The sequence below is a fragment of the Dermacentor silvarum genome, chromosome 2, assembly GCF_013339745.2.
Source record: "Dermacentor silvarum isolate Dsil-2018 chromosome 2, BIME_Dsil_1.4, whole genome shotgun sequence".
NCBI classification, from domain to species: domain Eukaryota; kingdom Metazoa; phylum Arthropoda; class Arachnida; order Ixodida; family Ixodidae; genus Dermacentor; species Dermacentor silvarum.
This window is the reverse complement of record NC_051155.1, coordinates 26,763,840-26,908,018: the sequence shown is the minus strand read 5'-3', so window position 1 is coordinate 26,908,018 and position 144,179 is coordinate 26,763,840. Positions and strand designations below refer to the sequence as shown.

Genomic DNA, 144,179 nt, shown 5'->3' with positions numbered 1-144,179 from the left:
ACGGACGGCGGTACGGTTTCGAACGCGACTGGTCACCTCTAGGTGACGGCGAGTGGCTGGACCATGTCCTGGCAGCGTCAGAATTGTAGGGGCGTGCCTCAGATAGTGGCTCAAAAGGGCTGCGATCCAGGCGGTGAGCATGGCCAAAGGATGGAGTATGGGGCGGGAACGACCTGCGGTTGTGACAGTAGCGAGCAACGTGCCCGACACGGCGGCAGCTAAAGCAGATAGGCCGATCGTCTTCAGTGCGCCAATCAGCAGGGTTTCGCGATCGTGGAGCGAACCTTGGACACCGAGGGAACGATGTCGGCGCCCCGGAAGCGGATGTAGGGCTGACAACTACGCAAGCAGCTTGAACCCCGAGATTCGCGAGTTCGTTTCGCACGATGGCTTGGACTAGTGAAACCGCTGGTGTGCTGGAGTCGCCGGCGTTAGAGCTGGTAAAGAGGCTAACGGGAGCCATTGCCTCGATTTCGCGGCGGACTATACTCGTCAATTCGGCCGAGGGCGGCGAAAGGTTACATTACGGCCGCTCTTCACACGAAGACGTTGCAGCGGTGTTGGGAAGCCGGGCGAATGGTCGTTCAATACGGCGGCTCTTGGCCTGCTCGAAGCGCTCACACTCCTCCATCATGGCATCGACGGTAGCACAATTTCTGTACATGAGCATATTGAATGCGTCGTCCGCTATCCCTTTCAGGACGTGGCCAACCTTGTCAGACTCTCGCACATTACTGTCAGCTTTACGGCACAGCGCCAGCACATCCTGTATGTAAGACAAATATGATTCCGTGGATGTCTGGGCGCGAGTTGAAGCTGTCCCTTCGAAGCGATTTGCCGACCGGAGACCTGACCGAACAGGTCACGGAGCTTTTGTTTGAATGTATGCCAGCTCCCAAAGTCGGCCTCGTCATTGTCATACCACAATTTCGCCATTCCACTAAGATAAAACACCACATTGGCTAGCATGACTGTCTGGTCCCAGTGGTTGGAGTCGCTCATCCGTTCGTATAGCGTGAGCCATTCCTCAACCTCGATTCCATCGGTGCCGTTGAACGTTCCAGGGTCTCGCGGTTGGACTTCTACAATCGGTGTCTGCGGCGCAGAAGCAGATTCCGGTTGGTGTACCATGGTGGTCGCACCGCAGCACCGACCGCTTCGGAGCTCCGTCGTATGGCGAGAATACCCCGCACCTCCCACCAATGTGTGACGGGGCATCAAATAGGTAAAAGAGGGAGAGTATTTATATACTGGGACTGTTGGCAGAGACGGCCAAGATGGCTGAACACGCACAGCGTTTCTCAGCGATCGTCGTCTTCTTCCTTAATGCAAGGAGGCGGCCCGTAACAGTATAACTATTGGCGACGAGGCGAACCCACGCATATGGCAGCAGCGACGACGCCAACGTTGAGCTGCGTGGGAGAATTTACACCAACAAGCTCCGGTGAGGCGGCATGGTCTTCGTACGTCGAAAGGCTCGAATTTTACTTCGAAGCGAATGACATAACCACGGAAGACAAGAAGCGTGCCGTGTTGTGCACAGTTTGTGGACCGGCGACGTACGCCGTCATGCGTTCCCTGTGCTCGCCAGCTCTGCCGTCAGCGACGAGTTACGCCGATATCGTTCAGAAGCTGTCGGCGCATTTCAACCCTAAGCCTTCCGTCACTGTGCAAAGATTCCAGTTTGGCAAGCGTGACCAGCGGCCAGGCGAGAGCATCGCTGATTATATCGCCGAGCTTCGTCGACTGTCGGAGCACTGCAACTTTGGAACTACCTTAGAAGATATGCTCCGCGACAGGTTGGTCTGTGGCCTCCCGGATGACACCTTACAACGACGACTCCTCTCAGAGCCCGAATTAACCTTTGCGGTGGCCCACCAAAAAGCATTGGCGGCAGAATATGCCCACCGGGAGACGGAGAAAATTTGGGGGGAGGAGCCGGCGGAGTTATGCCGCGTTCAGAAGGCGGCGACAGCTAAGCCTGATACACTGAAGCCTGAACCATACAGCAAGCAGCAGTCCAGTAGCAAGTGTTTTCGTTGCGGAGGACGGCATGCGCCAGACGCATGTCCATTTTGGCACGTGCAATGTCACTATTGCAAGCAACGTGGACATATTGTGAAGGCTTGTCGGCGGAAAGCTCAGCGCTTTTCGACAACGCCCCGGATGGAAGGCAGCAACCAGGGTCAGCGCCGCGGTGACGGGACAACGAACTTGTACGGTGTCTTCCAAATAGCATCGGAGGAACCCGCGTTCCACGTCACTGTTGAAGTGAATGGACAGCCCCTCGAGATGTTAGTTGATTCCGGAGCTGTATGTTCCCTTGTCAACGAGAGGACTCTGCGGCGACAGCGGGTATCCAAGCACAAGTTCCAGCATTGTGACTTGCAACTTCGTACTTACAACCAACAGCAACTGAAGGTGCTAGGCTTGGTGACAGTCCAAGTCAACTACAGGGGCAGGCAGGAGCAGCTACGTCTGGTCGTGGTCAAGGGAGCAGGTGTGAACTTGCTGGGCGGGGACTGCTTTAGTGCTCTCGGGATTGAGCTGATAATGGACAAGTTGAGCCAGAGCCCATCGCTCACTAGTGTGCTAAAGAAGCACTCGAAGGTTTTTCATCCTGGTCTCGGGAAGAGCCAAGGGCCACCAGTACGGGTGGAAGTGCAACCCCACGCACAACCCAGATTTTACAAGCCCCGGCCCGTTCCTTTCGCTCTGCTTCCACGAGTGTATGAGGCCCTGAACAAGCTTACAGGACAAGGAATTCTAGAGCCTGTCCGACATTCCGAGTGGGCCACACCTATAGTTCCGGTAGTCAAGAAGGATGGCAGTATACGAATTTGTGGGGACTGTAAGAGTACCTTGAATCCTGTCATTCATTGGGAGACTTATCCGTTGCTTACACCGGAAGAGTTGTTCGCAAAGCTGGCTGGTTGCTCCAAGTTCTCAAAGCTTATTTCGACCAAGTATATCAGCAGCCTTGTCGTGGACAACAAGACTGCTGACCTTTTTACAATGTCAACACATCGAGGACTCCTTCGAGTAATGCGTCTGCAGTTCGGAGTAGCAGTAGCTGTGGCCAGATTTCAGCGGTATATGGAAGAGCTACTTCAAGGTATCGAAGGTGTGCAAGTCTATTTAGATGACATTTTGGTAGGTGGCAAGAACGAAGAGCAGCATAACGCGCGTCTTCAAGCAGTGCTGCCACGCATACAGAACGATGGTGTGCGACTAAATCAAGAGAAATGTGCCTCTGGAATGGATGAAGTTGAGTTTCTGGGATATAAGGTTAGCGGGGCAGGCATCCAACCAACTGATGACAAGGTGAGGGCTCTACATGAAGCACCTGAACCAAAGTGTAAAAAGGAACTGCAGGCCTTTCTGGGAGCTTTGAACTTCTACAACAGGTTCCTGTGTGGAGCTGCGCACACACTAGAACCCTTGCACAGGCTGCTTGATAACACTAGCAGCTGGAAGTGGACAAAACGAGAGGCAGAAGCTTTTCGTCAAGCTAAGCAGATGCTGCAATCGTCAACTGTCCTTGCCCATTACAGTGTCCAGAAGCCACTAATACTGGCCTGCGACGCTTCACTTTACGGGCTTGTGGCAGTGTTGAGCCATGTTGACGATAATGGCTATGAGGTGCCAATAGCCTATGGCTCTCGAACAATGACAGCTGCAGAGACGAAATATGCACAGACGGGCCGAGAGGCCTTGGCTCTAGGGTTTGGCATTAAGAAGTTCCACAAGTTTATCTATGACCGTCATTTTCGCATTGTGACTGATAATAAGCCTCAGCTGGGTTTATTGCACCGTGCAAAACCAATGCCCCAAGTTTTGTCACCAAGGATATTACGATGGTCACTAATGCTCTCTGCATATGACTATCAATTAGAGTATAGGCCCGCACGAAGCCTCAGAAATGCAGATGCCCTTAGTCGACTACCTGCAGCAACAGACACTAGCTCAACTTATAAAAAACTGGGCGATGTGCGAATGCTGGAGTCAGCGCCAGAAATTGCTTGGGACGCCCACAGGATCGCCCAGTGCACACGGAGCGACCCAACCTTAGCTAGAGTTCAACGTTGGGTCGTGAATGGTTGGCCTCATGGAAAACTGGAGGAGAAATTCAAGCCATTTGTTCGTCGGCAGCACGAACTTTAAGAGTACCGTGGCTGTATTCTGTGGGGCTGCAGGGCGGTTGTTCCGAACCAAGCAAGAAGTCATGTTTTAGAGTTGCTGCACAGCACACATCCTGGTATGGTGCGCATGAAAGCCTTGACGAGAAGCACGGTCTGGTGGCCAGGAATCGACGGAGACATCGAGAAAAAAGTCCGAGCTTGTCAGCGCTGCCAAGAGACAAGGCCAGAACCACCACGTGCAAGGCTGCATCCCTGGGATGCAGCCTTGCGACCAATGAACCCATGGTCGAGGATCCAAATTGACTTTGCAGGATCATTCCAAGGGACTGTTTTCCTCTTAGTGGTCGACACGCACTCCAAATGGTTGGAAGTGCTTCCTCTGAAATCCATATCATCGGCAACTGTGTGCCGCAAGTTACGTGCATTGCTTGCAGTACACGGTGTTCCGGACACCGTCGTGTCGGTCAATGGAACAGCATTTTGTTCGGAGGAGTTTCAAGTGTTCATGCACGGCAATCACATTCGACATGTCCGAGTGGCACCTTACCACCCATCTTCCAATGGTCAGGTTGAACGCATGGTGCAGGTAACAAAGCAGGTTCTGAGACTTATGAGTGGTGGAGACATGGACACTAAACTGGCTCGTTTCTTGTTAAGCCGACATGTTCTGCCACACTCAACAACAGGCAAGAGTCCTGCTGAAATGCTGATGGGCAGAAGACTGCACACTGCGCTAGACAAGCTGCAGCCAGACCTGCTGGGGCAGATGATGGATAAACAGAAAAAACTGTCTCAGCAAAGCAACCAGAAAGCGCGATACTTTAAGTGTCAACAGCCCGTGTTCGTCCGAAATTACCTGGAGGATCCAAAGTGGCTGCCTGGTGTATGTGACATCTCTGGACCTTTGTCGTATAAGGTTCGTACGTTAGACGGTCGTCTTTGGAAGCGTCATGTCCATCAGATAAGAAGCAGAGAGTGGAACGAATATTCTGATCAACCTCTAATGGTGTTGCCAAATGAAACCATTGACCAACAACCACAGCCTACGACCCCTCCTGACGATCCTGAGGGACGAACTCAGCCAGATTGTCGACACCGCGGACACCACGGAAGAACCAGTGGCTGAGTCACCCTCATCACCACCTGTCTCAACCCCGGTGGAGCCCACCGAGCAGCGTGGCCGCCCTCAGCGCATAAGACGACGACCTAGCTACCTGAAGGACTACGTTAGCTAGAAGGGGAGAGTGTTGTGTTGGCAACCCTGTGTGCTGACGTGCAGACTGCGGGCAACTGGAAACCAGTACTCCTTTGGCCGGTATGGCGGACAGAGCCTCGCCTAAGCCTTCCTGGCGAAGTTGTGTCACGAACTATGTGACCTTGGTCTGCCGCAAGCTAGCGGCTTGTTAATAAATATATAACATCGCAAACAGCAAGGTACGACTACATCATCGGAGCATTACCACCTGCTGTCATCGCCATCGTAAGGGAGATTCTGCACTCTCCGCCTCCTGACACACCCTACGATACTCTTAAAACAGAGCTTATACGCCGGACAACCGAGTCGGAACAGCGTAGGCTGCAGCAGCTACTCACCGCGGAGGAGCTCGGTGACCGAAAGCCCACGGAGCTTCTGCGTCGCATGCGGCATCTTATTGGGGACCAGTCTGCTGCATTGGACGCATCCATTCTACGGGAGCTCTTCCTACAGCGACTGCCACAGCAGGTGCGGATGATCTTGAGCGTGTCCTCCACAGAAACTCTCGACTCACTGGCACAAATGGCCGACAAAATTGTGGATGTCGGCACCCGGCCATATCTGGAATCGAGAGACAACGTGACTCTTCCCTCTTTGCGCCGGTCCGCGACGACCGCTTGGACCGTCTCCTTCAAGCTAACGAGGAGCTCAACCGCTGAACTCAGCTCGCTAAAAGCAGACCACCGAGGCAGTGCGTCACGACAGCGACACCAAAGCCGCGACAGATGACCAAGTCTGCCTCGCAGCGTCTGCTGGTACCACCGCTGATACGGAGCATGCCCTCGTCAGTGCAATCAGCCATGCCAGTTTGCGGGAAACGCACGGGCCACGCACTGACGGCGGCCAGTGTTTCAGGCCCGCCATACAACCTCTTATTCCACGTCACTGATCCCGTCACGAAAGTCCGGTACCTCATCGACACAGGTGCCGAAGTGTGTGTGGTTCCTCCTACGCGGGAGGACCGCCGACGACGTCAGACCACGCCGCCTGTCACTGCTGTCAATGGTTCAACCATAAGGACCTTCGGACACAGGTCCGTTACACTTGACATTAGCTTGAGACGCACGTTTCGATGGATTTTCTTAGTCGCTCACGTGCGTTTACCATTCATCGGTGCGGATTTTCTTTGGCATTTTAAGCTTGTAGTAGACCTACGACATAGTCGTCTCCTGGATTCTGAGACCCAACTAACAGTTCAAGGCGTGACATCAAGTTTACCACCTTTGCGTCTCGTGCAAGCTCATGCCAAAGTCTCTCCGCCGTGGTCTACACTGCTGGAAGACTTTACCGATCTCTTCCGTGCTCCATCTCTTGAAGACCCGGTACGCCACCATGTCACTCACCACAATGTGACAGTAGGAGCGCCGGTGTTTTCACGTGCTCGTCGTCTCGCTCCTGACCTTTACAAGATCGCAAGGCAAGAATTCGAGCATATGCTTGAGCTCGGATACGTCCGCCTCTCTTCTGTTGCCAGGTCATCACCGCTACACATGGTCCCCAAGTCATCAGGCGACCGGAGACCGTGTGGTGACTATCGCGCCCTCAACCACACATCCAGGGCTTCACGGCATTGCTGCACGGTTGCACCGTATTCAGCAAGATCGACTTAGTGAAGGCATACCACGAAATACCTATCGAGCCTTCCGACGTACCGAAGACTGCCATAATAACACCTTTTGGCATGCTTGAAAACATTCGTATGCCGTTTGGTCTACGAAACGCCGCACAAACTTTTCAACGGTTCGTGGACCAGGTTCTTCGTGGTCTGACGTGCTGCTACGCGTACATCGACGACATCCTCGTCTTCAGCACCTCAGAAGCGGATCACGGACTACACCTGCGTCAGGTTTTCACGCGGCTCCGCAAGTACGGACTAGTCGTCAACGGACCAAAGAGCGAGTTCGGAGTTTCTTCACTGGACTTCCTTGCCCATCGCGTGGATTCCCGTGGGATCTCCCCACCAGCCTCGCGCGTGGAAGCAATATTACAGTTTCCACGACCAACAACTACGAAGAAACTGCGTGAATTCCTCGGGCTTGCCAACTATTACCGGCGGTTTATTCCCTACTGCGCTGCTATCTTGCACCCGCTCCATGCACTTCTGTCCGGTCAAACGAAGCCGAACGCTTCCATCTCCTGGACAGGCGACGCCAAGAGAGATTTCAGTTTCATCAAGGAAGCGCTCGCCAACGCAACACTCCTCGCGCACCCAAAGTGTGACGCCAGCACGTCACTCACCGTGGATGCCTCGGACGTCGCCACTGGAGCAGTCCTGCAGCAGTTGGTCGATGGAGTTTGGCAGCCGATCACTTTCTTCTCCCGGAAGCTCTCACAGACCGAGCGCCGTTACAGCATATTTGGTCGCGAACTGCTGGCGGCCTATTTGTCTGTCAAGCATTTTCGCCACTTCCTCGAAGGTCGGCAATTCCATATCCTCACCGACCACAAGCCGCTCACGTGTCTTTCGACCGCTACCAACTCTTCCCACACTCCACGTGAGATCCGCCAACTTGCCTATATATCAGAGTTGACCAGCTATATCTGACACATCAGTGGCAAAGACAATCCTGTCGCTGACGCACTATCCCGAACAGAAATCAACGCAACGGTGGATGAGCGCCCGCCACTCGATTTTGCAGCCATGGCTACTGCACAACGCGAGGACAGTGACCTTCAAGTTCTAAGAGTCCAAGAAAACTTCCGCACGTTCGAAGATGTCCAACTTCCAGGCTGCGCTATTCCACTCATTTGCGACACCACTACCGGACGTCCTCGCCCGTATGTTCCAGCGCCATTTCGCCGCAGCATCTTCAACGCCTTGCATTCCTTGTCGCACCCCGACATACGTGCGACTCAACGCCTCGTCACAGAGCGATATCTATGGCCACGAATGAACATCGACGTCCGCTGCTGGACACGTGCTTGCCTCAAATGCCAGCAAACCAAAGTCCAGCGCAACACATTGAGCCCACTGGGTACCTTTGCGCCTCCCGACTCGCGGTTCAGTCACGTGCACCTGGACCTCGTAGGCCCTTTGCCCCCATCGAATAACAGCCGGTATATGTTAACGTGCGTTGATCGGTTCACGCGGTGGCCTGAGACACTACCGCTCACAGACATCACGGCAGAGTCAGTTGCCCGCGGACTCATCACCGTGTGGATAAGCCGTTACGGAGTTCCCAAAACCATCACAACAGATAGAGGTCGTAAATTTGACTCCGCGCTCTTCCGCACTTTGTCCAGGATGCTTGGTGTCAACCACATCAAGACGACGGCGTACCACCCGATGTTGAACGGCATGGTTGAGTGATTTCACCACCAACTCAAAGCCTCGCTCATGGCCTCACGATCACTGATACCCTGGACGGAGCGACTATCACTCGTCCTCCTCGTTCTTCGCAGCACAATACGTACGCACGCGTCCTGCTCCTCAGCTGAGCTCGTTTTTGGCACGACCTTAATTAAGGCTTCCTGGCCAGTTTTTCGGGGCGTCACCTATACTACCACTGGACGTTGCCGATTATGCCAGCCACCTCGGTAATGCCATGAGAGACGTGTCTCCTATTCTGCCGTGTCAACACTCACTCCCATCTTTCACCAGTCGTGCTCTCCACGATTGTACACACGTATTCGTATGGCACGATGCAGTCAGAACACCACTGCAGCCGCCTTACGACGGGCCCATTAAAGTCGTCAAGCGTTGCCCGAAGCATTTCGTCCTGCTTCCTAATGGACGCGAAGAGAGTGTCTTCGTTGACCGCATAAAGCCAACCTTCCTCGACACCGACGCCGTTCGTGAAGACGAAAGGCCATCCACAAACACCAGACGAATGCGCTTCGCAACAGCAGAACCTACCAGTTGCTCATCGAGATCGCTCCTTCGCACGATGGCTACCTCGCTAGAGGGGGGGCCCTATGGCGAGCCGTCAGCGTCTCGACGACGACGACGATGTTGCGCCTCGGCGCTCCGCATGTTCGAGCTGAGCGCGAGAGCAGAACGGCGACAAGACGGCAAGAACGGCGGCAAGAGCAACAGCGTCTCTGATAGTGCATAAATAAATGTGGGCGACCAAACGCCATCACGTCTTCCCACAACTCCCTTTGATCTTTCCTTCTGTGAAGAAACCCATAGAGTTTTCCACATTTCGACTATTCTTCTGGAATAGTCCTCACTGACGCTTATATTCGTTCCCTAGTCTTTTTACCTAGACTATGTATTCTTTCAATTGTAGTTATTTTTACTTTCAAAATACCACTAAACACACTGTCATTCACCGTTTATTGTAATAGCAATTATATGGACACTCCAAGCGAATTGCTGCCGTCGGCGTCTCCGTGAGGTTCCGTATAGAATCCAACGGCGATGAAATCGTCGCCGCGCACGTATCCTGTATGTGAGCGAGGGACACGCGCTTTCACGGGGAGCGAACGCATGGCGGAGAGCAAACGCGAAATCTTCCGTCGCGCGAAAGGCAGTGGCGGGACGGGAGGGAGGGCGGGGAGGCGACGTTTAGCTGCGGCACCAAATGTGTATTTATATAAAAATGTTGCGAGACGAGAAAGTGGTAAAGACTTCCGACGCTTTTGGACGAGTTTCCCGTTCTGATTTCGTTGAAAGCCTCCGAGCCGCCCCCAGAGGCACCGGCAAAACTCACCAAAGCCCCGCGCGTTCGGTGCGAACGCGGGCAACACGCCGACGGCGTCGACAAGTTCTGCGCGTTGCTGGTGCTGCTGCATGTACATGTTTATACAGCTGGTAAAACTAATATCCTTATTCCGTATAGATCTCTACTAATTTGCTATCGCAATTGATGCTTCGCCTTTCGGGTTTTTCATCAAAATATCTTTAGTTTCTCACCCGTCTTCTTTAATCCCTCGTATTAACAAGGTATTTTGCCTGGACCGATTTTCTAGTTGATCAACCTTCCGGCTGGGAGCATTTGTTTCCCTGTCTCTTTCATCAAGACAGACCTCAAAATTGGCAAGTCTGCTACTGACAGCATCGAAGTTCTTGAATCTTACTTCTATGGTAGAAAACTTGTTATTCATTTGTAATGCGCTTGCTTCAGAAGAGGCTTGCTTTTCCTGAATTTCAGAAAGCTTACACAAGATTACTTTCTGCGTTTCAAGAAGTTCCTTAATAATTTCCGCGATAGTAGGCGCAGGATTTTCTCCTACATCACCCGATAGCGACAACAATATCCCTGCCAAAGAAAAGCATTCGCCGACGCAATTCGAAATGATACGTGGACACGGTAGCACGACCTAGACAAAGGTGATCGCTGTGAAAACCACATTTCTTTTCACTTATCTGCACGAATAATGGTACGTGAGGCGACATTGCCATGGCCGTACCACCGTGTCCACTGAAGACCGTTTCTGCCGCCACTTCCTTTAAGGTGGCGGTCCCACTCCGGCGGCACGAGCCCCCCGTTTTCAGTACTTTTGGAGCAACCGTGGCGGCTCTTCTACTTAGGATATGAACTTGTTGTATTAACCATAAAAAGCTTAATTCTTGTAGATTCTAACTATATATTATACAAAGAAATTGATTAATGTGATTTAGAAATAAATGTTCAAGAACAAGCATGAGGAGGAGGAATAAACTTTATTTTTGTACAGCAGATTTGTGAGGCCTAGGCCTCTCTACCTAGATGACGGCCTCGAGCCCTTGGGCTCTGGCGGCATCTTCGGCCTGCTGGATTGCCTTAATTTGGTCTTCCGGTGCAGAGCTGAGCAGCGCGGTCTCCCACTGCTCTCTGGTCTTGTGCGTTTTATTCTGTATGGGTGTCCCAGGACAAGCCCAAATCATGTGTTGTAAGTCCGCTCTTTCTTGACAGAATCTGCATCTATCGGTGTAAAGTTATGGATAGTAACGGTGGTAGGCCACCGGGTTCGGATATGTTTCTGTTTGCAACAAGCGGCATGCTGTCGCTTGCTGTCTGCTTAGCGAGGAGTGTGCCGGGGGGAAACGGGCCCTGCCCAATTCATACTGTTTGGTTATTTCGGTAAAGCTGGTCATCCGGTCTCTCTCCGTTCCCAGTAGTCGCGTGTAACCTGCTCGGTCCGTCAGTTATCGAGCCAGGTTGTGCGCTATTTCGTTCCCGGGACGGGAGGAGTGTGCGGGTGCCCATATATTGTAAACATCTCGATCTTCACGATATTTGGCTAAAATTCTTAGCGCTTCCGGCGAGGTTCTTCCTTTGGCATAATTCTTGACGGCGGTCTTGGAGTCGCTGACTATGATGTTGGCCTCCGTGGAGGCTATTGCCAGTGCTAAGGCAGCCTCCTCCGCCACCTCAGCCTTTCCTGTTTTTATAGTGCCACTAACTCTGGAGTCACCCTCTAGACTGGTAGCAACTATCGATATACTCTGTCTATTTGTGTACTCCGCCGCGTCCACATAGACCACGTCCCTAGCCCTACTGAATCTTTTGTGGAGAGCTCTCGCTCTTTCGATTCTTCTATCCTCGTGAAACTCCGGGTGCATGTTTCTGGGGATTGGGAGTATTGAGAGATGTTCCTCAATTTTCCTTGGGATGTCTCCCCGCAGTCCGTGCTGTGCTTCGTAGGATACTCCGATGTCTTCTAAGATGTGTCTGCCCGTCAAACTCTGCGTAAGTCTTTCATACTGCGCCACTCTCTGAGCCTCAATAAGTTCGTCTAACGTGTTGTGCAATCCGAGTGCTAGCAACCTGTCGTTTGACGTATTTCCTGGAAGTCCCAAGGCTTGCTTATACGCCCTTCTAATGATGCATTCTATCTTGGCTTTCTCCGCAGTGTAGAGCACAAGCATGAGACACATGGTTTTTGCGAACTGTGCCTCAGTTGTGAGCATGTTTAGAATAAACTACCGCACTTACTGCATTGCGGCTTGCTCTGTAGCTTTAGCACATCATTATCTAGTTTCTAGACGTAGCAAAATAATTTTCGATTTTTACTTTTTGGATAATTCGCTTTTGAAAATTTCCAAATATCGCAATTTTCTGTTGTAAACCACCCAGCAACTACATGCTCAAGGAAGGTAAATTTTGGACCAAGTAGAGTTAAAGGAATTTACATATAGGACGCAAAATTTCATTCATGTAACTTAATTAGCTTTCCTAATAATGCGGCCGAAATTAAGCAATATTTAGAATTCTGGTTTTATTTTTGTCCATTTTTGCGGGAAGGTACTAAAGCTACGAAGCTGCGGTTTAAAACTAATATTATAGTCACATCACAATAAAATAAAAATATGGTCACAACTGAGACAGTTCGCAAAAACCATGTATCTCATGCTTGTTCTTGAACATTTATTTCTAAATCACATTAATCAATTTCCTTAAATTATATATAGTTGGAATCTACAACAATTAAGCTTTTTATTGTATATACCACAACTTTATATCCTCAGTAGAAGAGCCGCCACGGCTGCTCCAAAAGTACTGAAAACGGGCGGCTCGTGCCGTCGGAGTGGGACCACCACCTTAAGCCCAAGAGTCTGGCGTGCCGTTACCGGCCTTATGACGTCAAGGTGCTCGAAGATGGTGCGCAGTAGACGCTCTCCACGTGCAGCCGCAACCGCGGTTTGCCAAAAACGGAGCTTGCACTGGGAAGATGGCTTGGTTCGATGAACGACGGCGAGATTAGCGGCGCTTGCTCGGAGCGGTGCCCGCCAAACGCCCGTGCCACGGATTCACGATCGATGAAGCATCACCCAAGTATAATCTGCACGAATGATGGTACGTGAGGCGACGTTGCCACGGCCGTTCCATCGTGTCCACTGAAGACGGTCGCTGCCGCCGCTTCCTTTATTTGCATCATACGCAATGCATAATACGCAATGCCTCACGACTTCAAGCATACCAGACTGTTCGACGAATGCCAACATGTCGTAATCCATAAGAACATTCAGCATTCCATAACATCAATCAGCATTCTAAAAACATTCACCAAGGTAATTTTCAATAAAGTTAGGGCAGCACTTGACATTATTCGACCAAGAAGACAGGCTAGCTTCAGGAAGGGGTATTTCAGAATGGATCACAGCCATTGCATCAGTCAAATAATTGAGAAATCTGCGCAGTGCAACCAATCTCCCTATATGACTTTCGTAGATCACTAAAATCAGGCGCGGATCCAGGGGGGGGATGTCCGGATGTCCTGACCCCCCCCCCCCCCCCCGTCAGATTTCCGCATCGGCCCCTCGCTGACAGGGGGACGGCCCTGTCGCAAAAAACTATGGCCACCAGCATTCTTCAAAAGTATTTTTCGCGAGTACCAGTGATATCAGCCATGTGGTAGTAAAGCTAGCTCGCTCACAAGCTTAGTTGTATTCCGTCGGGGTGTGGTGTTGCGAAGTTGCCGTAGTTATTTTTTCTCATGAACACCTCGACCTCTTGGCGCCGGCGGTGCCTTACTCGTCCCGTCGGTGGCGTCGAATGAACGAGGAGACGTCCCTTAACTCCCTTTTGCCAAGCACGCCGATGTCCGCGCGAGTGCCTTCGCGCCTGATCAACTTAGTTGCCCCTTGGGGTGTCATCGGTTGCCTCATTGGCTGTCATCGGTTCCGCGACCAACCTGCTTGATGAAAGAGATCACTTGCTGAAGTGTTCACATACAGGGTTTGTCCGAAAAGTAATGCCAGTGATTATATTGTGAAGCGACTATTAGTCGCAGCGCGCTAAAACCAGTTGGGATTGGTGTAGGGGGAAGTGAGCTTACGCACGCGCGGTCACTCAGTCGTCTGCGACCATCTGGAGAGTAAGGACAAGGTTTTACAGCGTAAGCTGTTATGGGCTCATTCCAATAGCCGTTTCGGGTCGCGATGATGCCGCCGGCGATAGAACGCGTCGGCTTGCACGCGCGACGTAGTCCCAAGCAGGCCGCGTCGGGCGCGTTGCAGTGGGAGCGAATGTGACAGCCGTAGTTGCATTGTCTGCCGCTTGGCTGGGCCGAACGGCGCTAGCCATCGGCGATGGAACGCGTCGGCTTGCACGCGCGACGGCGTCCCAAGCGCGTTCCTGACGCATTCACTCAAATTACTAGGCAGTAACGCTCCTCTAGCTTATGCTGTGACTGTGCTGTGTGTGCCGCGCAGGCCTGGCATTTTTTCGTCAACTCATTTTCATTGACCGTGCAAGCCGTAATACAGCGCTCGTTGGAACAAAGGACCGCCATCGAGTTTTGTGTGAAACTCGGCAAGTCTGCAGAGGAAACTATTCCTATTATAAAGACAGCTTTTGATGATAATTGTTTGTCACAACATCAAGTTTACCGGGGGCACAGGGTCTTTTTAGAAGGCTGTGAAGAGGTCAGCGATGAAGCCCGCGCTGTACCGCCATCAACGACCATCACCGACGAAAATTTGACGCCCGCGAGAGATCTTTTGTACTCAGACCCTCGTTTGAGTGTCCGTTTAGTGGCACAGACAGTAAACATTCCAAAAAGTGCCGTTCACAAGATTTTGACGAATAATTTTCAGATGCGAAAGTGTGCGCGAAGATCTCGCGCAAAATGTTAATGGACGACCAACAATCGAACCGAGTTGAAACGTGCCAGGAGGTTTGGAACTTGTGCGAATGTGACCCCCACGTTTTGCACAATGTCATCACAGGTGACAAAAGTTGGGTGTTTGAATACGACCGCGAAACAAAAAGGCTAAGTGCCAAGTGGCACAGCGCGGCGTCCCCTCGCCCCAAGAAGGCCAGAATTATCAAGTCAAAGGTCAAAAGTGCTCAAGCGACTGAAACGAAGGATTCATCGCACCTGGCCTGATATCGGGGGCGATTCGAAACTTCACCATGACAATGCACCATGCAGCCTGCACCGCCTTCCTCGTGACCCGCTTCCTGGCCAATTGAAAGATGCCAATGGTTCCCCAGCCGCCCTACTGTCCTGACGTGGCTCTCCCATGCTTCTTCTTCTTTCTGCGCTTGAAAATTCCCATGAAAGGACAACATTTCGCGACAGTTGGCAAAGTCGAAGAGGCTTGCAACAAGGCTATAAAGGGCATTCCTAAGGAGGCCTACCGTCAATGACGCCTTCGATGGTTGGAAATCTCGCTAGAAGCCATGTAACGACGCAGGAGGAGCCTATTTTGAAACATTTTATTGTGTTGTACCAATCTGATCAATAGTTTCTTTTTAATCGACATTACTGACATTACTTTTCGGACAAACCCTGTATAAATAATAACAACTAACAGCTAAACTAAGAACTACGCATGGGCAACTTTTTTTAACTGTAGCACTCTTGTGATCACAGTTAGACGTTGACAATATCCAGTACGAGCGCAGTACGCTACAAGATTTTTATTGTAACTTCGCAGTTTTATTGTCATACATTAAGCATAGGAGGCTCAAAGCAGCCGGATCCGTTTATATGAGTGGGCGTTCTTGCGGAGCGGGGCGAAGCCTCGAGCAGCGGCTGCGAAGTGGCGGAGCGTGACGGCCAACGCCAGCGCGCGGGCCTAGGGTGGCGTCGCGTGGTTAGAGAAACGGGAGCACATGCGCGCCTTGTGTAAAAGGATGGCGTCGCGTGGGAAGCAAAACATGAAGACGCTGGCTCGCGCTCTCGGCTACTACGCCGCATCTTTCACTTGTAGGTGGCGTCGTGAGTCTTCATACGCGGTGATTCGCATATCGTGAACAACCAGCGTAGTGGTTGCCGCGTTGTAGCTCCAAAGCAAACGAAGGTGTCTCAGCCGAACACATAGAATCTCCTTCAAGAAAACAAGGTGTCCCAACAGAACTCCAAAGACGGACCCGTGCTTACGCATTTATAACGAACCTGTAACAGATCATCCCAAATTTTATTTTAAGAAACATTACAGGCTAGATATACCAGGTGTTCAAAATTAAGCTTTATGGTTTTCTTAAAATTAGGCACTGGGAGGCACGTGAAGACCACCTGCGCAAATAAGTCATGTGGTCAGGGGGGCACAAAGTGAGATCATAATTATCGCTGTCAGCAGCCGAACTGACTAAAATTGAATAATTAGCTTTTTATTGAGTGCAGTAATAAACACGACTGCCTCTAAGTTTTCAATACAAACATACCCACTTACTGCAGTCGACAAAAAATAATTGTTCAATTTTAGTTAATTGGGCTGCTCACAGCGATAATTATCATCTCACTTTGTGCCCCCCTGGCCACATAACTTATCTGCACAGGTGGTCTTCGGGTGCCTCCCAGTGCCTAATTTTAAGAAAAGCATAAAGCTTAGTTTTGAACAGCCGGTATTATCAGGCGCAGCCGCCAAGCACATGGCTGTATTGGGTAACGTCCTTTTCCTATAAGCTCGAGAAACCGATACCTGGTTTCGCTACAGGTCTTCTTCTTTCTGGGGTTTTATGTGCCAAAACCAGTTCTGATTATGAGGCACGCCGTAGTGGAAGGCTCCGGATTAATTTTGACCATCTGGGGTTCTTTAACGTGCACTGCAACGCAAGCACACGGGCATTTTTGCATTTCGCCTCCATCGAAATGCGGCCGCCACGAATCCCGCGAACTCGTGCTCAGCAGCGCAACGCTGTCTGAGCCATCACGGTGGGCTACAGGTGTTGCTCTAGCCGTATAAAACGCGGTTTTATCGTGAGCAGAAACGGTGAATTTCGGTAAATAAGAAAGGCTACTATCATCATCATCATCATTGACAGAAGCTGACCCCCCCCCCCCCCCTCAGAAAAAACCTGGATCCGCCCCTGACTAAAATACATTTTATTTAGTAAAGATACCAGCAGTCATGGAGGCATTGCGTAATCAAGGAGTACAGGAAGCATGCGTGAATATCTACATTCACCACAGCTACCATATTTCCCCAAAAGAAAAGTGGAAAAATACCGAGCAAGAAAGCGGTCAGGCAAGAAGACACAATATCTTTAGTGCTACTCTCTGCATGCTTAGAAGTATTCAAGTCATTATACAGAGAAGGATTAGGAGTGAGGATCAATGGCGAATATCTCAACAGCCTTCGGTTTACAGACGACATTGTCCTGTTCACCAACACTGGAGAACAATTGCAACAAATGACTGAGGATCTTAACCGAGAAAATGTAAGAGTAGAGTTGAAGATTAATATGCAGGAGACAAAGGTAATGTTTAACAGCCTAGCAAGAAAACAAAAATTCAGGGTACTGAGTGTGCTGCAAGCATTCGCAGGAAGCGGCGTGCCATGCGCAGACTTCTCGGCAGTGCTACGAGATGGCGCAGCGTGTCCACAAAGAAGCACGAGAGAAAAGCCCGGCTGCTACAACACGCGTTTCTCAGCCTCCGTGCATTTCGGAGGCCACGCACAGGATTCGCGGAGGCGGCGCTAGATGGCGCCAAGTGTTTCTAGGGAAGCGCGAGAGAGGAGTCGCGCTGCAGTACATGCCTCATGCATGACTCGTTTCGACGGTGGCAACACGTCGTGCCGCTGTATTGATTCAATGCTAACGCATTCGTGAGACATCGTGAGATGGGTGCGGCCGCAACTTTTGCTCTCCGGCGATCTGGGTTGGGCCTCTTAATTTGGCAGTCAGCACAGAGCAGAGTTTGTTCTCAAGAAAGACTGGGTAACATGTATGAAAATGAATGGGCGGCTAAAGTTCTCAAATATCTGTACCTGAAAAGCGTGGACACAGTATGGAAGAAGAGGTGAAGGAAGTTGGCTACCAAGTACAGGGTAATTGAAACTGTAAATAAACAACCAGGAGTTATGAAGTAGAAAGTGAGCCAAACAGAGACAGTAAATGGGATACAAAGAATGGACACAAGAAATACCACGGAGATTTACAAGAATGGCAAGAAAGGAATCAGAATGGAAAATCTGTACGATAATACGAAGGGCCTTGCTATTTGAAGCAACCAGCTGCTTTTCAAAGGACAAACACATGCCGAAGGAAATATGCGCAACAAGATAAGGCATTTTTATGCTGCAGCAAAAATCTGGAGACCACTCAGCATATCCTAATGGAATGCGAAGGTATTCACCCAGTGAACTCATAGGTAGCGTAGACCTTCCGGAAGCGCTCGGATTTAAAGTGGACGGAAGCACCAACGGATCAGCAGTCGAGATAAGCAAGAGACGTTTAGAGTACCGTCTCGAAGGTGGAGCCAATAGATTCTACATCGTGAGTATTGTCGAGATGACGAGTGACTACTTTAAGGTGCTTAGCACCGAAGAAAAAGATCGGAATCGCCAAAAGCTGATGTTTAGAGGCAGAGAGCTGCCCGACCCGCTGGACGATGATGTCGTGCGATTTTCGTTTTCGCCGGGCTCCAAACACCTTCCCTCAGTTACAACCCCGGAGCAACAAGCGGAGCATATTAGTGAGGACATGCAATGATCGCAGACTGTTGTCTTCAAGGTTGGTAATGGGACTGCCGAAAACTAGAAAAATTTTAATGGCACTTCTTGCTTCTTTCTGGGGTTCGCCGTAGTGGCGGGTTCTGGATTAATTTTGACCAGCTGGGGTTCTTTAACGTGCCCTACAACACAAGCACATGGGCGTTTTTGCATTTCGCAATGGCACTTTTATTGCTGCAAGATGGAGGATGAAGTGAAAGCTGTGCATGTGTACATGTCCATGTTTTCTGCGACATATGCGTTGTTTCTGCTTTTCAATATGCATTCACAAATAAATGTACATTCTCAAAAGTCATTTAGTGCAAGAAGCCTAACTAAATGAGACTAACTTAATTGCTCACGAATTTACCACACTTCTAACAAAATAAAACCGGTAGTGTTGGGTGCGAGATTGCAATCCATAATTGGCCTCCGTTAATTCTTAAATGCTTTTAGAATGTGGCCGAAACTTCCTACATGCATGCACGGAAATCGCTAGCTTTTCTGCCATTCTGCTCTGCGATACCGATACGAATGCTCACATGCCGCCGCGATGGCTCAGCGGTTACGGTGCCCGGTTGCTGACCCGAAAGACGCCGTTTGGGCCCCGGCCGTCGCATTTAGATCGAGGCGAAATGCTTGAGGTCCGCGTACTGTGCGATGTCAGTGCACGTTAAAGAACCACAGGTGGTCGAAATTATCCGGAGCCCTCCACTGCGGCGCCCGTCATAGCCGGAGTCGCTTTGGGACGTTAAACGTGATAAACCAATGCGCACATGTACCTAGGTAGTAAAGCTGCAGAAGTGCACTTGTGCCCCAGATAGGAAAAACATTAAAATAAAACGGCGGCAGCATGGCACCCGCTAAACAATAATTCAAACTGATGTTCGTAGCATGGCGATCCACGCTGAGGCAAGAAACTGGACGAGCGGGCAAACTCGGGGCGAGAGTCGAGCTGTTCTCGCGTGAGTCACACGACATACGGCCAGGACAATCGCGCAGTAGCACTTTTATTATTCAGCATTACAGCAGTCTGGCTACTCCACGTAGTAACGTACCTTGGATGAAGTGAGAAGAGCAAATCTGGGAGCTCTTGGGAGCTCTTGGTTGGCTCCCAGATTTGAAAGAACACCGTTGACGAGTAAACGTAATGAAAACAGTCGATGCTCCAAGAGCTACTCGCCGTCACGCAACACACTGAATGCCACAAGTCGCACTTATATCGATATACCCGAAAAATAACACAGAATATCCGCAGGACGAGCGCGCGAGCGAACAAATACCAGCAAAAACGAGCAAATGGAACGGCTACCGGAAGTTACCTAGGGGCGCCGGATGCTGGCGCACAGCGTTGCCAGAGCGCGGTGGCGTTGGATGAAACTGTCTATAAGAAAAGTACCGCCATCTACTCTTTGCTCCGCAGCCTCCTCTCCTAAAACGCTTGCTTTTTCTTTACTTTTTGCTTGCGAAAGCCAAGTCGACGGTGGCGCAGCTATAAATTCTACGTTGAAGCTTTCAGGCCGCGTGCGCGCCGCCGTCGCCGCCGGCGACTGCGGCTGCGCAAAGGACTTTCAACATGACTCTGAGGCGGAAAAAAACAAAATATAAAGAAGTGAAAAGCGCGCGCTATTATCATTCAATCGGAGATACAGGAGAGAGAGAAGCGGCGTTTATCAAATGATTGCGGTACTTTTCTTATATGGGCATTTTAGTATCGGCATGGGACCGAGCGTCGCATGGGAGGTATAGAGTTGCCGGGCCCTGACCAGGGTGCCCTTAACAAGAACCATCCCGCCGCCTCCACTGCGACCACGTCTGTCACGCCGGAAAAAAGCGAGACTTCTTATCTTGCAAAAGTTCGTCATTCTGTACATCAGGCGTGAGCCACGTTTCAGTAAAGATGGTGATATCGGGGCTGTTGTCATCCAGTACAGCTTCTACAGCGTCTTTCTTTGGGAAGTAGCTTCGAATATTGGTTAGTAAAACAGATACCGATTTATCTCTTGGGGCAGGGGTTGTGCGCATGGGAGTTCTCAAAGGCTGGCGTTGATGATTATATATGGATTTTATTGGTGCAAGGACCAGGGGTGGCCAAAAAGCGCCAAGAAAAATGGTAGAAGCAGTCTATCAACCCGTAAATGGCAGATGGTGATTGTACTATAGCTGCATAGAGGCCTAAAACCTTCGCTGTACCAAAGGGTGGTGTACCAAAGACTTGGGTGACTGCAGTGAGCGCTGTGAACTTAGCTCGACCACGCAATCAGTCCCAGCGTCGTACACAAACTGTTTGTTGTTCATAATAAGCTTATCAAAACAAACTTTTAAAGAAGCAGTACATTGCTGAGCAAACATAAAAAGTTTCTTCCTTGCCAAGCGCACACGCGCAGAATAACCTTCACGGACAGAAAACGACGACGAGTTTTGAGCATTGAACTGGCAGACAGAATGTGTCCTTTGTCTTTAAATCTCACGAAACTGACAATTATCGGGCGGTTCTTTCCTGGCTGGGAGCGGACAGGTCTGTGGGCACGTTGAATATGTTGACTATTAATGGTGATATCAAGCTCCTGGGAGCAGAATGAAATGATACACGATTCAGACTGTCACCACGTTTCATCTTGCTTGTCGGTGATCCCAAAAAATGCTGCGGCTTAGCTAACCTAACCCTGGATATGCAAAGCGAAAGGTTGGTTCAGCCTGGTTAAATCTTAGTTTCACTTGGCTAGCCTGCGCTTTTAGCTGTAATTATTATACTTACTCATCATATTATACTTTCACTCATCGATATAAACCAGGTATAAATTATAAGCCTTAACAAGTCAAAGCGTTTTGCGAGCCGAACGGCTAGCTCTTCCTCAGTCTTTGACGCTAGCTTCGTGCGCTTGGCATTCCGGGTCGCCTCCAGTCAAGCAGTTTGCCGGGCCAAATACGCGTGTCAGAGCAACACCACCTAAATGTCTCCTAGGTGGTGTTGGTGAGACGCCGCTTACGGCGTGGTCAGACGCCGGTAAGTCGCCGCGGGATGGTCAGACCATAGAGCAAAAAAAAAAAAAAAAAAACTGCCAGTCAGCTGCGGCGCCAGCTGCGGCGGTTGCTAGGCAACGGCTCAGCTCGCTGTGCTGCCACCGGCCACAGCGAAACGGCGAGAATAAGGCCAGTGTAGCATTTTGCTTAAAAAACAGCAAGTTTGAGTGTCAAAGACGATTCTCGGCGTTGTCGCATTTGTTCAGAAGTAGTTTAATATAGTAGGAAGTATGTAAGTTTAGCCATATCGGGATTGGCTAAAGAGCTTGGGCTACTTAACTGATTTGTTTCCGCGATTTCTTCTAGGGCGTCGACTCACCAGGAAAGATTAGAAATTGAATCCTCGACCTGAAACTGACCGGCGTGAATCCGCGCTAGTTCGCTTAACACAGTATTACAGCGAAGCTGTTAACGGCTAGGTTCCAGGAGATCACGTCCGTAGGCCGACTGCCGTGTGCAATATTTTCGGCTCCATGTGTGTTTGGTGGCTTGGCTCCATTTGCGTGGTAATTTGGCTCCATGTGTGTTTCCCACCAGTTGTGCCTTCGCACTGGTGTCAAAAGGGATGATGGATGACCCATTGTTATACCCCTCGCCACCACCGACGCCTCTTTCACAAGTATCGCAATACTCAGCGGCGGCACGTGCCGCCACTCGCTGTGCCCCCTTGTCTTGTGACGTTGAGATCGTGCTAGCGCTGTTATCAGCAGATACCCTTTGGACACGCTATGGGACGGAGGCTCGTAACCACATCTCCCGTGCAGTGCGCCACGGCTATGAACGCTGAGGCTCATACGCTAGTCTACGACGATGGGGCGGACTTGGTGCAGCCAACGCACTACTTGGCCATCGCGCCGGGCGAAAACAAGACGCTGATGTCCTTGCTCTTTGACGAACATGCCGAAGACGCTCAATATAGTCAAGAATGATAATATATAAATTCACTAGAGCAATATTCACTATAGCAAACCCACCATAGTCACAGCATTCGCTGGCTTCCATATTCAAGTAGTGGAAGGGTACTGAATTTTTATTGCGATAGCAATTATATGGACACTAAAAAGCAGATTTCTGCCGTCGGCGTCGCCGTCGCCGTGAGGTTCCGTATGATGTCAATGGAGATGAAATCGTCGCGGCGCGCCGCCGAACGCTGTATGTGCGAGTGAAAGGGCGCGAGGGACGCGCGCTTTCACGGGGAGTGAACGCACGGCGGAGAACAAACGCGCGTTCTGCGCCGTGCTCCCTTAAGGGCTGCAGAAGTAGGCGTCTCTTTCCTCCTTTACAATCACCATATATGTAGAGCAAACGCGCCTTCTTCCGACGCGCGAGAGGCCGTGGGGGAGGGGGGGGGGGAAGGGAGGCGACGTTTAGCTGTGGCACCAAGTGCCTATTTATATCAGAGGCTCCGGCAACACTCACCAACGCCGCACGCATTTTGAGCGAACGCGGGCAAAACGCCGACGGCGTCGACAACAGTTCTGCGTGTTGCCGGTGCTGCTGCATGTCCAAGTTTATAAAGCTGATAAAGCTAATATCATTACTCCGTATAGCTCTCTACAACTTTGCTAGCGCAATTGATGCTTCGCCTTTCAGGTGAAACTGCGACAACTTTTTTCACAGCGAAGCTGTTTAAGCCAGCCGTAATTTGTGGTGCGTAGCCGTGGTAGCCATGGCAACACGGAGCTCCCTGCCTTCCCGGCACCTGCCTCTCTTCTCTCCGTGGCGCGCTGAGCCAGGAGAAAAAAAAAAAAAAAACATTACACCATCTTCCCGTAGGGGAACCCTAAGTAGTATGCGAAGCAGCCATGGGGTCGACTCAAGGTAGTTTTATCGGCTGTATAAACTTGGAGATGCAGCAGTCCCAGCAACGCGCAGAACTGTTGTCGACGCCATCGACGTTTTGCCCGCGTTCGCACCTAACGCGCGCGGCGTTGGTGACTGTTGCCGGTGCCTCTGGGGCGCCTACCGTCGCGCCTCTAACCTAAGCTGCTTCGCATTATCGCGCGCAGAGCCGCAGGTGTTGCCATTCGTTGCTCAATCCGGAGAGGAAGGAGCGTGGGAGAGGAGAGGAGGAAGGCCGAGAGGAGAGATGAGACGAGGAGAGGAGGGGGAGGAGTATGCGCATGCGCAGAGGAGCGTCAGAGCGGAGAGGAGCAATGCCGAGAGGAGAGGAGATGAGACAAGGAGAGGAGGGGAGGAGGATGCGCATGCGCAGTGCGGGTCTGGTCAGCGCACGGCGGATTCAGGGAGGGACATAGCCCGAGCATAAGACGCTTCGCATCTAAAATGTCGGAGTTTCACCCGAAAGGCGAAGCATCATTGCGACAGCAACTTAGTAGAGAGCTATACGTAATAAGGATAGTAGTTTTATCAGCTGTATAAACTTGGACATGCAGTAGTACCAGCAACGCGCAGAACTGTTGTCGACGCGGTCGCTGTTTTGCCCGCGTTCGCACCGAAGGCGCGCCGCGTTGATGACTGTTGCCAGGGCGTCTGGGGGCGGCTCGGAGGTTTCCACGAGATCAGAACGGCAAACTCGTCGAGCAGCGTCGGAAGTCTTTACCACCTTCTAGAGCACTGCATGGGCCGATTTTTTTCAGCCCGAGCCCGGCTCGGGCCCGTTTTTACGTTGGGCTGCACGCCCGAGCCCGATCAAAACGTTTATGGCGAGACCCGGGCCCGGCCCGGGCCCGGAAATAATCTACGTTACCCGCCCGGCCCGGCCCGCCACCCCTTTAACTTAGGCCCGAGCCCGGCCCGAGCCCGGCTCGAAACTGGCCCGAACCCGGCCCGAGACCGAAAAATACATGTTTTTCAGAGTTGAGACGCCCGTGAATAACTCGCTGCACGTTACATGCACACCACCAGAAGGCCCGAGCCCGGCCCGGGCCCGCGTCAAAAAACCCGAGCCCGGCCCGGCCCCGGGTCAAAAAGCACACGCCGTGCCCGAGCCCGGCCCGAGCCCGTGAAAAAACTGCTCTACCCGGCCCGGCCCGGCCCGTGGGCCGCGCCCGGGCTTTCGGGTAAGCCCGAGCCCGTGCAGTGCTCTACCACCTTCTCGCCTCGCAACGTTTTATATAAATACGCATTTGGTGCTGCAGCTAAACGTTGCCGCCCCTCCCTCCCGTCCCCCCACGGCCTTTCTTGCGACGGAAGAAGTCGCGTTTGCTCTCTATATATGGTGATTGTAAAGGAGGAAAGAGACGCATAATTTTGCAGCCCTTCAGGGAGCACGGCGCAGAACCCGCGTTTGTTCTCCACCATTCGTTCGCCCTCCGTGAAAGCACGCGTCCCTCGCGTCCTTTCACCCGCACATACAGCGTCCAGCGCGCGGCGACGATTTCATCGCCGTTGACGTCATATGGAACCTCATGGCGACGACGATGGCGAGCGCGACGGCGACGGCGACGGCAGAAATCCTCTTTGTGTCTCCATATAATTGCTATCGCAATAAAAGGCGAAAGCTCGCACTAGGCCACGCAAAGCTCAAGACGCAGTGAAGCTGGCCGATTGATATCGAGCGGCTAGCCTCCAACGCGTTCGGCGTCGGCAAGCAGCAGCGCTCTTGGCACTGTGCTAACCTTGGTTAGCCTGCCTACATTTGTGACATGCCAGGAACGCTGTCGCTCGTAGGCGCCGACACATCCAGCGCTAGTCACGCGAAAAGTCGTCAATGTGTTTGGCGTCGACAAGCGACAGCGTTCTTGGCAATGTACCAAACATAGTTAGCCTGCCTGCGTTTGTGGCATGCCAGGAGCGCTGTCGCTCGTAGGCGCCCACGCGTCCAGCGCTAGTCACGCGAAATGTCGCGAAAGGGAAGGTAGTTCCGAAAATGATCGCTCGAGAATACCTTCCTGCATGCGTAGTTAAGCTAAACCAAGTTAAGACCGAGCAGCAACCAAGTTCATACCTAGCAGTAGCAGCCAGTAAGCTTCGCTGTGGCTCTCAAATGTCGCGTCATTAGACATGTCATTTTAAACTGTATTTTGATGGATCTTGCTGGAACCACCACCACGGCAGCTAGCCTTGTTGATGGGACTAATGCATTGGTGTAAACATGTAGGTGGAAACTGCTCACCTCACGTAAACGTATAGGAACATTGGTGATCCCGTGCGCTGCATGCGATTTCGCCGTTAGGGTGCTTTCGTTTCGATAGTCTCATATAAACAATATAGAAGAGAGGGGTCAAAGTTTTTTTTAGGCACACTCAAACATTCGAATTCTTCCACTCGTTTCATTTATGGACATGTTGAGTTGGCATCCCCATCGCTTCATTCTTCCTATCGATCTGTTTCTGTCGCGGTGCATTTCGGAGAGTTGAATGAGGATTTCTCTACAAGCTTATAGTGGCGACGGATATGCGAGGAGCACAGCGGGTCCGGCATGCCGGCACAGGCCGGCAACGTGTTAAATTCGACGAGAAAGAGGACACCACAGCCGGGGACGACAGCTCAGCCTGAATTCCAATGACAGATCGAGAGCGGTCGACGGGCGACGCGACGGCAAGTTTCAATGTGGGAGACCGCATTCACTCCGACGCTGCCGCAGAAAACAATTCGCCTTCCCTCCGCATTCTCGCGTGAGACCAACGGGAGAGGACATGGCCACTTGCTGCGTGTATCGGCGCGTGTTCTCTTTCGTGCTCTTTGAAGTTACATTCGTTGTAAGCACGAAACTGGGACACGCACAAGTCCTGATGCCACAGCTAGCGTAGTCGAATGACGGAAAGTCATTGTAGTAGGACACAATTCACCCAGTCACGCCCACACAGACGCCACGGCACAGGAATTGTCGACGGGCACTAATTCCTTGTTTTTGTTTGTTCTATTGTACAACATAATATCAGTCAAATGTTCACACTGGACCAGAATATTAACAGATATAACGCATACTTATGTATACGTACCAGCACATAGGCATGACGTAAGCGGTAATATGAAAGATATGGCTGAAAGAAACTGGCTCTAAAACACATATACTCTTGCAGAAAATTTGAAAGTCTACAAAATGCCATTTATAACGAATGTATAAAGTTTTACATTTTATTTACAGAATACTACCAGCCAACTGTGGCCAAAGCAGGATTGTATTATTGTTTATAAAGTTCTGATACCTAATATCTGACATTTCAAAGAAAAGAAATAAAAAGAAATACACTGTACAGCGTAGAGCACTGCACGGGCCGATTTTTTCAGCCCGGGCCCGGCCCGGGCCCGTTTTTACGTTGGGCGGCCCGCCCGAGCCCCATCAAAACTTTTATGGCGAGACCCGGGGCCCGGCCCGGGTCCAGAAATAATCTACGTTACCCGCCCGGCCCGGCCCGCCACCCCTTTATCTTAGGCCCGAGCCCGACTCAAAACCGGCCCGAACCCGGCCCGAGAACGAAAAATAATGTTTTTCAGAGTCGAGACGCCCGAGAATAACTCGCTGCACGTTACATGCACACCACCAGAAAGCCCGAGCCCGGCCCGGGCCCGCGTCAAAAAACCCGAGCCCGGCCCGGGCCCGGGTCAAAAAGCACGCGCCGTGCTCGATACCGGCCCGAGCCCGTGAAAAAACTGTTATACCCGGCCCGGTACGGCCCACGGGCCGGGCCCGGGCTTTCGGGTAAGCCCGAGCCCGTGCATTGCTCTAGTACAGCGCAGAGAAGAAGCACAGTGCGTAATGCAAGGGATTGTGTAGACTGCATTAAAAGCAAGCATAACGTTTTCGATGACTGAAGAAAATATTAACAGTATGAGGGGGAAGCCTATGAAATAATCAAGCCCAATAAATCTTAACACAGCGATAGCGTGGACACGATCCATCGTTTTGCACACAGGCACACACGCGCAAAATGTAAGAAAAGCACAATTTTGCAGCAAAGCTGTATATGGCTACCCCGGCAAATTCTCTGCGTCCATGCGTGTACACCGTCGGGTCGACGAAGAAAGATTTGCGTCTCCAGAGCTAGTGTAATTTTGAGTTTCCGCGTAACATAATTACGTTTTCTCGCATGTTCAAATTACAATCCGATGCTATATGTCTGCAGGTTGTGTGTAAGTCGTACTTTACAAATGTTGTGACGCACTTTACTTTGAGAAAGTGAATTAGTTCAATACCGCACTTAGGCCAGGCGAAGGGTCTACTAGAATGCAGATGTGTGCTGCACTCCGGCACAAATGCGTGCGCGCGTGACGAACGTGTGCACACGATGCATCTGCCCTTGATGAACGGGCGCTCTGCCCGTTGCATCGGTCGCGCGGAGTGTGCTGCGACCGTACTCGACATCAGCGCAACACTCTTAAAAAAAACACCGCATATCCACGGGGTGAATGATGATGAGTGGGCGAAGCTCCGGAGGGAATCATCGGTAAACCGTGAATCTTCCGTGTAATTCGCCCAGTCTCGCCGCACTAAATCGAACGATCGACTTCCACGAATGACACGCGCCATATGTGACGTCATTCCTATTTTATAACAGCGCCCTTCATTATAATTGCACCATCTCCCGCTTAAGGGGACGCTAGCACAAACGCGTTAGAAACGTGCAGTACTCTCTAGTAAGGGGGAGAGGCCACAGCGTCTTACGCAGCCGTTTACACATGCCGGAACGTGCACCGCGTTTGCCGACGCCATCACATGACTGCTGAGAGAGTATAACCCCCGTATTCATAAACGCTCCTCGACTTGGCCAACCTTTCCCTTTCCCCACGAACCACTTACTACTACTTGAACTTGACTTGCCACCGCCTTCAACGCGTTTTGAACGCGCTGCCCAAGGCGGTGGCAAGTCAAGTTCAAGTCGAGGAGCGTTTATGAATAAGGGGGTCAGGCGGAGAGGCCACAGCGTCTTACACCAACTTCTTACACGTAGTAGTAGTGATTTTATTGAAGAAGAAAGTGACGCTTATTTCTGCTGCCCAATAGGGAGCACGGCGCAGCGTCAGGGGAAGGGGAAAAAGGAGATAAAGATGTTGAAAGGAAGGGAAGAGAAGAAGAAGCAGCAAGAGTCTCATCCGATCATGGAAGAGGCTGGTGATGGAGGCGATGACCTGCTAGGGACGAGCGCTTAGCGATGGGCGGAGATTCCGTTCAGTTCCACAAACTCCAAAAGGCTGTGGAGAGCTCGGAGGTGGGGAGGCAAACGGGCCGTAATGTGCTAGCACAAACGCGTTAGAAACGCGCAGTCTTTCGTTAATGTCGGGTATTTATTGTCATCGTGGAGCATGTCTCCATGTGCGCTTCGTGGCGTAGTGGTTAGCGCCGCGCGTTCGGAAGCGAGGGGTCCCTGGTTCGATTCCGCGCTACGGACAGAACTTACGGAATTTTTTTTTCCATAAAAGTAGACGTGGCTACCTACTACGACGGCTACTACTACTACTATACTACTACTACAGTGTACTAGAAGGGGTACCTTCTAGTACACTGTACTACTACTACTACAGAGGAGGAACAGACCCCCACGCTAAGGAGCTTCGCCCCTAAAAAATTACAGTGACATTCAATTCGTGAACGCCGGTTACACGCAAGCGTATGGACGCCGCGAACGTGCACCACGGCGTCGAAGCACCAACGGAAAGGGCGCGAACGAGGTTGTGGAGGCTACATGGATCTCCACGGTGCGACGCCTTTTGTTGGTGGCGCTTGTGTAACGTCGGCAACAGCTTCGCTGTCCATCCCCTTTCACAGGGTGGAATGGAGGCGGAAATCTTTTTTCCAATGCAAATGAAACATTATCAGACACGCATACATCGACAGGCAGGGGCCTTCCATTCAGCAACTGTGCTGGGGGAAAAGAACACGAAACAATATGAGTTATCGGAGTTATCTTGCCGCTGTGGATAAGGCGAAGGGTCAAACTGGGAGTCACGTTTGCAGAGGCAGAAAATAACTCTAAGACGAGCTTCAAGGGTGGCTATATTATACTTTTTATTAAGTGAGACGGGGAATCATTGCGTCCATAACAATTAAAACAGAACCATACGGCTAGTGTCTTGATGTGCTCCAGTTCGTTATTGGCCCTTTCTGTGAACGGGTCCCAGACGACACAGCCATATTCCAATCTCGACCTTACCTGAGTGTTGAACACTAACAGTTTCAGCGACGACGGCGAGTGTTTAAGTTCGTCTCTTAACAGGCCTAGCTTAAGCTAAGCAAACATTATCGAGATGTTGCGGCCACTTCCAGCAGTTCTTGATTATGACAGCCAAATATTTAAGAGAGTCTGTTTCGGTAATTGCGCATTCTTTAATAGAGTATTTATACGGTAGAGGGTGTTTCGTGTTAGTGATACGCATAAACCAAGTTCTTACTTCATGAAGTTTCATTTCCTTAATACCGCACCTGTCTAACATTGCGCTGAGATTTTTATTGACAGTTCGTTGCTAATGTTGAGTAAGCAATCAATGGCGAATAACCTAGCACTGTCATCGATGCATGCTGCTAAGTCATTAATATACACTAGGTACGGTAAAGGTCCGAGCACGCTCTCTTGCGGAACGCTCGAGTTTACGGGGAGGCACCTAAAGTATTGGCATTCGACATCGACGAATTGCATGCGTATGCTCAAGTATGCAGATATACAATTTACCATGTTGGGTGGAAAGCCTTAGTAGCTAAGTTTGCTAATCCTTGCTGGTTCTGGGAATGCGTTACGAAGAATCAATTCTTCGACGTCTGGCGCTGGAGAAGTATTAAAAAAAACGAAAATCCGTTGAATTATTATTTCACTGTCGCTGGCGATTGACTTACAAAAGAAATTACGAAACTCAGCTATATATCGCTTCTCTGTAGCCCTTCCGATAACATCAATTGACGGTCGCCGAATGCACCTCGTGTGCCAAATGCGGGAACTCAAACGCTCTCAAGTGTGGTCTATTCTGCGTCACGTCTCGGAAACTGCTCTCTGCGAGGCCAATGCGGACTCATAGTGCCTCGCCACACCGACGCGCCCATTGCGCACTTCGTGCGTGACCTGGCTGCGTCGCGGCTCTTCGGGAAGTTGTTGGCAGCGTTCCACGAGCTTACCGGGAAACCCGAGGCATTATTACCGCTCTCACGAAGCTGCGTCTGCTGCCGATATCGACTCTTGTTGGAACGGTGCGTGATGTGGCAGTGCTGCGCTATACGACGGCGAAATCAGCGGCGAGTTGTTTTCACGGGCAATCATCGTTCCCCGATGGCAGAGGGTTTCTGTTTTCTATACAGCCTATATACTCCTAACTCATTGTTCCACCGAAGGTGTGTACGGTTTTCCGTGAGCGTCGCTAACGTTTTGTAGTACAGTCGGGGTAATCTTCCAGCCTACATACACGCGCTCAAATACCTGATATATGTTTCCTTCATGGCGTTCCGCACATATGTGGTCGAAATATTTGCTGTCGTGGAAAAGGGAAACCACATTGCTTAAGATAAAAGATGCAATGAAACTTGGACTAAGCATGCCCAGTAGAGACTGCTAGAACTCAGTGCCCTGAGAGGCTGGACAGGAATGAAGGAGACGGTTAAAAAAAAAATTTACGTATGCACGCAAGACACAACAGTGTTCAAGAGGGCACGTGTTCTGTCAAATATGACGTCTCGAATATAACTGACGCATTATGGCTGAATTGCATCGTGCCTCGTGAAGTGTACAGCTGTGCAATGAACGAGATTCACATCGTCTGAGGCAGCGGCCCCGGTTTCCTGTTTGTGCTTCTCTACAAGCGTGTCCTTGGAAGCCTAACGCCGTAATTACTACCTGAATTACTCCCACGGCGCCTGTGAGTAGCTCAAGATAAGGGACGGTGCTGCGGTCTATCTGGACCAAGGTTGAGGTAAACATGTTCGGCTTCCCCGAGTAGGCAACGATATGAAAGAAAAATATGTGCATTAGTCTGTGACACCTGGCAATGACCTAAGTCCAGAATGTCCCTGATGCACTCGTAGGAGGGCGCAGCAAGACGCCAAAAGATATAGTGGAGTGTGTTCGACATAAGCAACATAACATGCCAACGTGTGATTTCTTTGCGCGAGAACTGCTCGTAGTACCTGTTGCCATTGGAGGTAGTACTTTTCCATATTGAGGTCAGCACACTCTCTGAGAAGCCCGAATGCAGTTCAATTGCTACTTTACCTTCGTCAGCTTTTCGTTTGACGGGTGAAATCGCAATACAATTTTGTTATCAGTTCTACAAATGCACCCTTACGCAATACATATAAGACATCACTGTGACAGCTGATTGAAAGTGCTGCAGTTAGGCGGGAGACGTGACTTTACGAAGCCCGCAGAACATAATTATATTTTGTGTTGGCGACAGGGATCTCCCATTGATTCTGCCAGTAAACTGTTGCCGCAAATAACTTGACCCCTGTTCATGCAGCGCGGAATGCAGAATTTCGAAATGGGGATTGCAGACATAAAACTTCCACGCACTCTGCGCTGGCACCGAGGCCCCTCTGCCTGCTAGGATGAAGGTTACGCTACGGTGAAACGGTAAAAAGAGATTTGCAATCAGCGCCGAGAAGGCACTTCGACGGAAAGCCAATTAGACATGTATAGAGAGTGGTTCAATTTGTCTATTATATATATATAGCTTGAACTGAGCTTTTTTTAGTATACACAGACGGCACATGTATCACAAACATGTAGTGGCAGTGCCGCAGGTCGGTGAGCCCGATTCCCGATCGCGGCGCTTGCAGTTTGTGATTTGTGCTTGTGCGATTTTATTTTGGTGAACATTTAGTACCACATGTGACCCAAGTAAGATTCGAATATTCCCCCTGGGTGTCTTTGCGAGCCCTTATAGCACTTGGTACATATATAAAATGCTTCATTCTACGAATGATACCGCGACAAACTATATCACGTATGATCTCTATGTGCGCCAATTTGACCCCGGGTAGACGACCCCGTCCGAAGTGATATCTGGCATAAGACGACGCGCGAGAACACCTGCCCTTCCACCGAATGAAATTATCAGCTAAGCCACTGCGGTGACGTAATTTCCTGTCAGCGAGCAGTGCGCGGGCGGCCCGCGGACTTGTAAATCGAAGATGCGCATTATTTTGCACTACTTCGAGCCCATGCACCTCCTCCGGCCCATTTGGTTCCTCACGTGAAGCCAGCACCTACTTCGAGCAAGAGGCCTCTCGAAGGCACGCTTTACCCTCCGCAGTGGATGCGGCTTTGCGTTGCTGAGCTCAAGGTTGCGGGTTCAATCCCGGCCGCGGCGGCTGCAACTGGCTGGAACCTAGATGCAACAACCCTCGTGTATCTAAATTTACGTGCCCGTTAAAGAACTCCAGGGGGTCAAAATTAATCCTGAGCGCCCCACTACGGCTTGAATCAAAATCATATCATGCGTTTGGCACGTAATACACCGGAAGGCAATTTTTTAAGCACTCATTCATTCAAGAAAAATTGTGGTTATTTATTTGTATTCCTTGTCTGCCCTCCCCCCCCCCCCCCAATAAATATATATATAAATTAAAAAAAGAAATAAACGGATGGTTAAAATTTCCTAAACTAACATTTTAGATTCGGCACTTTATAGCAATAAATCACCGATAATAAAGCTGACATAAATGCGAAGGTGGAATTTAAAAAAGAAAAGGAAAGAAAACTGCTACCTCCTCATTTTATACTTAGCAGTATCACATTTTTATTACTTTTTAGTATTTAAAAACATGTTCGCGCTTTTGGCATGCCAAACAAACAAATAAAAAAGTTACACTCGATTTCTTGCTGTTCGGCAGGTTGGCATTATTATTATTATTATTATTATTATTATTATTATTATTATTATTATTATTATTATTATTATTATTATTATTATTATTTATTTGATTTGTAAACATGTACACAGGAAAGAGAAAGCGAGGAGCAAGGCTGGCAACTGCCATCTGAAGGGGCACAACGCCTGCCTACTCTTCAGAAAGGAGGAGACAAACATCGTAATGTGAATACTATTTCCAAGCATACAATGATTTACGTTTGCATGCTATCAGTGCCTGCCTTACAGAAAATTAGCCCAGCATGGCTTCGCTATCGCTAGTACAGATAAAAACCGTTACGGAAGCCGTTACTTCCACTATGCGGCGGGCGCCTGGACAGTCTGCATACTCCTAGATTGACAGGTAGCTTTTTGCGCATGATAGAGCGTAGAGAAGTGTCAAGCAACATGCGGCAAGTTCTGAATTAACACGTACTGCACATTCCCCAAAATGGGTTTTACGCTCCCCCGGCACAGGGGAGGAAACAGGATGGGCAACAGGGCCTCCCGAGGACATCGACCCGATAGTTCCTTTCTTTGGTAGGAGCTTGCAACTCGCTGAGGCAGCTACAGATGAGTGCGTGCTACGTTTTGCTCACTTATCTCACGCATGGTACCGATTTTCGTGCTACATGCAACCGACATTCAGCACCACATTGCGAAATTGAATTTTCCTATTATCTTGAAAGAATAGGGCTCCCATTCTAATAACAAGTAAGCTGTTTGGCACTGCCCTATGCACAAAACGTTTTACTTCCGCACTTTATTAAATACCCACCTATCGTTCGTCGTAGCGATTTGTTGCTCGACATTGGTGCTTAAATATTTTGCAGAACTTGACGCCGCCCAGGGCCCATACGCTGGCCGACGTTCAATGAGCACCACAGGTCCGGCTCTTCGAATGGCCGCATCCGATGTGAACTTTCGGCCCAGGCAAGTCGCAACCTTCGACAACTGGATCCTGACCTGCGGGGTCGAAAACCTGACAGGCAAGCAGCTGCTCCTAATATTCAATGTTGGTCACATTATCCTACGCGATCATCCAACGTCCCATCACTAGCACTGAAATGGTGTTTTTAACAGTTTCGTTATTTTCTTACGTTCTTCCGGTGAGGCTGCATCGATGTGGATATTTGTGCTGCGTGGTGCGCTAGTTCAAAATTAGGGCTGTTGTCTGTTTTGTTTAAAAGCTGGATGTATTATTGTAGTGGGATTTCTTGTCCTCACGCAGAAACAGTTTACGGGGGGCGGATCGTACGCGAGTTGTTCGATATACCAACATCAAATTGTGTCTTATCTATAGGAGTGAGTTATGTATACGTTGTCTATAAACATTGCTTCATACTCTGTGAACAACGTCGCTTCCACTGATGACCTTGGGAGATCTACCTGCTCCCACCGCTCCCGTTAATCTACCCGCTGACGCAGTAGAACGTGAGATCACTGACGGATACTCGAGACATGCTGCTCGCAGCTAGGACGTTTGTTCTGCGCAGGGCGATTGCAACTCGATATTATGCTTTCTCTTTCCGAATGTACTCACCGTTCCAAAGTGAAAAGTGTAGAACCTGGCGCGACTGCTTCGCTTATCTCTTTTACGGGTGCCTTAAGAGAGCAAGTTTTTTTTTTCTTGTAATGTGTCACTTGGTTTAAGGCTGCTTATTATAATTGTAGCTGTCGAATGAATAAGGAGACCATAAACAAACTGAAAAATGGCTGATCACCATCTGCAGTGCTATTCAAAAATTTCTTTTGGCAAATCTCGTTTTTTTATTTTGGCAAATCTCGTTTTACATTTGACACATTGTTTTAGTACTTCAGTATTGTAGGTGTCCTTTCTCAATCACATCTTTCACGGATGATTGTACTGACAAAGCAACAAGACTAATGTGAGCCGGAGTTAGGGAGTTGGACTTTGAGAACTCATCTGGAAGTTTCGCACCATGCCGTGCCTCGTCAGGAACTTGTCGCAGTGAGAAAAATTACCAAGCACTTAAATTACCAAGAAGCATTAAAGTTCGCTTAGCGCGCGGTTCTTCGAACACAAAATCATTCGCTATTCATGTTAAAGACTTTCATTCTGTTCCAAATATCCGGAATTTTTAATGTTCTGATTTGGTCTGAATAGCTCAATATTCCTAAAGAATGCACCAAGCACGAATCACAGCGTATACAGTTCGCCCACTTAAATGGGTCGACATTTGCGTCAATGACCCGTTATTTGCGTCGTTATGCTGCTGCTGATGACGTATAGCGTTTTATGGGCCAGATATGACCAAAGAGCCCCATGCAGGTGGTGCTGAGTTTTCAATGAATCGCTTATGAAATGGAGAGATGGACTGCGAAGGGTGGAAGTGGCATGGCTGTAAATAGGCCTAAAATAAGCCATTGTAGCGCGCGTAAAGTATATCAGTATTAAGGACTACCAGGCAACGAAATGGCTCATGCCGCTGCTCGAGGATTCACGGACCGAGTGGACGGAAATGTGGGCCTTACCCCAGAAGCCAATGACTCCCAACAACAGACCAATAAAGACGCACTCATCACATTCCATGAAATTTGCACACATTACAAACACCAACGCCTAACGTATCCACCTCTCTGTGTGTCGAGCACGCGCCAGAGAGAAATATTGTGGCGCCAACTACAAACTCGCACTTTTCTTACCCCACGCACTTTGCACTTATTCTTTCCCGACACATACCCGTCACCCAAGTGTCGCTTCTGCCCTGTCCTGACAGCAGATCCCTCCCATATAATGTGGAAATGCCCCATCAAATATCCCCCCCGCAACCTCAAACCATTAATTAGTAGCGAGGAGCTGTGGGAGACTGCCCTGCGCAGCTCCGATCCCACCCTGCAGGACCGAGTCCTGAGGTGGGCTGAGGAGGTAGCGGAGGCCTACCACGACTGGTAGGCGGACGTCTGGCAGCACAAGGTGCTAAGTGGAGCACACAGGCCTCACTGTCTCCCCCCCCCGGCCCCTCCCCTTTCTTAAAAAGGGAAATAAAAGGTCATTCATTCATTCATTCATATCAGTATTAAAAGTTTATAAAGGCTTGGTTTTCAACATTCCCCTCAATGTTGCCTCGAACCAAAGTACAGGGAAACACCATCAGGATTGGAGGACGCTTAAGCTTCGCCTTGAAGAGTGGAACGCGATAGCATTCAAAGATCCCTGGCTGCTTATCAGACTTTTTGATCTTATATTTAAATTACAATCTGACGCCATCACGCCTGTAGGTTGTGGTTAAGTCGTACTCTATATTTTTTCTGACGAATTTTACTTTGAGAAATTCAATTTTTGTTCACTAACGCCTTGCGCAACGCGGAGGGCCTGTGTGGTCGGGGTCGCCGATGCTTAACGCTGAAGGCGACGCCGAAGCCGACGCTGAAGCCGGATTTTCGGCGACACGGGGCCCTTAACGCTATCGCGGTAATAATGACGATGCCTACAGATGTGAGCTATGATCATAAACGGTTTGTTACGAAAGGAGTAAAATGTGTGGGTGAACGTAGCACTGCTGCCTCAACAGGGCCCTTGAACGCAAGGGCTTGAAGCCACAAGCTCTGCGAGAATGGTATCGCAGCAGCAGCAGCCTCTGGAGAGAGGATGCGCTACGAGTCTAGTGGGCTGATAAATCGCAATGTACCGGCATTTTGGAGAAACCTCATAACTAACTTGTGGCCAAAAAACGGTTTTTTGCCCAGAAACATTGCTGGGTGGAGAGGAACGTGTTGTTTGTATAAAGTTAGTATTTTTTTCTTTGAGAGTCTAATTCCAGGCAATCTATTAAAAAATGGACTACAGTCAGAGTCTCACCACATTTACTGCACATATGATACCCATTACCAATAAACAGGTAAGAGTGTGTGCCAGGCGTGTGGCCAATTCTAACACGACAAAAAATTACCTCAGTTCGTGGTATTTTCGCAATGGGCAGCCTATTCCCAAACTGGGGCTGAATTACTAGGAGTTTATTAGATGTTTCAGTGTCCCATAAGCGCTGCCAATAGCTCCTAACTCTTTTCCGCAGGCAAGGCTTCAAATCAATCGCAGGGACAACTATAGAAGAGGTGTTGCGCTCTCTTGATAGGGAAGTGGCAGCTTCACCTGTAAGCATGGTGCCCTTAATACCTCTGTGGCCAGCAGAGGCGTAGCCAGAAATTTTTTTCGGGGGGGGGGTTCACCGGCCCGACCGGGGGGGGGGGGGGGGGGGGCAAGGTTCTGCTTTCCTCTACGTCACGTGATCGGTAATAAATATCGGTAGTTTAAGCTGACTCTATATACATGTATATCAAAGACATGGGACCGCCCCCCCCCCCCCCCCCCCCCCTCGCGTGTGCTTGTGAAGAACTTCAGTAAAAATTAAAGTAAGCTCAGTAAACTGCAGTAAGTACGACAGGTACCGTGGGCGTTTGGAGCAACGGTCTCTCATCGCGCCACTGAATTGACCAGTCTTCGAAAACGCATCATTGCGACAACCCGCCCGATTGGAGAAGACAGCGTCAATTGTTAATCTCCGTTAAGCGTAGATGGCGTCGTCCTCGTCGGGGCGAACTGCCTTTCACAAGTCAAGGACGGCTATGCGCGTGAAAATGCACGTGTGACCAGGCCATACCTACTCCCATAGCAATAGCTTGTTCGCTGTGTTTTTGCGCTAGAAAACTTAAATACGCGCAAAATCGTGTAAGGCTTTTTTTTTTTCGAAGCTTTCGTCGCCCTGTTCCCTCATACGAGAAGGTTGCATTTTCTGCGGCAAGTGCAGGCCGCTGTGTCTTCCGCTGTGTGCGAGCGTGCAGCCGTCATTTGCCTTTACGTCAGCAGATTCAGAATTGTACAGAATATTTCACCGCACAGCATAGATATGGCATGTGTACGCATTTTAAGTAGTGCATGCAACTCATTTCTGCTTCACTTACGCCGGTGCAAACAGGAAGCGGCCTTGTACCTCACAGAATCTCGATTAATTGGTGTACTAGAGATGCAGGAATGAACTCCGGTCTTGCTCAGTGCATAGTGCACATAATCAATTTCTCAGGACGCGTGAACTCCGACGAGAACTGTCAGCGCCTGCAACAAGAGTTTACTTACGCTGTACTGCGCACAGCAGTAATTCATGCTCGTCGGCTGTCTGTTTCGTGCATTCTGTTGCGAGTCGGTGGAATGGACCTTTTTCATGGGCGCCTTCTGCGCATGCGCACCGGAAGTACCTATTGCTGGTTTGGGATTCCACAACACAACAGCCACTACCAGCCTTCCGTAGGAGCGCAATTGCAAACAAGAGACGTGTCTCGCGCAGACAAAGCCTACGTCCACACTTGGGAAGCGGCAAGCGGGCGGAAAGGCCAAAGCGGCCGGAAATTTTTTTCCGCGCCTGTCAAAGTTGTTCACATTTGTTTTGCTACCGCCGCGGCCGCCGCTGCCGTTTTCATCCAGATCCATCTCGTCTGCGTACGTTCGTCGGCGTGGTGGCGCTCATTATCGCATTATTTCGAGCGGTATGTTCATTCTTTGACCCACGTACCGTCATCAAAAGTGATCATTTTACGCAGCTTCGCTTGTCATCTGCGACCTTCGGTAAATTCCTCGGCGTTCCGTAATTCTCCTCACACGGGCGCGGTGGCGCTGAGTCACAGGTTGGTGCCTAGGCGAGATAATATTTCTTTAATAGCTTTTATTTACAAGTTGTAATAACATTTCATCATTTCGTATTGTCGGCGCCTCCAGGACACCAAAGGAGCAACGGGAACACCACAGCTAAAACCCGGGCTGGCCCTTGTGTTGGGGCTCGCCAAAGCCTGCGCGTCCTACGTAAGACCTACGCTCCCAATCTATCGTCGCGACGAGAAAAGCACCCCGCGACTTCTGCAACATACCGTACACGTGCGAGGAGAATTATGGAGCGCCATCGAGGAATCTGCCTAACTATTGTCTGCCGTGGAAGTGGAAGAAGAAGTGGCTTTTATACTTCTACCTACTTGTTTTCTAGAAATGGACAATGAATAAACGGAAGACGCGGACACCTCGGAAACGGCGGAGGTGGGTTCGCCTGGCTTTGAAAAAGCGCGAGAAGTTGTGTCACGCCAAGGCTTCGTTGCCGCGCCTCCGGTCGCGCGACGTTGAATACTATCGCGAGTATTGCTTACAGTACGTTTTAGTACCACTCTTGTCGTAGAGCAAGGGCTGGTTCTTGATCGCGTCGATCAGCATTACAGCCTACACTTTTGGTGCCATGTTCAATTTTACGACCGGTTGTTTACATGCTAGTGTAGCTTCCAGTGAAGCAGAACGACTTTCCGCCGCGTTTCCGCTTCACCATGGCGAAAAAATCGGCCCGAGACCAATTTGGCTCGCAGCCTGTTTTTCTGCCTGTTTTGCCGCCTAGGCGGGCGGATTTTTGCAAGATTTTGCCGCTTCCGACAGCTTCGAGACCAAGTGGGAACGTAGCCTAAGATCCTGCGCGAGCGCGGCCTAACCGGCACCTGAAGGGAAGCGGCGGAAATCTATACCGGATATTTCGACCACCTGGGGTCCTTCACGTGCACCTAAATCTAAGTAAACGGGCCTCGAGCGTTTTCGCCGTCATCTAAAATGCGGCTGCCGCATTTGTTGCTTTATTTGTTGCGTATTTGTTGCTTCACAATGCGGCCGCCACATTCTCGCCCAAAACTTCACAGAGTGTCAAAGCCTTGACAAACACCGTGACAGTTTTTTCCATATGCAGACATGATTCGCTGTAAATTACCAACCCAAACGGAAGCGCCCATGAATGAAATTGTCATAGTAGCACCGGTTTCATGAATTATGTCAGCGCGAAGCGACGAGAACAAAGGGTGGGTAAGGGGGGGGTGCGGAAAAAAATTCGGGGGGGGGGGGGGTTGAACCCCCCCAACCCCCCCCCCCCCCCTGGCTACGCCCCTGGTGGCCAGGTACTCAGCATATTGTCACATGCTGGCTAGACGTATATGCTGTGCACAGCACTGAACTGAGCTCATTCAGCACAAGATTTTTGTGCTTATGAGGCGGCGTTAATGCTTTCACGGCGTTTAAAGATTCAGTAAATGTAACATCATTTTGAAGATTTATTTTCCTGTTATGTTTGACGGCAGACAATAGGGCATAGGTCTCAGCCGGAAATATAATCGTTTCTGGATGCAGGACATCAGATTCGGAAAAGGATGGACCAACTGCCGCATAGGATACGCCAGCATGTGACTTTGACGGATCGCTGTATAATTCCGGACAAGATAATTTTGATTTAGGTTTAAGAAAGTACATTCGGATGCGTACTTCCGGAGCGTGCTTCGTGACCTCAAGAAACGATGTGTGCCATTCTACAATTTGCCCTTGTCCTGGCGGTAACAGATACATTGCAAGATGCTCAAGGAGGCGAACACCCAATTCTTCACCGAATTTTCTCACCGCAGTCGGAAGTGCTCCCTCGCTTTTGGTCGGTCATGAAAAAGTGTGACACACAAAGTATCACTTATGATGACGTAACAACCGTGTTGAGCGTTTGAATTTGCTTTCATAAAATACTTAAAACTGGAGTAAGACCAATGAAGATTGAGGAACCACTCGTTTGACTCTACATAAAGACTTTGCACAAAGCTTGCTCTGAAAGCTCCGGTTCACGTCGCCCTACGCCGTTTCCTTTACTGTGCCAGATCTCCTAAATAAAGAATGGGCAAAACGAGTTTCAGCTCTCGCAGTACTCAAATATACTAAGCCACATACGCTCTTGCAAATTATTTGGCGTTCCCATGGGATATTGACTGAATGCATTCCGACGAACTGATCTCGCACTGTTAGGCACCAGCGTGACCATATGGTCGCGCAGATGTATATGAAGCCTTTCAATTTATACAGGTTCAAAAAACCCAAGCCCAACTTGCCCCAACAAGCCTTTCGAGAGCTTAGGGTACAGCCTACACACAACAGGTGGCAGAAATTGTCTATGTTTATTTGGTAACTGCTCAAGAACGCGGAAAATAGTGGTTTGCAGTTCGGCACGTCGAGGTGCAACGGTGGCGTGGGAAATGTTCATTTATTGCGGTATTCATTTCAGCAATAGCATGATCCACATGTCTCTGCACACCTCATGCAATATGTGACTTCCGGTGATAATTTGTGACAGAATAACTTTCGTTTATTTTGTTTACGAGCGTGTTAGTGTACACGTTGCCATATAGTCACGCTGGGCCTTTGGGCTCCCTATATTGTCCAACGCCAGCACCGTGGGTACGAAGAGCACGCGCTTTCCGACGATGGGATAATCGGCGTGCGCTGGATAGACAACTCTGTTGTAATAATTTCAAGCACCGTACATGATGTAGAGCTCATGTCATCTACAGACAGGCATTCATGTGCACAGAAGAAGAAGATCAAAGTGCCTCGTCCAGATGCTGTTGCACGATATAACTGCTCTATGGGAGGCACAGACCAGCTCGGTGCAAACATAGGGGCCTACGGGATGGCAATTCGTGGCAAGAAATGGGGGTGGCCAATATTCACTTGGCTTTGGGATGTGGCCATAAGCAACGGTTGGGCGCTTATTTGCAGCACAGGGTCCAACCTCACTCAAATTGAACCCGGCTACCTCACAAGGTGGGACAACAAGCCGAAAGGACCTGGTCTCGAAGAATGTCAAAGCCTGGGGACATTGCTTTGTGTACTGCACAATATGACAAAGTGGCCCACTTTGTTGGAGCCGTACCTAACGGCAAAAGGCGCAGTTGCGCTGGTGCGCTGGAGACAATTGCAACAGCACGGTGCGCACACAGCTCACTAAATGTGGCATCGGCATATACATCTCATGCTTCGAACCATACCACAGTAAATAGATATCCCACAGGTCCTTAATTACTTTGGTTGTGATGTATCGAGGCCTGAAATAAAATTTGTCACTTTCTGCTTTTCGGTGAAGCCTAGGGGCCCAGTGTGACCATATGGTCACGGGTCATATTTTGAAAACTAAGAGCACGTTCGCAATGAAAGCTTTTATGTTACTCACACGCAGATACGATAAAAAATGACATTTGTAGCAAGAAAACACGAAAAAAAAAGAAACTGGTCCTTAATGGGTTAATGGGGACCGGATGTCTAGGTTTGACAGTGTTAGCGTGCACTATTACTACGTAAATTTTAGATAAACATGTACACAATAAACAATTCCCCATTTTCTGTCACATTACATTCAATAAATGCAAGATCCATGCTGATTATACTATCTTGTACTGCTCTTTGATCTAACCGTCTTACCGATACAAATAAGAGCAACAACGAAGAAACTTATAGGCAACTTAGGCTCTAGAACTCTGGCTCTAGAAATCTCTACTTTTCAAAGTTTACTTTTAATTACATGATGAACGAACAGAGGGTTGTTAGCGTCGAATGAAAGTTGCCTTCCTAAAGCATGCCGGTAACTGCGTCGTCTCAGCTTCGCCCTTCAACGTAGCTGTGTGTAAGTTCCGGTGAATGTACGTGTTTTATGCAATGTGTTAAAGAAAATGATTCAGGATCGATATTATACCGAATTATGTTTTTGTAAGTAATGCCTGAAACCCTTCAAAATACTGCATTTCACGCGGAGCTATTTTTACCAGGGCTTTACCGAAAGGAGCCTCACTGATGTTAGCGTTACCGTCCAGACCTCTCAGGAGCTTTGTGCATACTAATTAATCAGACTCGCGCATGCAACTAACAGAGACAGCGCTGATCAGCTCACGCGCGATGGTAGTACGCGTCAAAGGCGGTAACCGCGTGGAGCTAAACGGTAACGCTGTATGGAATCATCCTAATAGTAAACAAAATTCAATTATGGCGTTTTAAGCGCCAAAACCACGATCTGATTATGAGGCACGCCGTAGTGGGGGACTCTGAAAATTTGGGCCACCTGGGGCTGTTTAACGTGCGCCTAAATCTAAGTACACGGGTGTTTTCGCATTTCGCCCCCATCGAAATGCGGCCGCCGTGGCCGGGATTCGATCCCGCGACCTCGTGCTCAGCAGCCCAAAACCATAGCCACTGAGCAACCACGGCGGGTCCTAATAGTAAACAAACAACTACACTATGTTAGCGTTTGTTCTTTTTCTGGGCACTGCACGCTTTTCTATTAGATTGTTTTCTCATTATGAAATGATGAAATCCCGCACATATAGGAGCATCGTGGCTTTCTTCATCGCCATATTCTTGTGTCTGCGGTGCCCTAAAGTGTAGCTAACCAGTTACAACCAATGCACGTTCACAATTAAGTGCCGCAGTTCAGCATCACGTAAACAGCTATTTTTGTGAGCATCAGCACAACTAACCATCAGTGGTGTTTGTGTAGGTGACGTCAATGTGATTGTGTCGGCTATGAAAGCCGTGGCAGACGCGCTGCACTAAAGCCATTCTTAGCCGCGGACTGGCGGGTTAGAGTGTTGGTCCCCTGGGACAGCAATGCTTCGCCCAGAACATCCCATTGTCTCGCAGCGTTTTTGCAGGGAAGCTGTTTATGCGTACCTTGTGCCTTCGTTGTCGGACTTCGCTAAAAAGGGTCACGTGACCTAGCGGGAGAGGAGAGGAAAAGAAGAGCTCAACCAGGGGAAAGGGATTGGAGGGACCCCCTTCGTCTGTGAGAATGCTGGGAGAGGGTGCAGATGAAAACGAGAAAGGGGGGGGGGGCGTTGGCGTAAGTCGTGCCGTCCAATACTCGTGTTGGAGGGGGAGAGCGTGAGGCTCACCAATCAATGGCCGCAGTAGGAAAAAATCAGGTCAACGGAGTGGCGAAATGCAAAAACGCCCGTGTGCTTGCGTTGTAGTGCACGCTAAAGAACCCCAGGTGGTCAAAATTAATTCGGAGACCTTCACTACGGCCAGCCTCATAATCAGAACTGGTTTTGGCACGTAAAACCCCAGATAGAAAAAGGGGGGTGAGAGGAGTTCGGATTAGCGTTGGTTGTATATACGGAGCTTTGGATTAGTGGTTCCGCACATTCCATCCCAGCTATGGGAAGACCACCAGTAGTACGTACGCCTGAGGAAAAAGCTGCCTACCGCAAGCGTCAGCGAGAGTTGCTCGTGAACGGGCTCGTTGTCGTAGGGCCTACCCCGAGCTGCGCGCCAGTGAAGCCGAGTTTAAACGGTAACGCCGGGAGGCCGATCCCGAAGGGCGCACCCGAGACGCGGAAACACATCGGCTGGAACACTGCTTGCTTAGTCTGACTTGCATGGTGTAACACTCGATGTAACTAAGACAACTTCGGTGTTCGACCATCTTCACGGAGTGGAAGGGGCGGTGACTTTTTGGGAAGTGAAACTTAAGTTTTGCTCCATGCTTTTACATGAAAATAGGCGTTATGTTACGTTTTGCAAAGCGTCTCGCAACAATTTGCTCGAAAACGACAAGGTAGAGCTTGGGATTCCGGAGACCAGCTCGTTAGTAAGAATGCGAGGCGACCTGGGGAAGTCCCACACGCTTCCCATCATCGCACAATTTCTGAACTGAGGGGTCACCACCAACTACACAAAGTTCAACGAAGCTTCGCTCTTCCGGGTGTGGAAAAGTTAAGGTGATTTAAGAAGGAATGTCGAATGGAGCAGACGACCTGAAGTGGAAGCGTGACGAATGCCATGTTGGTATTCTCGAGAAGACGCCTTAGTGTGTGCAGAAGATTACGAAGCTTTCTACTTTCTGGTCAATTTTTAATTGTTAATTAGGGCTTATTAGTGTTTAGGGCTAATTGTTAAACAGCTGAAATGTTTCAATTCACCCATCAGCACCCTTCATTCACCCACCAACATTGTGGAGAAGCCAGCACATGCTCTACTTATTGTCATCATTCTTTCGAATTTATAGCCGATGAATCGATCCATCAATTTTCTTATTCTTGGTTATTCTAAGCTTTAGAAGGTTAATTGCCCGCATCGATGTTACTTGTTGTGCGCCTTCGGCACACACTGTTGCATCGCACCGAATTTTATGGAAGACCGTAATTTGAATATCTATCCAAAACTTCTAACTTAGCTCCAAACAGCAAACTTTACGTTTTTTATTGATCCTAGCGTTTATACGAGAAGAGCACAATGCTGACTATGCCGAAGATAGAACGTCGGTCGAGGTATCATAGGCAAGAAAAATATGTTTAGGATTGCTGCGCAGGAACTTCTACTATACCAAATTTACTCCTTATATCCACAATATATTCATGTGTATACGGACGGATCGTGCCGAAATAATTCGTCTGCATGTTGTGGGGACGCTTGACTCTCACGTGCCCACTGATGTCGTTTTCCCCGCCTGATTCACACGTCTCCTGTAATCCCGCTTGCCCGCGTAGCTCTGCGCCATCGGTGGTCGATGTAGTTGCAGAATAGTACGAGAAATGGTGTGAGTGTTGAACTGCAAAGGTCACCTAACGATGGGGTTAGTCGGATGCAAAAGGCACTAGCCTCCTTGGTTTGTGGTCGGTGTCGTGTGCAGACGACTGCGCGCTCGCTTACACGCTTCGCGCGATTGTGCCGCGAAAGGCTTCGGGACGGGGCACTATGATAGACGAACACAATCGTTCGTACGCGCCACCATTTGCGTGCCTCTACACGCGAACGATCTAAGGTGTTGGTGTCCTGCATGGAGGCGAACATATTCGCTCCATTACTTGTCGCGGTGAGTCGGATTTCCTCGATTAATCATCTCCCATCAACATGTTACATTAAGGAGAAAGCCTTAGATGGTTCATGGGTTGAAAAATCCGATGAGTGCCCGGCGTTATAGCAACAAAATTCAAGTGACGCCTCAGGTGACGCCTCAGACACATTACAGAAACTGTTATCGTGAGTAGACGCAAGTTCGAAATGACTATGGAAGCTATGAACATAGCCACATTTGGTGACGCATGCGCCAGTATGCCATCAATTTCTATATCAATAAATGAGTTCGATTACCTCTGTACGCGTTGAACGGACAGCCTTCTAAATAGTAAGTGTGGCCACAAAAGTGTCTGCGTGTGGTTTCCCTGTTTTGCTCATGTTGCCGAGCAATGACGTTTTGAAGAGGATAAGTACGCCTGCGAGAATTGTAAATAAATTTGTTGTTGAAAGACTGCGCTGTGTGTTTGTCCAATGTGCCTTTCGATGTCCCTCTCATTCTACCTGCGCTACAAGAACGTAGACGGAGGAAAAAGAAAAAGAAAGCCATGACCGTTCTAACGTGCCGTTAACCACGCCGACCAGTTGCGATGTCTAGGTGACCAAAAAAAAGAAAGAACAAGAGAAAAATAAGTAATAGGAAGCAACGACGCATTCGAATGAGAATGTCAAAGTAATTTAATAAATGTCTCGTGAGCGCGCAGGCTTCCGCCTTCATCCTCTCTAGTGTATACTGAAGAGACTAACTTTCTGTTGTAATTCGGCTGCTGTAGAAAAGACGCAATAAATTCCCTTTTGATTTTTTGCACGTTTCAGACCCCGCAATCTGCAATGCTCATACCGGACTTGAATCTCGAACAAACCCGAGTGACATCTTCTACAGTCACCGAAATATTTGCAATCCTTTCTGCCTTGCGCTTCATAACGTCTGTGGAGACTTAAGTGATTCCCTAGCCGCCATTACGTCAATAAAGAGCAAAAACCGAAATACGTTGAATGCACATTTGGTATATGACAACATCAAGGAAAACACAAAACATCGTGCAAGAAATCACATTATAGCGTGTCAGTGGATTCCAGGACACTGCAATATTTCTGAAAGAACAGCAGTGGACGCTGCTGCAAAAGAGACGCACGGAAAAGAAAATGCAAGAAATATCCCTCTTACGGATAGTGAAATCCGCCAGTCGCTGAGACAGATATCTTGTCGACATAGCACAAACACCTGGTTTAAACAGAAATCAAAATGTTCATAGTTATTCGTGTTAGGCACTAACATTAAATGGCCAATTCTGCCAAAGTTGAGCGCAATATAAACTTTGTAATAGTGCACCATATGTGGCTTGCAACAGCATTCACGGGTCACTTTTTACATAGGATTAAACGCGTTCCTGGTCTGTAATGTCATTGTGGCCACGCCGAAAAAGACGTACAACACCTCCTTCTCGAATGCCTGCGACACGCTACCAATAAGCGAAGACTAAAGGCCGATGTAATGTTGTTACACCATAGACCTACAACTCTGAAAAACATACTTGGCCCACGGCCAACAATAGAGCTACAAAAGAGAACTCGCGGCTGTTTAAAATATTTTTAAAACAAAAACAAATATGTTATGTTCTTATTAAATGTATGGTGGTTGACCGCACTATTACATTTGCTTTGAATACCACAGGTTGTATAGTATGCTGTATGTTTGTATAGCTAACGTCTGGCGTTGCTATATATGTTATGTGTCTTGTGTAGATATGAACTGAACTTGTGTGTGTGTTTTAAGACTCTCACTTTCACTTGTTCACGTGACTGTGTGTGTTTTATTGTATCCTTTTACTTTCTTCTGTGGGTTAGGACTTTGCATATATTCGTGATATTTGACCGTCGCCTAACAAAATTAAATTATGGGGTTTTACGTGCCAAAACAACAATCTGACTATGAGGCACGTCGTAGTGGGGGGGTTCCGGAAAATTTGGAACACCTGGGATTCTTTAACGTGCACCTAAATCTGAGTACATGGGCGTTTTCGCATTTCACCCCCATCGAAATGCGGCCGGCGTGGCCGGGATTCGATTCCGCGAACTCAACACCGTAGCCACTTTGCCAAGGTTGCTTAGTGGCTCAACACCGTAGCCACTAAGCAACCACGGCGGGTGACCATCGCCAGGAGATGTATTCCGAAACAATCCCCTTCCGTGATACTATCGCCTTGGCCACGCCTCCGCCAACGGCGCGCGCTGATTGGCTGTTTTAGCAAAGCCGGGAAATAAATAGCGCCATATAGTACTTCCGGTATACTCAATTTTACGTCATGGTGTTGTTGGGTGCTCCCGACATGTATTGAGTAAACGAACACGTCTTTTCGTGGTTGGTTGGTGGTGAAGTGTAATAGAGACAGGAGATTTGGTAGTTTGAAGTATTTTTGGTGGTGGTTTGGACGTGGTTTCAAGCAGCGATATTTGTTGATTGCTGATCGGCTTTTGCGTTGTGTTGCCTTGTGTAAGTGACAATTCTTGGTGACAGTGTCCTCGAGCAGCTGGTAGCGTCACCATAAGCATCGCGTTGCTCGCGTGGTTGGTGGTGAAAACATATTTTACCTAAAGCGGCCGTAGCTAACCATAGTCAGTGCGCATGCAGAACCCGTACTGCGGCCATTACACTCGAAAACAACACACCCGAGCCGCTCTGCACTCGCACGGTGCGCTATCTCGTGCGTTGTGAAGCGTTCGAGCACGAGTGTTGGTAGTGCATGCTGACGTCATGGCTTGATTTATTCAACGTGACAACAGCCGAGGCGATAGTATCGGCGAAGTGAATCGTTTAAGAATACGGCCCCAGTGCATATCACTTTCTTGTGCTTTTCGTTTTGCTTGTCCTGCGAAAAGGAGTAGCCGCTGCCAATAATGGTGCGTACCTCTCTTTTAATTTCATATTGTTAAAACAAAAGAAGAAGAGCAACATCGGAGATGAGACTGGAATAATCATGAGTATTATGCTGTTGGAGCAATACTTCAGAATTTTGCCTAACCACTTTGGGAAAGGTAAGTGCGCAAGCGTTCTTTTATCTAGAAACGTATAGCTGTGCAGACCTTCTGTGTTCCATCAGTAGCCTTGACTGTATAGCTTTGTCCTGTTACATATTTACCTTGAATCGTGGTTTCCTGAGAACTTCCAACATTGCCCGGTCCCTCGCGTATGCCTTCCTGCGTTTATTTGCTTTGAAATTACAGTCGACGGTGTCCTCTCATCCTAACACACATCGCTGTAGCTCACTTCGTTTCCATACAGACGTTGATCGACATTACTTTCTCTCCAGTTTAGCCATCGTCTCCTTTCACTACGCGGCTCATAATATTCTTTCCTCCTGATTATGGGCAGGGACGCCTGTAACCTTGAGCATCTCTCATCGCAGCAGAAATAATTAGTGGTAATAATCGGTTGGAGTAGCTCTTGCACAACACCGCAGGCTTCCTATTGCAGTCGAAATGCCGCAGCAGGAATTTCCACAGCACTCCGTCTCGCCAGTCTAACTGACGCGTTGTCAAGGCAGACGCACTTACCGCCCATGGTAAAGAGCGTGTAAGGCGTCTAGGCTAGGGTGTCAACTGCGGCCCTAATTAGACTCGTGTTTTCATTTTTTCTTTTGATCAAGGTCACATGCGAAATCAATACATTTCCATTCGATGCTTCTGGCTCAAATACATGCGCCCTCTGCATGTTCCTTGCTTTTCTTTTCTTTGAGTGGTAATTATTTTAAGCTCTACGGAATCTCCGAAGGTGGAGGAAGGTTCATGAAGGCAACGATTGTCATCCACCCGTGTGTAGCACGAAGCTAGAGAGAAAACCGGTTTGTCGGGACGAAAGCTTCACAATTGAGGAAACATCTAGAACCAGGACCAATTCTTCCTCAACTGCGAAAGTTTCTTTCTGAGAACCCCTGATGGGTCTCCTTTGAAGTTTCGTGCTACATTCGGATGGATGACAATTTTTTCTTTCGTGAAGTATATATTTTAGTACAGCGAACATTGTAGTCGTATAAATCATAGCCAATTAAGGAGCCCAACCACGATCTTCTGTGACTATAAGCAGCAAGGCATCACTACCGAGTGAGTTAAGTCATAGTCTACGCAACATTATAGAAACTAAGTGCAATATAATTGTGACTTAATTACAAAATGCGCTTCCGTTATAAGCCATGTAAAGAAGAAACGCAATATATAATACATTTTGCTCGTAATTCCACTCACTGGAAGATACATTGTAAATTGATGAAAAAATCTCGAAATTTCACAGACCAGCGGCTGCATCCAAGCATTAGGTGCACAATTTTCGCAGTCGTCAAGCATGCTTTGTTTGCAATACTTTCTTGCAGATGAATCTCGTAATCACTTTTTATTACGGAATTTATTTTTGACTTGGCTTAGCATTATGTAACAATTTGTTCTGTCTAAAATATTTTCTTCAATACTTCAACTAAAGCGCTAAACACTAATTTGCAAGTCGACGAATGGGAGCATTACATTATGTGTAAATGTGCACCAAAAATTCGGTTTTGAACGCGGATTTCATGCGTATAGCCAACTATTTTCTGATGTCTTATTTTCACATCGCACATGGCGCACTTAAAGAACAATATTGACACGCATACATTGTTTAATCGTTTTTATCGGCTAACGACTCTTTCAATGTTAATGTTAGGCGGTAGACGCGCCTTCGTGTACTGGAACATTCTTCAATCTTGTCGCAGATTCCGTCACGAAAGAATCTTCTCTGATCAGAGTGCGTGCGGGACCCGAATAGTGGAGTACATTCAAGTGAACCAGAGCACCAGTGATTGGAATTTACGATAAATAGATAGCCCACAGCCCACTTAAGCAGCTTCTTCAGGAAGAAGGACAGCACGTACTTATTGAGCGATAATATACGACATGGCAGGCCATACAAGTAGAAAACTTCGAGGACACCTCAGCACTTCTTGTGAGTTGTGAATGCGATAACATCAATGTCCAAATGAACGGCACTGACTGGTCCTTCGAGTCATGAACTCCTCGCGGGCAAGCGAGTGCGTTGAGACGCTTGGTGTGTTTAGGTTTGGCCTTACCAAGGCGCAGTTAGAACGCAGGCGAGAGCTTGCACGGACTATAGGATAACGCAGGCTTCCGAGAGTGAGGGTGGCGTGACGTCACGGCAATGCACTCTCCTCTCACGCAGCACCCGGCCAGCGCCTGCTAGATAGCAGGTCTGTGCACTCAGCTTTATGACGTCATGCTATTTGGACTGAAATTCCCACTGGTCCTTTTCGATTATCCGTCTCTGACAGTCCCGGACTGTCCGAAAGACTGCGTGCGCAACGCTCATTGGCTGAAAGCACCATCTCGGGCAGTCCGGGACTGTCAGGAACGGGTAATCGAAGAGGCCCACTGTCGCAAGCCCGGCGTGACGAAAGCGGCTTACTCGGGAGCATCCCTATTAGATTCTATGACAGTCGGGCAAAGTAGCTTGACGTCATGGATCGAAGTGCGCAGGCTTTGCGCGATTTAGGAGGTGTTGAGTGAACCACTGGTCAGATTGTAACGACCCACAATTATTCTAGCCGCTGGCAGTGTTCTGAGGTTGTGCTCTGAGTGTAATGTTTTTCTGCGCACAAGTTCGCCAAATCAAGACAAAGATTCATGACTCATTGTTTAGGACAATACATGACGAGCACCTGGCCAAGCTCGCTGCCCGGAAATCCAACCCGTGAAATGTGCGTGTTGGCGTCAGCAGGAGCATAGAAGTTTGCTTAGAGAGCAAGGTCAGTAACTTTCTTCTCTATTTTTTGAACGTGTACACGCTGGAGCTGATTACTACAGGCTTCAAGCTGAGTCCTTCATGGAGTGTCGTTCATAGCTATAGTGGTACATGAAGTGTAATCAACACTCCTGTGCAAGGCAGCACTACAGCACATCACCGCGCGACACTGTTTTGGCACTATTTTTCTCCGTTAAGCAGTTATGAAGAAGGCATTCGCGATCCCTATATAACACCACGCTCGCGCACCTCAGCCACATAGAATAATAAAAAGTTCACGACCGAGACGTCCAAGGGCTGTGATACCCAAGTTTTTTTACTACTACTCCACAACTCAATTAAATTGCATTTTTTTTCTTTTCGCAGAACCTGTAGTCTTCACTTCTCCGATCATGACCGCACAGGTTCGCGCGCGCGACCGTGAGTGTGTGTGCGTGTGTATGTGCATTTGTTCTTCCTTGCATTGAAAATGATTTACCTGATGAAACGCATACACATGTTGTCAAAGATAAGGCTTAAAAGATTTCGCGTAGGCTTTAAGAGGACGGCCTACAATATGCTAATTTGATCTTTATCTGAACTCTGCGTTGCCGCTTTAGGGCGTTTATTTGCCTTTAATTTCGATATTTTATCTCGTTTGTGTATTTGTTTAGCCGGCCTATTTTTGGTCTATCTCCGTCTTTTTCAATCGTTTGTTGTTTTGGGGGGCCTGGCCTAGTTTTGATATGTAATGCCTGCCTAAGACAGAAGGAGTAGTGGGCATCAGCGCTGATGCCAACGTCTCCTACATACACATTTAATAAAAAAATGGAACGAGACTAAAGGCATATTGGCGGCCACTCAATGACGCAAGCGCATTACAGAATATTTTTTCAAACCTCGGCTAATCTGAGCCGGAACACTTTGTATTTGAGCAACCGTCTATCGTCCCCGTATTTCCAGCTTGCACCACACTTGTCTTCCGCGGCTTCTCGCATAAGCGCGACAAAACCTCCAATTGGAAAGGAATGCTCCGAGTGCGTCTGCAGCCGTTTGCAAGGCGCTTTCCTGGTGCACATATCGTGTTCGAGCAGTCCTCAATGCGACAGTGCAAGCGCGCCGCCTATGTTGCCGGCGCCCCACCACTCCGCCGTCACGCCACACAGACCTTGCAGCCGCCGACAACTCAAACTTCGGCCTCATTCAGATAGTGCTTCCCGTTTCGTCCTGTCAGTGATGTACGCTGTTGCATTTTTAGAAGGTACAAGCGAAAACTGAGTGAGCTGTTCTCCCGAGTTGTTTTAGGACTGTTCTGGAACAATCTTCTGTACAAAAGCATGACCGCTAGATTTTTTATCCAGCGGCCGTGACAAAAGTAACTGATTTTCGCCGCATTGAAAAAGAAAAATCCTGTTTTGCCATGGCAATATTGCGCTCTCCGAATTCTGCTTCGTTGTGAGTATACATCCTTCAGTGTACACTCTTAAAATTTAAGAGTTTACAGACTAAGCAGCTTATCTTGAACCGAACATCTATCCCTACTTCAACGATGTGCACACGGTACTTCCAGATCGCGGACGGCATGCGCGTCGCCGGCGTGACATAGCAAAGACATAGCATTGACATAGCAAGATACTCCCCTAGTGCCGTAAAGTTTTTTTTTATATAATTGCATCCAGTAATAGACCGTGTCCGTTAACGACCTTGAACCTAGAAAACACAAACAGGCATTTCAAAGTGAATAATGTTTTCGATCCTGCGCTCTTTGCCAACGCCTGTCTTTCCACAAACCCCCCGACCTTTGCCTTGGTATCCCGCGCTGTCCATTCGCCACCACACGGGGCTTATCTATGGACCAGGGAAGACCCGAGCGACGGCGCTCCCAGCGTCTTCCCCGTCGACGGGCGCGCCGCCAAGCCCGGCCTGGCGTCACGTGCGTCGCTCGCGGAGTGGGTCGCCGCTGGCCCCCCTCTCTTCACGGAAACGAGCCGACAGCGGACGCCGTTGACGCGCGACCCGAACGAGAAAGGAACGTGCGCCGCTGCTGGACACGCTGCGCCGTGGGCGTCGACAGCGCTCGCTCCCGAAGGCTGGCCACTTCCACGCCCACCGCCTCGCCGCCGCAAGACCTTCGTGGCCCGAAAACGTGCGCAACACAATGGGCCCACCACTCACTGCACCCAGCGTTCTCGAACAGTGATGACCGTGCTAAGAGGCTTTCTCGGATGCGTGCCTTCGCGAAACGGACGCGGAAAGTCGGCGTTTGTTGCGGCTGAGTTCTGTCGGCGATCCTATTCAATTGGTGGCCTGAAACCCAGAACTACCTCAAGACCACTGTGCTAGTCAAATGATACGCGGTGTTCTGACTGAACGCGAAAACGCGCCCTTGCTTCGGATGGTTTATGTGCTTTCTCTTCTCTCGATTCATTCAGTGGTCAAGCTGCGTGAGTTGTTTCAGCGAAAGGAATAAACCCTCTGCGCCAGAGATAGTTTCTGCCTCGGCCGTGCTAAATTTCTTCTGTTTTATCGCCAAAGTGCATCCCGTTCTACGTAGATTGACACTGTTGCACGAAACGAAGATACTCCGCTCCTGGACTCCAAAATGATTCCGCACGTCGCAATCTGTCCGGCCACGACGCTGTTGGTCTTCGCGATCGCCCTGGCAGCCGCGACAGTGCCCGTGTTCCCGGTTCCGAATGAAGAGAGGGAAGGTGAGTGAATGGTTTCTAACTCCGCATCACACATGGTGCCACTTCCAGAAATGCTGAAAGTGCACTCGGTGTCGCCTCGTTGCCACATGGCGTCGTAAATGTGCGCTATAGCGCAAATACGCTCATGAAAAATGCATCGAAACGTACTCGCACCCACGAGACCGGCATATTCAAGAATCTGGAGAAGAACCATGCGACCGTCGTACGTTTACTTGAAGGTTATCGCAAGTGGCACGCAGCCCTTTTTAGAGACTTACCCACATCCTTTCCAAGTAGGGCCACCCCTCAAGTGGCGGTGGGAAAACAAAGCCGCGTGAATGAAAGCGCTTGCCATAATGCTGCAGAGGGGACGCTGGATGCCATATTTTAATGCATTTAACATTCTTCGCGAACTAACCGCGATTTATTCTAACTGTATAACCGTTTGCGTAGGTCAGCCCTAAAATTAGTGCAGTCTAACCTAGCGTTAAAACCACGCTGTGGTACGGTACTGCCGGTGCCGGTGGTAACGGGAGCGTTTTCGCATTCTTATCTCGTGACAGCTACAGCGTTTCGAGACGCTGTCCTTGAGACGCTGCGTCTCTGGCGTGTGTGACCAGAGGCGGTCGGAGACGCTGCACGGTGTTCTGAACTGGTCCTTGAGGAAGCGGCGCTTGAAGTGCCGGTTGGCTTACCACACATAACAAAAAAAAAAACGCACTTGTGCTTATGTTTATGTGCATGTTAAGGAAGACCAGGTGGTTAAAATTAATCCGGACTCCCCCACTGCAAACTCCCTCGTAATCAGAGAGTGGTTTTCGCACGTAAAACCCCGAATTTTAATTAATTCGTTTACTTAGGGAGGGAGTATCGCATAACACACACCGCTGGACAAGCTCCCTTTATTCCACAATACAATTCACTGTTCCTAAAAAAAAAAAAAAAACGCGTATGACGTAAACTGAGGCCGTGTATTCAAACGTTTCATTTCATTTCCCGATTTTTTTTCGCCCTGCGTTAAGTCCTCGGGCATGACTCGACACCACCGTTATCACTGGTCTTGTCTACTTGGAGTGCTGCGTGATAAGGGAACAATGAAATATAAGGTGGAAGGATACAGCATGTGGGCCCAGAAATAGCCGTCAACACAAGTGCATGATTAGGAAACCTTAACTGAATTAGCAAGTAGGTAGTAACAAATAACTAAATAAATAAATAGTGATATTCCTTTTCACCGAGTCATATACCGATGCAACACCTATAATGGCGCCAGATGTGGACTCGGGTGCATAACAAACGGGTTTCCAATAATTTTCTTTCAGTGTGCCTTTTACAGCGCCCTCTTCTTCATATTTTAGTGAGACGCGGTAGCAGCCACATTTTCGGCAGTGCATGGGGCAGCGTAGTTCGTCGTTGATTGATAAGTGAACACCGTCCTTTCTCGATGTTTCCTTTGAGTTCGCACTGGTTTCTCTGCTTAAGAAAGTGCCATGTTTTATTTTAAAAGCTAGGTAGTCGGTTCGATATCCTCCTCCACACCGGTGGAAATGCAATAAAAAAGTTTGTCGTTTCTGAGATCTTGGTTGGCGTCAAAAAAATAACTTAAGTAATAAAAATTAGTACAGAACTTTCCGCATCGGTTTCTCTTTCTTTGGAACGCGAAACGCTGCCAATAAATCGATGGAAGTGCAACTGAATTATACATACTGCGCGGCTGTAGATCGATCAGCTTATAGAGAGCGGGCGTCTGTCGCGTGTCCCTCGTCTTGTCGTTTTCGAAAGCGAGTGCGTGTTTCTTGCCAGCGAATACATAACGAACGTTAATGAACATCGGAACAGTGGCGCTTCGTGTACTCTGGCAGCGGGTAGTGGCTGACAAGGTAATAGGGCTTGGTGGCGAGATAGTCTGTGTTTTCTGAGCAACATTCGAACACGGATGGGGCAAAGAGAAGGACTGGGTACTTCAGCGCTTGCAGTGAAGCGCAGATTAGGAGAATTGAAGCACCTCTACGCGGGAGTCATTTGACCGATCGTGGCTGCTTGCCAAAGAATGCGCCACTTCGGTACCTTGCCTTTGCAAGAGCATGAACAACTGTAGTCACCGAGTGCAGTTGAAATGTGTGCATGAAATGTCAGTGTAATGTGTATATGAAAAGAGGCCGTACAGGCGTTCCACCCAAACTTGTTTAATCCAATAAAGTGGAATCTAACAGGTTGACAGTGATGGTTGCAACAGGGAGAGACGTGCACAGGACAACGCTGGATTTACAACTGAAGTTTATTGCGCACAAATTCTGTAGATTGTCGCCACGCATGCGTGGAAACCAAGGAGTAAAAAACAAGCAAAAAATTGCGTAGCTTGCACTCGAGGCGCAATGCTAAAGAGACAGCGGAGCTCATGGACACCCAGATAGTCCTTGCTTTTGGGCTAGGCTAAGCACTACTAAGTCATCCCCAGCATTTCCCGGAATTTATTGATAATTCATCGATTATCGATTAGCTATTGATTGGTTATCGCAAGGTGAAGCGAGGCACAGCTGTACGGAGTGACGTCATCGCTAGCGCGGCGGCGGAGCTGCTAGGCGAAGCGAGGCGTAGCTGAGCGCAGTGACGTCACCTCTAGGCGAGTTTTGGCCAACACCACTTTGATGGCACAGGCCTACGCACTCCGATCTATAACGTCATGCTACCTGGCCCAAAATTTCCATTGCCAAGGCTGGCGTGACGAAAGCGCTGACGTCAAAATCACTGTTGCGTATGCGGAAGCATCCCCATTAGATTCTATGGCAGTCGGGCCAGCTAGCATGACGTCATGATTGGAGTAGGCCTGTCGTGTTGGTTTTGGCGAACACTACGTGGGGAAACGAAAAGCTTAAACAGCTTTTCCTAGTTATGACTGGGTTTATAAACCTAGTCATAAATAAATAAACCTACTTGCGACTAGGTTTATTGCTTGGTGGTTCTTACACATGCGTGGCGGTGATCTACAGAATTTGTTCCCAATAAACTTCAGTGTAAGTCCAGCGTTGTTCTGTACCTTTATGTTTTTCTAAGTGCTCGCGTCCACTGGGTCCCTCAGGTCCCTATAGTAGGCGGTTGCAGACAGGCACCACTACAGCCTCAAACCCTTATCACACCAAGGAGCTTTCGTAAGGAGCTTTAGCCAGCTCCGACCTCAAGTATCAGCAACGGCTGATCACGAGGCCCAGGACGCGGCCCGAGTTCAAGGCATTCTAGAATTAGGACTCCTCTCGAAAGCTACATTCACATAATAACGATGTTTATTCTTTCTCTTGCTCTACCTGCTCAAGCCATCACACTGTCAGCATGCACCAACTGGCCCAGAAAACCACCCCACTCAACTAATAGGCTGAAACGTATTGCATCCAGCTAGATGTCTGAGGGGTGATTAACAAATAAACTTAATCAGTCATCAGCTCACAGAAGGAAACCTAACTTGTTAGGATCGAGTTTCATGGAGGAAGAGAGTATGGTCGTCTTTCTACGAAGGCCTATAGCGGTTCAGCGCCACGAAATGTCATGATTGTTTCCACGAAACAATATAGCTGCACAAGTCGACCACTTACGCTGCTTCCATTCATGGACTTCTATTTCGTAGCGATGCCTTCCTCTCGATTCTATGCCACACTCATCTTACAGTGTTCACGCCTGGCTGATCCCATTGACAGGGCGGGCGAGCGTCACATTGACCACTGAAGAAGCGCGAAAAGGAACAGCACCTGAAAAGACATCGCTACAAATTTGGGACCCTGTTCTTGTTTAGATCTATTCCTTTTCGTGGGTTGTTCTGTGTGTAGGTGGACCGATGTGATCATCGATCAGTATAAAAGTGTGATCTAAAAAAGGCAACCTAATTTGGCACTCGATCATGTTTAAAATGCAGGCTCGGCATCGATAAAAAATTAACCCGACAAATTGAAACATGTGTCTTACGCTCCAGACCGCGATTTACCCCTTCCCCGCCCAAGCCATCGCCCAGTTTCTGACCGCCGTTCTCCTTCTCCTCGTCGTCACTCGCTCTCCCCGATGCGTCGACGTCCCTCTACCGCTGACACGGAAAACTAAGTGGCGCAGTTCCCGAGGCAAGAACTGCGTCATCGTCGCAACGCTCAAGCCCTCTTCTTTCGCCGCCCAACGTTATTGATGTCGCTGTTGAAGGTGTCTCTGTGCTTGCCCTCATTGACACAGGTGCCGCCATATCTGTGATTGCCGAAAAACTATGCCGCTCAATACGAAAAGTCACGACGCCTTTCTTCGGTCCATTACTCCGCACGGCTACAGCACAGCACGTCCAGCCAGTGGCTGCGTGCACCGCCAGACTTGAAATTCAAGGAGTGCTCTACTTCGTCGAGTTCGTCGTTCTTCCCCACTGTTCCCACGATATTATTTTAGGTTGGGATTTTCTCTCCCGTCACCAAGCTGTTATTGATTGCTCCCGTGCAGAAGTCGCCTTCTCTTCGCTTGGAAATGCCATATCTGACGACGTTTCGCTTTCCCGCACCAAGTTGTCCCTCACTGACGACCTCCAGATACCTCCACACGCATCCGTTCTGGCACCTGTGTCCTGTTCCGTTGCCTGCGACTCTACCGTACTCTTCACATCTTCCACTGCTTTCATCACACCAGATGGCTTATACGAATTTCGTGTGATGCCATTCGGCCTTTGCAACGCGCCCGCCACTTTTGAGCGGATGATGGATACTATTCTTCGAGGCCTCAAATGGAACACGTGCTTGTGTTATTTGGATGATGTAGTAGTGTTTGCACCAGATTTTCCTACTCACCTTCATCGCTTGGAGCAGGTTTTACGCTGTCTCAGTGACGCTGGCCTCCAACTCAACCTGAAAAAATGTCACTTTGGGGCACGAAAGCTGACAATTCTCGGACATGTCGTATCGAAGGATGGCGTTCTCCCCGATGCCACAAAGCTCCGTGCTGTTAAAGAATTCCCAAGGCCGACGACTCTAAAAGACTTGCGTAGTTTCATTGGCCTCTGCTCGTACTTCCGCCGCTTCATTCGAAATTTCGCTTCGATTATGGCACCGCTGACAGAGCTTCTTCGGGGAGACCCCAATCTTTCCGCATGGTCACCGCCTTGCGACGAGGCCTTCGCGACGCTACGGCGCCTGCTTACAACACCACCGATACTGCGCCATTTCGATCCCACTGCTCCCACGGAAATCCATACGGATGCTAGCGGCGTTGGTCTTGGCGCTGTGCTCGCCCAGCGAAAGCCCGGCTACCAGGAATATGTTGTTGCTTACGCGAGCCGCACTCTCACCAAAGCTGAGGCGAATTATTCAGTCACTGAAAAAGAATGCCTAGCGATCATCTGGGCCATTACAAAGTTTCGCCCATACCTGTACGGCCGGTCCTTCGATGTCGTTACCGATCACCACGCACTTTGCTGGTTGTCGTCCCTCAAGGATCCCTGCGGCCGCCTTGCCCGGTGGGCACTGAGGCTCCAAGAGTACGACATCCGTGTTGTCTACCGCTCCGGCAAGAAGCACGCCGATGCCGATGCTCTTTCGCGCTCGCCTGTCCACGCCGAAATTGTCAGTGTCTCCGTTCTAGATGACCCAGTTCCCCCATTCGCTTCTGTCGACATGGCTTTGGAGCAGCGCAAGGACTCCTGGATTTCATCTTTGATAGATTACATCTCCGATTCACCTGCACGCCCACCATCCCGAGCGCTCCGCCGACAAGCTTCGCACTTCGCCATCCGCGACGGAATCGTCTATCGCCGTAACTACAGTTCCGACGGCCGCAAATGGCTGCTTGTCATACCCCGGCAGCTCCGCACTGATGTATGCGCCGCTTTCCACGCCGACCCTCAGTGTGCACACGCTGGTCTCTTCAAGACCTACACCAGACTACGTCATAGGTTTTATTGGCGCGGTATGTACACATTTGTGCAAAAGTACATTCGCTCTTGCACAGAATGTCAACGCCGCAAGCCTGATCCTTGCCGCTCTTCTGGACCAATGCAACCTTTACCGTGCCCTTCGCGACCCTTTGACCGCGTTGGAATAGACCTATACGGGCCTCTGCCATACACAGCTGCTGGCAATCGCTGGGTCATTGTAGCCATAGACCACCTCACGAGGTATGCAGAAACGGCCGCTCTACCAGCCGCGACAGCTCGTGACGTTGCCTCCTTCCTGCTTCAACGCTTCGTTCTCCGTCACGGCGCCCCCCGCGAACTCCTGAGCGACCGAGGTCGCGTCTTTCTCGCCGATGTCATTCAAGAACTTCTCACTGAATGCCGCATTATTCATCGCTGTACCACCGCATATCACCCGCAAACAAATGGATTGACAGAGCGGTTTAACCGAACTCTTGGCGACATGCTTTCGATGTATGTCGCCTCCAACCACACAAACTGGGACCTCATCCTTCCCTATGTCACGTACGCCTACAATACGGCACCCCAGGCAACGACGGGCTTTTCTCCCTTCTTTCTTCTATACGGCCGAGAACCGTCATTTCCGATTGACACTATTCTTCCTTACCATCCCGACTTATCAGAGGGTACACCGGTTTCCGAAGCCGCCCGGTATGCAGAAGAATGTCGGCAACTAGCTCGCTCTCTAACAACGCAAGAACAAGCGCTACAGAAATTTCGCCATGACGACGGGCGCCCCCACAAACAGTTTTCGCCTGACGCTCTCGTTTGGTTGTGGGTGCCTCCTACTTCGACACCAGGTGTCTCCTCCAAGTTTGTATCCCGATACTATGGACCCTACCGGGTTCTACAGCAAACTTCTCCGGTGAACTACGTCATCGAACCTCTGACGCCCCCTACGGACCTGCGTCGCCGAAGCCGCGAAACTGTCCATGTCGATCGGCTCAAGCCGTATCACGAGCCCTTCGTCCTTACGACGCCTTAGGCCTCCTGTGCGGCTCCGTCTTCAGCGAGGGGGGAAGATGTAAGGAAGAAGAAGTACGCCGTGCAGAGCTCCGCAGCCGGATTGCCAGCGCTACTGAAGTGGGGCACGGGCTCGACGCTGTTCCTGGTGCGCCTGGCTAAGCCTACGCAGTTGTGTCTTCCTGTCGGCGTCCTTCGTGTCGTCCACAGCTGTGCCAGACTTCTTTGTCATACATGTTATTCTATTATTCACTCCATTATCAGAATAACAGTTTTGCGTATAGGAGTATTTAAAAGAAAGTCAACGCTGGTAGTTTGATTAACCAGGGTGTAACTGTGTAAGCCTCATGTTTCCGGCTACTACAGTTAACTTATTGGGCAGAGAGTGAATTAAACTGTTACACTTGTTAAAATATTGCACGACATTCAACTGAATCTCAACACATATGGAGGGCAATAGAAAGTCAACGGAAAGTTAAAACAATATTGACAACGATGTTAGTAAGGAATTAGGTTGTCGCCGACACTTTCTTCAATGTCCACACACTCGCAGCTGCAGCTGAAACTATTTTACCTCCGTCAGATGGACGTGTAGAGCACATGGGTGGCTTTTGTTCCGATAGAGGCGCCGTATTATCAGGGACAATGTAGCTCAATCTGTTGTTCGCTTCCTTACTGCTGAGCAAGTGAAGCAGTGACGTATAGTTGCCGACACTTACTTGGCTTTGCTCATAGGACCAACTAATTATACGCGGATGAAAGCATCAAACAATTAATAAGAAGGTTAGCCGCCATTCGCCTACTACTATACACTACTACGAAAAATACTTGAACCGCCTGGCTTCTGCTCCACCTTCCAGCGCTTTTAAAGAAATCGGGTTCCACATTTCAAATGTTAAGGGCTGGGGAACATCGGCCCCACTCTGGACAAAGAGTTTTCTTGCCGCTCAAATAAAATACTTGCACCTTTTCTTCCCCTCAAGTTTCTACGCTTGCGTCGTATCCTGTGACTATGTGTTTTGAAAAAAAGTGATTGCTTCATAGGCAATTAAAATCTGATAACAGTGCAATGCACTACGTACACGACCTGCTATAAACGAATCCCGTGCGCCAGCAGTATAGTTCCGCAAAAATAACCAAACTGTAGTCCACAAACTTTCCCTACACACACACATACAAAGTCAATGCGCACTAAGGCCTCAGATGCGTTCTTTCCGCTTTTTACACCCGCCGTGGTTGCCTAGTGGCTATGGTGTTGGGCTGCTAAGCACGACGTCGCCGGATCAAATCGCGGCCACGGCGGCCGCATTTCGATGAAGGCGAAATGCGAAAACACCCGTGTGCTTAGATTTAGGTGCACGTTAAACAACCCCAGGTGGTCGAAAATATTCCGGAGTCCCCCACTACGGCATGCCTATAATCTGATCGTGGTTTTGGCACGTAAAACCGCATAATTTAATTTTCTTCTTTCCGCTTTCGCGATTCAGTGTACACATCACCAAGCTGATCAAACGAACACGTGTTCCCACTCTTCAAACGCTGTCGAACTACTTGGCCCGACTACACGAGCAGAAGCTTCGCACCCATAGCTTCCCCTTCAACTGCACTCGTCCACGAGTGCAGTTGCCCTTTCCAGAGTTCTGCGCTTGAAGATACACAACCACTGACGTAATCACAAACACACACGTGCTCATCGGTTTGCTGAAACTCTATTTCCACAACGTACCTCTCCCCTCTCCTTCCTCTTTTTATTATCTCCTTCTGCACCACCCCCCTAATGCTGAGCCGTGCTCCCTTATCGGTAGCACCGAATATATCATCTTCCTTTCTCTGAACCACTGTATATGCTTGTCTAAGCGCTGAGAGGGCGTGTTTTGGACTGTGCACGCGGACGACGTGCATTGATGAAGCCAGGTTTGATATAGCTTATTCAATCTTAACATGCAGCGCCGCACTGATTGCACTGCCCTCGTCTTTTTAGCATTGTCAGTCACCGTACTTTCCGCAGCTACAATCACTTGCGATATTCGGCCCCGGGGCCACGATACCGGAGATAACACGTCTCTGTGGGCGCTTACTCTTACGTCATGTTCTGGGAGCTTCTTGTCAAATTCCATCGCATTGATTGTGCTTACCTCGTACATTACGTGGCTTGTCTCATTGAATAATGCCTTTTAAGGGCTCACAAGGTGACGATAACATTCGTAAAATTGTAAGCTCAGTGGTGGAAGCAAATTTATGGTGCATGGTTTACGTGTTTACTCGTCTATGGCCTAAACTTTTTTTATCTGCTCATTGCGGGACATACGCAAGGCAGGCTTATGACTACTTATTCAAGTCTAAAACTGCGCTCAAACTGTTATGCAAAATAAGGCAACCGTTGGTGGCCAACTATGAACACATTCACAGTCGCCGACCGATTTTCTTGGAAACGGACAGTGCCGTGAAAGTATGCAAAGAAAAATTTAAATAAATTATGGTTATGAATGAATAGATAGATAGATTTTATTGATAGGAAAGACAGAGAGGTCGACCTTAGCTAGTGTGCTCTAGTCTGCTACTCTGTACTGGGGAGGAGGGAAGAGGAGTGAAAGTACTGTGGTGGATGATGATGATAAGAGGAGTGGTGAGTGCTTATGTACTTACATTAGACGGTGGTCCTACTAGAGCCGGTCGTCTAGCTTCGTGTCCTGCAGAAACTTAAACAGCGCTTTTGTTGCCCGCATTAAAGCTGCAGTGTCAGGCCGTGGGCCGAGAATACCGTCCTCCGATAGTAGTTGCCTGCCGACGCTGGCTAGGGCACCTTCCAACGTCTTTCTTTCCAGCGTATATGCTGGGCAATCTCACAATATGTGTTCCAGCGTTTCAGGCATCTGGCAGTGTTCACAATCAGGGCTGTTCGATTGGTCGATGAGGTGTGCGTAGCGACGGGTGAAAGCAACGCCCAGCCGAATTCTGTGTAGCAATGACGCTTTGCTCCGCGCAACATTCGGGGGCAAACAAAATTTACCGTCTGGGTCGATCATATTTAGGCGTCTGTAGATGTTGTCGGCATGGGCTCTGTATGCCTTAGTAAGGTCCTGCATGAGTACCTTGATCACTGAGTTGGTGTCAGGTCGCGAGTATGCAATCCGTACTTCATCAGAGGAAGAGAATGTCGATCTTGCCTCACTGTCCGCGAGTTCATTGCCAGTCACACCACAATGACTAGACATCCATTGAAAAGTGATCTCGTGGCCACCTAGCTGGGCACTGTGATGAAGTTTAGCAATTTCTAGCACGAGCAGGTAATATGGTCCTTTCTTTAAAAATAATTTTAGCGGTTGTGGCGCTGATTTGGCCTCGCAGAACGCCGTCCATTAATGAGGTGTCAGCGTTATCATAAAATGAACGACCTCCCGTATTGCCGCAAGTTCCGCAGCCGTAGATGTAGATTTGTGGTCTAATTGAAATCGTCGACGAATTCCAAGTTGCGGGATAACAAATGCTGCCGTTGCCGTTGTGGCAGATGGTGTGACCGAACCATCGGTATATACTTGTAGAGTCTCACTATACAATGTAAATATATGGGACAAGCTGAGCTGCTTCAAGTCAATCGTAGAAACGTGGGATTTCTTCGTAATTCTTACCATTTGAAGCATCCTCACTAGTGGTCTCGGTAATGTCCAGGGAGGTGTCTCGGGGATGTTGGTGGCCTGGAACCTTGCAGGTATAATTCTTGCGTGGCATGCAATTGCTTTACCAAAAGCACAGTCAAGGTTGTTTCTTGGAATGTTGACAGAGGATGGTGCGAGTGTCTAGTCAGCTGCAGGCGAACATAGTTATTGGGTTTATTATACTTTACGTGTATTAAATTATTCGCGCAATGAGTGGATAAAATTATTGTATAAGATAAAAAGCATTAATCTCCAAATGAATGCCGCTCAGCGGTCCATAGAGTTAAGAACTCCTCACAGGCAAGTGAGCACGTTGATACGCTTGCCGCGTTATTATTTGCCCTTCAATCAATTTATTTGGCATTCATTACAGCATCTGCACATAACAAATGCGAGGACAAGAACAAAAAGCTGCTAAGTAGCAGCTTGACAAGGTTCTTGCCCCTATCCTTGGCAGCCAAAAACAGAAACACATATAAATACATCACATAAGTACACAAGTTTTCGTTTGTATGTATACCAATTTGGTATAACTAAAGTAAATACAAGACCAGAATATTAGAGTGCAAAGAAAAAATATACATAAAACAATTATGTCAGTTACGAAATACGCACATAGTGGTAACAAAAGGCATTCCCTCGCAACAAATAGAAACAACGTGATAATTTTGCACGAAGAAAGCAGCAAAAATACAAAATTTACTATAATAAAAAATACATCAACTCTTTTTATAATTAAGTGCAGGTTTGATATGCATTACAAGGATAGTCGTAAACGTAGTAAAGGGTGATTTTATTATATGCAAACCTCATAACTACGCAAGATTACAAAAATGTAAAGAAGAAAACTCAAAAGGTTCAAAAACAAGCACACCACAGGCAATCAGTCATGCTACCAAAAAACACATGTTATTGTTTCGAAAGCAGGTGTTCCATAGCATATTGCATTATTGCACTCCTTGAAGTTTTTTCTATGTCAATGCCATCTCTTTGAATTTTATTGAGCAAGCTTGGTACGCAATGTGATAATCTACTGAACCCATATGTGGTACGTGAAAAAGGCAACAGCTATTTTGCTTTTTCTCTAATGTTGTACGAGATAACTATGGGCGCAGTAAGATTACATAACTGCAAAAATGTACGATTGTTACATCGGAAATATTTTTGGCATTTTAGAGCAAGGTTAAGATTGTAAAAATGTTTCAAGGGGCAAATTTTAAGGGTGGTAAACAGCTCTCGAGTATGGGCATCATACTGGACATTTGCTATATGGCGAACTGCTCTCTTCTGGAGCACAGTCAACTTCTGTAGATTGGCTTTTGTAGTATTACCCCATACTAAGTGACAATAGGTTAAGTGAGGGGAAAATAGGGTATTATAAATCATTTGTTTTACGTTGCGCGGTAAAATATATCGTAGTCTACAGAGCACTCCGCAAGCTTTAGCTAAACGTGTAGCGATAAGGTCTACGTGATCATTCCAAGTCAGATGATCACTAAAAACAACTCCCAAGGTTTTAACATTTGACGCGAGTTCTATACTATCAGTTCCAAGCTGTATTCTAAACTCTTCATTGATATGCCGTTGTGGCGGGGTGAAAAGGATAGCTTTAGTCTTTGTAGTATTCAGTTTTAGCGAGTTAACTGTACTCCATTCAGCTAATTGTTTTAGGGATGTATTGCAAATGACTGAGAGGTTGCTTATATCGCGTGATCTAAAAAAAATGCTTGTGTCATCTGCGTAAACTATGAAGTGGGCATCTTTAGAGATATTTATTATATCATTGATGTAGATATTGAACAGTATTGGCCCTAGTATGCTACCTTGTGGTACTCCCTGAGCTATTTCTCTTTCATCAGATTGTTCTGACGTGATGGCAACGCATTGTTTTCTGTGCTTTAGGTACGAAATTAATAAATCAAGAGGCGCACCTCGAAATCCGTAATGTTCTAGTTTTGTAAATAAATTTCGGTGATTAAGTCTATCGAACGCTTTAGAATAGTCAATAAAGACACCTAATATAAATTCCTTGTTTTCAAAACTGTTCAATATTAGCTCCTTTTGTGCTAGTAAAGCCAACTCCGTTGACATTCCTTCACGGAAGCCGAACTGTTGCGTCATTATGATTGAGTGTTTATCACAGAAAGACGTTATTCTTTTGCAAATAATTTTTTCCAATCCTTTTGATATGACGGGTAGGACAGACACTGGCCGATAATTGGAGAACACATTTTTATCACCAGCTTTGATTATGACACTAACTTTCGCACGCTGCATTTCTTGAGGGAAGATTCCAGTAGATATTGAAAGGTTAAAAATGTGGGTAAGTGCAGGTGATAAGATGTCAAGCACAAACTTTATTGGCCTTATCTCTAGCCCGTTTATGTCACGTGCTTTGCTATTTTTCAAGGACATAAAAGTAGAAAAGACTTCATCTGAAGTTGTTGGCGCAAAGAAAACTGTATGTGCATTGCGCGCACCTAGATATGCAGTTACGGCCACATTGTGATCGCTTTTTTCCAAACTAGTAAAATAATGGTTAATATTGTTTGCAAGTTCTGCGCCTTTTATAGTCCTGTTATTTTGAATTAGCTCGAGCTCAGCAGTCTGGGAATTATTGCGATGTAATAATTTGTTAATTTCGCGCCATAGCCTGTCACTCCGATTTCTTATTTGACTGAAAAGGTTCTCAAAATAATGTTTTTTAGTATTTCTCAAAAACTTTGTTACCTGGTTGCGGTATTTCTTAAACATTGTAAAATCAGTTGGATCCCTTGTTTTTACAAACTTAATGTATAATGAATTCTTTTTGCTTATCATGACAACACATTCATTAATAAGCCATGGTTTACGAATCTTAGAACATTTTTAATGGTTTTAAACTTAAAACACTTCTCATATACATTTTGCAAGATGCGCAGAAACGTGTTATATGCTCTGTCAGGGTGGGTGCATTGAAACACAGGTGCCCAATCTACGTTTGCGATTTCATTACGGAACGTGCTTAGTGTTTTGCAGTTTATTTCTTGGACAAGAAATGTCTCGGCGTGACGAGCACCCTTAGAATCTGCACCGAACCGACAGAACATATAAATAGGTAAATGATCTCCCATATCAGCCACAATGGTACCCGATCTTGTGTCTACGTTAGTACAGTTTGTTATAAAAAGGTCAAGAAGGCTATCGGAAGTGTTGCTAAGGCGCGTGGGGGTTGTTATCACATTTCTACAATAAAATGATTCAAGAAGTAGTTGCAGATCACGCGCGTATTTAGTATTTTGCAAAAGGTTAACGTTGAAATCCCCACCGATCGCGAGATATAGGTCATTTATGCAGACGAAACTTAGCAGTCTGTCAAGGAAAGAAAGGCATGCGTCCATATTCCCATTTGGCGGGCGGTACATCACAACGAAAACATATTTTTTGCATTGCACGCTTAAGACTTCATAGTCTGGCGTTATAAGGGAGAATTCTGGTAGCATCGTGCATGACAATTCATTCGAGACCAACTGCAACACGCCCCCACCGCGACGTGTAGCCCTGTTTAAAAATAAAGTTTGATAACCGGGCACACGAAGTACCTCGTCATCATATTTGTACCAAGTTTCTGATAACATTATTACATCAAATTTATAAGGAAACCCATCAAAAAACAAAGTCAACTCATCGTATTTATTTCTCGCGGACTGCGCATTGCAGTGAAAGAATTTGAGATAATCGCCATGGTTTGCAATGTCTATGTTACTAAGCATAGTTTGCACAAAATATCTGAGAAACTGTGGCGACGACAGCAATGCGTTTAGCGAGTAGATGTGTCAAACATTTTTTCCAAGTCAGCTTGGAGGCGCAGTTAGAACGCAGGCGAGATCTTGTGCGGACAGGCAACTCGCGGAAAGAAATGTTTCACCAAAGGGACTATAATCACTATAATGCTTTCGCATCTCCACTCATTATCATCCGCATATATTTATGTCCACTGATGCCCACTCATAAACAGTCTTAACTTCTCTTATTTTTGGCTTTATTCTCATGCACCAACTTAGATGTTCCGTCCAGTTAGCGCACACAAGAATTTGGTAGGCGTTCAAGGTATATATATTGACGCTTTTCCCGGCGCTCCCCTGGGTGCTGCCATGTTTGATCACGTGGTGACGCGTCCATTGCTTGCCTCAGCTGCCTCCGTTGCCTCCGTGTTTACAATGCAAGCGCGTGGCGCCGGTGCGGCGCAGCAAACCTCCGTTTCGACGCATATCGTAGACGGCGACTGTGTGGACGACACGAAGCTTTGGCCCCAGCTTTAGAGGACAAATGTAAGTGCTTTCAGAGCTCGTTACGCCTTGTCCAAACGGCGCGAGCAGCGTATAGGGTGCTTGTACGAAGGCGGGGCTAGAAATGTATTCCAACCTGTCCAAATTTTCCGCTTATGAATTAAATCAGGATCACTGTGCTCATTATTTATTTGGCAAACATTTTGAAGGAGCGGCTTGTCATGTTTCTGACTCAGTAAAGTTACTCGGTGCGGTCACTATTTGATTGTTTATTTTACAGCCTAATCGCCCGCGGGTGTGCTCTGCTGCGATAGATTTGTTATTGCGGCGCACAAAGCTTGGAATGCAAATGTTCTGTACTTTGCGGTAGCTCGTAGCAAAGACGTATTATCGCTAGTCTCTCGCTTGCTCTGTGGACCGTCACGAAACATTCAGCTTCCAACATTCGTGTCTTGTTGGTGTTGTCGCCGTCACTCATGCTTCGGCACATTGATTCAAGTGTGCGGCCATTCACTTATTATTGTTACATTGGCGGTAGGGCTGGTGTAAGTTTTCGTGCGAGTAGAGGTAGATGTGTAAATAACGCGCAAGAAACTTACTATGCCAGTAAGTGGTGTTATTTCCTTTTGTAACGAGTGGTGCTCCCTCTTAAGTGCTGACGTTGCGGAGTTCAAGTCCTTTCTTTGGAGGTTAGCTGTACGGCGCTGGCGGATGAATAATTTTTTTTGATCCTACAGGAAAGCCGGGCATCGCGAAGGGCGGCAACACAGGCAGTCATGATGTATTAGCGGCGACACAAGTTGATTCCATTCTTTAATATGCGAATCAATATTTTTGCAGCTAACTACCGCGCACGTCTTCCCTTTATCGTTACACATTTTGCAGCATGAATTGGGCACAATGCATTAGCGAACACCCACTTGCATTTCCGACAGCTGATCGAGCAGGAGCAGGGCAGAAGTAGTAGTGGTTTCGTATTCGTGCGCATTCGCTGAGGCAACGTATGGCGCCCCGCCCAAGGCGCCATCTTGTTCCTCTAGAGCAAACTGCTCCGAGAAAAGAGTCAATAGTTATTAGGTGGTAGCCCATGAACCTAAGCTTCGCATCACGCACGTTCAGTAGTCCAGCTTGCGCTTGTGATCCCAAGCCCGATGGCCGCTCTGGTTTATTGGTTGAAGCGCGAACTTTAGGCGCGATCTTCTCAAACGACTTGCCGCATGTCGCACTGGCCGGCTAGGCCTAAGAAGCGCCACTTCATCGGGGTCAGCAACCAAAGTTGCGGTTCGGTTAGGCTGGTGTTCGGTGCCGAGTGCAGAATACGGTGACGAATGACACTGACATCATAGAGAAAGAAATTCAACAAGAGCGTACACTCCCATAGAGACCAGCATCCAAATTGACTGCAGCGCGCCAAGCGGTCTTTATGAATACCAGAACCACACTTCCGGTTTCGGTTTGGACGCGCGTTTTGAACGCTAGCTGGCACACGTTACGCATCTGCGCCCATCAGCTTGCTATTTTTTTATTGCTCAACCGCGCATGGTGTTATTGCTGAATTGTTTGATTGTTTGGCAAAAATTATTGCGAACGATCTTAACAAGCCCTATCGAATCCGTGCCACGTGCAATTTCACAAAGTAGACGTAATACGCCTTGTGAAATGAGGAAATGTTTATTTTGCTCTATATAAATACTCGGTCAGGGCTTTTTGTGCATTCATGCAACGTTGTGGCCCCAGGTAAGCAGTAGTTCCCGTACAAAGCTCCACCGGAAGCTGAAAAAAAGTAAATTACAAGCATGTGTCATTTTGGTATTTAGACAGGAATACTTCGTGTAGAGGCGAAACGTGAGAAAGTGGTGAATCGGCGGCATTACAAAAAAGCAATTCCCTTTTACATAAAATATGAAAACTTATTTCCAAGCATTGCCCCATTCCTGGGCATTATTTCCAGCTCTTTAATAGCACAAACACACGGCTGACTTCGCGTTTCCAAAACTTGGCCTCAGGCGACGCGATGGTACGCTACGTACAGAGATGGACGCAACAGAAGCTCCCAGCCCGACCATGCTAGACGCTCGCAGAAAGTCTTATACTCGCACTCAGCACAAATGCGTTGGTGCAAAGCCTGTTTTCAGTACTTTAGAAGAGGGAATTTTCGAATTACAAGTTTCTGATATGTTCCTCGGTAGTCGCAGTAGTCGCCTCTGGAGTGATCGAATGAAAAAAGGCCAGATTCTGATAGGACTTAGTCTGAAGCATGCGTAAAGTGGATGGTAGAGGTCTAGCCAGTTTGCTATGAGGAAGAGGATAAGTCCTCCTACCCAGGTGATAGTGCGTAGTGATTTCGTTGAAAGTAGCGAGAGTGTCCCGAAACTCGAGAACCCCGGCCTCTGAGCTCGCCCTTGCTCCCGCGCGGTGGGTTAGTGCGCGCGCTTGGAAGTGGGCGATGCCATTGATATTGGGCAAGGAGTCAAGCTGGGGGCCGAGGTGCGCCGGAAACCACGTAATGGTGTGCGTAGAGATGATCTTGTTCTTGAGAATCTTGTGAGCCTCCTCAGCAATGGACCCTGAAGCGAAAGCCCTGAGCGCCGATATCGAATCAGTGAAGATTTGTGTTATGCTGCTATCTAGGAGTGCCATAGCAATTGCGACCTGCTCCGTTCTGGATGGATTTGAACACTTCAGGGAAGCTGCATTCACTATCTGTCCGTTGTGACCATCGATGGCAGTGGCGAAGTTTGACAACTGTCCATATTGGGCTGCATCGACAAAACATGCCGAGTGGGAATCGTCTTTGATACTCTTGAGGAGGGTGAGGGCTCTTGCTCTGCGTCTGCCTACGTTGTGTTGAGGATGAACGATGTGTTGAGGGGAAATGGTACGACTCGTATATAATTCCTTTTATCTTCTGAGATTTGGTATTTCCGTTCTTCCATGAGTATAGGGTTGATCCCAAGAACCGCCAGGATCTTCTTTCCAGCCGGGGTGCAGGATAGACGGGCCAGTTGGGCCGACTCCTGGGCCTCAATTATCTCGTCTAATGTTTTATGCACTCCTAGTTGCATAAGGAGGTCCGTGCTCGCCCGTAACAGAATGCCTAGTGATCTTTTGATACTCTTTCTGATGAGCGTGTTAAGTTCTTTCTTTTCAGAGTTATACCAATTGTGCATGGCGGCCACATAAACTATGTGACTCATGAGGAAGGCGTGGAATAACCTGAGGATGTTGTCTTCCTGAAGGCCTCAACGCCTATTCAAAGACTCTGTTGATGAGCCTGGTCATGTTCTCGGTTTTGGCTGTGAGCTTGTTGAGCGTCGTATTGTTACTGCCATTGGATTCGATGAACATGCCCAGGACCCGAATGGTGTCTACTGTGGGGATAGTACAGCCGCTTTTGGTGTAGTTTTATGTCTATTTCAGACAACGGTCTCCAGCCTCTAGGTATGGGACCTCTCCTGACTGGCCTGTAGAGGAGGAGCTCAGACTTGCTCGGGGAGCATCTAAGCACCGTACTTCCCAGGTACATCTCTGTTTGATCTACAGCCTCCTGCAAGCCTACTTCAACATCTCCTTCGCTTCCTCCGGTGCACCAGATTGTTATGTCATCGGGCGTAGAGCGTGTGATTGATCCCTTCTATGTTGGAGAGCCTTTCCGATAGTTTCTTCATGGCAATGTTGAGACTACCGCTCCTTGTGGCATGTCTCTGGGGCCCAAAATGAAATTGTCAGACTGGAGGTCACCAATTTTGAGCTTGGCCTTGCGATCCCAGAGGAATGAGCTTATGCTTCTGTGGAAGGCTTCTACCAAATTTAGCTCCGAGATGGAGTTCACAATGTGCGCATGGAAGACATTGTCAAATGCCTTCTCCAGGTCTAGGCCTAAGATGCCTCTTATATCTCTTGTGGTGTTGTCAATGATTTGACACTTGATAAGCTTCTTCACGTCCTGCGTTGACAAGGCCGGACCAAAGCCGATCATGTTGTAGGGGAACAATCCTTGTTTCTCGATGTGCTTGCAGATGCGGTTGTATATGACATGTTCCGCCGCCTTTCCCACGCAGGAGGTGAGTGAAATGGGTCTGAGGTTTGTGAGACTCGGGGGTCTTCCAGGCTTTGGGATGAGGATGACTGAGGCCATTTTCCAGGACTGCGGGGCAACCCCTCGTTCCCATGTTCCATTCATCTCTTCTGTCAACCGTTCTATGGAACCGTCACCCAGGGTTCTGAGACCCCGGTTGGGGATGTCATCAGGACCAGGGGCTGACCTGCCATTTAGTTTCTGGAGGGCTTCCCTTACTTCGCATGACTTCAAGGGGACATCTAGTTCGGGGCAAGATGAGCCTTTGTAGGGCGGATGGTCTTCTTCACTCGAGCTTCCCTGTGGCAAGTACTTGCGAGCGAGTCTTTGGAGTACGGTCTCTACCGTCTCTGATTGTGATCCCTCGTGGAGAACCTTCGCTATCACTTGTCTTTGGTTCGACTTTGTATTGGTGTCATCGAGTAAATGCTCGAGTAGGTTACATTTAGCTACAACTCTCATCCAACTATCTCTCCAACAACGTGTAGGCAATTCAGAATAAATATCTCACGCCCAGAACAGTGCACCGAGCACTACCAGGCATATTATCTTCCGCAATAACGACATCTGCGAAATATAGCATCTGAGAAGCTTGTTCACAGATGAGTGCGTTATTGTCTCTGTCTGGCATTTCAACTGAGCATACGGTCATGTCATGTAAGCATTGTTTTCGATCAATTGAAATCACTTCTTACCACCTATTGCAGCGAATGACCCATACTGGCGATAACGATGGCGTGTTGCCATCGATAAAGGGCTAACAAAGGCCAACAAAGGGCTAACAGAATGAAAATAAATCGAATTGTTACATAAAACTACCCCTGAGCGCAGAACCATGTATCCGCTCTACATTGTGCGCCAGACCTGGGCTGACCGCAAAGCAGATTTCCAGCACGAACACCGAGTCGGGCCACTCGTCTTTTCCTTAACGGGACCTTAGGACGGGTGGGAGATCGGCTAGCGTGACACACTGCATTGGAATACGGGCATTGTAATACGGGCGTTATATCACGTAAACGATGTGTCATAACCTGGGCAGTGCACTGTATACGCATAGTCCGCGTGCCGCTGCGAACCTGTAAAGCAGCTGGAACTGAGAGAGACCTTTCGAGCTTTGCTTCTCGTAATATGGTGGTTGCTTAAGCTATCACAGCTTCTCACTTCGAGCCGAACAGCGAATTTTCCGGTGTTTCGTACATCCTAAAATAATTTTCAGACATCGAAGAAGCATACGTCAACCTGCCGTGGTGGCTTACCGGCTGTGGTGTAGCGCCGCTAAGCACGAGATCGCGGGATCAAATCCCGGCCGCAGCGGCCGCATTTCGATGGGGGGGGAAATGCGAAAACGTCTGTGTCCCGTGCACTGGGGGCACGTTAAAGGTCCCCAGGTGGTGCTTCATAAACAGATCGTGTTTTTGGCACGTAATACCCCAGAATTATATATTTTTTAGGAAGCGTATACGCCAAGTTCTATCTGTCCCTATGGCGTATATGGCAAGTTGAAAGCGAATTGATCCAAGGTGACATCAATAAAAGGCTCGCTAAAGAAGGACACCAGGCAATCTTTTATTGTCTGTCGACAGTCGAACAATATAATCTGAAGGCTTGTCCTGTGCTAAACGTATGGCACAATCGGTTTCTTCCACGGTGGTTAGTACTTCACGTTTCGTGAACCTTGATTTTGTCTATTGACATATGGCACGGTCCAAAGTTAGGACACACCTGATAGCTTATCAACTTATGGTTGCGCCGTTAGGCCGATGTAAAGCTTCAGCCAGAATTGAGCACATGTCGGCGAGGAAGACAGGCTCTTTGATAAAATTAGGCCAAGCTAACATGACGGCTTGCCTGCCAGATTCTTCGCATGAAATATGCAGGTTTTCAGCTAGCTTGTTCCAATTCACGCGTGCGCTACGAGAATACAACCAACTTATCGTTTTGTCCACTGTCCTCTCCATCAACTCACTATGTTCCTGTTTGGAGTTAGATCAAGAATTAAGAATAATTAACCAATTGCTAAAATAACAGTCTAGACGCAAAATATTCATTTGTTCTTCAAGTGTCATAGATCATATTGAGATGTATACAAATTATTTATTTATGATAGTTGATGTGATTTAAATTTTTCTAGGGCTGCGAAGTAAGTACACGAAATATTTAAAAAGCAAACACTTCACTAGGTCATTGCACGCAGTGCCACTGGTGCCCTCAAACATGTTCCCCACAAATAAGTTCTGCAGGCAGACCAATCGCATGAATTAACCGAATGATGGCAAGGTATATGCGTTAAATAGCCCTTGACAGTTTTTGAAGCTATTTCAACGCATTTGCTTTGCTGTTGACAGACTGCGTAAAGAGCGGAGAGACTTTGGCGGCTGATGGGCGATATAACGGAGATAATGGGTGTGGCTATCACACCTCATTCTTGCTTGCTTGCTTGCTTGCTTGCTTGCTTGCTTGCTTGCTTGCTTGCTTGCTTGCTTGCTTGCTGGGTTTGATTTGTATGCAGCTTCGATCTGTGGTTGGTAGCACTAGGACAGAACTGGGAACAATGGCGCTCTGCTGTGACACCTCGCTTTGAAGGGTCAGATCAATCGGTGGGCCTTAGATTGCCTTGCGCACCGTTTTTCTCTGCACGTATGCAATCATACAGGAAGGAAACAAATTACGAGGGAGGGTTATGCCATGCAGCCAGCGTTGCCAAACAAACTCTCTGTGAAGCCATTTCTTTCGCTGTTTCCGTCGTTGTCGGCCCAGCACGCGACCAGTGAAACTTACTGTATTGGCCGAGAATGTTTGGTTCGCGGTAGTCTTCAATCGATGCACGGTTGTTCAGGCTTTCTGCCGTAGCTTTGCCTGCAGAGCCGGAGCTCTAGAAGTTATACCGCTCGCTGCGATGTGGCAATCACGTGCTGGGCCAACTATTTAGGCTTCAATCGTGTGGCACAATACCCCCTCCTACTTCTTGCCTTCCTCCACGTATACAACAAATGCAGAAAGGGAAGGATACGGGAAGGGTGGTGTAGCTGTAATAACTGATGGGTTTAAACGTCGCACAGAGCTGCACTGCGGCTGTGAGCGACGAACGCGGCTGCAAGGACACCTGCTGGTTACTTTCCACCTAGCGTTCATTTCTGTACGCGGGCGGTTCTTTTTACCCAGCTCTGAATATGTTGTCGTAGCAGTGAGCCGCTACCACTGAGTTACCGCGACCGGTTACAACGTCCGTTGAGCGTGCAAGTCATTTTACGGAAATATGGGAGTGCAACCCGAAATCTGAGCACTTATTGGCAAATAACACGACACATTTCGGCTACCTCGAAATTTTTATTCTATTACATGTACTTGAAACATTTGTAAAACACATTCCTGGAACTACGTTGGTGATGCCACAGACTATTATGTCAATTTGGGACACAAACACTTGATCAGTGTTCATACAAACTCCACAGTGTCGTGTCGAGTTCCTTCGTCGGGTTCAAAACCGTTTTTATTTTTTGTGTAAACTTTTTTATTCACGTAAATCAACCTGCCACGCACCTTAACGTCTCTGCCCAGTATATGTAAGCGTAGACGGAATGAGTCATCGTATATTCGCGGCAAAAGCTTTTTTTTTCTCACTTCAGACAGAATACACGAGCGGCCATTGTTGGTGCAGCGCACGTTCTAGGCCGCGTTATCACTATCTCGTGAAATGCAACTCACTCAGCGCGTCTCGGCAGACGGAGCAGCGATCGGAAATAACCGACAGCTGTGCGCGCGCCACAGGTATCCGCTTGCACGACAAAAGCGCCGGCGCTGCTATCTCGTTCTCTGCATTGCTTTCTCGTTCACCGCGTGAGGGAACTTCAAGGCGCTCCCTTACGTACATTTCTTTTTATAAATTAAAAAGCTGCCGTAGTCATACCCTATGACTATGTGAAAATATACTAATATTAATTACAATATGAATGCAGCAGTGAAAAATGCGAGAAGCCACAGAAGTTTCGTAAAGATCAACCAATATTATTTGAAATAAACACTTCAGAAAAGACCGAGGACACCTCTGCACCTGTTATAAGTTGTGAATGCGAAAGCGTTATTGTCCAATTGAACGCCACAGAGCGCTCCATCGAGTTATGAAGTCCTCGCGGGCAAGCGAGCGCCTTGAAACTCTTGGCCAACGCCTCTTCGATAGCATAAACCTGGTGCACTTCGATCCGTGACGCCAGGCTACCTGGCCCGACTGCCACAGAATCAAATAGGTACATTACGGAGTAAGCCGCGGTGATTTGACGGCACTGCTTTCGTAACGCCGAGCTTGGCAATGGAAATTTCGGTCCAAGTAGCATGACGTCATAAAGCAGCGTTCACAGGCCTGCTATCTAGGAGGCGTTGGCTTGGCGCGTTTTGATTCCGTGTTACCGACGCGCAAATAGAATGCAGGCGACAGCACGCGTGAACAAGAGATGCGCACATAACACAGGCTTCCGAGAACGAGGGTGACGTGGCGTCGCGGCGATGCCCTCTTCCTTGATTCAGCATCCGGTCCGCTATCGCATCAGCAGCAGTTCCCTCTCACCCGCTGTGCTCCTTCGAGGCACGCTCGTGACGGGGCGTCGCAGTCAATGAGAATTTAGGTGGCGTTTTTGATTGGCCAGACGATAGACACCGGCTTTTTCACTCAGTGGGCCATTTGATGCTATTGCATAAAAATGATTGCCCAATACAATTCCAACACCACTTGAGAGCGATGCAAATACTATGAGCATGCATTATAAAGAAAATAATTTCTTGGCCCCAAACCCCATCGAAAGATCGTCGATACACACGCTTCATGGCCGCCATTGCATACGGCCGCTCATGAGCACATTTAGCGCGGCTCGCCGCACCACAAACTATGGCGGAGAATCTCTGCAATGACGACCCAGGCAACATCACGCAATGTCAAAATGACGTTTACAAAACCCTCCCGGTGAAGATACTCATGTGATATTTCTCCATGCAAACACCGAGCTGTCATGGCGGCGATATCGAAACGCCCCCACATATTTGCGTAATTGAAGCGCACGGGCTTCTGTAGTGCTACCACTCAATTTGTCTGTTAAGCGCTAATACCGCAATACAGCTGCCAAGCCCCCCCCCCCCCCCCCCCGAAAAAAAAAAGGAAATAAAAGAACGAACTCTTCCCCTTCCGGAAAGTGGGGGTACGCGAAGCTTGTTCTGAGTGCACCTGAACTAACCATGCTGCGACGGAGAGAACTCACAGACTCACGTCGCTGACCGTATGCCCGTAGTCCGCCGTTGTCTCTTGTTCGATGTCTCGAGTTGGCTAGGCGGCGTGGTTAGCAGAATTCGCCCGCCACTGCCGCTTGCGATTGTTCGAAATTAAATTGCTTCAATATTAAATCCGTCCCGTAGGTAAGACAATGAATGGCTCATACCTCTTTAAGCAATGGCTCAGACCCCCGTAAACGCGGCCTCCCCATTACGACGACATAAAAGAAGTGAAACTCTACGCTGGAATGATTAGTGGCAACGCAGCCAGCTGTGAAAGCAGACGACGACGACGAACGCGAGAGCAGTGGCACGAGCGCAAACCGAGGGGCGCCAACGAGCCAGCTGCGGAAGAAGACGACGCTCGAGCCAGTGCTGATGATGATAGTTTTTTTGTGCATACGAATGCCACCGAAATCTGTGCCTTATAACAAGCTTCGCTTGAAAATGTTTTATTCAAGAAAGTGTGCCGCTTCACATCACGTTTCGTCAACTTAATGAAAAGGCAAAATTGTGTTGCAAAACTTCCGCTTCCCGCCACAAATTTCAAAACACGTGACCTCTCGACTGCAAATCAGAAAACCAACATGGTGGATAATGGCGGTCATTAGCCATGATGCGCGTCGAGAAGAGAACCTCAAGTTGTTTTCTCACTCAATATCCTCCTCATGTGCACAGTGGAGGGGGCACCTAAACATGATTCTGCCGAAAGCGGCGTCTGGCACAACTAGCACTCGCTGGTCTTAGTGCGGCGTCGTGTGCCAACTACATGTTGGGACGTAGAACAGACAAACTGTGCACTGTAGAAGAGCGTTGATTGCTGCCGTGGGCCATTATGTCGACGACGTATTTTCAACTCTAGATGCGACTGCCTGCTGTTTGGCGGATAAGGCGTCACCGGCTGCCTCGCTGCTTATCGCTCCGTCGGAAATTGCAGCAATTCCTCACGTGACCATGGCAATGTGATATAGCCTCGCCTGTGTCTCAGCTATAGGCACTCTATTCTTATCTTTCATGCATGTGATCCCGGGCGGACTCTCGTGACGCCACTTTGATTTTCGCGATATGCTCCCTTGTCTAGGTCATAACGCTCGTGAACGAATGTGGAAAAGCTGCGATTGACCATTGCTAGCGTTTATGGGATATGCCTGCCGGTGTGTCTAGCAGGTCTACATTTTAATTCCAAACCGTTCCACTCGTCTAGTGTTCCAATGTAGCTACGCTCACCTCCTCTACAGATATCTCGCCCTCTGTCATTTTAAGTATTGCTGTTTCTTCCGCTCTACATTGGCTTCGACTTCCAAATCGTGGTGCCACCTTTGAATGAAGGTTTATAGAAGGTAGAAGGCAAGCTGACATTTAGAGCCTTGTGTAGATTAAGGGCACAGGGTAGGCCCTAAACCTCCCATGTATTTTGAGCCTTATTTGAGACCCATTTTCTCAGCAACTACTGCGTGTAGCGCCTTCGGTTTGTTCTATTTCATTCGCGATCATCTCGTCTTGCAGTGGAACTAGAACTAAGATTTTTTGTCAAAATCAAGTTTTGCGATTTTTTTACTAACACAGCCAGTTTTTGTTGTTTTTCCAAGGAAAACAAATCAGAGAAAATTAACTGTTGAGTGCATGTGTACCATTCTAGTTCAGTAGCTGTGCATAGGTGTCTACTTTATGCTGGCTAAACATCTACCTGCGTTCATTTCAAGTTTTTATAAAAATGGGGCAAATGTAACAAAAAAATTGATTTCGAGATATTGAGGGTCAAAGACAAAAAACATGTTCACTTCATTTTATTTCAAAAACAAGATGCACAGAACCATTTGCCTAATAGCCACCAGCCATATAGTCATTGCCAGAGTCAGCGCTTCGCTTCTTTGCTTGTTTTCTTGTTTCCCTGGCTTGTTTTGTATTGTCTTCGGCCTCTCTCTTGGCAAAATACAGTCGACGATGGTCCACTTCCCCCAACCACATCACAGTGTTACGCCCTGGTGATATGCCAAATGCCTTCAGGACGTTAACTCTTGCCATGCACCCTTTGTTGAACGTGAGCACAGCATCAAAGGTGGCAGTTTTGAGCATCTCCATTCCGAGGAACACATTTTTCGGTGCGCGCTCCCACACGACATGGTTAAACGACTCATTTGCATTTTGTGTCTTGCGTGTAAGCACTTTTTCAGCGGGTCTGAGTAAGCTAACTGTTTGAATATTGGCTTAATGCCATGAAAGACTGGTGCTGGCAAGTATTCTTTGTGCACAAAAGGCTCCAGAGTCAATTGAGCCTTGTTGTATGCACACCAAGGGCCGGCATCTTTTGGGCAGAGCCCGTGACTTGGGTCGATATCCGTAGCCAACATGTGAAAATATGTTGCCCAAACAGCTTTCCGCATGCTTTCCAAGTCTCCAGTGTTTCTTCTTATGGCTAAGCCATAATAGGTTTGTATTTTGTCAATGCAAGTGTCAGTCAACCGCCCCCGTCCTGACAGACGCTCAGTAAACGGCGCAGTCTACCTTTAGGTTGCGGGACTGCTTTTTTTAAATGTGCTAAGCTTAGATAAATTGCCGGTTTTGGTTATGAAAATAAAATTACGTTTGGAAGAAACATGAGTGATTGCTAGGTTGTGCTCTAGGTGAAAAAAGGGGGTGTGGCCGCTCGTCACTTGGTTTCGACAACCTGCTTTTTTTTTTGGCTCAATCAAAACGCGGAGAAACATGTGGGGCACTGGATATTGTTGAGGAAGGCCTGAGCATTCCAAGTAAGTGAAAAACCAAAAATCAAATTTTTTTTAAATTTCGTTCTACCCTGTGTCCTTAAGCGAGTAGAAAAGCTGCGTATTTATAATCACCGTTACGGTAAAGAATTGCAGTCTGGGTCGGAATTTTGTAGCGATGCCTTTCCGGTGCTGATGCCTTTTCGCGCTTATCGCGCTTTGTCAGTGGTCAGAGCGACGGTCCGCTCGCGTCATAAGAATAAGTCATAAGGCATCGCTACAGAATACCGGCCCTGGTTGCGACTCACGCCGCGCCTATCTGGAAAATCCTCACTTCTACATAGCATGTAACATAACATGAGCACAGCAGGAAGGCACAGAAGATATAAGACAATGACTAGGGAGAGAAAAAAAGTGAGAATAATTATCAGATTAACTCTTACAGTGAATTTGAAATAATCAAATGATACGAGTTCCACCTTCATTTTTTTCTTTTAATGAAACAATTAGCGCGAGATGCACAATAATTGAGTTTCGAAAGAACATCGCATTGGTATAAACTAATTTTCTGTCGCGTCTTGGTAGTGTTAGGAAAAGAAAATTGGAAGAACAATTCTCTTGCAGGCGCAGGCAACTCCAGTAATAGATAAGGACATTTCGTAACAATTTATTTGTTACAGAATGCCTGACTTTAAATAAAAATATTGTATTGCGTTAAATTATGTGCTTATTGTCAAATCTTCTTGTGTGTCGTTTCTTGCGTTATATAGATATTACACATGCCGTAGATATTACACATCTCAGCATCTGTCCACCATCAAACCATGACAACAACGGCAGTTTCTCAAGGCGGAAAGTAACCGCGGACACTCTGGCTCGAATTCGCAGTACTGTCAACGCGAATCCTCTGTATTGGTCAATAATTGGGCTACGGCCTATCGCACCAAGATAAAAAAAATTGTATCAGAAGCCACCAAAGGTGATGGTCCAAGACAGCGAAAAATTTCTTATACAAACTGCTGCATATTCCCATCTCATCCATGAATCACGGAACCTTATTGACACACCAGCAGACACGAAGGGGCAATATGCATGGTTGCGAACCAGAATGCCGAATGCTACGACGATACAGTATGATGTAATCCGAAGAGGATAGAAAACTGGGCTAATTGGTATTGGCTCTCGGCTAATAACAACGCACTAAATATTAGGACTAAGAAAGGCGTAGGCACTGGAACACAAGCACTGACTATCAACTGGAAATTTTATTGAAGGAACGGTGCTAATTACACTTTACCTGCGCCTGCGCCTGCAAGGCAACTAAAGACCATGACAAGGAGTCGTGGTTAGATCAGTTAAGAGGTATAAAACAAATAACAGAAAAACTAAAGAACACCACGAACAAAACAACCGAAAGCAGTGTGCTGCTTGGCTATCAGCGATGCGCGTAATCTATAAAAGCTTTTTTTACGGCCATTGAAGGATGGCTAACACAACCTGGTCCATGCTTTCTGTAGGTTAAAGGACTCACAAATTTCACGTGTCAGTTGATCTGATGCGCGAATCAAAATTTAGGTCCTAGCGAATTCTACGGTGCAGCCGCATCCACAGAGGCAATGCATTGTCAAGTGTTAGGAACAAACAGTGTCTGTCTGCGTATTTTTGGTGCTCCTTAACGCGCACGTTTAAACACCGCCTCGAATATCCCATGTGCGCTCAGTAGCACGTGAGAGGGATGCTTTGCACTACTGTGGTGCAAGATTGCAGAAAGCTATCAATTCTTTTGAGGAACGTCTATTCCCACGAGGTGTAATTGCCATCAGATAAGTGTGCCGTCATTGCTCTCGCTTGCGAGAAGTCTTTCGCTACACGTTAAAAGCAGCGCACTCCCCCATTCGGTATGTCTCGTCACAAGTTTCTGGGCATGGCTGATGACGTGAACACCCCATGTTCGAATATTATAAGAAAAAATACCGAGGTTTATCTCTTGCAAAATCCGTTATCACGGGCGAAAGGTCTATTTGGCTTGATTTTGCAAAGACTGTGCACACACTGTTTAATTAGTGCACGCTTCCGCGCTTGATAAGCTTCTCTATAACGTGCTAATCTGGCCTCCCTTTTCTCCGGTTTTTCAGCAGCCAACTTTGCCTTTGCTTGAGATTTCGCAGCTTGCCGTCTAGCTATATCTACTGGATGACTAGATTCAGCCTGTCGCTTGCGTTGAAGCGCCCGCACAGATGGCCCAGCTGGTGCGCCATCCATGGCGAGGCTGAGCGACCCAGCGCCGGCGAAGCAGCCGTTAAACCCTCGCCTAGTAACGTGGCACCGCAGCGGCGAGGCTCCAAGCGAGCGCAGCTGTGACGCCTGTCCGCTACGTGGCGTGGCGACACACCTGTCTCACTTGCGCTCCGGCGGCTCGCGCTCCAGCGGCGCAAGGTCATTGCGACGCGATGACTAACCTTGCGAGACATGGTGTAGTAGAGCTTTCGCTCTAAAAATTGGGTCTTACGCAAGCATCTTCCGTAAGCTATCAAACAACAGTGGGGGCTGCTCCGTGAGTGCTCGGCTACGCATGTATGTGACTCTCTGTGAAGGTCTCCTGCGATACAGCCTCCCTGTGCTACAGGGCATTTCCCAAACCAGCATAGAAGGGCTCACTGGTACGCAAGCGAGTGTCGTGTGTCATCTGCTTAAAGCACGGCGCGCTCCTGCGCTTTACTAGACAATACCAAGCCCCGCCTCCAATCCCCTGTGCGCCAGCGCGGCTTAGCTGCAATGCACGTCCGCGCCGTGTGCGCATGCATGCAAGGCGCTCCGCAGAGCGCGGCCCCATACGTGGCCACGCTGCGCCGTGTTCGTTCTAGTGGCGAATTCGAATGGCGAATTCGGTGCACTTCCGGAGCAGCATTTTCTGCTCTTTTTGGAGCAACACTGTTCTAATGGGAGATCGATGAGTGTTTCAATACTTCAGAAGCACCGTCTGTTCTTCTTCTTCTTCTTTCTGGGGTTTTACATGCCAAAACCAGTTCTGATTAGAGACACGCCGTAGTGGAGGGCTCCGGAAATATTTTGACCACCTGTAGTTCTTTAACATGCACTACAACGCAATCCCACGGGCGTTCTTGCATTTTGCTTCCATCGAAATGCGGCCGCCGCGGCCGAAGGACCATCTGTCGTGCTAGTTGGTCTAACGTAGTTACTTTAAGATATAGCGCAAATAAGTACACATACACATGAAGAACCTATCTGAAATAAACACTCGCCCGCGTCTGTCGTGTCTTCTTCGTGTGCATGTGTATTTATTTGCGCTATATCTGGACGACCCTGTACTTATAGCGCACCGCAATACAGATCACGTGGGAGCAGCCAGTTCTATACTAAGGAGAACAATAATCTAGCCAGAAAACAGCATTACTGAACACTAGTGGCAGAGGAAACAACAAATTAACAGCAATTGCTCCGTAACGTTTTATCGATATCGCTGCTTGCGCAGGAAATTGAGCTCTTTAGGAGACAACGATAAATCGATGGCTTGCTTATGCATGTTTATTTCACCACCTGTGTGGATATGCTGCAGCTCAGCCTCTACTATAAAGCGGGTAACCTCGTCCTTATTTCTTCATAGAATGGCAGTTTTATCAAACATTAAGGTGGCACCCCAGATATTTGTGAATGAAATGCGACAAATTCCTCAGGTGGCTGTTCTTCACCTTTTCATGTTCCCTTAACCGCACGCTAATGATGTGCTTGTCTGGCCAGCAGAGATATTTTTTCGCAGGATGATGGAATGCGGTAAATTGCAAATCTCCTCCAGTCTCCGAAGCTTTTCCTATGGATGAGTAACGCATGCCGCGAAATACATCAAGAATGGTACAAGGGGAGACAGCACACAGCACAGACTACCAAGTGTTTATTGCATGAATTGACAGGAAACCGATATATAGGCAATCTAATCACATGCGCGAGACTGAAGCGCACAAAAGGTATACATTCATTTTACCTCCATTGTAATACTAGAGGCGCACATTTCTTTTTTCCTTTCAGAAGCAAAACAATAAATACGACAGGGGAAAGGGCCACGACGCTGAATGAACGGTTGGTAGTCTGCCCTCTGTCCTGTCTCTCTTTCCACCATTGTTGATGTATTTTGCAAAGTACGCTACTCTCTCGGGATGAACCAACTACTCCGCAACAACGTACTTTTTCTGATGCAAATTTCCTGCACATTTACTGATCTTGCCGGATCTGTGCTCTTACAAAGTCGTCCTAGCTTGTTAAGCACTGAAAATACAACCGTTGTGTTATATTAGTGGCTGCTACTGTCTTAATATTGTGAGAGGGTTGATGGATGTACGGGATCACCACAGCGTTTTTCTTATCAGATATGTTCCGGTTTTGGATCTCAGATTGGCCCGGTTGTAAGCGTATTTTCTTGAGCTGAGTTTCTGCTCTGAAACCAAGAAGGCAGATCCAGCAAGAAGAAAACGATGACATTGGCTGCCGGCGTGCTAGCGATGTCATTATGAAACTACGTGGCTTGTAGCGGTGGTATATTCCGACCCGCTGTATTACGCAATCTCCTCCTGTAACTTTATCGCATCCGGACTCTTCTCACGTCGCGTCTGCCATGATTCCGGTTTCCGGCGTGTCTCACACGCGGCTGCCGGTGGCCAAGGGCAGCGGCTGATCAAGGCGCGGCTCTGCTTCGTTATCCGTTCACGCGAAACAATAGCGGCTCCTTAACGCAGGCGTGAGCTGACTCGTTACGAGGACCTCAGCAATAATGGCAAGCCAGTGAGGTATGCTAATGAAATAGGCACCTTTGTGAAAAGATGCGAGAGAAAGGAGGAATCGCAGGCGGGACACCGCGGGCAGCGTGAATACATAACTTTTGTTTGAGTTATCTGCTTCTTTTTCGCGCTTGAACACCTGTACAGACGACTGTTCTGTGCGGCAGACGCACAGTAGTTCCTATCTGTTACTCTCTTTCTGCATTCTCTTAATGTTGTACTAGTTATTCAACTTCTAGAATATTATAATTAAATGAAAAGTGTCAATGAGAAAATTGTAGAGCAACATGAAAAAATTCCGATACAGCTTTCTGTTGCTCAATACGTACTACTTAAAAGTGCTTTTTCCGAGCGTGAAAGAAGCCCGCGAATACACGCAATATTGCCGCGCGACTGGCCGCTCGAGGCACTTTGCATGTATTTGCGGGCTTCTTTCACGCTCAGAAAAAGCACTTTTATGTAGGCGCCCCTTCCTACGGCGAGCGTCGGCGTCACTTGTAACCGAGCGAACGAGCACAGCGAAAGAGGAGCAAGAGGAGAAGAGAAAAGCGGCGAGAGCGAAAATGCGCGAGGAGAGAAGCGGAGAGGAATGTGCAGCGGAACCATGAGGCGGAAAGCGGAGGAGGGTGTGGCGAAATCGTGAGGAGACAATCAAAGAACTTTATTGGTGGTCCTGAGGAACCGCTTTAGGGTACCTCCATTTTCAGGGAGTCCCCGTAGCCGTCGCGGACCGCACCCACGTGGGTGTCGGAAGATCGTGGTCTTCCGCCCTGTCGCCGGCCCTCTGGACAGACCGTAGTTGCTCTGAGAGGTCGCCGCTCTTAAGGGCTGCCTCCCAGTCCGTTAGAGTGGTAAGCGATGAGCTGCTTAACCCAGGGCATTGCCAGAGCATATGAGATAAAGAGCAGTACGCATCCCCAAAGTCTGGACAGAGGGGTTCTACATTAGGCGCGAAGTGACTGAATCGGCCCTTGGAGGGGAACGACCCCGTTTGTAGCATGTGAAAGAGAGCTAGTGAGAGAGATAAATGAGAGGCGAAAGGCATGGAGGTTAACCGGAAGGTAGATATCCAGTTTGCTACCCTACATCGGGGAAGAGATAAGAGGAGACAGAAAGATAACGAAAAATGCACACACTTAGAGAGGAAGATTAAAACTCATATGCACGCACGCACACGCACGCACATACACACACGCACACACACACGCACACACAAAGGAACTCAGGAGCGTCACGAGCAGGAAGCTTGACCGGAGGAACTTCAGTAGCGCCCTCGTCGCCTTCTGCTGTGAAGACCGTATCAGCCGGCATTCTAAAATTGTCTGCTCAGAAAGCGGCCGGTGGTCGAGGCAAAGCGACTGTCTCTGGGAGCTGTAGCGGGGACAATGATACAGGATATTTTGGACTGTTTCCTCGCTGCCGCACGTATCACAGGCAACACGGTCAGCCATTCCGTTGCGACAAGCAAAATCATTCGTAAAGGATACTCCAAGCCACAGTCGGCAGAGAGCTGTTGTCTCGATTCGAGGAAGTCCAGATGGAATGCATAGTCGGAGGGATGGGTCCAGACGGTGCCGTCGAGTATGTTGTAAACCAGGTGTGTTCCACATAGATCGTGTGGCCTCACGTGCGATTATGCGAAGCTTTTTTGCTGCATCGGCTCTTGATAACGGGATGGCTTCTTTCACAGCGTTTTCGTGAGCCCTCCTCGCAGCTTCATCGGCCTGTTCGTTGCCCATGATGCCACAGTGGCCCGGGAGCCACTGAAAAGTGATGGCATGTCCTTTTTCTGCTAGTTGGTGATAAAGGTGCCTTATTTCCAGCACAAGTTAGTCTTGTGGTCCACGACGTAGAGCGGACAGCAGACAATGCAGGGCTGCCTTCGAATCTGTAAATATGCTCCATCTTCGTGGTAAGTCTTCGTGAATCATGTGTAATACGCAGCGAAGTGCAGCAAGCTCCGCAGCAGTCAACGTTGTCTGGTGAGAAGTTTGAAACTGAAGGGTCACGGCTTTTGCGGGGAAGATCACAGCCCCTGTAGATCCGTCAAGAGTTGTCGAGCCATCAGTGTAAATGTGAAAATAATCCTTGTATGTCTCGCGCAGCATGAGGAGAGATAGCTGATTGAGAGCTGGGGACGATAGTTCTGCTTTCGTTCGAATCCCTGGTACCGTGGGTCGAACTTGTGGACGAGCCAAACACCAAGGAGGTGATAGCAGCCTTCTGCAGGCGTATAATCTCGAGGGAGGCAGTCACGGTACGGCGATATCACCTGGCAAAAGGAGGCATTGGGTCGGTCATTCGGCAGCGTGGCGAGGTGACAGAAAGGGGAGCGGGCAATGTGTCTGATGTGTGCTCTGAGCACTCCCAATGTCATATGAGTTGTCATTGGGTAATCTTGAGCTATTGCAATTGTTTCCGCTGTCGATGTGCCTCGTGGCAATCCAAGACAAACCCAGTGCCTGCGCCTGAGCACTCTCGATTGTGCGGATGTGCTTCTGCAGGTTTTTCACAGTACAGGTAAGCTGTACCTCAGATATCCGAGAAACAGTGCCTTGTAGAGTTGTAACATTGCGTGTAGTGACGCTCCCCACGTTTTCCCTCCAAGAAATTTAAAAACGTGTGAACTGGCCGTTAGGCGTTTCTTCAAGTGGGTCACATGGGGACTCCAGCTGAGGTCACGATCAATGATCACCCCTAAGAATCTATGCGTCTTGGCGCAATAGACGTTTTGCTCATTTATGGATATGACATGAGACGTAATTGACTTCCGTGTAAACGCGACCAGCGCACATTTTTCAGGTGTAATCTGGAGGCCTTGTTCGCTGAGATACGCCGAAATTGATGTCGTAGATTTTTGAAGTCTCGCGCGCACCCGAGGACGTGTTACACCTGACGTCCACACGCGGATGTCATCGGCGTACATAGATATCTGAACAGCATTTGGTATGCGTTCCACGAGACTGACAAGAAAAAGGTTGAATAGCGTGGGGCTGCGCGATTGGCAGCGCGATTGCGCGGTATGACGCGAGCTCTAGTGGCGACTTGCCAGGTTTGAGGAGTGGCACCAGGTGGCATGTCTTCCATTTTCGAGGAACGTTTCCATCCCGCCAGGATTCATTGAATATATTCAGCAAGGCATTTCGTGCTCACTTACCCAGGTGGCACAAGATGCGGTACGATATGCCATCTGGTCCAGGAGACCATGACCGATTACACAAAGCAAGAGCCGCATCAAGCTCCTCGGTGGTGAAAGGCAAATCCATGCGTGAATCCCTTGTATGCGGCTCAATGCTATCCGTACCAAGGGAGCCTGTGTACGTTGATTGACCTGCAATCTTTCTGCAGAAATCTTCCGCTACCTCGATGTCCTCTCGACGTTGGAAAGGTGCCAGAGCGTTGAATGGCACGCGTTGTTCGGGAAATGCACGTAGGCCTCGCACGGTACTCCCTATATGAGAAAGAGGTTTTCGGGGGTCTAGGGATTCACAAAATTTTGCCCACCGTTGAGATTCCAGCTTGGCTATTCGGCGCTTGATCTTCTTTTGCGTGCGTCTGGCTATTCTTAGATCATGGATGGACTTTGTGCGTCGGTACCTTCGCTCGGCCCGCCGATGAATCGCACAGAGTCGCTCTAACTCCACGTCGTGTTTCGAGAATCTTGGAGTGCATGTCAGCGTGCTCATTGCATTCTGCGTTGCCTCTTTGATCGCTTGCTGAAGGCCAGAAGAGAGACCGCTGCGACAAGCTTCTTCTATGCTGCTTTCGAATGTAGACCTGTCAATTCGCCGGATTGTGTTTGGCGAATGGCAGCTGGCCAAACCTTTGATCTTAAGGTAACTGGGGATGTGATCACTCCCATGCGTTTCAATGTCTAAAAACCACTTCACACGAGTAGCAAAGCGACGTGACACAAAAGCCAAGTCTAAGCAACTGCTGTATGATGAGCCTCGTAGAAAGGTATGGCTCCCATCATTAAGCAGGGACAGTCCATGGTCAGATGCGAATGAAGCCAGTCATCGGCCCGTTGCGTTAATTTTAGAGCTTCCCCAGATAGGGTGGTGGGCGTCAGTCTCCCGTGATAATCTATGGACCAGGGGTTGCTGCCAAGATGTCTTCTAGTCTCTTGCTATCAAACAGGGTTGAAGGGGATAAGTAGGTACCCACCAATGTAAAGGCTACCTTTCTCGTCTTAACAGTCAGGCAAACATACTGATTCTCATCATGAGATGGCACTTGCTGAACGACGTAGGTAAGCTCCCGACAAATAAACACAACGACCTTTCTGCTTTCACTGCAAGTTGAGGACATGATTTATTCGTAGCCGGATAGCCGGATTGGGTTTGATAATCTCAGTTCACAGATTACGATTATTGCGAAATGGTTAGAGTATACAAACAGACGAAAGTCAGGCATCCGACATCTAAGTCCTCTGGCGTTCCACTGGATAATAGATGCTTCTCTGACCTCTTGGCGGAACGATTGGTGATTGTCATCCATGGATCTACTCGAGGGCGGCTAGGACTGGGCTCAGCGCGTCCAGCACTTGCAGGCCACTTAGAGCGGCTGGGGTTGCGATACTTGGCAGTAGCTCTTTAATGACATTCATAGGGACCGCAGCATCGGTATGATCGGTCGGTCAACCCTTGTTACTTCATCAAACGAAGTGTGCGTGGAAGTAGACATCAGGCGGGGAGGCTCCTTGGCAGGCTGTGTGCGCGGAAGGGCAGGCTAGTCTTCCGCGGCGTTAGATTTCTCAGTCTCTATCCTCTTCGTGTTTGTATGTTTACTTGCACTCCAAGGTAGCGGGTTGGGTACGTTCTATGTATGATCAGTACCCCGTTTTGTACGCTTGCGTCGACGATTACGCCGGCATCGTACAGCCTCAGCAGCTTCTTTGTGGGATGAGTTGTCTCTGACCATTTGTTTGCGCATGGCAATTTCCCTCCGGATTTCCGGGTACTCTTTGGATGAGGCATCATGGGATCTATCACAGTTACTGCACTTTAAATGTGTTGCGCGGCAAGCGTACACAGTGTGCGACCCAGCGCAGCATGGACAAACCGTACTCTTTGTACAGACGCCCTTGACATGGCCGATCTTTATGCAGTTATGGCACTGAAGTTGCTTGGGCACGAATGGGCGAACAGCATGTTGGAAGTGGCCAACCTTTACATGCGAAGGAATCGAATCGCCCTTGAATATCAACTTCACACAGCGGGAGTTACCAAGGCGGAGCACATGTGTGCTGATAACTCCTTCGGTCACTGGTATGATGAGAATTGTGAGGTCCTAGTTCGCTATGGCCAAATCAATGTCGTAAATGACGACCGCCATGCTGTATTCATCTAATGCTACACGCGGTCGGACTTTGATGCCTCGCAAATCTGTTATTTCCCGAAGCTTGTCCAACGCGCTACCATTTGTCATGTCCACAGTGAGGATATACTTTCGCGTGTTTATTCTAACTTCCCTTATGTCATTCGGCGCCACCCCCTCGAGGAACACGGAGAAAGCTTGCCTGTTAAGTGTTCGGAGGCTGATGGAGGAGTCCTCGGGCACCAAGAGGACGCAGTGGGGCCAGCGTTCACTTTTTGTCTTCATTATTAATGTGCTCGCTCGTGAAGACACCTTGAGAAACCTTCTTTTGGCCTTCCTGCTCATAACAGACTCAAAGCTGTCATCTGACGAGTCATCGCCTGTGACCGAGTACAGTTCGGTGTCCTCGCTGGTAGTAGACCAGGAACCTCGTTTCCTCGACGAGCTCGCCATAGTTGACCTCTGGCTGGGTGTAACGGCAGTTGACTCTGCGTCTATAGCCACAAGGCAGTGAGCCTCGCTGGGGCTGGACCAGGCACGTTGATTTCCCGGGGAGCTTGTCAAGCAGACCTCAGGCAGGGCGGGCCTGTGGAAGGCTCCGCGTCCGTTTCCACGAGGCAGGGAGCAGCGTCCCCGAAAAACGTGGAAAATTTGATGAAAATGCAAGAAACAGAGACAGAAGCGTTCTATCAAAGAGGCACTTCGTCGTCGTCGAACCAAAAGCGCATGCGAAAGGCCGACGACTGTGGTCTAGTGAGTTTATGATGTGGAAGCGGAAAGGCCCGCCGAGCAAGTTGATGGTGAGGAGAAAAGCGCAGTGCAGCGACGATGGCTATGTGATGGCGCCAGAGTAGCGCGCGTCGTCTGGGAGGTATGTCGACCCGCCGTGGTTGCTCAGTGGCTATGGTGTTAGGCTGCTGAGCAGGAGGTCGCGGGGACCGAATCCCGGCCACGGCGGCCGCATTTCGATGGGGCGAAATGCGAAAACACCCGTGTACTTATCGCGAATTCCATTGAGAGAACAGGCGCACTCAAAAGCACGCTGAAAGTGCTCGTTCCAGAGGCGACGTGTTTCAGTCGTCGAACAGGAGTGGGAGAGCCGTCATCCAGTGGTAGAACAAGAGCAGTTTCGCTGCTCTTGTTCTACCGAGAGCAGATGGGACCAGTCCGGACTGCATTCACCTGAAAAGCGGAGTACGGAGGAAGGCACGTCATATCCACCTCATTTCTTTTTGTTTTGCTTCAGCAAGCGCGCGCGGCGGCAATGGCGGAAGCCAAGTGTAGTTGGTGTTTGGGCACCGCTGATTTTGGCGTCGGTGATACGAGCGATCTTCGCAGCGATTTAGCGACAGAGCCTGGCATTTCTAGTCCACCTACATTCTCGTCGGATGCGCGGGGGACAGCGGCAGCAAAGCGTCTTCGCCTTGCTGAATTGCTTGAGACGCTCGACGGTGACAGCAGCGAAAGCTGCCGGAGCTCAACTTCAGATTCAAGTTGCAGTTTCAGATGATCTTCGCAGGCGGAAACGTTTTCAGATGCGTCGGCGCTGCACAAAAGTATGTAGTACGCGGCTGCAAACGGTGACAGCGATACGCTCGACAGATCAAAAGACGATTACGCGTGTTTTGACGCTCTCCTGCAGAGAATGGTGGGACGTCGATTGCTTTAGTCACATGGTACATTTCTCCTCACACGTCGCCCTCCCACCTGCTCTCAGAATGCACGCCGTATTCCAATGGCGGGTCGAGTGTCCCTGCTCTCACTGTGCTGCCACCCGACTCCGCGCTGCGCGGCGCCCTGCTCCTCTTCTCCCAATGGAATTCGCCATTAGATTTAGGTGCACGTTAAAGACCCCCAGGTGGTCCAAATTTCCGGCGTTCCCCACTACGGCGTGCCTACAAATCGTGGTTTTGGCACGTAAAACCCTATAATTTAATTTTGGGAGGTATGTCGCCGGCGGCTACTGTGATCTCCAGGGGCAGGGGCGTAGGTATTCTGTAAGAGTCCACCTAGTGGACTGTCCACTTCTGCTGTCGCCATTGGCTGCCGCTTCACGAGCGCGAAGGAGACTGGCTGGCACCTTCGCGCTCGTGAAGTGGCAGCCAATGGCGACAGCCGAAGTGGACAGTCCACTAGGCGGACCACTACAGAATACCCCCCCCCCCCCCCCTGGTTAGCGAGGCAGACGTGCCACATTAACTCCGTTGGCAACGTGCCGCACGACTCTGATCGTCCCCGTCAGAGAATATATGGCGAAATGAAAGCATGTATAGCGCTGCGCTCAAATTTCGCGTTTGGGATCATCGTAATCGTGGGTGTATTTATTATTGAAAGTTTTTTCTTAATTTCGCGACAGCAGATGATGTCGCGAAATCGGCGGCGCGCACCGCCGAGCGACTGCCGTCGGCCCACACGCGCCACGGTGCGCAAGGCTGGCAGCGTCCCGCTGGCGCTGCGGGGAACCACAGTCCAGCTCATTTGCAACCGGAACCAGTATGCCTGCGCACAAAACGCTCTCACCCCCGCGGTGTACCACAATGCCACCCCTTTCTTCCACGGACGGCCACGGGCAGCGCTGCATGTACCGGCGGCCACGCGCTCGCAGTGTCGCGTGTCAATCCGTCAGAACGGTACGTCACCGGCAGTCACACGAGACCATATACTTTGTCGGTTTGGTTGCCAATGGGCTGCATGAAGTAAGGCATGTTTTACGGGCTGCCCAATCTTACAGCTGCCTGGATTGCTCTGGAAGACAAAATTAAATATGGCATTGACGTACGGAAATTCCCATTTATATGAAGCCCCCCCCCCCCTCCCGACGCAGTAATGGGGGCTCCATATGAATTTCGACTACCTGGTGCACTTTAACGCACACCCAATACACGGTATACGAGCATTTTTGCATTTAGCCACCAATAAATGCGGACGCTGCGGCCAGGGATCACACCGGTGACCTTGAACTCTCCAGCCTGACGCCATAGCCACTAGGCAGCCATGGCGTGGTTCTGCGCTATAAGGGATGACGTACGGGGACGTTTCGGATCACTCTTGACCACGTAGCTTTTCTGAGACGCATGTTTAATCCACGAAAGCGTTTGCATTCTGCGCCCCTTAGAGTTGGGCCCCAGCAACTCAGCTAGCACTCAGATGCCGAGCGCAATAGCATATCCTTCACTGCAGGAGATATTCTTGTGCGCGTCGACGTTCTTTGACCCTTTGTGTTGGAGAGTTTTGCGGTGTGATCTCAGCCTCCGCGATGGCGCAGCACACAATCGTCTGCCCCGCTCAGATCTGTTTACGGGTATGAAATTAGTTGCTAATATTGTATTTCTTCTGCGCAGCCGACCCTGAATTCTGGTTCGACCAGGGCCTGTCTGGGATCGAGCAGCGCCTGAACCTTCTTCAGAACACGCGCCGCGCCCGTCAGGCGGTGCTCTTTCTGGGCGACGGCATGGGGGTCTCCACGTTGACCGCGGCTCGCATCTACAAGGGCCAGCGGCTGCGGCGCAGAAGTGGCGAGGAGAGCGTGCTCGCCTGGGACTCGTTCCCGCACGTGTCCCTCTCCAAGACGTATGGCCTAGACGTGCAGACCTCGGACTCGGCAAATACGGCCACCGCCTACCTCTCGGGCGTCAAGGCCAACTACGAGACGCTGGGCGTGGACTCTAGGGTTAAGGTACAGTCCGGACGTCCTGCTTTTATCAAGGTTTTTGTTCAGTACCTGCCTTGTGCTGATTGTGTGCGCGCACTAGATTCACAAAAGTGCGTGATTTGCACGTGGAAGCCCCACTGGTTACTTTCTTGAGCAGGACACGTTAAGAAGGGAGTTGCGGAAAATGACAAAGTCAGACTGCTTTTCATGACACTGCAAATTCTGATCTATTTCTTTTTCTGACGGTGCGTAACTGCTGAGTCTCTCAACGAAGTAAACAGTGGTTGCCTATCTGTATCTTAAAGCTGGTAAGTGTCTGATTGTTTCGTCATAGCGACAGGGGCCGCAGTTAGCCTGGCGTCCAAGGCTACAATATTTTGTAGCAATTCATCAGGCAATGAATGTAACGAACGTTTCTGAATGTAGGGCAATTCGACAGGTGTGGTGTATTATCACGTGCCATCGAGCGAAGTCTATACGCTGCTTCTGTTCTCGATAACGGTATCTAAATGCATCTGCCGCTTTGGAGGTAGATGGCGCGTCGGCGCCGGCACAGTGCACAGATTAGAGCACTGCACGGGCCGATTTTTTCAGCCCGGGCCCGGCCTGGGCTCGTTTTTACGTTCAGCGGCCCGCCCGAGCCCGATCAAAACATTTATGGCGAGACCCGGGCCCGGCCCGGGTACGGAAATAATGTACATTACCCGCCCGGCCCGGCCCGCCACCCCTTCACCTTAGGCCCGAGCCCGGCTCGAAACCGGCCCGAACCCGGCCCGAGACCGAAAAATATATGTTTTTCAGAGTTGAGACGCCCGAGAATAACTCGCTGCACATTACGTGCACACCACCAGAAAGCCCGCGCCCGGCCCGGCCCCGCGTCGAAAAACCCGAGCCCGGCTCGGGCCCGGGTCAAAAAGCACACGCCGTGCCCGAGCCTGGCCCGAGCCCGAGAAAAAACTGCTCTACCCGGCCCGGCCCGGCCCGGGCTTTCGGGTAAGCCCGTGCAGTGCTCTAGCACAGATATCCATTGATAAAGTACACCGTGTCCCTTCATTGTCTGCCCCTAAAATCTTAGATGTGTATTCGTACGTCCGCGGTGCCTCGAATTTTGAGTGCTGCAGAGGGTTTTCCTCAGCCACAAGACATTGCCAGCGAGTGCCGCTTGTGGTGCAACAAAGTTAACGCTTGCAGAACACTTATGTCTCCATCTGAATTTCAATAGACTTCGCTGAATGACCACCAGCCGACCTAGTGGAGCCGCCAAGCTGGTAGAGTGGAGCTTGTGGAATATAATCTCTAACTATGGAGTTGGTTGATGGGCACGTCGTACAGCAATCGCAGTGTTGATTGTTTGCAATACGATAGCGTCCCCTAAACGCCTTTTTATTAGAGGGGGGTGAATATCAGCTTTCTTAATACAAATTGAATACAAGTAGTAAGTATCGAATATTGAATCCAATATTAAATAGAACAACATCGTATAATATATTTACAGCGAGAAAACGTATTTCAGTATAGTTAGTTAACATGCCAGTACTGCTGACTAGTGCATAAAAAGACAGCCTTCATGGTAAAAATACCAGTTTAAACACAAGACTACTAATAGCTATTACAAAAACAGCATTCCAGATCTTTAGAGTCTGGTCGCAATTAGTATTTCCAAGAATTATAGACTGCTGTATGACTAGCTTTGCAAATGGCTCGCGAAGGAAGATCAGAAATTGTAGCAAAAACAAAAAAAAAAAGCTGCTGTTGGACTTGTGTGAAGACACATGTTCTGTACACGTGCTGCACATGTACCCACGTACGCTGGGTCGACATGTCTTCAAAAGGGCCCATTGCACGAAAACAATTAGTGGTTGTAGCGTAAAAGATGCAACTGCTACATGACTAGACTGCAAAAACACTACGTGACAGTCTACATGCTAAAATTACAGGTCGCGAAGTATGCTTCCACCACAAAACAGAAAACCAAGCTTGCATTGTCAAATGTGTCTCTGCATTTCTTCGAAAGCTTTTGTCGTGGTTTCACTTATAAGTTTTGATACATTGTTTAGCTAGACGTTCAACAGTAACCAACCAAACTTTAACAGTCGGCTGTTGCGAAATATTTGGTTCGTTTCGATTATTACGAATGGTTAGTATGCACTATTCGATCCGTATTCGAAACTTCAAATGTTCTTCCGCCCTACATTTTATCGAGGCAATAGTTATGTGTAACTTCGGTTGATGCCTGCACGGGGGGAATGATGGTGATGATGATGATGATTAAATTTTATTGGCGCAAGGGCTTCTAAGGCCAAAGAGCGCCAGGGCCTGTGTATGTGTGTGTGTGGAATGATGGTGATGTCCTAACAAGTGTAAACTTGGACGGCATGCGGGCATGGTGCAAAGCTATGATTTTGGCGAGTGTATGGTGCGGCCTCATTTCAGGCAGGAAAACTAGCTGGCAGGACGCCAGCTGGCTAAACGGCCTAATGCGCGCTAACACATGTAAAGTATCATACGAACTGATGAGGCGATCACTGATGACGGCTACGTTAGCGCTATAGACGCGGGCGCTGACAATAAGAGATACGCCCAGTGTGCTTGGTAGCTTAGACGCGTACAGGGATGTTTGTCACGCAAGTGTCTCCCAAGACATGTGCACTGTATATCATGCACGCAAGAGTTCGAACATTAATTCCACGGATGTGCCTCAAGATTGCCCTCAGGAAAATGGCAGAATACAATCATCATCATCATTTTCTTCCTCTATGATGAGCGACGCCCTCCAGAATGGGTGTTTGTCGATAATGGTGCCTAGAAACAGAATTATTGCTCGCTTTAATGTTTTCCGTACCGACTCTTTCCATACACATTGTTGAAATAATGTTGCGTCTCATGCCCGAACGTTAGAAATGTGAAATCTCGGGAAGCTTGAATGCCTGTAAAAAGCAATAAAGGAACAAATCTTTCTCCAGAAACAAGAACACATACGGAAAATATTTTAGAAATAAAGATAACTAACTGTACGGAAGCAAGATGCTTCAAGCGGTTGCGGTAAGGCTGTTCAATATTTATAGCACCTTTTTGATGACCTCAGCGAAATTTATTAGCGCTCTGAATTCTTCGCTGACAACCGAAAAGAAGTTTTTTCTTTGTCTATTAGGAAGAGGAGGCTGACTTTATGATTGTTTCTTTATGCCGCCTGAAAAGAAGTGAACAACGAGTTCTTTTTCGAAATTCTGCGTATTTTATTTATAAGCCATGGCATCTCTATCTATACGACATATGAAGCCAGGTTTTTGTTTTCAGCATCAAGATTACATAGTTTATCTATTGATTCGCATCGATTATTTCGCAGAGGTTGGAGTGCCACAGTGATCCGACCACACACCTGCCGAGCATCATGAACTGGGCGCAGGAGGCTGGCATGTGGACGGGCATCGTGACCACGACCAGGGTAACGGACGCCACGCCCGCAGCTGCATACGCCCACTCGGGCTACCGAAAGTGGCAGTCGTCGGTGCCCGAAGGCTGCAACGCCAAGGATATCGCGCGCCAACTAATACAGTCCACACCGGGCTCGCGATTTAAGGTAAAATCAGCAAGAGACTTCTATTAAGGGTAACTTCAAGATCACAAAAGCGCTTCCATTGTAAGGTAACATCTGATTATTTGTATAAGTACAGTAGGTAATATCACTTTTGTGACTGATATTGCAAATAATTTGGAATCAATTTTGTTAGAGTTTAATAGAATCCTGATACCATTACGCCTGCCTTTAACTCGTATATCAATCAGTTCTTACTCGAGATAACTTCGACCTTCGGCGGGGTTTTCTCCGTGCAAGTGGTGCTCAGGTAGGCAAACTCATGAGTCGACTCACTCAAACTCATATTGGCCCGGGAGTCTGAGACTGAGTGAGTCCTACTGAGTAGTCGGTGAGTCTGAGTCCGAGTTAGTACACCTACGTAGAATTTTGGAAAGTATGAGTCGGAGTCAGGCTGGCTGAACAGAAGTTGGGTGAGTCCCAGCGAGCAAGGCTGACTGCAGTATTGGTGAATATGAGTACAAGTACAGTTTGGTGAGATTGAGTCCGAGTGAGCATTGACCAAAAAATAAATTTTGTTAGTGAGTCTGAGTGAGTTCTAATTATTTTGACGAGCAATGGGGGGGGGGGGGGTTGAAAAAAAAAGCTATCGCTAAAATCATGGCGATGACAGCAAGGTCAAAATTTTATCGAAGCGGGGGGCACCTACTTTGGATGACTTCATCAAGAAAAAAACAAAAAACAGCATGTTGTCCATTTCTTTGGCTTAATACGTATTGACTGCGCTCCTCTAATTCGCCACGGAACCTCGTCACGCGACTGTCGCGTTATCGGCATCACAACGCTGGCACCTACGCTGCACTCCCCCATTCCATCACGTACCGCATACATACATACATACATACATACATACATACATACATACATACATACATGCATGCATGCATACATACACACATACATACATACATGCATGCGTGCATGCGTGCATGCATGCATACATACATACATACATGCATGCATGCATGCATGCATACATACATACATACATACATGCATACATACATGCATACATTCATGCATACATACATACATGCATACATACATGCATGCATACATACATGCATACATGCATGCATGCATGCATGCATGCATACATACATACATACATACATACATACATACATACATACATACATACATACATACATACATACATACATACATACATACATACATACATACATACTAGCTTTACGTACGCGCCTCTAGCGTCAGTCTGGAGCCTTGTCAGCACCGGCGACGCTCAGTCTAGACGTGCGGCGCCTGCTTCCACCGCCTCCCTGCTCCGTGCTTCTCGTTTTGATCATAAAACTGGGTCCACTCTTCACGCCTCCGCGGCACGATAGAGGAGCTTTGCAATGGAAACGTTGGAAGCCTCGCAGGCGTGCTCGAAGCATTGGCTGATATACCAAAATAACTTTCGCTTTCGCCTTCACCTTTGTTAGAAGGTTGACCATGCGGCGCCGACGGAGTCATGACAAGTCAGCGAAGCGAGTGCGATCGACGCTGAGTTCGGTCGGTTCAGTTAGCGCTCCCTTCAGCATGCCCTCAACCTTTTGCTGTAAAGCGCACATGCTGCTTAAATTGAGCGTCCGTACTGTTGCCTTGTGTGAAGTGCCTTGAGCGTTGGCGTTCATTGCGAATGAGAGCAAATGTCGAAGTCGCCGAAGCTTACTGGCTGTGTTACGTGCATATCTACGCTTTTGTGCAATTTGTGTCATGATTGTATCGCGATTGTATCTTTCGTGTTGAATCTGTGAAGCAACCGCTGATCTTCTAAATTTTTAGCGTCTAGCGCTGTCTTCCAGAACACAGTGAGGCGAGCGAGCCGTTGACCTTTTCAGTAAAGTTTATTTTTACGCTATACGTACTTTCGCCTGTGCTCTTATGATTGCGCTGCATACTCATTATATTCCCAATTTTATAATTTATTTCTGGAGATTGTGACGCACCGAAATTACGGTGATTCGTTGTATGGTAAACAACACGTCATTTTACTTCCGACATTTCTCCCTTTTAATAAGCGTGTTTGTGCTCTATATCACAGTGTTATTGTTTCCTTTTTTTAAACTTTTGTATACGTTCAAATTTTTTTAATGTTTGCAATATTTTGTAGCTAAATTACCAATGTGCTGTTTTTGAAGAAAAAAAAACAACCTTATTATTCGGTTGTGACCTTCGATAATTTCCTTTAAAAATGCCTAAATCAACGCGCTTTACGTCGAACCAGACTATTTTGCATAGTTTACACGCACTCAGTACGGATGACCATAAATGCAAACACGGGAAAAATGGGGTGCGGAGATGGATGCATCGAGGCGCCGCAATACGCGCGGCACGCTCTAAATCTAGTGACGCCACTGCCTGCTAAGAGGGCTGCCTTTATACGTTAGCCTGCTGTGGCTGTATAGCGATAAACTTCATATTTTACAATCATTTGTCTTCTCCCACATGCCAAGTAGTCCATTTGTGCCTCCTCCTGACATAACTTGCGCGTGCGCCATTGCGAAAGGTCGATACCGCTAGGCAACGTGTCCCCATGAGGCAAGTGGACTACGCCGGGTTGGTTCGCAAATGGTTATATATATATATATATATATATATATATATATATATATATATAATGAAGGTGAATTTAACCGGCAAGATATCAAAGGGTTTTGAGCCCGAACTAAACCAGTATTTTTTTTTACATCCTGGTTATACACCCTGGTTTGATTATCAGTGAACGCTGGTCACTGTTCACTGAATGGACGTCATTATGAGCGGGAACAACTACGTGTGAATGTGCGCAGAATAGTGTGCAAGTGAGTGGCGTGGCAGTGCAGGTTTGTAGATGTCAGTGCGAAAATGACTTGGAAGCAAGCTCTGCTATTGCTCTGAATCAGTGGTCCTTTGTATATTTTGTGAGTGAGCCTGAGTTCTGTATATTTGGCAACCTATGTAGTGGATATACTGATACTGAAGAATGACGAGCATTTATAGCATATTATTCCACATCGCCAAGTGAATTAAAAAAGTGGTTGCTCTATTGATCTACACGTTTTCCTATAGCTTCTTCATGCGTGGTTTCTCTAGTTCATGATGAAACCAATGTGTCTCACTCTAGATCTGTATTCCGATATGTTGTCGATGATAAATAAAACGTGACATCTTCCACGAATGATTTATTTAGGTTAACGTTCACAACCCCCCTGAGGCCGAGTAACCCCCCCGCCCCTTAGGCCGAGTGAACCTGCCCTTTTGTTCAACCCGTTTTCTTTCCTTGCGCCATTGAGTAATGCAACTAAGATGTAAGACGAGCAATCGTCTGCACACTCGCAAACTTGCACAAAAAGCTCATTTTTGACAATTTCCCGTGACAGAATTGAAATGATTGCTGTTTAGATGGTATTGGCAAACTAAGGCAAACTGTCAACCCCCCCTTTGCAGAGATCCTGGGTGCGCTACTGGTGCATGTTATGCCTTCAGATGGCATTGCCGTGGTCATTAAAAAAAGAAGCAACGCACAAATAACCATTGATGTGAGGGCCGCTAATGTTTTAGGTGACCATGCATGTAGGAATAAAAAAAAAACTTTTGCATTTGTACTGGGGGGCCAATTTTCCTGGTCTTTTTCTTTACTTATTGTTCCTGGTTCCTGTTCGTCATTTTTTCAAGGCTCATGTAATTCCGCGAGAATTTGTGGTTGGCAGACTGAAAGCCTTAACATCCAGTTCTCATGTAATGGTGTTCATGTGGTGTTTCTACCTCGTGCCGTATCGTAACGTTGTCTTAATACTGTGTATTTCTTGTCAATGCGAAAGGACCCTTTGTTTGATGCCGCAGTCAATGCTTTTGCCTGCTGTCTCTAATCTGTTGTCCACTAGCTAGCAAAAACATATTATGCCGATATCCAACGAACTTGTTCAATTTCGCATTCCTTCTTTGGCTGAATGCTGTAGGTGATCATGGGCGGTGGCCGGGGCGCGTTTCTGGACAAGGAGCTCAGAGACGACGAGGAACGACCAGGCGAGCGCTCGGACGGCCGCAACCTCATCAAAGACTGGCTGGACGAGAAGAAATCGCACTCAGCGCACGTCAAATACATCTGGAACCGCAAGCAGCTTCACGCTGTCAACCCCAACAACACTGAATACTTGCTCGGTAAGTCAAGTACGATGCGTTTCAGAGGACGCGATGTCAGTACCACGAAATGTGATACTGACATGACGCTTTCGTTGCTCTAGCGGATGCAGTTTACGAAACTGCGAAATCAGTTCTTGGCGAAGAGCTACAATTTGTAAAACTTCGTATTTACATTTTTTTTCACACTTACCAATTTCTGAAAAGTCCTTTTCAAGAGTACGGCGAGTGCACTCGACTATACGGCGCTTTTGCAGTCGAACACAGTGCACACCCCTGTAAACATTCCAACTCTTCAGGCCCGGCCCGAGCATGCGCATCGATACCGCAACAACACGACGGCCCTGACGTGCCTCGAGCGTCCGTAGAATCGCTATCAGAATAGAAGGCTGCCGCCACGTCCGGGAATCGAGCCCGTGACTTCGTGCTCGCCATGTAGAAACACCCCAAGGGTAACTTGTTGCCTTGTTGCTCTCGTATTATTGTAAACATTCACTGTTACTTCTATAGTACATATTGTGTGGTCCATACATACTGTATAGTACATGCTGTACATATGGGTGGTCACTCAGCATATAGCAGCAGTTCACATTTTGGCAAAAAAGACAGTAAACGAGTTTTTCTTTTTTATTAAAATGGGTATTTTCGCCTGAAGGTCAAAGCATTTAAAGCGAAAGCGAGATTTACCGTCGCGTTGAAGCTCCTCAGCCAGTGTTTGAAGAATACGCGGGGTCTACACGTTGGCCCGACACAGCCCACAAGGCAACTGTGCAGCATAAACGGAGCCCTGGCAGCTATTAGGTGTCGCAACTCAGCGGGGCACCCTTATGAAAAAATTTAATGTCTTTCTATAGAGAGGCTGATGTCTTTATGCAACAGAATCATTTGAGTGGCTAATGACTGTATAATGCGCTTTCTGATGTATTCCTAATGTGAGTCTATTACAAATTGGCCACCGTATTTCTATAGAGTACCTGATGCATGAGTTTCTGATGTGCACCTGACGCATGAGTTTCTGATGTGCACCTGACGCATGAGTTTCTGATATGCACCTGACGCATGAGTTTCTGATGTGCATCTGACGTACGAGTTTCTGATGTGCACCTGACGCATGAGCTTCTGATGCGTTTCCTAATGACATGCAATTGAACGTTAATGACATGCAATTGAACGTTAACATTAGGTTGACATTAAAGGCCGCAATGCAGATATATCTATTGCTGGTCATGCAAGCGAATGTTTGCAGTACACAGGTCAATAGATATTTTTTTGGTTCATTGCTATTCTAACACAGTGCATTAGTAACCCTTCTGAATGCCTGCACACTTGGCTTTCTATGCACTACATTAACATTCCTCAATTTGCATGGCACAAATTATCAACATGAAAGTATGGTCACTACAAAGAGTTGTAATGTAAACTCCAGCAGACCATTTCTGGCAATGAGTGGCTATCCATCGTTCTATATATGCGAGTCTACCCATGCCCATCAATCTTGGATGCCTAGCGATGCAGGCATTTGGATACAAATGCTGCATTGTTGAGCCAGCTATAAATTAAACAGGGTAATAAATGAGCAGATGTATATATAGTTGAGTTGGTTCATATTTATTTAAGAAAGTGCTGACATAGAAATCGCAAACATGACTAGATAGCACATACGGGGTGTTTTTTTTTAGTTGCACCAAATTTTTGAAATTCGAAAGATGTGAATCTTGGTCACGTTATCTTTACCATTCAAGTGTACGGATTGGCAGCCTCTAGATACATAGCAATTTCAGCACTTACATGCATAATTACCAAAGTTACACTAATTAATTTTCGAATTATCAACAATAGGTAGCTACAGCAAATGAGTACTGAGTACAAATGAGTACTACCTATCCCAACAGTCAAATTTTGAATAGCGGAGTTCATGTGGGAGCTACGCGAACAATTAGTTCCCCTTGGCAGGCTCCTTGAAACCGAAACTGGCCGCAAAAAGAGCGTCTGTGTCGTCGACCCCCCCCCCCCCCCCCCGCCTTTCGTCACGTGTCCGCCGGTCCAGCCCAACGAGCAGCGTGCATTATCTCCTGGCTGTCTGCAGCGGTGGCCTAGCGCTTCAATGACGGTGGGCCTCCAAATTTACTTCATCATTCTGTTGGGCATCATGTTGCGCTGTAGCGCCAACCCTGCTCCTTAAATTGGGCTTTTAGATACTGCAGGCACGGCATCATATCAGTCTGTAGCGTCGACTGCGAACACCGCAGATAGCAAGGAAATAATGCAAGCTGCTCGCGGGGCCGTACTGGCGCTTACCTCGGAGATGTTACTAAAGGCAGGGGGGCGGTGACATCGACGACACAGACGCTCTTTTTGCGGCCTAATTCGGTTTCAATAAGTTTGCCAAAGGGAACTAATTGCTCGTGTAGCTCCCACATGAACTCCGCTATTCAAAATTTCATCGTTGGGATAGGTAGTGTCGACGACGGGCCCCAAAGTACTCATTTGCTGTAGCCACCTATAGTTGATAATTAGAAAGTTAATTAGCTTAACTTCACTAATTACACACTTAAGTGACTAAATTGTTCTGTATCTAGAGGCCGCTAATCCGTACACTCGAATGGTAAAGCTAACGTGACCAAGGTATATATTTTTCTAATTTTAAAAATTTGGTGCAGCTAAAAAAACACCCTGTATTTACAGGACCACCTGCTTTCCAGGCTACTTAATCTCCCTGCTTAGCATGGAGGACAGGCTGCTTTTGAGCTGCACATTTGTCGTCCTGAACTTGCTGGAGGATGTAACCTGCAAGAAACAAGATGAAAATTTAGCATAGCATTGTAGCACACTAGCAGAACAATACTAACTTTCTATATCATTCAGTGGAACGTGAACGAACAGATGCTGAACTTCAACCAATGTCAGATGCATGGTGCCGCCATTATTTATGGCTGTGCACACGAAGGTAGCGAGAGTGTGTCCCCTGGTGGTCAGACGTGCGGAGTGCCTTAACGGGAAGAGGAATGGCGCATGGCAAAATTCCCGAACGACCTGCTAGTGTGTGCATATGTTTGTGAATGACCAGGTGCATGTATAGCCACTGTGTGTATGGGTCCACTTGCGCAGCCCTGAAAAAGCAAGGGGTGTGTGATAATGAACCAAGAGGCACAGCAATGGATAGTAGCGTGCAATACGAGCTAATAGAGTGGATGTGCACACATGAAGTGTGTTGTAAATTACACCTTTTTTAAAAACAATGTATTGTAATGCTGTTCTAATTACATTTACACTTTTCTACTTACTGTGCATTTATTTTGGTCATTGCTAACATTTACTAGCAAATAATTATAAAATTGCAGCACCTTTCTAGACAATATTTACAGAAAAATGTATAGCTAAAATTTCATTTCTTTACGAACAATATTTTGCATAGGCCCCAGTAAACCATGCGCGATACAGTTTGTTTTAGTTTAGGTGCACCAAAATTTTCAAAATTGCCTGTGGCAGATAGCACAATTCCAATCTTTGACCTAAACTACTCAATTAGACAGTCATTACTTCCATGAGAAATCAAAATGCCTAATTGAAAAATTAAAATAATTATGCTAATTAACATTTTAATTAATTCCAATACAGCACATATTTCTATATACGAATTATAGCCCGCAGGTTCGCAAGTCGATCCACTTGGAACGAATTTTTGGGACTGAACCAGTTTCGAGATAATTTTCAAAGTGTCCGACGAAATGAATGGGCGTTCCAGTTAACTTTTTAAAGAAAACGTTGTATTCTGCATTGAAGCACAAAAGTAACCGGAACACTAATGCATTTCGTCAGACACTTTGAAAGTTAATATCTTGAAACTAGCGCAGCCCAGAAAATTTGTTCGAAGTGGATAAACCTTGGAAACTCATTAGCTACAGTTTGTAGATTAAGATATGTGCCGTAAATAATTAATTAAAGTTATTTATTGTAATTTGGTTAAATATTCAATTAAGCATTTTGATTTCTTATGTAAGTAATGGCCACCTCATCGAGTAGTTTAGATCAAGGATTAGAACTGTGTTATCTGCCACAGGCATTGTTTTTAATTTGATGCAGCTAAAATAAAACACCCTGTATATAAATATAGTAGTATTCTTACCAAAGTTTAGGTGCTAATAGAGCACTGTAGCAGCTACTTGGTTCATGACTTCAGGACAAAAAGTACTGTGCTAAGCAGACGAGGACGAAGTTAGACAAGGAATGACACTACAGGCGCCAACTTCCAACTGTTTATTCGGCAGAAAACACGCCGTTTTATACATGACACCGTCCAAAGTAATCATAGTAAAAATAAACGAACAGGAGTGAAGGGATCCAACAAGTGCTCGTGAGGCAGTGATCATCACAGTAGAGAGGAATGCAAAGGTTACAGCAGGGACCTAAACTGAACCGTCAGGCAAGCACATAGGAACACGCGTCCATTACAGGCTCAAATCAAGTGGCATACAAACACGACAGCTGCATGTTCTAATCTTGGCGGTGATTACAGGCTATCATTAAGAACGATGTCACTTAATATTATTGACTGCGTGCTAACACACTGACTGCCTGCTCTATTTATTAAGAACGCCTCGATTATTTCCATTTCAGTGCGGTTTCTTGCTTTCCTTAGAAAGGGCCTTTGCTCCTGTTGTGGCACACAACCACAGCACCTGCAGTGCCCGCCCGTGTTGCTGTTGACCACCAGCATGTGTATTGGACAAATAGGACGATGCTTCAACGATCGTGCAAGAGCACTGGTTGGTGGTCAACAGCAACACGGGCGGGCACTGCAGGTGCTCTGGTTGTGTGATTTGAGCCTGTAATGGACTCGTGTTCCTATGCGCTTGCCTGATAGTTCAGTTTAGGTTCCTGCTGTTACCTTTGCATTCCTCTCTACTGTGATGATCATTGCCTCACGAGCCCTTGATGGATCCCTTCACTCCTGTTCGTTTATCTTTACTATGACTACTTTGCACAGTGTGACGTATAAAACAGCGTGTATTCTGCCGAATAAACAGCTGGATGTTGGCGCCCCTATATGTCATTCTTTGTCTAACCTCGTTCTCGTCTGCTTCGCGCCGTAATTTTTGTCCTCGAGCTTATGGCAATCATCACAGAGAATGACAAGACTATTTGAATAAGAAATTTAAGAAAGGTACTTTTTGTTTTAAGCAAAAGAAATCTTTAAGTTAAGAAACTGGATTGATGTGCACTGCGCTAAAATGCAGGAGAGTTTCACTCCACCAAAATTGAGGGCACAACTATGCAGTTATAGAATGCAATATTGCGGATTGGCTACACTTGGTCTTGCCAGCACGCTTTTTTGTATGAACACTCAAAGAGGTGTATACAACAAACATCAACACACATTTTCCCACAAAACTGTTTAAGTCATTGCATCCAACTATTCCAGATTTCTGCAAGAAACACCGGGGCTGTTTATTTCGAATAATTAAAATTACTGCTGAGTGTAGAGAGGCATATCATTCCAAATAGAGGTGGGATGGTTCATAAGGAATACATTAAAATCCTCATTCCTGCACATTGTGTGCACTGAGGCAGCTCAGGTAAAATTGTGCGTATACGAATATTAAAGCTAGTTACAGCCGCACCACACTACAACAAATGCTGCGATGACAAAATTTCGGCCATAAACATTTTCTATTCACCATCAGCTGCCCACACATGATACAAAGAAAAATGTATCATTACAAATAGCTATCAGTGAGCCATGTCTGCTTCGACAGTTCTCACAAACACAACCAGTTAGGGAAGGGGTGCTCGTTCAGGACTTCGCCAAGGATCAATGGACCATGGCAACTCGACAATTTAGCAAGGGCTGATTATTTTGGGACAGTTGACGTGGAATGACCCACACAAATGGTGGCTTTCCTTCATGAGAGTGCAAAGGTGGTTTCCGCTTGTGAGCCTCATCTACAGAAATTATGAAAGTACGCTACACTGCCCGAAAGTACAACTTTCCCATGCCCCAATATTATTCAGTCTTCACAATGAAAATAATACATACCAATTACAGCATTCAGATGAACTGGATCCAATCCCTCCTTTTTGTGCCTGTTACTGCCCTTTCCATAAAGGCTCTTGCCCTGAACCTCAGCCTCCCCAATGCGGTCGTGCATTGCCGCCATAGGACTTCAGGCCAGATAAGATCGTTCACCTATTGTCACCCACAGTGGAAAATTGACACGAGAAATCAGTGAGGCATACCGCATAAATAACGCATGTGTGAGCCAGACCCATTATTAATGCGTGAAAAAGGTCATCCTTCGTAGATAAAAAGGGATAGAAATTAGTCTATGTCTGCTTACTTTTTTCTATGCAAATACTGTTTTAATGCAAGCACACATCCAGTCTTACTTTATTATTACTGAAAAGTTAAATGAACTGACCGGCATGCTCAAAAGGACACTACAAATTTGACCTAGTGGACACGGGTGGTTCTCAGAAAATGTACAAATACAGTGATGGGTATCCGTCGGCATACTGTAGTAATAGTGGGTGCAAGCTAGCTTTGACATTGCTGGAGTACTTCAGCTGTCACACGGCTGCACCTTCATATTTCAGTTTCAGAGAAATTCAAGCTCATCAAATGTGTATTTGCCAGTGGCAATTATTCTGAGAACAAGACAGAAATAATTGTAAATAGCAATGTTAAACAAAGGTATGCACGCTGTATGCTAAGACCTGTGGCATATTTGACACACTACACTTCGAATACTAAGATGCACAAAAACTGCACATGCGTGTAGCATAAAAAGAGAAAAAAATACAGAAATAAAAGCTACAGCATCGGAAACAGTTTCAAAACAATAAAACCAAAATAAGAAGTAAAATATACTGTATGCAAAGCAAAAATAAAACTTAATTTGCAGCCAAGTGATCAAAGAGAGAAAAAAAATACTCAACATCAGGACACGTTAGGTTTAGTTTTATATAGAACACGATAATTAGTGCATAATGTTACGAACACAAACAAGCAGCAAGTTTAATATACTTGCATAAATATTTAGCCTATTTAGTGCTCCGTTATGTAATATGTCTGTTAGCTTACACACAAATCATACCGAGATCATACTTTCAGGTACACATACACTTCATACATACCTGACGTGACATCCAGATTACACGCTGTGCTGCTGTAGCCAGGGCCACAGGTTCCCTGCCATCATGTGGACACTGCTGTGGGTCACGGCCTCACCACTACAAAATGAATTCTGTGTCAACATATATAGCACTGGCACAATAAAACTGTCATATTGTGAACACATGCAAGGTGGCAACAGAGCACAAGGTCGAGTCATTGATGAATGTCATGATAATAGGGACCCCTTCATCAAAGTAAAATTTTGAAGACGCACGCAGCAGCACATTACAAGAAATGTTTGTTTACATAACAATTCTAGGGTTTGCTTTCATGACTTCGTTTAAGCAACTTTCCCCTATCATGTTTAGATACGTCAAAGTTATGGCAACATCCCTTGTCTTGAAAAGACAGCTCTACTAGTATGACAAGCTGTGACTGCTTACTTTCCCCTAAAACTGCTCGTAAACCGAAATCCTGGTAAGCAGATATTATTTACTACGTTGAAGAGTTTATAAGCGAAGAAACGTAATTGCAGTAAGTATTGGTGAAGAGACTGATGGGTCGTTATATGCAACTTCAGCAGAAAAGCGGGAGCGCACGCACAGGTGCACATGATGACCATGATTATTTCAGAACGTAATGTCTTCCCCCCCCCCCCTCATCGTAAGAAAACGCTCATCAGGATATTCAATTGCGCATCGAGGCATTACATTTGCAAAACTAAATTCTGACAACCAGCACGCAACATGCATAAGCACAGGCGTCACTGTTGTTTCCTACGTTCGCAAGGCACCCTATGCACACACGATGAGTACGCACAACACGTGTAGTTAGCAAGCACGATTGCTTACCTTTTCAATGGCACGACGCTCTCCAAGTTGCCGGTGCTGCGTCGACGATGTTACTCCCAGCATACATGCCGCTGCGTAGTGGACGATCTGAGACACGCTACCAATAGGAATGATTTCTTTGCGATGTCCACCCAAATTTTCACGACAACGCGACACAAAGACCACGGCACAAAAATCGTTGGTCCATGTCCACGCATACGGCGAGTTTGCAACGAAACACAAGGTATCTTCTGGAACTTGTGTGCACGCTAACTACGTCCCATTTCATTAAAGCAAACACAAAACCACACGATCAAGCAGCTCACACAGACGACCGGCACGTTGAAGACGCAGGAAAAAAAGTTGTAGCAGTTTCACCTGAAAGGCGAAGCATCAATTGCGATAGCAAATTTGTAGAGAGCTATACGGAGTAATGATAGTAGCTTTATCAGCTGTATAAACTTGGACATGCAGCAGCACCGGCAACACGCAGAACTGTTGTCGACGCCCTCGGCGTTTTGCCCGCGTTCGCACAAAATGCGTGCGGCGTTGGTGACTGTTGCCGGAGCCTCTGATATAAATAGGCACTTGGTGCCGCAGCTGAACGTCGCCTCCCTTCCCTCCCCCTCCCCCCACGGCCTTTCGTGCGTCAGAAGAAGGCGCGTTTGCTCTACATATATGGTGATTGTAAAGGAGGAAAGAGACGCCTACTTCTGCAGCCCTTAAAGGAGCACAGCACAGAACGCGCGTTTGTTCTCCGCCGTGCGTTCACTCCCCGTGAAAGCGCGCGTCCCTCGTGCCCTTTCACTCGCACATACAGCGTTCGGCGGCGCGCGGCGACGATTTCATCTCCATTGACGTCATACGGAACCTCACGGCGACGGCGACGGCAACGGCGACGGCGACGCCGACGGCAGAAATCTGCTTTTGAGTGTCCATATAATTGCTATCGATGATGATGATGATGATTTATTGGCATCCCCTTTGAAACGGGGCGGCGACAAATAGTCACCTAGCCTGCTTGATTTAATCAGGTATACTATACATGTTCTTTATCTTGCATTTTTGTATACCTATCATTATTTTTCTTTTCAAAAATTTACCTTGTACCGCTGCCTATGATTTTAAGAGATCAGGTCGCATCCATCTTTTCCCTACTTTTTTTCCACCAGTACTCTAATCGTCTCTTGCTGATCTCTACGGCTGATCTGTTTATGTTTCCTTCCACTTTAAACCCAAGCGCTTCTGGGAGTTGCACGTTACCTACGGTTCTCGCTGGGTGGATCCCGTCGCATTCCATTAGGATGTGTTGAGTGGTCTCTGGATCTTTACTGCAGCATACACATGTCTCATCTAATTCCGAATATTTGTTCCGATATGTTTTCGTCCTTAGGCAACCGGCTCGAGCCTCAAATAGCAAGGCACTGCCCTTTGTGTTATCGTACAGATTTTCCCTTCTAATTTCTTTCTTCTCATTCTTGTAAATCTCCATTGTCCTTTTCGTTTCCATTCTTTGCATCCAATTCACGGTCTCTATTTCTCTCACTTTCTTTCTGATGACCCCTGGTTGTCTATTTACAGTTTCGATTATCCTGTACTTGGTTGCCAACTTCCTTGACCTCTTCCTCCATTCTGTGTCCACGCTTTTCATGTAGAGATACTTGTGCACTTTAGCCGCCCATTTATTTTCATCCATGTTCCTGAGCCTTTCTTCAAAACTAATTTTGCTTTGTGCTTCTCTGACTTCAAAAGAGGCCCAACCCATGTCTCCATGCACTGCCTCATTTGTCGTATTACCGTGTGCTCCCAAAGCCAACCGGCCTACTGATCTTTGGTTAACTTCCAAACCCGCCAATATATCCGATTTTAAGCATATAATGGCATTTGCGAATGTTAGCGCTGGCACCATTACTCCTTTCCAGATTCCACGCACCACCTCATACTTATTGTGGCCCCACAGTGCTCTGTGTTTCATTAATGCTGCGTTCCGCTTCCCCTTTATTTTCAGATTATCTTGGTGGTTGCTTGAGTAATTCTTTCCTTCGTTTATGTGTACGCCGAGGTACTTATATTGCTTCACTATGGGTATTACTTGCTGTTGAATTGACACCACGAAGTTACTCGTGTGCTCATTAAAGATCATAATCCCTGATTTCTCTGTGCTAAACTTAAGGCCTAGATTTGTCGCTGCGTTCCCACAGATATTCGCAAGTATCTGTAAATCTTTTTTATTGTCCGCTAGTAGCACAATGTCGTCTGCATACATCAGTCCAGGGATCTTCTGTTGCACCATTTGTCCATTACGCATGTAGGATAAATCAAAACCTAATTCGCTGTTTTCCAGTCGTCTTTCTATGCCCTTGACGTAAAGCGTGAACAACAATGGTGACAGAGGGCATCCTTGCTTCAATCCTTGGTGAATTCCCACCATTTCATTTCCTTTTCGGCCTTCCCATGCCACTTGTACTTGGTTGTCTCGATATATCTCCCTCAGCAGCTCCACGAAATCGTCATCTATGCCTTCGTATTGAAGAATATCCCACAACAATTCCCTGTCTACGTTGTCATAAGCTCCTTTAATATCTAGAAATGCTATCCATAAAGGTCTTTTCTGAGCTACTGAAATCTCTATGCACTGAGTTAGTACAAACATATTGTCTTCTAAGCGTCTGCCTGGCCTGAACCCATTCTGTAGTTCCCCCAATACACCGTTTTCCTCCACCCACTTCGACAGTTCTAATTTTATGGCTTGCATTGCCATTCTATATATCACCGACGTTACTGTAACTGGCCTGTACGAGCTCGTCTTATCCTTATCTCCTTTGCCTTTGTAGATAAGATTCATCTTGCTTTCACGCCATCCAACGGGAATATTCTTTGTTCTAATCACTTGCTCTATGGCATTAGTCAGCAGTGCCTTGCTTTTTGGACCGAGGTTTTTGATTAGCTGTATTGGGATTTCATCGGGTCCTGCTGCCGTGTTGTTAGGGACATTTTCTGCTGCCTTTTTCCAATAAAATCTTTCTATGCTGAATTTTGATCTCTCAGGCCTCTCTGTTGTTGCTGGATCTGTTGTCTGAACTACGCTTTTTCTCGTACCGAAGTTATGCCTGATAACGTCTGTGATGTACCGCAGCGCATCATCGCCTTCATAGATGTTACCGTCTTCATCCCTTATAGCCGTTTGCGAGTTTCTAGTTGGAGCTCCGAGTGCTTTTATATGGTTCCAGAATCTTTTTGGGGCGCCTTTGTCTCTTTTGTGAATGTTATGCACCCAACGTTCACTTGCGCATTTAATTTTCTCTTGCACGAGCTCACTCGCAACCCTTTTCTTTTCTCGGTACGTATTCCATCTAAGGAGCACCTCTTCTTCTTGTAATCCCAACTTTTTGGCTTCTCGATGAACCCTAGATGCCTCTTTACGCTCTTCTATAGCTTGTTTAATTTCCTTGTTCCACCACTTACGTGGTTTCCTCTTTCCAATCCAACAATTGTATTGCCGTGTCCGCCTTATTTCATGCTGCATAACCTCCACCAGTTCCTTATATTCCCAGACTGCTGTAGGAAAAGCCTCAATTTTCTTCTCTATGTTGTTTGCGATCTCTGTTATTTGCTCGTCATTCATTTTTAAAAACTCTGAGGCTATTGGTTCATGTTCTGCGCTAGTATATCTCCCAAACTTTAATGCTAAACGTCTATGATCGCTTCCCAGGCTATTTTTTCCATTTTCGTCTATTATCATTTGGTCCAGTTGTTCGTAGACCATTTCTGAGACTAAGGCGTAGTCGATACATGACTGCCTGTTTCCGCATTGCCACGTTACCTGTCCATGACACTTATTCTCCCTGTTAACTACTATAAGGTTCTGTTCATCACACAAATCCAGCACTAGAGAGCCGTTGTAATCAGTATATCCGTCTAAATCGTCCATGTGCGCGTTCATATCTCCCACTATTATCACCTGGCCCGAGTTACTGAACTCATTAATATCGCTTCTAATGCAATCGACCAATTCCTTATTTTTTTCCCTGCTATCACTACCTGTCCACAGGTAAGCTACTCCCAGCCATGTCTTTTTACCTTGCCATGTACCACTAATCCATAAATGCTCTTTACATGTCTCGTTTACCCTTCGCCACTTCAGACCTCGCCTAATTAGTACGCCTACGCCTCCGCCTTTCCTTGACCCGGTCATTCTGTTGCACCCTTCCCATACAAAGTTGTCAATAACAGGCGGCTGCTCCAAATCTCGTAGATGCGTTTCGGCCAAGGCGTACACACTAATCGCTTCCTCATTCAGTTGCGTTTGAATTTCCAGCCATTTTTCCTGCTTACGACCACCCTGCATGTTAATGTAGCAAATTTTACCTTCTCTATTCTTATCCTTTCTGCGTCTTTTCCTGACTCCTGGTCGCCTAATTGTGCCCTTTACTGGTGTTTCGCTATGTTCAATACTTAATCCTGCTTCCTGATTGCCTGGGGCCCGCCTAAAAAAGCTACAGCTCGTGCCGCGAATCGATTTCCGACCGGTGTTGCTACACTTTCACTAAAATGTATCCCGTCACGTATTGCTATCGCAATAAAACAACAGCGCCACCTGCGTACTTGTGAGGTTGTTGTGGCCTCCGTGATGCCAAATATATTAACCAGTAAACTCATATTTTGTGTCGTGGTGCGCCCAGCTACGTATATATGTTGCGAGATAAAACAAACCACCGAACACTCCATATTTTACGCTATAGTTTATCGTAGAAAGAAATTTTATGATGTATTTTAAATCTTGAATTGCTTCTGCCGTCTGCAGCCAGCAAAAGCATGGCCTTAGAGATTGGGGTTATGTTGTCCTTTGAAAGCCATCGCTGGGGCGTGATTTGAATGATTTGTGTGCCACCTTCCTTCTAGATAACTTCCTGATGTCGTTAACGTCAACTTCAGCCCCAGAAATTGTTGGAACGATCTCTGAGGTACACATGTGCAGTGTGCGATGTTTCAGTGCGCGTTGTAACTGTCGGAAAGCATCAAGGCTACGATATTCCCTCGCTCGTGTGGCGCAGGTTACACCCGTGTCGTCCGAATCTTGCTTTCGTGTTTGTGTGCTTAATGAGCATGGGGTGCGCGCCTGTCGTCCGTGCCTTCTATGTTTATGTATCGTGCGACGCACGCAGATTCCTCGAAAAAGCAATGTCTCTGCAGCTTCCATGTGTCCTATGTCAACAAGAATAGCTCTTGTACTACTACTACTAAAAAAAACCCTTTAATTGAAATGTGGAATACTCATTTCTTATATATTGGTTGTTCAATGAACTATCAAAAATAATTATCGTACAATGTTCGTGCCATGGAGCTTGGACCCTTTCTGCACTATCACCAGGATCGGCCCACTTGTTTTTTGTCAACATCTGGGATATATTTTTTTCTACATCGTAACCATAGACAGCTTTGCTGTAAAAGAAAAAAAATGCGCGAGTTGGCGTCATACACATTTTTATGTAATGTGCTTTGACATTAGCAATAACAACAAAAAGCTGTCTACTTTTTTCATCAGAAACCTTAGGTGCATTGTCATTCGAGTTTCTGATGTACTTGTAATGCTAAACAACATTAGACGATGCATTTCTAATGCCTGTCTGATGACACATTAGAAATGCATCAGGTCCTAATCAGAAACTCATTGTTCATTTTCATAAGGGCATGAGATGAAACAAAGAAAACCGTCATCGCTTGTATATTTCTTGAAGCTGCTTGTCTCTAGTAACGTTGGCTTAAAGTGCACTCCACTCCATACCACTGTTTGAACCATGGTGTGGTATGCACACATGTTCACAGCAGGAACAGCGCATTATGTTTACGCGCACAACAGCCGATTGAGTAAAGCGTGAGGAGGAGTCTAATTGGTCTTGTTGTCTTTACAGCCAAACGCACTGCTTGTCTCTAGCGTCTCTTGACGCCTAACCCTCCGAATTTTCTTTCAAATGTGTTTTACGTAGACGCAATAAACCTTGTTCTGAATGTGATTCTGATTGTTGTCGCCATTTATCGGGCTCTTAGCCGATTTTGGGTACTAGTTTTACATTTTAATTCGTTTCTCGATTAGCGGCTTCTTAAAGTTCCAGTTGGCAACACTCATCTGGAGAACTTTATTTAAGAAGACCCATGTTTTACATAAGCACAGTTTCCTTGCACTAGCCTCGAATTTCCGCATCGCTGCTTAATCTGTGCCACAATTGGCGACTAACGTTACTCGCGAAGACAGCTTGTCCGGTCCTCCCTTCATTTAATCGCTGTTTTTGGACTTTTGGATGGGAATTATTGAGAGCGCCAACATGCGCTCCTTGTGCTCTCATACAATTCCTGCAGCATAAAATTGCGCGAAATGTCAAGAAAGTATAAACTCTGTCTGCAACAAGTTTTAGTCAAAGCGCCAGATGTTCTACACTCGTTTTTGGGTTTGTTTGTTTCATTCAGACGTTAAAAATACAGAAATGATTTTAAACTGTGTAGATTTTCTCAGCTTTCAGGTACACTGGTCTATGCTGAAGGAAAGACGTGCTCTAATTTCAGGCCTCTTCGACAGCGACCACCTTCCGTACTCGTTCGAGCGGCGAAGCCTGAAGACGACCAAGCCGAGCTTACCGGAGATGACGAGAGTGGCACTGGAGATACTGCAGAAGTCTCCGAAGGGATTCATTCTGCTTGTCGAAGGTTGGTGGGGGAAGATGTTTTGGACCAAAATAACTGTTCATTTCTCACGACTTTAGATCTTAGTTTATTTCTTGAAATATTTCAACTCTATAAAAGGGGGAGGATGCAGAGGCTGCTAATTTGCACTTGATTGCAGTACCACAAAATGATGGGTAATGTTTGTATTTGGTGAGAGGGTATCTTCGTAAATGCCCCACTGACACTGTGATAGCAGACGCATGTTTTATGGTAGCTCCCGGCTTTCTATGCTTATTTAGGGGCGCCACTGAAGAGGTTTTGCATCAGCATTCTGACAATTCCTTGTTTCGCATTATTCGTAAACGGAAATGATACGGAGTCCATAGCGTGTCTGTAATGAGACTCACCGTCTGTAGAATTATCAGAGCGCATACATTTGTTTTTGTTTGTTTCAGTAGGCTACAACATGATTAGAAACCTTCTTAAATTTATGAATCAAAAAGAATTATGGCAACCTGCCATAAATTTATAACGGCTTTACACCGGTTCAATTCGCGTACGGCAAGGACCATCAAACTCGAAGGCGAAAATTTTCGAAAAACCATTGATGCAATTTTTGGTTTAGCAGTGTTGCGATAGATCGACCTGAATATCTCAATTTGCTGGCATACTGACACGCATTCTTCTTTATCTTTCTTCAGTCACTGCTTTTCACCGGCCAACAAATGTTAAACGTTAATGCTCTACGCAGGACGCGCCTGCATGTATCAGAAGTTTATTGAATGTGGTCGATAGTTGTATTCATTGGTGGTTGTCACGAAAGTTTTCTTGTGATCTGATTGTTTATGCACGACGCGAATTGTGTAGTACTTCCTGGAAGCCGCGCGGGCACGAGCGATTACAGTGGAACCTTCGACAAGTCCTATGTAAAAGTCGACAAGTTCACCTGCAGATCATATTTTTTATGATCCCCGACATTGCTCGCCGCTGTCGCTGTGCATTAAAGAATGCACAACATCCATTCAGCACGTGCATTCAAGTTCTGGGCAAAAGTTCGCCCAACAAAGAGTTAAATTTGTAACTCACAGTTTTGACACTGCGTCGTTCTTCAACGTCACTATAATGTGACAATATGGTGCGCCCGCGTAATTAAAATAGTTACCATCTGTGGTGCAAATATTGCGAAATATTACTTACATACACACTGCGAACGGTACAAGCATCATGCTTCTGTATAGTTTGCGCACTTTATTTATGCAGTACGACATACCTGGTTTCTCCTAGAACAGGCTGAACTTGAGTGGCCCAACTATGTGAAACACTGGGTATTAGATTCCGAAAATAATTTCCTCGCTATTATGCGCTTCTTATACAGCTTCAGAGCAGTACTTTCTACCCATCACACCTGCTGATGGAAAATGTAAATTTTAGAGCGCAGGCGCCCGTTCCTGCGGCGAGCGTCGGTGCCCTCGGCGTAATCGAGGGAACGACCAGAACGAATGATGAAAGAGCGAACGCGGAGCGCAGTGGGGGACGAAAGAGGGCGATAGCGAAGAGAGCGCGAGGAGGAAATCGGAAGAGGAGGGTATGACAAAATCGTGAGAAGAAAAGCGTAGTGCCGCACAAGCCGGGCTCTGTGGCGATGATGGCTACGAGATGGCGCCACAGTAGCGCGCTTCGTCTGTTCGCCGATCACTTCAACGATACCATATATGGAAACAAAGCGCTGCATGAGCGGAGGTCTGTCTGCGGCGGCTGCTGTGAATCGCGCCCGCACGTCACCCACGCGCTGCCTCTTGCGATCTTCCGATTAGCGCGGCAGTCGTGCCACACTTCGCTCCGTTTGAAACGTGCCGCATGACACAGATTGTCAGCGCTAGCCAATAAATCGTGAAATGAATACACGTATACAGCTGCGCTCAAATTTAGCTTTAGGGAGTATCCTAATCGGGGGTGAATTATTTGCATGCATTATGGCGTTACTGACATAGTTAAATATTTCGCCAGCAGATAGATTTACTATACAACGGCACACACTCGCGTGCGCTGTTCAAAAATAAAATTGTTTGCCTAGCTGCAGTACTAAAGCAACTTACCCGGATGTCTTGAAGTGGCACTGAACCACGTTTTATCGAAGTGTAGAAGTACATTTGAAGTGAAAATAGGTTATTTCAGAATCACTTTGCCGCAAAAAGTACTTCAATGCGTTCAGCAGAATCGGAATTATTGGCAATCAAACATGGTCTCCGCCGTGCTCCCCTTCCTCCTTTAATGCCTTGCACTGCGAAGGCTACGGCGGAGTGGGGCGGGGCGCCAACACTCCCCCTCAGAAACGTCACCGTGGCACGCAGATCAAATTTCATTTTAGACTTCCGATTTCGGTGCCTACGAAGCGCTAAACGTAAGCCAAACGCGGTAGTCCTCAGTGAGCCGCAGTGCGCTTAGATGATGATGATGATGATTTATTGGCATCCCCTTTGAAACGGGGCGGCGACAAATAGTCACCTAGCCTGCTTGATTTAATCAGTATACTATACATGTTCTTTATCTTGCATTTTTGTATACCTATCATTATTTTTCTTTTTCAAAAATTTACCTTGTACCGCTGCCTATGATTTTAAGAGATCAGGTCGCATCCATCTTTTCCCTACTTTTTTTCCACCAGTACTCTAATCGTCTCTTGCTGATCTCTACGGCTGATCTGTTTATGTTTCCTTCCACTTTAAACCCAAGCGCTTCTGGGAGTTGCACGTTACCTACGGTTCTCGCTGGGTGGATCCCGTCGCATTCCATTAGGATGTGCTGAGTGGTCTCTGGATCTTTACTGCAGCATACACATGTCTCATCTAATTCCGAATATTTGTTCCGATATGTTTTCGTCCTTAGGCAACCGGCTCGAGCCTCAAATAGCAAGGCACTGCCCTTTGTGTTATCGTACAGATTTTCCCTTCTAATTTCTTTCTTCTCATTCTTGTAAATCTCCATTGTCCTTTTCGTTTCCATTCTTTGCATCCAATTCACGGTCTCTATTTCTCTCACTTTCTTTCTGATGACCCCTGGTTGTCTATTTACAGTTTCGATTATCCTGTACTTGGTTGCCAACTTCCTTGACCTCTTCCTCCATTCGGTGTCCACGCTTTTCATGTAGAGATACTTGTGCACTTTAGCTGCCCATTTATTTTCATCCATGTTCCTGAGCCTTTCTTCAAAACTAATTTTGCTTTGTGCTTCTCTGACTTCAAAAGAGGCCCAACCCATGTCTCCATGCACTGCCTCATTTGTCGTATTACCGTGTGCTCCCAAAGCCAACCGGCCTACTGATCTTTGGTTAACTTCCAAACCCGCCAATATATCCGATTTTAAGCATATAATGGCATTTGCGAATGTTAGCGCTGGCACCATAACTCCTTTCCAGATTCCACGCACCACCTCATACTTATTGTGGCCCCACAGTGCTCTGTGTTTCATTAATGCTGCATTCCGCTTCCCCTTTATTTTCAGATTATCTTGGTGGTTGATTGAGTAATTCTTTCCTTCGTTTATGTGTACGCCGAGGTACTTATATTGCTTCACTATGGGTATTACTTGCTGTTGAATTGACACCACGAAGTTACTCGTGTGCTCATTAAAGATCATAATCCCTGATTTCTCTGTGCTAAACTTAAGGCCTAGATTTGTCGCTGCGTTCCCACAGATATTCGCAAGTATCTGTAAATCTTTTTTATTGTCCGCTAGTAGCACAATGTCGTCTGCGTACATCAGTCCAGGGATCTTCTGTTGCACCATTTGTCCATTACGCATGTAGGATAAATCAAAACCTAATGCGCTGTTTTCCAGTCGTCTTTCTATGCCCTTGACGTAAAGCGTGAACAACAATGGTGACAGAGGGCATCCTTGCTTCAATCCTTGGTGAATTCCCACCATTTCATTTCCTTTTCGGCCTTCCCATGCCACTTGTACTTGGTTGTCTCGATATATCTCCCTCAGCAGCTCCACGAAATCGTCATCTATGCCTTCGTATTGAAGAATATCCCACAACAATTCCCTGTCTACGTTGTCATAAGCTCCTTTAATATCTAGAAATGCTATCCATAAAGGTCTTTTCTGAGCTACTGAAATCTCTATGCACTGAGTTAGTACAAACATATTGTCTTCTAAGCGTCTGCCTGGCCTGAACCCATTCTGTAGTTCCCCCAATACACCGTTTTCCTCCACCCACTTCGACAGTTCTAATTTTATGGCTTGCATTGCCATTCTATATATCACCGACGTTACTGTAACTGGCCTGTACGAGCTCGTCTTATCCTTATCTCCTTTGCCTTTGTAGATAAGATTCATCTTGCTTTCACGCCATCCAACGGGAATATTCTTTGTTCTAATCACTTGCTCTATGGCATTAGTCAGCAGTGCCTTGCTTTTTGGACCGAGGTTTTTGATTAGCTGTATTGGGATTTCATCGGGTCCTGCTGCCGTGTTGTTAGGGACATTTTCTGCTGCCTTTTTCCAATAAAAGCTTTCTATGCTGAATTTTGATCTCTCAGGCCTCTCTGTTGTTGCTGGATCTGTTGTCTGAACTAAGCTTTTTCTCGTACCGAAGTTATGCCTGATAACGTCTGTGATGTACCGCAGCGCATCATCGCCTTCATAGATGTTACCGTCTTCATCCCTTATATCCGTTTGCGAGTTTCTAGTTGGAGCTCCGAGTGCTTTTATATGGTTCCAGAATCTTTTTGGGGCGCCTTTGTCTCTTTTGTGAATGTTATGCACCCAACGTTCACTTGCGCATTTAATTTTCTCTTGCACGAGCTCACTCGCAACCCTTTTCTTTTCTCGGTACGTATTCCATCTAAGGAGCACCTCTTCTTCTTGTAATCCCAACTTTTTGGCTTCTCGATGAACCCTAGATGCCTCTTTACGCTCTTCTATAGCTTGTTTAATTTCCTTGTTCCACCACTTACGTGGTTTCCTCTTTCCAATCCAACAATTGTATTGCCGTGTCCGCCTTATTTCATGCTGCATAACCTCCACCAGTTCCTTATATTCCCAGACTGCTGTAGGAAAAGCCTCAATTTTCTTCTCTATGTTGTTTGCGATCTCTGTTATTTGCTCGTCATTCATTTTTAAAAACTCTGAGGCTATTGGTTCATGTTCTGCGCTGGTATCTCTCCCAAACTTTAATGCTAAACGTCTATGATCGCTTCCCAGGCTATTTTTTCCATTTTCGTCTATTATCATTTGGTCCAGTTGTTCGTAGACCATTTCTGAGACTAAGGCGTAGTCGATACATGACTGCCTGTTTCCGCATTGCCACGTTACCTGTCCATGACACTTATTCTCCCTGTTAACTACTATAAGGTTCTGTTCATCACACAAATCCAGCACTAGAGAGCCGTTGTAATCAGTATATCCGTCTAAATCGTCCATGTGCGCGTTCATATCTCCCACTAATATCACCTGGCCCGAGTTACTGAACTCATTAATATCGCTTCTAATGCAATCGACCAATTCCTTATTTTTTTCCCTGCTATCACTACCTGTCCACTGGTAAGCTACTCCCAGCCACGTCTTTTTACCTTGCCATGTACCACTAATCCATAAATGCTCTTTACATGTCTCGTTTACCCTTCGCCACTTCAGACCTCGCCTAATTAGTACGCCTACACCTCCGCCTTTCCTTGACCCGGTCATTCTGTTGCACCCTTCCCATACAAAGTTGTCAATAACAGGCGGCTGCTCCAAATCTCGTAGATGCGTTTCGGTCAAGGCGTACACACTAATCGCTTCATCATTCAGTTGCGTTTGAATTTCCAGCCATTTTTCCTGCTTACGACCACCCTGCATGTTAATGTAGCAAATGTTACCTTCTCTATTCTTATCCTTTCTGCGTCTTTTCCTGACTCCTGGTCGCCTAATTCTGCCATTTACTGATGTTTCGCTATGTTCAATACTTAATCCTGCTTCCTGATTGCCTGGGGCCCGCCTAAAAAAGCTACAGCTCGTGCCGCGAATCGATTTCCGACCGGTGTTGCTACACTTTCACTAAAATGTATCCCGTCACGCACAAAAGCGCCTTCGCGGCCTGCTCGGTGCACTTCACGGTTGATGTCAATGACCGTAAAATTCATTGCTTTAGCTAGAGTCCAAATTTCCCTGTTTACTGCAAGAACTGCCCTTTCAATTTTATAACCCTGCCTTTCAACCTCTGGCACCGTGCACACCGCGATTTGTACTTCTTTTGAAACATTCCGCAGGTCGGTGACCCCTTTGGCTATTTGCTTTGTGATTCCTGCTCCTCGTCCGTTCAGTACGTCAATCACTCCGCCCATTATCACCACTAGGTGTCTCTCCTCCATTGTGTCCCACATGCGTTCCTTGGCCTTCGCGATCACCTCTCTAATCGGCTTTCCCGGAAGCGCGCTAACCTGGACTCGTTCGTCTGCCCCTACCCTCTCTGCTATCGCCGGTTCTACTTTACGCATGTTGGAATCCCCAACAAAGACAACTCGACGCTTTCCTTCCCCCTCACCGCCGAAAGCTGCCCCCGAAGTCACAATGCCCTCCCCTCCTTTCTTATTCTTGCCCTTGGCTTTGTTTTCTTCCCCGGCCGCGTCAGTGGTATCCCCTTCGTGATTATCACTGACGTTTCCGCCACTGCTTCCCGGCGTGGCGGGTTCGGCTGTCTCTGCACTCGCATCGGAGCCAGCTCCGTTCGCGGTGCTCGCCTCGATGCGTTCATCATTGCTTTGCAGAATGGTGGCGCTCAGCTGGATTTCTGCGTTAGCTAGCTATTCTTCTGCCTCCTTCCTCTGCTTCTGCTCGATTTGAAGTTCCTTTTCTAGCTTTCCAACCCGCTTAGCTAACTTATCCTTGTCTTGCTCTAGGCGGTCTAGCCGCGACCCTAGCACACACATCCTACAGATAAAATCTGCACCGTTCGCTTCGCGTGCTGATTTAAACCGCGTTTCTTCCAGCGCGTAGGAACGCTCGCACTCAGAACAACGCACGCGTGGGTTCCCCCTAGTACCAACCATCATCTCGTACTAACAAGGCGTAGATGTGGAAAAGAAAAAAAATTTCTTTACCTACTTTTATCTAAGCGAGAAGACCAAGAAAGTGAGAAAGCATTAAAATAATTTATAAAGATTGTTTGGCTAAGCTAACCCTCCTAAAAAAACCAAAAAGTGAAATATAAAATAACAAAACTTATCTCTTTGGCACGCTGCTCCTGCTGCGCTGAAATGGCACCTCGACTCGACACGTCCGCTCCCGTCGGCTTCACTCGTGAGAGTGAAGCCACTGAACTCGTGGCGGCACCTCGCGGCGGCCGCGGTGTAGCCAACCGCAGCCACCAATAGCAGCCGTGTATTGGAGTGTGCTTTATTACGAAATAAAGCGCACAGAAAAGAGCGAGGATCATGGGGTCTTTTGAAACGAGAGCTTTTGAGAGAAAGTGACTTTGCGTTCCGCTTGCGAGCTCCACGGACCGCGTACGACAGCAGAACGCGGCTGAGACATTCACAACGGCCTATACTATCCGCGGACTATATTATTTCACCATGCCCAATGGGTGGTTCAGTGCCCCTTTCAATATGGCGCACACAAGCCACACTAGTCATCGAGTATCTCGCATAAGCTAACGGCTGTGATTAATGTGTGATTTGAAACATGCGCGAGCGTAGATAATAAACAAAGATCCTATTCACGAGTGTAGGGCGCATATTATTTTTGAGTGCACAGCATAGTCTACCAGTAAAATAAAGATGCCCGATGACTTGAAAGTACATTACAATGACCAGACGACCACTAAATGCAACCGCAATCATATACGGGCAACAGATTAGCACTATGGAAGTGCCACCACATGTATTGAACGCGAAATCTACACAGAATGTCCGGCGCATAAAGTGAGAAGGGGAGCTTTATATATATTGCGGTATCTTGGGTTTTTGAATGTAAAAGCGTCTTCAGCTTCACTGCCAGTTTCGTACCCTGATAACGAGTCGTTACTTGGCTCACCAGCATCGGTCACGGCTGCATTGAATCACTTCCATGTCCCGACAGATGGACGCGCCCATCTTGCTTTCAGTGGACTTCTTACTATGCAGTCAGTGTGCTTTAGAATCACTTTGCCGCAAAAAGTACTTCAATGCGTTTAGCAGAAGTGGATTCTGAAGTCAGTATTCTTGCAGCTTGTCCAAGACACAGCAGCCAATATAATTCAAAGGAAACAGGCATAGATGCGCCAGGGAATCACCTAGTCTATGATATCCTCTCCTTTCTAATACTTCGTATCCATGTTCCCGTTATCGCTTTCCTGGAACGCTTCCCTTGTGACAAAACGCATCACCCTGCTGGGGGATATTTTATGTAGGTATGGACAGGGTGCCACCTTCTTGTTTCATGTGTCACTTCTTCTTTCATCTTTTTTGAGCGCTGTCCTGTGATTACTTACAAAATGAACCCCCTAGCTCAAACAAAAGCTTAATGTCAAACGAACCTCCTGCAAAAGAAACACTCAGTCTATACGGCCTTTACTGGTACATCTTGACTGGGGCGCCCAGTCACGCATGACAAGAGTTGTTGGCGAGGTGGTACTTGGTGCTCGAGATCAGTGAACTCACTGAACAATATCAGACCATAAAACCTATTCATTTCATTTCATGTAGTTTTTTCAGTGTGAACCGACTATGCCCAGCCACGCGTAATGCTCAGTTAGCCCCTTCTCTTATTTGCCTTTTGAAACGAGCCGCTTGTGCGCTGATCTCTTCTTCGTCGCCACACGTGGCGAATACAATGGCTATTTGTGCATACGCTGCTTGACAACGGCCTCCTCGTTGCTGCTCAACAACCAGACCTCCTATTTATGTCGGTGGTAGTTGTAAAAAGGCTGACTTTAAGCACGAAGAGAATATGACAGGCAATGTGAGCGAATAGAAAATATATATGGCTATTTACAATGTGGTGTGAGGCACAACAAAGTACGTATATACGGTATGTACAGTTAAGTGTCGGAGGCAAGGTCGTGGCATTCAGACTGTCCGGTGCCGGGGACTTGTTTTGGGAAGGCGGCGCTCGCGGTTGCGTGCAGGTCGAGTTCGTGGTACGGTTTTTGGCACAGTCCGCTGTCAAAAGGCGAACGGTTCGCGCATGTGTATAAGGGTTGTGCAGTTGCAAATGCGCAGCTGAAGCCCCGAGCGAAGCTGCGCAGGTGCCTGTGCCGCCTTTGTGCGCGTTTCAGGTGTCTTCAGCTCGCATCGCTGTGGCGGAAGGCGCAAGAGCATGGATGGTGGGGACAGGCACGAGAGTTTTGCACTGCGATAGGCCAAAGGCGGTCTGCGCGGAGCGGCTTCGTCAACACTGCACTCTTGCCAGTTGCGCTCTTTAACACAAGCCAACGTGCATGTGGCTGACAATGCACTCTGTGTAATGAAATGCGGGAAGGACGTTTGTTCTGTGGTACCGCTGAAGACCGTGAATTGAAGAAGAGATGCCGTCTGCGGAGGCGAGGCGTATCCGTTACAGTGGACGACTGGCGAAGGGGTGCCTTCGCAACTCTGGCGTCACCATGACGAGGGCGCATGCAGCATTGGAAACGTTGCAAGGGCGGTTGTGTTGAGGTGTGTGAGGTAGAGTCTTGGCGCAGTCATGTCGCTGGAGAGTCGTATGCGGTGCTGAGCGAGGGTGGCACGCGCGTTTTGGTGTCGGCGCCATTGCGACCGGCATACGTGTGGTTTGCTTTCTCGCTTGGTTCGTGGTCTTGTGCGCCGAGGGCTAGTGAGGACGCAAGGTGAGGGCCACACATGGTGTACGCGAGCCTGTACGAGAATCTGACGAAGCATGTGTGGTCGTAGAACCACGCTGAGCTGCCGGCGCAGGAAAGCATGCGTGCGAAACAGCATGCAGATTGTCCGCCTGTGTGGTCGGCATGGCATATGTGGGCGGTGCCACCTCTGGGATCCAGGACGTGTTTTCTTGCAACGTTGCCGTCGCAGTAGCACACCTCGCTGGTTGTGGGCGATACGTCAGAGGGCGGCGAGTCGCTCCGGTAGCTTTCTGCGGTGGTCTCAACGAACGCGCTTGACGTCGAGCAGGATTGACGTTGTTTGTACAAGGAGACCTGATGTGCTGGCATCACCACGCTCACCGGTGGCTCGTAGTGCATGGACGGCACGGTCAGAGGTGGGAGGTGGGCGTGCGCACGCACCGATTGTTGAGGAGTGGGCACCTCGACGAAAAAAGCTGGTGTTGGAGGGTTGTTTTGAGAATCCGGCACGCCGAAGCAGTTCAGGACGTCCTGCTTCATGTCGCAAAAAAATTTTGCAATCGGCACGGGGAAGGGCAGGTTCATGGTTACGTCGAGCGGGAGGACATACTCCACAACAACACACGTGAGAGGCAGCATGGTGATCAGGTTTTCGGGCCATGGCAACCTCCAGCTTGATGAACCAGCCGACGTTCAGCCACTTTCCGGGCTGGAACCCGGAAAGTGGCTGATTGGACCGTGGGGTCGGCCACCCTGCCACTCCGCGTCGTCAGGAGGAAAGCGAATCACGTACGCCGGTCACCAATTGTAAGCGGCCGGTTGATGCGGGCCGTTCCCAGTAGCATGTTGTTTTTGCCTCAAAACATGGCTAGTACTGATGAGGGGGAGTTGTCTCAAAACATGGTTCGTACCCTCGAGCGGTTTCGCCATACTGAATGGATTGAAACCTGCACCTTACAACATACTACAAGGGCTAAAGGCGAACATTCAGAACAAAACCTTTGGAAACAAACTGATCATACAGATTTTGACAGGGCCTATACATAAACTGAATAAATAAAAAAATAATAAACTAGAAATAAAAAATGCCCCACGGTCGGTACCCTCGTAGCGTACCCTTCCGGATGCTTCAGTGAACTCAAGCACAGCAATAATCTTCGAACCATGGCTTGTGCCTAATTGACAGGCCCCAAAAGGCAAAATGTTTGGTGTTGTTAGTGCTAAACCCGGATTACTAGTTGGAAATATTAGGAACATTCTGCGGAGGGCGGAGAAGCGGCGGCAAGAACGAAAGAAGTGGTGAATAGTTTCTGGTTCATTACAAAAGGAGCAGAGATCAGTTATAGATCAACCAGATCTATGAAGATAAAAATTTAGGTGGGGAACTCTACAGCCGAAGCTTGATAACGTGAAATGTATTTGCTCGTGTTCCACCGAAAGTTTAGCTGTATAAAATCATCTGCTGAAAGTATGGATGATTCATTACAATTCATATATAAAAGGCGTTTAAATGTAGTTCCTGTTATAAAAGCGAGATCAGGAACATTATGTAAGACCGGACCATTAAGTGATGTCCGTGCAAGCCTGACGTAATAGCATAATTTCAGAAGTAATGTATAAGTAATCACTACTTGTTCCATTGTCAAATGTGTCCCAAGATGAAATCGACATATGAGCTGAAGAGAAAGGGACATCTAATGCAGAAGAGAATCGCCCTCGTAGAAAAGTAATTTGACCTGAATTGTGACATTGAAAATTGTTGTCATGCACGCAATTCCACAACCTCTTTCCACAAACATCTGTTTTGATTCCCGAAGAAATATGATGAGAAATAAAATCTTCAGCCAGGAGCATTGCATTTGAACAGTTTTGGCACAGTGAGTCCAGGTGATCAGTACACTTGACTCCGTTAGGGAAGTACGCATTAACCACTGTAAACACTGCGCAACCAGGCAATAAAAAATCTAATCCTAAAGTTTCGCAGTCTGAACACACAAGTTAAAAAGTGCCAGTTGCTTTATGATACATTTTGATTAAACTAATACTAGTAGCCCACCGCCCCTACATGGGCGATCTAAACCAAATGTTCGAAAATTATTAGTACTAAATCTTTGATGTGACGAAAACCATGATACTTGAAGAAAACTAACGTCTGGAATTAGTTGGTGCACTACATAAAGATCAACGTAACCAGAGGATGAAGAGTGGCAATTCCTTTGAAGGACTTTTACAGATGCTGCGGTGATTCTAGAATGGATGACTGTGTTTTCACTGAGTTTTTTTTTTGGTCTAGATTGATGAGAATCAGTGGGAGAAAGTCGGTAACTCTTACGTCTATTGCTGATGGTCGCAAGCCTCATGTGTCCAAATGAGTGGCTTGGTCCCGCAGTTGCTGATAGCGGAGAACACACTGAGGTATAAGACTCAATCTCTACCTGACCGTCAAAGTTTGATTCGTTTGAGTATTGCGCGGGAATACTAGTTGAAGTGGGGTCAGCAGGAGCAGAGTGCGATTGGAGGAGGCTGTTGAATTTGGCATTTAGCGTCTCGGTTAGACCTTCTACAAAGGTGTTAAAAAGTCACTCCATAACTATTGGAATTGCCTTGTCAATAGCAGCGGCTACAACGGCCCAAACCATGGGTTCTAGAGATGTGGACTGACGGGACGCAGCCGCTGCGTAACCGAATTCACACTCTTTAATTGCTGCTATTGCTTCCGCACGGGAACAATGACGTTACTCCGCGATCTCAAGCACCTACATCTCATGGCCTCGCGCGGGGTAGTTAGTATCCATAGCACTATGAGATCCATCGCAATAGCAACACCTTAGTGCATCGACGTCGCAGGCGACATGGAGTGAGAGCCGCCACAATTACAGCATCTCACTGAAGATCTGCATGTGTTAGCACTGTGCCCAAATATCCAGCAGTTTTGGCACTGCGGTGGTGTAGGTGCCAAGGTATCCACGCGGAACAAATGCAGCCATGCCTTCACTTCAGACGGCTACGTTAAACCGGCGAAAAAAACGACGAACGGGATTTCTTGATGCAGCTCATTCCAAGTCCATCATTCTCTTCTTTGGCGGCTGTCACGAGTGTTCAATACTGGCGGCACTCAAGTAGACTGAAAGACAAAACGTTTCGCCGGTCAGGCTTCTGAAACACATCCGATGTTATGTGCTGTTTCTGCAACCCAGGGGTCTTTGCGTGCGTAAAGTTTTGCAAACCTAGGGAACATTAGTCAGTTTGTTAACAGTTTTCCTGTTAACGAACGCGTCCATGCCACGTTGGTTCTCTTATTCATCATCACTCATCACCACTTTGTTTTCGCCTTACCCAATCTAGAGTGGCAGAGGAAGCCACACTTATGGTTAGCTTCTCAGCCCTTCTGTGAATAATTGCTCCTTGTCTATGCTCGGGCATCGTTGCTCTCAATTAAAATAGCAAATTCCCAAAAATGATCACTATTTACCGTTTTTTACGTTATTTACCAACACACAAATAGTCTATGCATGTATCTTTTTTTTTTCGCTGTTAAAGCAGGGCATGACCGCCTATACAGTGTCATATGCTCAGGCCATATGACCTGCTGATATACGAGTATATGACATGCTGACCTCGTGTCACGTGCTCTTCTCTGTGCACCCTTCTCATTGGCGTTTTTAAAGTGCGAACAGTGAAGAATGCTAGCGTTGTTGCTTGCAGGTGGCCGCATCGACCACGCGCACCACACCACCCGTGCAGGCCTGGCTCTCGAAGAAATGTTGGAGCTGGACCGAGCTGTGGACGACACTCTGGAGAAGTTCGGCGCCTCCGGTGACACGCTGGTCGTCGTGACGGCGGACCACTCGCACACCTTCTCCTTTGGAGGATTAAACACTCCGCGTGGAAAGAACATACTCGGTACGCGCAGCCACTGTGCAAGCTTCGTGGTTGGCAGGGCTTGCTTCAACACGTGCAACGATTATTGCGTATATTCGATGCATAACTAGCCTACTGCCCATTCGCTGTATGGTAGCCAAAATTGAATTTAGCGTAATGATACCCAGCTCCCACGGTTGTATATTGCATCTACCTATAAACCACGAACATTGCGTGGATGTCAATCAGATGTTTCAGTTGAACATTCAACACCTCCTATAGATGTTGAGGTTTTCCTTGGTTACGTAAACTTCGTTTCTGGTACTGTGAAAAGGCATTATTCTTTACGTTGAAAGGAAGTTACATAGATGTCTTTGCTGGATATTTGCTGCATTGTTTGGATATTAGCATGGGGGTGAAATGCGCTATAAATACATTACCAATGTGAAATTTTGTACATTCGAGTGAATGTGCGGCAACAATTTTGTTTGTATTGGCAGAACGTACCTTGCATATCAAATTTTATTAACCTTGCTGCGAAAACTTTAAACACGCGAGACTTCCCGGTATAACAGGGCCTTTTGCAGATTGCTTCATACGTTGAACATTGCGACCGAAGGAGTAGCTGTGTGGGAGGCGCAACGGGCAAAAAGCTGATCAGTTATACTGCGCGCACATATTTGTGCGCACGCCCGCCCTCCACGAGGACGTGCAGAGTACTCATTCTTCTGAACCATCAGCCTGAAATCAGTAGCTTTTTCCATTATCGAACGTTCCAAAAGTAAATTGAATCACAAAATAACAGAGTAGATGTATGAGATGCAGACATGATTGTTCGGACTATAATTGGAACGAGTGAGAAAACATAATTCTGTCATAAGGACCCCTTGGCGGACAATGATTCATGGGTAGTCCGAAAAAGTGCTATTTGCCAAGTACTTACATCACACGTTAGAAGTCATGTTATATATATATATATATATATATATATATATAGAGAGAGAGAGAGAGAGGGAGAGAGACTCTGTAAACCACAAACATCTCTTCAACGTCTTTAATTAATCCAAACGTCAACTTCTTGAGGTCTCCGGTCAAAACATCTAAAATAAGTTGTGTTTTTCACCGTGGGTTTCTTCATATGTGAAAACACAACAAATTTATTTTAGATGTCTTGGCCGGGGACCTCAAGAAGTTGACGTTTGGATCAATTAAAGACGTTGAAGAGATGTTTGTGGTTTACAGAGTACCTTTCTCTCATTTGGATCATGAGTGTTAACGCTCCCGTGTTCATTCTATTCGGCATGGATGCAGGGTGTGGCGCACGTCGCATCGTAGTTCACGCAATTTCATTGTTCTGCTTCGTTGTTACGTCGTTTACACTGCCACTCTTCAGGACTGGGGCAATATTTATTTCATATTTAGGCACTGATGCGAGTTCACGGCCCTAATTGAATTTGAAAGTTAGACGGACCGTACAGTTGTTTCTGTGGCCTTCGTGCAGGAGTCGCTGGTTTATCTGACGTCGACCAGCAGCCGTTCACCATGATTGCCTACGGTAATGGCCCGAGCGTCGCCGTGGACAGGAGCAACATGACAGAACGCGAAACCTGTAAGTCACGTGTCATATTTTTATTCTGGCTGGAGCGAACAGCACTAGACAGTACTATCCTGTATTCTGCTCTCCTTTATGCCTTTTTGTAGGCATATACTGTATTTTCTGAGAGTCAGCACCTTGTTATCCCCATTACGCTTTTGAATACTGTCATTTTTCCTGCCCATCTGATTTTGGTTTGCGTATACGTAGGAGTATTCAACTGCTGGCACGTTGTTTGTCGTGGTTCATAAAGCATTTAAGAAACCAGACAGGTGAGGCTGGGTTTAAGGTACAAAAGAAAGGCAACAAAAGAAGACGGGAAGGAGAAGTTTAGACAGGACACTAAATATCCCGTCTATACTCGCGTTCAACCTTAAGTGGTAATGACGGGTGCTAAAGGGCCGGAGCCTACGTTCTGCACAGGTGTTACTGCGCCAAGTAGTCCGGCAGAGCTTGACAGCGATTTCGGATTTTCAAACAGATACTGAATCAGCGTAGCTTCCACGTGCGATGGTTTCGCATTCACCCAAACGCAGAAGAGAAAAGCAGAAACATACGTGAAATTTAGCACTCAGTTCAGTATTCTGTCCGATTTCGGTGTTACAAATGAGATGTTTGCTTTCTTCTCCGCAGCTTAAACTCGCGCGAATGAGAATTTGGAGCTTTTTCAGGAGCGCTCTTGCTTGTGGGCGCTTTGCCTTCGTAGCTTTTCCTTCTTTGCCACATGCCCGTCAGTTAAGTCTAGTCTAGTCTTAATTTTGCAGGAGTAGCAACAATTTGACAATTTGCAATTGATAATTCACGAGCCGTGACAAAAATAGTTAGCGTCTTCACGAGACGCAAGCCTCAAGCGACGTACGCCTATTTTCTTGAACCATGCCAGTTTCTGAATTTTGCTTCAAGTTCCGCGTATTCTTGGAGCTCTATGGAGTGCATTTTATGGACTGCGAACCCAAGCATATACACACAGGGCGGCAGGGCGGCTTGTAGAGTAGGAAGTAACGCGAAAAGAGAGATGCCGATGTCTGCTCCCTTGCAGAACCATAATAATATTTCCATTGAAGCAAAGTTTTTCTGTAACTAAATATTCGTGGCTTCCAACTCACCTCTTGTTATGGTCTCGGAGTGTTTTTCTTCCTTTTTTTGCAAAAAAAATAAGACAGGACTATTTGTGCATAATCCGCAACAGATGTTTTATGGTGAGAGCCTTGAGTGAGCGCAATCGAGTTGCACAACGACAGAGCGTGAAATGAAGCGAGGTGAGGAGGACACAACGTTTTATTCGAATAGGTTGCATGATGCACGGTCAGGTTGCACGATTAGACATCCTGACCATACGACAAACGTTGAGCTTCACACGCACTGATTAAAGACCCTGACGGCGTTGCATTCGATGACCAGTGAGGCTACATGTTAATCCTGCGAGTCGCATTTCGAAGCTGTCGTTCGGCGGCTTTCCTTTGATCTCTTCCGATCCATCCACGAATAAGACGTGCAGCCCTCTGCTTCAACCGAACTGCCATGGTAGAATATGGAGAACGCCTGGTTCACCTAAGAAGATTTTTCTAATGTAGTTGCCTTTGGTTGAATCCTTACGCGGGTTAGATTAACGTAGGTAAAGTTGTGGGGACAGGTAAATAATGCAATTTCTTGTAAATTTGTTATGTTTGGAAGTTTTAAACACCTAATAACGTATTTGTATGGTGCTAAAGGCGTCAAATGTTTCTTATAGCCAACTTTTGGTGTGTTTATGCAATATTTTCTGTGCATGAAGGTGCATAAAATTCTGCCTTTTCTGTAAGAGTTAGGGTCATACAGACAGACGACGGATAATGTCCTGTAAAATTGCGATAGAAGGCACTCATCGTGTTCGTAGAATTTTAACGCACCCTCGTCGCAAAGTCGTTGCGACGGGGCCAAACTATTCGGCTCGTGTTGGCGGCGTTTAACGCACAAATTTTGCAAGTCACGCTGTCACCTCAATGCTTGTGACCTTATAAAGGGACTTTAAACGGTTGAGTCCAAGCGTAGAGGGTCTCCCGTGTACGTGTACAAAGTTTCAAGCAGAAATTTTCAGGTGTTTGCTTGTTTGCAACAACTGAAAAAAATATTTGAGTACTTCAAGCGTCATTTTGTTAAATCCGACGGAAATTTGAAGATTTTCAACGGCTCTCTCAATGCATTGCAAATTTGACGTGTCTGGGACGTGTTTCCTGAGGCCAACGTATTATTCGTACGAAGTGCTTTCTTAATGCGGCTAGTAATCAAACATTTTAGTCGCTTTGCCTTTGACTGTGCTTTTTCTGCGTCTTGGTACTGTCCTTTTTTTATGCAGTAATAGGCTCGAATGCAATACCAACTGCAAACTTTCATTCTTTGAAGTTATTTTAGCACCATTGAAAGCATCGAACAACACACTTAATTGGCAAGAATTTGATAGTTTGCTACGGCGACCGTAGGAACGCATACAACTATGAAATTTCTTCAGCGTGTTTTACCTAATTCAGGCTTTACAAACCACCAGAGTTCATCTTGGTACACCTGGCAGTTCATGAGCCGTTAAATACTCCACAAAGTTCCAAAGCACGAGTGACAGAAATATTTTCCATGCATCACTTTCGGCGGGCGAAACATTCCTTCCTATATGAGTTCACGAATTTTCGTTAAATTTAGAAGGCGTAGTTCATGAAGCGGATTACGGTCCTCTTCAACCAGTCTCACAGTAAGCGTCACTCAAAAAAAAGGGGGGGGGGAAACAAGGAGTTAAAAGGCAATTGAACGCCTAGTCGAAGTCGATGAAAGACAATGTTTTCCTGGGCGAGTTAGGGGTTAAAATGGGATACATGGGCAGTATTAAATATTTTGAGAGCCTACATCAACTGCCGCAGAACTTGCTGCTATCTGGGAGGCACTTCGATTTCTCTCCAAGGAGCCTCCTCGCGCATGGACGATATTCTGTGATTCCAAACCAGCTCTTCAAACCATTGACTGTGTTCTCAGGCGGGGCCCATATTATTCAATTGCTATAGAAATCGCAGAGCTTCTCGACCTGGCAAATAGAAATCGCCATATTATCACCTTTCAATGAATACCTTAGCACTGTGGTGTGATAGGGAACGAGCAGGCAGACGCTGAAGCGAAAGCTGCTTAAAATAATGCGACTGAAGTACGCATTCCATTCTCACGGACAGACACAAATGCCCTACTTCGTTGCGTAACACGCAATTGTACGTTGCAGCACTGGACCCAGCCAGATCATCAACACAAGCGAGTGCATAAATGGGGCCCAGAAATGACATACCGCATTCCTCACAAGCTCAGAAGAAGCCAATCAAGCATCGTGCACCGGATACGCCTTGGTGTCGCATTCACGAATCGTTACAGACATATGATTGGTGTCAGTGGCATTAGCCCCAATTGTGAATACTGCCAGGTACCAGAAGCACTTGACCATATATTTTGCGTTTGTCCCGCGTACGCGCAAGAACGACAGAAACTGGTCTCTTCGATTGCAGAAGTCCATAAGAGGCCCCTATCAGACGAGTTTCTTTTAGGTCCTTGGCCCAATGCAAACAGCGCAGCCCTGATTAACAGTGCCGCTTTAGTCTTTCTACAAGCCACTGGGCTAGACGCACGGCTTTAGAGATGCCACAACGTTGTAAAATTGTACATGCACACCTCCTCCTCTTATCATTATCATCCATCAGCCCTTTTCCTCCCCGTCCCTTCTCCCCAGTGTAGAGTAGCAGGCCAGAGCAAGTTACAGCTCAGGCCGACCTCTCTGCCTTTCTGTAAATAAATTTCTCTCACCCCAGTTGCACATGCTGTGTGGCACGCACTCAGGAGCAACTTGGTATGCTTTGCATCTCGAAACCCTTGCAATTCATAAAAGCCGTTCTAAGTGGATATGCCTTGCAAATTCACCGGCTACATCAGTTTTTGCATTAAGAGCCGTAAATTAAAAAAAGTAAGAAAGTAAATTGTTGCAAATTAGTTGATTAGGCATTTCCATTTTTTGAGCGAGTGATGTCCGCCGCTTCGAGTAATCTAGTTCAAGGACTAGAACTTCGATATCTGCCTCAGGCTTAAAAATTTTTTTGCACGGTTTAAAAAAAAGGAACCCCGTATTTAGACTCCACTATCTTTCGGATGGATCCACGAAAGAAGCTAGAAACAGGTTATAATCAGACACACGATACGGAAATCTGGTAACTCGCCAAGGAAGACATTATTTTGAGAAATGCGGAAGCTACCGCAAGGATTAATTATCACAGCATGTTGGCGTTAAAATAACAGCACTAGTAGCGTGTATGCACACAGCTCGAAAGAGCACATCATGGGAGGCAAAAAAAAGTTAGACATGTGTCGAAGCTAGTTTTCATACGGGTCATTCAGTGAACGAAACATAACCGCTTCGCTGAGAATGCACTAGGAAAGGTTGTGTGGCAGCTATCACCCGAAAAATAAAAGAAGGAATGTTTACAGGGTATGAACATGCATGGTGGTGCTATGGTATAATTTATTGTCTTGTTTTTGTTGCTCATCTGTAATATTATCGGTGTACGGTATTGGGTTGCGTACATGTGCTTACAGAGTCTTTCAGCCTATAGTGTGAGCATTCAGTGAGGAGGTATTATTGCTTCCACACCAAGACATGATGCTTTTGCTTCGCTTCACTATCATTTTCCTCTCATCATTCCATGTGGCCTAGCCACACTGCGGGCTGTTTACTGGTTCATTCGGAACTAGGGAAGAAGAATGAGGTGAAATTGCCCTTCTTTTCGGAGACAATGCCAGAATATGTAATACAGAGCTTTAAAAGGGAAAATTGTCATTCACCCGGTTGAAGCACGTGGCTACAAAGAAAGGCTATGCGGATTTGTCAGAAAGAATTTCGCCGAAATAAATACTTCCGCGCATTCTTTTTTTTCTTTTCATGTACCTTAATTCCACCTTGCCTGCTTCAGCAGCTCTCATTTGCTTTGTTGGAGCGGTGTTGACCCTCCCACAGGGCGAAATTTTGACTTGTCCGCACCGTTGATCACCCCATGTGTTTCTGTTTTCTTTCTCTCTCAGCGTCGATGAACTACACGCAGCAGGCGGCATTCCCCAAGCGGCTCGAGACACACGGCGGCGAGGACGTGGCTGTGTTCGCCATCGGGCCCTGGGCGCACTTGTTCAGCGGGGTGCACGACCAGACATACATCCCTCACGCCATAGCGTACGCGGCCTGCATCGGCCAGTTCCACGGTAGCAAGTGCCACACTGCGTCGCCAGAGCTCAGATGATGAACACTGCCATCGGAGCGCGTGTGAATGTGCACGACTTATGACCCACATGCGGGCATCTAGCTGACGCCACCGAGGTGCACCGGTGTTACCGTGTTCCATTTGGGTGTCGTAGGACTGTGCAACACGTCAGTGCATCGGCCGTTTGTTCTGCACGATGCCTAAATAAAAGCTTACCATATGTTCTCCAAGTTCGCACTTGAATCTGTCGCTACGTGGGTCAAAAGCGTCGTTTGCAGCTTATGTCTTGCCTGGGAAAATGAAATGCGAAAGAAAGTGCTTATATTTTCGTCTGCTTTGTGTAATTTGTTTTGGTTGTTTTGTTTTCAAACATGGGCTCTTACCTACTACGGCGTCTTCGCCGAGAAGCAGGTGGTTTCAGAAGTGTTTTTTGTGTGAGTAATATTATAAAAAATAATTGAATTTGAGAATTTTAGAGTATGACTGAGAGATAAAAAGATATTGCGTGAAGGAAAAGTGTGGTAAAATGAATTCAGTGATTTAATAACGGAAAGGAATAAATAAAACGAAAGAAGCAATAAACAATTTTCAATATCTAGTAATGTAGTCATTTTGCTTCTCTAATAAATTTGTAATTTCTATATTGAAGTTCCCGTGGCTCAAACTCGGCGAAGACGCGCCAACGGGGTGCTAGAACTGCTGGCGCAGTTAGAGATAACCCATGCAGGCGAAATGTAAATTCAAAATGTTTGTTCCTCCTTAAAATTGCTTGCTTAATTAGTAGTCCGAGCCATTTTATGTGTGTGCCTTGTGATAAAAGCGGTGCCGACAAAATCACTTTTTTATCGTATCTACCATATCTTCAAGCAATTTAGAACGAATTTTCTGAAACACATTGTATAGTAGTATTATTAGTAGTATAAACTTTATTTTGTCCAAGATGGACTTAAGGGAGGAGAGCAGTGGGAGGGCCCGTCCTCTTCTTGCTCAGGCGGCAGCCAGGCCTTGCACTTTGGTGGCGTCTTCGGCCATCTGGAAGACCCGGAGTTGTACATCCAGGTTTGAGCTGTGCAGTGCAGTCTCCCACTGCTCTAGGGTAGTAATGGGAAGGGGAGGCAATAAGCTAGTGCGTGTTCTGGTCCTTATCAGGGGACATGCCCACGTGATCTGGTGAAGATCGGCTCTACCTGCGCATTATTTACAATCTGCTGTATATAGCCCGGAATAGAGGTGACTGTACGTCACTGAGTTTGGGAAAGTGTGCGTCTGTAAGAGGCGTCAGGTAACTGACTGCGTTTTAGCTAAATGTTTGGGCGCGGCAGGCTAATGCCCGCTGCCCTGGCGGTAGAATTGTAGAATGTCCTTGTAGGATACCATCCGGTCCCTGCCTGAATGGCGGAGGGATTCAAACTGCTCATCGCAAGAGGTTGTCGTGCGACCGCGGATGGCCAGTTCTCGGGCCGTACTGTGAGCATCTTCGTCCCGGAAGACCGGAGTGGGGCGGTGCCCAAATGAGTTGCGTTGATCTGCGGCGGGTTGCGGGTACCCTGGCCAGAATTTTGAGGGCTTCAGGTCCAAATGCGCCCTTTCGCGAAATTTCGTATAGCTGTCTTCGAGTGGCTGACTATGAATTTGGCTGCGAAGGAAGCGTACGCCAAGGCGATTGTGACTTCCTCCCCGACTTTCGGCGAGGTTGTATTAACTGAGCTTGCAGCGATGATGTGATTTTGCTGGTCTAATAAACCCGCAGTCATAGCGTCTCAGTCCCGATACTCGGCAGCGTCTACATGGGCCACGTCTTTAGAGTTTTAAAGGCATTTTTGTAAGGATTTGGCTCTTTCATGCCTGCGCTCCGCCGGTTGGTAATGGTGGGACGTGCATGTGTTCTCTTAACTCTGTGGGAATGTCCCGCTTTGGTCAGAATTGGGTGTTGTATGTAATCCTGGGTGATTGGAGAATGTGTTGCTCCGTCGGAGAACGCGAGAGCCTCTCCAGTTGGGCAATTCCTTGAGCCTCTATGAGCTGGTCTAGAGTATTGTGTACTCCTAGAGCCTCAAACTTTTCATTTGCGGTCAGAATTGGGAGGTGTGGAGCCTGCTTGTATGCTTTCTTGATCATGAGGTTAATTTGGGAGCGTTAATCAATCTTTAGTTGCAGGAATGGGGTAGCGTACACTATTCTGCTTATGACAAAAGCCTGTACCAATCTGAGTAGATTAGTTTCTTTCATGCCGGGGTGTCTGTCGGCGATGCGTGAAATGAGTTGTTGTTTGATGCACGTGCGAGTCTAGTGCCTTTATCACTTCGTTGTTTTGTCCATTGGCCTGTATTCTGAGTCCAAGGATCCTGATGCTCGGTGCTATTGGGATGTCCTGGTCGTTAGCTTTGAGCATGATTTGAGGTGGTGGGGTGACAGTTTTCCTGCCTCTGCACGTGGGTCTATACACAAGTAACTCTGACTATTGCGAGGAGCAGGAAAGTCCTTTAGGTGTTACGTATTCCGTGTCAACTTCTATCGCGCTCTGCAAAGTTTCTTGGATTTCTCCGTCACTCCCTCCGGTTACCCAGAGTGTCACGTCGTCTGCATATAAGCTATGCTGTAGTTTAGGGATTTTAGCTAGCTTGCTTGGCAATCCTAGCATGACCATATTGAAGAGGTAGGGAGACAGAGCCGAGCCATGGGGTGTCCCTCGATTCCCCAGGGAAATTTTTTCCGAGGTTACCCCACCGACGGTGAGTGTGGCTGTTCTGTCGGTAAGAAAGTCTTTGATATAATTGTGTGTTCTGGAGCCAATCCTAGTTTGTTTAGCTGGGATAGGATGGCTTCGTGATGAACATTGTCGAAGGCTTTGGTTAGATCAAAGACCAAGAATGGCCTGGTTATCAAGTTCTGAGCTGTGATCACCGTCTATGCGGTGATCACAGCTACCGCAGCGATGGCCTAGCGGTAGAGCATCCGCCTCGTACGCGGGAGGTGCCGAGTTCAAATCCCGGTGCCGCCGGGAACCCACCGGTTTTTCTCATGGGTAGAGATGTCCCCTGGCCTGGTGCTCGGCTGTCGTGGGGGTCCACATCTCGAAAGAGGGCCCAATAGAGATTTCAGCTGTTGTCTCTGGGCGCCTCTTGTCCAACGACAGACGACCTTGTAGACGAGCATCTGCCGGGGCTGTGGGAGGCAAGTGCTGCCGCCGAGTACCTACCGATAAAATAGGTACAAGCGCGCTCCCGGCCTGGTGCTCGGCCATTATGGGACCTGAACGCTTGGAAAGGGGGTGTTTGACCTCAACCCGAAGGTGCCCCCACCTCAATAGGTGCTTGGGGCGCCACATGGGAAATTACCGCCATGGGAGCGGCCAAGACACCACTTTTTTTCCGTGCTCACGTTGGTTTCGACGGGAATTCAGGGCGCAGGCTCCTTTCCCAAGCATATCACCCCTGAAGGAAGCCGAACGCCAGGCCGGGGTACGCTTGTACCCTTTTGAACCAGTGGGTGCCCGGCGGCGGTGGGAATCGAACCCACAGCCTCCCGCAGCCGAGGCGGGCGCTCTACCACTAGGCCACTACCACTACCATTATTTGGTGTTTAATTTGAAGCATAATGTCCTGCGTGGAAAGCTTGTGCCTGAATCCAATCATCGTGTGAGGGTACAGGTCGTGCGCTTCCATGTGTTTGTTTAGGCGAGTAAGGATGATGCGTTCCAGAAGTTTGCCTAGGCAGGAGGTGAGCGAGATGGGTCTTATGTTCTGCAGCTGCAACCTCTTGCTCAGCCTTGGTATCATGACAATTTTAGCTTCCTTACACTGTTGAGGGATGTGGCCAGTCTCCCAACACTTATTGAGATACTTAGTGCTTCTATGGAGTCATCGTCCATGTTCCATGTAGTTTTGCTTGTTACGCCGTCCCGGAACCGGAGCGGAGCGCGTTCCAAGACCGTATATGGTCTCGCGGACTTCCGCTTCCGTGATCGGTTCGTCGATTATTGGGTTTGAATCTCCCGTGTATGCGGGTAAGGACATTTTGAAATGGTTTCCGATGTATACATTCTTCAGTTCGTTTATTAGGTGTGTGTCTGATCCCGGGTAATTGTGGATTATTTTGCTGAGATTACGCCTCTGCGTACTTTTACTGTTCTCGGGATTGAGCAGACATCTAAGTATTCGCCATGTTTAGCCATGTGTACATTCCATCACATGCACTGTGCCAGTTTTGGCGGGTTAGCGCGTGAGCTAACCCGGTGAGACATTGTATAAAAAGTTGTCGCAGTTTCACCTGAAAGGTGAAGCATCAATTGCGATAGCAAACTTGTAGAGAGCTATACGGAGTAATGATATTAGCTTTATCAGCTGTATAAACTGGGACATGCAGCAGCATCGGCAAAACGCAGAACTGTTGTCGACGCCATCGGCGTTTTGCCCGCGTTCGCTCAAAATGCGTGCGGCGTTGGTGACTGTTGCCGGAGTCTCTGATATAAATAGGCACGGCGTGCCGCAGCTTAAGCATCGCCTCCCTTCCCTCCCCCTCCCCCACGGCCTCTCGCTCGTCGGAAGAAGGCGCGTTTGCTCTACATACATGGTGATTGTGAAGGAGAACAGAGACGCCTACTTCTGCAGCCCTTAAGCGAGCACGGCGCAGAACGCGCGTTTGTTCTCCGCCGTGCGTTCACTCCCCGTGAAAGACGCGCCCCTCGCGCCCTTTCACTCGCACATACAGCGTTCGGCGCGCGACGACGATTTCTTCTCCAAATGACGTCATACGGAACCTCACGGCGACGGCGACGGCGACGCCGACGGCAGAAATCTGCTTTTGAGTGTCCATATAATTGCTATCGCAATATTAAACATTTGTTCTGGAAACAGAAACTATATACAGGGTGTTTCAGCGAACACTTTCAAAACTTTTTAAATGTTGCCTGTGGCAGATAGCACAACTCTAAAACATGAGCTGGTCTACTCGAAGAGGCGGACATTACTTGCACAAAAAAAAAAAACTTAAACGCATAATCAACTAATTACTAAAAATTCAGTGATTAAGCTTTTAACTAATTATCTTACGGCCCATAATGCAATTTACAAATTCTAGCCATGGTGTCCGCAAGGCGGGTCCACTTGGAGCCAATTCTCGGGATGACACCAGTTTCGAGGTAATAATTCCCGAACTTTGCGAAGAAATGCATAGGAGTTCCAATTACATTTTAAAGAAAACGACGTTTTATGCATTGAAGCAGAAAAGGAACTGGAACGCCAATGCATTTCTCCGCACAGTTCGGGTATTAGTATCTCTAAACTGGTGTCATCCTGAGAATTCGTCCCAAGTGCATCCACCTTGCGAACTCCACGACTCGAATTTGTAAATAGCATGTGGGCCATAAGGTCAGTAGTTAAAAACGTAATTAGTGTACCATTGTTAATTATGCATTTCCATTTTTTTGTGCAAGTAATGCCCGCCTCTTCAACTATAGTCTACTTATTCATAAACTAGAATTGTGTTATCTGCCCCACGCACGCTTTAAAAACTCGAGAAAGTGTTCGCTGAAACACCCAGTATGGATTTCCAACCACATTATAGTGCTGCAGAACCGCGTACATTGAATGTGTACGTCCGTCTGGTTTGTATTTCCAGCCATAAATTGTGCAGTGAAGCCCAACTAAGAACGCAATTATGCGATGTGGGTGCGAACTACATTTTTACAGCGAAGCTGTTTATGGCTAGGATCCGGGATTTCATTGCGTCCGCACGGAAAAACTCTCTCCTAAAACTCTCCCCTAAAAAGTGAGAGTTAAAGAGTGAACAACAAAAGCAAACGCATATTGCACACTTGCGTCGGAGGTAGGTTTAACGGCCACCTGTGTCTAGAACGATGTGTCTCAGTGATTGTATGACATAGTGCGTGACGAAGTGTGCACCTGATAAGGCGATCAAGGGGAAAGGGTTGGCGCTCCTCGGCGCAACCGGGCGAACGCGCTCGTGCCACTGCTCAAGCGTTCGTCGCTTTCTTCCACAGCTGGTTCCGTTGTCGCTCATCATTCCAGCGTAGAATTTCACTTCTGTCTTCGCAATGAGGAGGCCGCGTTCACGGGGTATAACCATTGCTTAAGGTGGTATGTCCGTCTTACCTGACGGACAGATTTAATAAAAGAGGTGATACGCGAATGTGTGTGTGCGTACCTATCGTCACGATGACCACCGATCAGGACAATAAATATGTTCGTACCTTTGTT

At 47.6% G+C, this 144,179-nt stretch overlaps 1 protein-coding gene and 1 long non-coding RNA gene across 2 annotated transcripts; one reads left to right on the top strand and one right to left on the bottom strand.

Annotated features, from left to right (window-relative positions):
* Window positions 1-53,798: 53,798 nt before the first annotated feature.
* LOC119441372 (alkaline phosphatase) lies at window positions 53,799-138,187 on the top strand. The gene is made up of 8 exons (XM_037705984.2): window positions 53,799-54,575; window positions 94,857-95,191; window positions 98,514-98,747; window positions 102,710-102,911; window positions 117,396-117,536; window positions 130,963-131,160; window positions 132,620-132,727; window positions 137,789-138,187. Exons 1-8 carry the CDS (start codon window positions 54,467-54,469, stop codon window positions 137,998-138,000), a joined length of 1,539 nt encoding a protein of 512 aa, XP_037561912.1. The 5' UTR covers window positions 53,799-54,466; the 3' UTR covers window positions 138,001-138,187.
* LOC125942943 (uncharacterized) lies at window positions 108,968-110,957 on the bottom strand. Its single transcript, XR_007465435.1, has 3 exons — window positions 110,856-110,957; window positions 110,025-110,120; window positions 108,968-109,077 (listed from the first exon to the last, which is right to left on the bottom strand). It is a non-coding gene; the product is annotated as an uncharacterized LOC125942943 (long non-coding RNA).
* Window positions 138,188-144,179: the final 5,992 nt, after the last annotated feature.

Bases quoted from the DNA above. Each gene is read 5' to 3' on its own strand.
- LOC119441372 (XM_037705984.2), top strand. From the start codon at position 54,467: ATGATTCCGCACGTCGCAATCTGTCCGGCCACGACGCTGTTGGTCTTC. The intron at 54,576-94,856 runs GTGAGTGAATGG...TCTTCTGCGCAG, and splicing joins TCCGAATGAAGAGAGGGAAG to CCGACCCTGAATTCTGGTTC. The intron at 98,748-102,709 runs GTAAAATCAGCA...TGAATGCTGTAG, and splicing joins CACCGGGCTCGCGATTTAAG to GTGATCATGGGCGGTGGCCG.